The sequence below is a fragment of the Bufo gargarizans genome, chromosome 6 (assembly GCF_014858855.1).
Source record: "Bufo gargarizans isolate SCDJY-AF-19 chromosome 6, ASM1485885v1, whole genome shotgun sequence".
In the NCBI taxonomy this organism is placed as follows: Eukaryota; Metazoa; Chordata; class Amphibia; order Anura; family Bufonidae; genus Bufo; species Bufo gargarizans.
In genome coordinates this window covers 317,529,207-317,647,490 of record NC_058085.1, presented here as the reverse complement: position 1 = coordinate 317,647,490, position 118,284 = coordinate 317,529,207, and the positions used below count along the sequence as shown (strand labels likewise).

General features: G+C 44.2%; 1 protein-coding gene across 2 annotated transcripts; it reads right to left on the bottom strand.

The window, feature by feature from the left end:
• Positions 1-28,506: 28,506 nt before the first annotated feature.
• CASS4 (Cas scaffold protein family member 4) lies at positions 28,507-108,447 on the bottom strand. Of its 2 annotated transcripts, XM_044298826.1 has the most exons (9): positions 108,323-108,447; positions 108,031-108,209; positions 40,116-40,541; positions 35,909-36,019; positions 35,624-35,755; positions 33,832-35,178; positions 30,301-30,378; positions 29,881-29,961; positions 28,507-29,715 (listed from the first exon to the last, which is right to left on the bottom strand). In XM_044298826.1, exons 2-9 carry the CDS (start codon positions 108,061-108,063, stop codon positions 29,299-29,301), a joined length of 2,625 nt encoding a protein of 874 aa, XP_044154761.1. In that variant the 5' UTR covers positions 108,064-108,209; positions 108,323-108,447; the 3' UTR covers positions 28,507-29,298. The 2 variants fall into 2 exon arrangements, with proteins under 2 accessions (XP_044154761.1, XP_044154762.1); XM_044298827.1 differs by lacking the exons at positions 108,031-108,209; positions 108,323-108,447 and adding an exon at positions 63,044-63,126.
• Positions 108,448-118,284: the final 9,837 nt, after the last annotated feature.

Genomic DNA, 118,284 nt, shown 5'->3' with positions numbered 1-118,284 from the left:
CCAGCCTGCCAGCGAGCGATCGTCGCTGGCAGGCTGGAGATCCACTCGCTTACCTTCCGTTCCTGTGAGCGCACGCGTCTGTGTGCGTGCGTTCACAGGAAATCCCGGCCCTAGCGAGATGACGCGTATATGCGTCGTTGAGCGCAGGGCTGCCGCCTCCGGACCGCACATCTGCGTTAGGCGGTCCGGAGGCGGTTAAGTGCGGATAAGTTTTGCTACCATCACATACTCGGAGAGGGTGGGTTCGGCAAAGTCATCTTGGCGACAGATGTCGTCCGTAGAGAGCAGGTGGCAATTAAGATACAGTCAAAATCCAAGTCATTAAAGTCCCACATTACCGAGAGATACATCCTAAGGCTTTCCAACGAGTGTCCCTTCCTAGTCCACGGGTATGGCGTCTTCCACACAGCAGACATTTTTTTGATCTATCAACTGGGCAGACCTGGAGGCTGGAAGAAGCGAGTCCCCAGTAACATTGCCGGCTGATGATCTAAGTGACTTTCTCAACCAAGCAATTCCTGTGCCTTATAGTGAAGTCTACAAAAACGACATTGAAGAAATAAACCAGAATCTCTTTAAGAACATCTGTTTTGTGGGTCATGAATGGGCTGAAGATTACACAAATAACACGGTCCATTCAGATGTGTTACCACCGGATACAGCACAGGATCACAGATCTGATTCAATTACCTAATCATACCCGAGGAACACCATCGTTCAGAAGAGCACCATCCTGCTAGATATCCATGATGCAGAGGACCACCATCCTACCAGATTTCCATGATGCAGAGGACCACCATCCTACAAGATTTCCATGATGCAGAGGACCACCATCCTGCCTGATATCCATGATGCAGAGGACCACCATCCTGCCTGATATCCATGATGCAGAGGACCACCATCCTGCCAGATATCCATGATGCAGAGGACCACCATCCTGCCAGATATCCATGATGCAGAGGACCACCATCCTGCCAGATATCTATGATGCAGAGGACCACCATCCTGCCAGATATCTATGATGCAGAGGACCACCATCCTGCTAGATATCTATGATGCAGAGGACCACCATCCTGCTAGATATCTATGATGCAGAGGACCACCATCCTGCCAGATATCTATGATGCAGAGGACCACCATCCTGCCAGATATCTATGATGCAGAGGACCACCATCCTGCTAGATATCTATGATGCAGAGGACCACCATCCTGCTAGATATCTATGATGCAGAGGACCACCATCCTGCTAGATATCTATGATGCAGAGGACCACCATCCTGCTAGATATCTATGATGCAGAGGACCACCATCCTGCTAGATATCTATGATGCAGAGGACCACCATCCTGCTAGATATCATGATGCAGAGGACCACCATCCTGCTAGATATCCTATGATGCAGAGGACCACCATCCTGCTAGATATCTATGATGCAGAGGACCACCATCCTGCTAGATATCTATGATGCAGAGGACCACCATCCTGCTAGATATCTATGATGCAGAGGACCACCATCCTGCTAGATATCTATGATGCAGAGGACCACCATCCTGCTAGATATCTATGATGCAGAGGACCACCATCCTGCTAGATATCTATGATGCAGAGGACCACCATCCTGCTAGATATCTATGATGCAGAGGACCACCATCCTGCTAGATATCTATGATGCAGAGGACCACCATCCTGCTAGATATCTATGATGCAGAGGACCACCATCCTGCTAGATATCTATGATGCAGAGGACCACCATCCTGCTAGATATCTATGATGCAGAGGACCACCATCCTGCTAGATATCTATGATGCAGAGGACCACCATCCTGCTAGATATCTATGATGCAGAGGACCACCATCCTGCTAGATATCTATGATGCAGAGGACCACCATCCTGCTAGATATCTATGATGCAGAGGACCACCATCCTGCTAGATATCTATGATGCAGAGGACCACCATCCTGCTAGATATCTATGATGCAGAGGACCACCATCCTGCTAGATATCTATGATGCAGAGGACCACCATCCTGCTAGATATCTATGATGTAGAGGACCACCATCCTGCTAGATATCTATGATGCAGAGGACCACCATCCTGCTAGATATCTATGATGCAGAGGACCACCATCCTGCTAGATATCTATGATGCAGAGGACCACCATCCTGCTAGATATCTATGATGCAGAGGACCACCATCCTGCTAGATATCTATGATGCAGAGGACCACCATCCTGCTAGATATCTATGATGCAGAGGACCACCATCCTGCTAGATATCTATGATGCAGAGGACCACCATCCTGCTAGATATCTATGATGCAGAGGACCACCATCCTGCTAGATATCTATGATGCAGAGGACCACCATCCTGCTAGATATCTATGATGCAGAGGACCACCATCCTGCTAGATATCTATGATGCAGAGGACCACCATCCTGCTAGATATCTATGATGCAGAGGACCACCATCCTGCTAGATATCTATGATGCAGAGGACCACCATCCTGCTAGATATCTATGATGCAGAGGACCACCATCCTGCTAGATATCTATGATGCAGAGGACCACCATCCTGCTAGATATCTATGATGCAGAGGACCACCATCCTGCTAGATGTCTATGATGCAGAGGACCACCATCCTGCTAGATATCTATGATGCAGAGGACCACCATCCTGCTAGATATCTATGATGCAGAGGACCACCATCCTGCTAGATATCTATGATGCAGAGGACCACCATCCTGCTAGATATCTATGATGCAGAGGACCACCATCCTGCCAGATATTTATGATGCAGAGGACCACCATCCTGCTAGATATCTATGATGCAGAGGACCACCATCCTGCCTGATATCTATGATGCAGAGGATCCCCATCCTGCTAGATATCTATGATGCAGAGGACCACCATCCTGCTAGATATCTATGATGCAGAGGATCCCCATCCTGCTAGATATCTATGATGCAGAGGATGACCATCCTGCTAGATATCTATGATGCAGAGTACCACCATCCTGCTAGATATCTATGATGTAGAGGACCACCATCCTGCTAGATATCTATGATGCAGATGACCACCATCCTGCTAGATATCTATGATGCAGAGGACCACCATCCTGCCAGATATCTATGATGCAGAGGACCACCATCCTGCTAGATATCTATGATGCAGAGGACCACCATCCTGCCAGATATCTATGATGCAGAGGACCACCATCCTGCTAGATATCTATGATGCAGAGGACCACCATCCTGCTAGATATCTATGATGCAGATGACCACCATCCTGCTAGATATCTATGATGCAGAGGACCACCATCCTGCTAGATATCTATGATGCAGAGGACCACCATCCTGCCAGATATCTATGATGCAGAGGACCACCATCCTGCTAGATATCTATGATGCAGAGGACCACCATCCTGCTAGATATCTATGATGCAGATGACCACCATCCTGCTAGATATCTATGATGCAGAGTACCACCATCCTGCTAGATATCTATGATGCAGAGGACCACCATCCTGCCAGATATCTATGATGCAGAGGACCACCATCCTGCTAGATATCTATGATGCAGAGGACCACCATCCTGCTAGATATCTATGATGCAGAGGACCACCATCCTGCTAGATATCTATGATGCAGAGGACCACCATCCTGCTAGATATCTATGATGCAGAGGACCACCATCCTGCTAGATGTCTATGATGCAGAGGACCACCATCCTGCTAGATATCTATGATGCAGAGGACCACCATCCTGCTAGATATCTATGATGCAGAGGACCACCATCCTGCTAGATATCTATGATGCAGAGGACCACCATCCTGCTAGATATCTATGATGCAGAGGACCACCATCCTGCCAGATATTTATGATGCAGAGGACCACCATCCTGCCAGATATCTATGATGCAGAGGATCACCATCCTGCCAGATACAGTATCTATGATGCAGAGGACCGCCATCCTGCCAGATATCCATGATGCAGAGGACCGCCATCCCGCCAGATATCTATGATGCAGAGGACCGCCATCCCGCCAGATATCCATGATGCAGAGGACCGCCATCCCGCCAGATATCCATGATGCAGAGGACCGCCATCCCGCCAGATATCCATGATGCAGAGGACCACCATCCCGCCAGATATCCATGATGCAGAGGACCAGCATCCCGCCAGATATCCATGATGCAGAGGACCGCCATCCCGCCAGATATCCATGATGCAGAGGACCACCATCCCGCCAGATATCCATGATGCAGAGGACCACCATCCCGCCAGATATCCATGATGCAGAGCTCCACTAACATCTCCAGCATTTCTATATTATTAATTAACTTAGTTAATAAAATCTTTTTGGGTTTTCTAAGTTCTTTGGTTCCTTTTTATTCATGCAGTTCAGGTCTATGTACATAGTACAAGGAGACCCCAACCAGAGTAACAGCCACACCCCAAAAACAGCCATAGTGCCTCCATTAAAAGCACTGTTAGCGTGACCCCCATCATTAGTGTCAGCACAGTGTCCCTATAAAAAGTATGACCTTGCCTTCTGACCATTCCAGATCCAGCAGGACTGTCCCTAATTTCGCTCACTGTCTTCCGGTCCCTGAGAGCTGCCGCATATTCCGACTTCATCTGTATGTGGATCCTCAGGACACAGCGGCGAAGAAGGAACCATCAGCTTCCTCCTGCTCCACCATTTAGCTGCTGCCAGAGGTTCAGCGTAGGCGGGCCCGATACAGTGACATCACCGGAGCAGTCCTGCTCTGCACCGCTCCTTGTGGGAACATGGGATGGGTTTATTTCAAAGTTAGGAAGCATCACTGTGCATGGGGAACTTAGGGGGCCTCATAATGTGTGGAGTGCACTTTTGGGGGTGTCACACAATTTATAGGGGGCACTTAAGGGGCCTCACACTGTGTGGAGTGCACTTATGGGGGTGTTATACTGTATAGGGGGCACTTATGGAGGCCTCATACTTTTTGAGGAGTACTAAGGGTACATCATACTATAAAGAGGCATAAATGAGGCATTCTTACAGTGCTGGCACTGGGTGGAGTAATAGGCTTGGCTTCGTGTATAAATATATATTGCCATGGTGGGCTACACGTGACACTGATTATTTTTCTCCCCTTGGGCTTTCCACAAGGGGGGTCTGAATATTGCTCCCTATTTGTAATCATTAAATTCAGCTGAAAACGTCCAGCTGCCTGCAGCCACCACCAGGGGGAGCTCAGTACGTACCTACTTATAGGTAGATAAGACTGTGGAGCACCCCATTCTGCTGACTGAACCCCTGCCGCGGGAGCGAGACCGTATTGATTTCCTGCCACGTCCTCTGCTCCTGCATTGTGTCTGCGCCATTTATTCCCGCAACTCGCCTGTGCCTCTTTACACGCTGCCTGTGGGGAGTAGTAGTCATTCACTAGGCTGACACATGTAGTCTTACCGAGAGATACATCCTAAGGCTTTCCAACGAGTGTCCCTTCCTAGTCCACGGGTATGGCGTCTTCCACACAGCAGACATCTTTTTGATCTATCAACTGGGCGGAGCTGGAGGCTGGAAGAAGCGAGTCCCCAGTAACATTGCCGGCTGATGATTTAAGTGACTTTCTCAACCAAGGAATTCCTGTGCCTTATAGTGAAGTCTACAAAAACGACATTGAAGAAATAAACCAGAATCTCTTTAAGAACATCTGTTTTGTGGGTCCTGAATGGGCTGAAGATTACACAAATACCACCGTCCATTCAGATGTGTTACCACCGGATACAGCACAGGATCACAGATCTGATTCAATTACCTAATCATACCCGAGGAACACCATCGTTCAGAGGACCACCATCCTGCTAGATATCCATGATGCAGAGGACCACCATCCTGCCAGATATCTATGATGCAGAGGACCACCATCCTGCTAGATATCTATGATGCAGAGGACCACCATCCTGCTAGATATCTATGATGCAGAGGACCATCATCCTGCTAGATATCTATGATGCAGAGGACCACCATCCTGCTAGATATCTATGATGCAGAGGACCACCATCCTGCTAGATATCCATGATGCAGAGGACCACCATCCTGCCAGATATCTATGATGCAGAGGACCACCATCCTGCCAGATATCCATGATGCAGAGGACCACCATCCTGCTTGATATCTATGATGCAGAGGATCACCTTCCTGCCTGATATCTATGATGCAGAGGATCACCATACTGCTAGATATCTATGATGCAGAGGACCACCATCCTGCTAGATATCTATGATGCAGAGGACCACCATCCCGTCAGATATACATGATGCAGAGGACCACCATCCCATCAGATATACATGATGCAGAGGACCGCCATCCCGCCAGATATCCATGATGCAGAGGACCGCCATCCCGCCAGATATCCATGATGCAGAGGACCACCATCCTGCCAGATATCCATGATGCAGAGGACCACCATCCTGCCAGATATCCATGATGCAGAGGCTCCCTGCCAGATATCCATGATGCAGAGGCTCCCTGCTCAGACATTTCCATTGCGCCGAATGCCGCCGAATGCAGAGACGGACGGCGCAGGCGCGAGATTTCAGACGCCAGAAGCAGGGGGAGGATCGAATTCACTAGGAGCTGGGCGTGCTGGAGCGAGGAGCTGGGCGGCAGTTTATGAAGGTAGACGGAGCCTCTAGGTGCTGAAAAGACACCCACATAGCACCTAGAGGCTCATTTGCATAAATATAAAAGTGCTTTTTTAAACAAAACGGCCGGACAGAATAAGATAATACTTAGCTTGTATTGTACATCAGACACTAGCGGATCGCTAGTGTCTGAAAACGAAATGGGTGCAAAGCAAGTGGTAGAAACCCTTTAATATAAACACTGTCCAGGAGCTGTACTATTATTGGCCTAAGTGTTTGCATTAAATGTGACTATAACCCCCCTCATTCATAGGAAAACACCTATGTGCAGCAGTGTATTAGTGAATTTCTATGGATGAAGGGGCTTATAGTCACATTTAATATTAACACTGTCCAGGAATTGTACCATAATGACCTGTGTATATTAAATGTGACCATAAGTCCCCTCATCTATAAGATTCTTATGGATGAGGGGGGAGGTTATAACACAGGTAAATTACGGTACACTTAACAGTGTTTATATTATATGACTATAACCCCCTTCATCCATAGGTATGAACCCATGTACTGCACATGTTTTAGCCCACCTTTAGGTTGAAAATATTTTTTTATTCTTCTCCTCCTTTAAACCTGGGGTGTGTCTTACATCCAGGTGCATATTATAAAGCAAAAAATACGGTATGTATTTTAAATTTGGCAACAATTTTTTTTATTTTGCTCCTAAATTTTTCAGTTTAGGAGCCAATGGCTCCTGGGTATTTTTGCAGTCCTATGTAACACTACAGATAGCATAAGGTAAAAGGTTTCTCTGGGATTTATATATTGATGGCCTATCCTCAGGATAGGTCATCAATATAAGACTGGTGGGGGTCCGACTCCTGGCACCCTGGCCAATAAGCTGTTTGAGGAAACCGCGATGTTCCAGTAAGCTCCGCAGCCTCTTTGTTCAGCAATGTCCTTTGATAGCACTGTGCTTGGTATTGCAGCTCAGCCCCAACCACTCAGATGGAACTGAGCTGCACCTAGGCCAAGTAACAATGAATGTGATGTCATATGGCCTAGGAAGAGACTGTGACGCTCACGAAGCACCACAGCCTCTTCACATAGAAAAAACAACTAAACTAAAGTAGAGGGAGGGGCCCAAGTTTGGTAGAAAGCCCCGGCCCATCATGCACTTAACCCGCCCCTGGCCCCACATGCTTCTCACACCTCGCGCACTGCCCCACATGCTTCTCACACCTCGCGCACTGCCCCACATGCTTCTCACACCTCGCGCACTGCCCTACATGCACCATGCACTGACGTGTGTGTGAGATGCATGTAGTGAATGCAGGCTAGTGAAGCCAAATGGTAAAGTACAGGGAGGATCCGCCATATTGGACCGGACTTTTTCACTTCACTATAATGAGCTCATGTTATTTAGACCAGTAACGGTTTCCTGCATGCTCACCTCTTAGGCCCCGTTCACACCACCGCTGTTTATTTCTGTTCTGCTCCGTTAGATGAGCTGAACAACAAAAATAACGGAAGTTCGGGATGGGGCACATAAGGGTGGGTTTTTGTCGGCATACACAAAAAACGTATACATTATCGGACGCCTCAGACAGATGCCATACTGTTGTATCCGTCACCATGGAGTTCCATTGTAAAAAAGTAAAGTATATATTTTTTTTTTTATAGGACTCTGCAGGATGGGAAAGCGCAGTGTACCACTGTTGCAGTTTGCAGTTTTCCATCCTGAAAAAAAAAAAAAAAAAAAAAAAAAGCCTATAGGCTAACATAAATATTTTTTTTACACTAAAAAAAAAAGTGCTGCATATAAGGCTTTTTTGTCTGTGATGGAAAAATGAATCCAGCCAGCAGTGGAGGCAAGATGGACAATCACAATACATTAGTAAGTGGCTTGTATTAACTTAATCTGCTATGTGCTGAAATGAGAGGACCCCTTTAACTGGGTGAGAGGTGGGCTAGGCCAGGATTTGGGAGGTACCATCTTTCTTTATGGAGGGTACAGTTTAGGCACGTTTAAAATGGTCTACTACTGGTTAGGATTCTGTAGGTGCACTGGTATAACATGGTGTGCTGGAGGGACATAGAAGATGATGGCAAGATTTTAAATTTTTTGGGCCATTATGAAAGGTATATGGAAAGCTTGTGGGGTGCTTGTACCAGTGTGGGTGTAGTCTGGAGGTACATGGGGGAAAAGAAGTGTTACAGTATATTGCTACTCCTCTGTAGCTAGAAATCATTGACATAGGCAATGGTTATTGGGGCTGAATTGTGTTTTTTTTTATTTTTTATTATTAATTTGTCAGAAAAGAGATACGTCTTCTTCTTTATAGGAAACCATTTTTATTAATTTAACACTTTCACTACCAGTGCCATACATATACGGTACTGGTGCAGTTTATAAACATGGCACCTGCTTGTGCGTGCTGCCGGCGCCATAGCTGATGGGTCTCTGCTGTTTCGAACAGCAGAGGCCTGCAGCTAATATCTGCAACTGGCAATAATGCTGATCATGGACATGAAAGCCTTTAGATGCTGGGATCAAATGTGATCACGGCATCTAAAGGGTGAAAAACACAGAAGTGTGTGCTTTCAGGTTAAGACCGGCATCCCTGTGCGGCGATCAGAGATGCCGGTTATTAATTCTAATAGGCTGGGTCTTTCTGAAGAGACCCAGCGTATTAGAGCTGCAGTTCCTATGTTGGCCAGCATAGATCAGCAATCCATGATAAAAAAACAAAAACAAAGTAGTGGACATTTTAACCTCCTAGAGGGGCTACAGATTTTATTTTTTTTAAGTTACATTTAAATCCACCACTTTCCTTAGAATAAAAAAAAATACATTATTAATAATAAAAAAAATATATATAAACATCATAGGCATCACCACGTCCAAAAATGCCTGTATTATTAAAATCTAAAAATATTTGGAAAATATGGCGTAACAGAAAAAAGTATCAAAATGGCCGATTCACCTTTAATCATCGCTTACCCCCCAAAAAAGGAATAAAATGTCATAGTAAAAGACACACACTCCAAAATGGTAAGAATAAAAACTACAGATTGTCCCGCAAAAAGTGAGCCCCAACACAGTTCAGCAGACATTACAAAAAAAAAGTTATGTGGGTCAGAATATGGTGATGTCCATTTTTTTTATTTAGTATTTAAACATATAAAACCTACACATATGTGGTATTGTTGTAATCAAAGGCGTAGGTCAGTTTTGCAGCAAAGGGAACGCCGTAGGGACAAAACCTGTAAAACTGAGGAAGAATTGCATTTATTTACAATTCCACCCCATTTTGGAATTTTTTTCCTGCTTGCCACTACTTTGTTGGCCATATTAAATTGTGGCATTGTACAACTTGTCCTGCAAAAAACAAGCCCTCATATAGATATGTGAACGGAAAAGTAAAAAAGTTATGGCTCCAGGAAAACGGAAGAAAAATTATGTAAAAGCCTCCGGTTTTCTAAGGGTTAATGATTCGGTGATGATGTATAAAAAAAAAAAAAAAATCGGGATGGTTGTCAATTCAGTGTTCACACCATCCTGCCTGGCCCTGTCAATCAGCGTCATAAGGGTATGGCGAGAGGAGGGAGAATGGAGCCTCTAGGATTAGTTCTTAGAGACTTATTTGCATAAAATAAGAGTTTATTTTTCACAAAAACGGAGGCACAAAGAAAGAAGGGGCCGACTGTAAGCCGCCAGTTTAAATAACTATGTTCCTGATGACAGAAGCCCTTTAACCTCTTAAGGACCCTTGCTGTACATGTACGTCACATCTGGACGTGACTTAAGGACCAGTGACGTACATTTACAGCACAAGGTCCGCTGAGCGCTGGGAGGGAATTGGGGAACCATGGCTGCTCTTACCGGTGTTCTGCCAGATCTCTATAGATTGCCGAAAGTCTATAGCGGAAGTCACGTGGTGCGCTGCGCAAGCGCACTTCCACGAATCATCGTCTTAAAGTGAGTCATCTCCAGTAAAGTACGGCATCTACATTAATTTGTGCCCTCGCCACGCATCGGGCTCGGCCTCGCTGCGCTCGGCATTTTGTAAAATTAACTCTGTCCCGCCATTGATAGTAAAAAAGGAAATGGATGGTAAAGAAAGAGACTATCTATCTCTTTATTTAGCATCCATTTCATTCTTTACTATCAATGGCGGCACAGAGTTAGTTTTACTAAATGCTGAGCGCAGCGAGGCCGAGCCCGATGTGTGGCGAACGAAGCGAGCCCGCAAGGGTACAAAGTAATGTGAATTAATGAGCGCTGGGGGGTGTTATAGAGACTGTCACTTTAAGAAGTCTCTATACCCTTAAGTGTATAGAGACTGCAGTGGAGGCTGCAGGAATGATTTGCGGAAGTACGCTTGTGCGCATGCGCAGCGTGCCACGTGACTTCCGCTATAGACTGTCGGCAAACAATAGACTTTCGGCAGAACACCGGCATGCAGCCATGCCAGGTAAGGGCAGCACCGCCCCCCTGCAGCTTCAAGCTCTGCGATTGGCCAGTCAATGAAAACTGGCAAATCGCAGCGATGGAAGCTGAAAAAAAGCTGCGGGGCGGGTCAGGGGGAGGTGACCGGTGCTGAATCGGTCAGCACCGGTTTCCCCCGAGGTGAGGTAGGGGACACCAGTGTTTTTGCGTCCCCTGCCAGCGCTGCGATTGGCTGGAACAACGCTCCAGCCAATGGCAGCGCTATAGCTGCATAGGAAAGGGCTGAACTTCCCTGCATGCATCCATTCTAGCTGGTGACTGCATGCAGAGAGGTTCCGTGCTTTTCTGGGCTGCTGTTGGCTTGCTGGGACTTATGGTGCACCTCCACTGCTATTTCAACTTTTGCTGAAGAAAAGAACATCTGGAATTGCTGCACTGATTATTATTTTTTTTTCATTTGCAGTTGTTCCAGATCACTAACCGCCCCCGTTCTTTTTTTATTACAGACGACATTTGGTCAGTGCGCTTTTTCATTCTCTTTTTTTTTTTACAATTTTCCAGCTCTGCGCCACTTTTTCTGCATGCGAGCTGTGACCGCCAAGTGTTGTTCAGTGCGTACCTGCCTGATCAGCCCCACCTCCCACCCCGCCTGATAGCGCTTAACTGTAACTGATACATCGCAGGCCGCTCTGTGCAGCATAACGGCCGGCGATGTATCAGTGTCAGCAATGTAAAAATTGCACCATTCGCTTTATAAGATGCAGTGCTATTTTCCCCCACTTTTGGGGAAAAAATGTGTGTATTAAAAAGCGAAAAATACGGTGTGTGTATAAATATATATACAAACCAGATTCCCAAAAAGTTGGGACACTAAACAAATTGTGAATACAAACTGAATGCAATGATGTGGAGATGGCAAGTGTCAATATTTTATTTGTAATAGAACGTAGATGACAGATCAAACGTTTAATCCGAGTAAATGTATCATTTTAAAGGAAAAATACGTTGATTCAAATTTTCACGGTGTCAACAAATCCCCAAAAAGTTGGGACAAGTAGCAATAAGAGGCTGGAAAAAGTAAATTTGAGCATAACAAAGAGCTGGAAGACCAATTAACACTAATTAGGTCAATTGGCAACATGATTGGTTATAAAAAGAGCTTCTCAGAGTGGCAGTGTCTCTCAGAAGCCAAGATGGGTAGAGGATCACCAATTCCCACAATGTTGCGCAGAAAGATAGTGGAGCAATATCAGAAAGGTGTTACCCAGCGAAAAATTGCAAAGACTTTGCATCTATCATCATCAACTGTGCATAACATCATCCGAAGATTCAGAGAATCTGGAACAATCTCTGTGCGTAAGGGTCAAGGCCGTAAAACCATACTGGATGCCCGTGATCTCGGGGCCCTTAAACGACACTGCACCACAAACAGGAATGCTACTGTAAAGGAAATCACAGAATGGTCTCAGGAATACTTCCAGAAACCATTGTCAGTGAACACAATCCACCGTGCCATCTGCCGTTGTCAGCTGAAACTCTACAGTGCAAAGAAGAAGCCATTTCTAAGCAAGATCCACAAGCTCAGGCGTTTTCACTGGGCCAGGGATCATTTAAAATGGAGTGTGGCAAAATGGAAGACTGTTCTGTGGTCAGACGAGTCACGATTCAAAGTCCTTTTTGGAAATCTGGGACGCCATGTCATCCGGACCAAAGAGGACAAGGACAACCCAAGTTGTTATCAACGCTCAGTTCAGAAGCCTGCATCTCTGATGGTATGGGGTTGCATGAGTGCGTGTGGCATGGGCAGCTTGCATGTCTGGAAAGGCACCATCAATGCAGAAAAATATATTCAGGTTCTAGAACAACATATGCTCCCATCCAGACGTCATCTCTTTCAGGGAAGACCCTGCATTTTTCAACAAGATAATGCCAGACCACATTCTGCATCAATCACAACATCATGGCTGCGTAGGAGAAGGATCCGGGTACTGAAATGGCCAGTCTTCAGTCCAGATCTTTCACCTATAGAGAACATTTGGCGCATCATAAAGAGGAAGGTGCCACAAAGAAGGCCCAAGACGATTGAACAGTTAGAGGCCTGTATTAGACAAGAATGGGAGAGCATTCCTATTTCTAAACTTGAGAAACTGGTCTCCTCGGTCCCCAGACGTCTGTTGAGTGTTGTAAGAAGAAGGGGAGATGCCACACAGTGGTGAAAATGGCCTTGTCCCAACTTTTTGGGGAATTGTTGACACCATGAAATTCTGATTCAACATATTTTTCCCTTAAAATGGTACATTTTCTCAGTTTAAACTTTTGTTCCGTGATTTATGTTCTATTCTGAATAAAATATTAGAAGTTGGCACCTCCACATCATTGCATTCAGTTTTTATTCACAATTTGTATAGTGTCCCAACTTCTTTGGAATCCTGTTTGTGTGTGTGTGTGTATATATATATATATATATATATATATATATACAGGTCCTTCTAAAAAAATTAGCATATTGTGATAAAGTTCATTATTTTCTATAATGTACTGATAAACATTAGACTTTCATATATTTTAGATTCATTACACACCAACTGAAGTAGTTCAAGCCTTTTATTGTTTTAATATTGATGATTTTGGCATACAGCTCATGAAAACACAAAATTCCTATCTCAAAAAATTAGCATATCATGAAAAGGTTCTCTAAACGAGCTATTAACCTAATCATCTGAATCAACTAATTAACTCTAAACACCTGCAAAAGATTCCTGAGGCTTTTAAAAACTCCCAGCCTGGTTCATTACTCAAAACCGCAATCATGGGTAAGACTGCCGACCTGACTGCTGTCCAGAAGGCCATCATTGACACCCTCAAGCAAGAGGGTAAGACACAGAAAGAAATTTCTGAACGAATAGGCTGTTCCCAGAGTGCTGTATCAAGGCACCTCAGTGGGAAGTCTGTGGGAAGGAAAAAGTGTGGCAGAAAACGCTGCACAACGAGAAGAGGTGACCGGACCCTGAGGAAGATTGTGGAGAAGGACCGATTCCAGACCTTGGGGGACCTGCGGAAGCAGTGGACTGAGTCTGGAGTAGAAACATCTAGAGCCACCGTGTACAGGCGTGTGCAGGAAATGGGCTACAGGTGCCGCATTCCCCAGGTCAAGCCACTTTTGAACCAGAAACAGCGGCAGAAGCGCCTGTCCTGGGCTACAGAGAAGCAGCACTGGACTGTTGCATGTCATTCGGAAATCAAGGTGCCAGAGTCTGGAGGAAGACTGGGGAGAGGGAAATGCCAAAATGCCTGAAGTCCAGTGTCAAGTACCCACAGTCAGTGATGGTCTGGGGTGCCATGTCAGCTGCTGGTGTTGGTCCACTGTGTTTTATCAAGGGCAGGGTGAATTCAGCTAGCTATCAGGAGATTTTGGAGCACTTCATGCTTCCATCTGCTGAAAAGCTTTATGGAGATGAAGATTTCATTTTTCAGCACGACCTGGCACCTGCTCACAGTGCCAAAACCACTGGTAAATGGTTTACTGACCATGGTATTACTGTGCTCAATTGGCCTGCCAACTCTCCTGACCTGAACCCCATAGAGAATCTGTGGGATATTGGGAAGAGAAAGTAGAGACGCAAGACCCAACACTCTGGATGAGCTTAAGGCCGCTATCGAAGCATCCTGGGCCTCCATAACACCTCAGCAGTGCCACAGGCTGATTGCCTCCATGCCACGCCACATTGAAGCAGTCATTTCTGCAAAAGGATTCCCGACCAAGTATTGAGTGCATAACTGAACATAATTATTTGAAGGTTGACTTTTTTTGTATTAAAAACACTTTTATTTTATTGGTCGGATGAAATATGCTAATTTTTTGAGATAGGAAATTTGGGTTTTCATGAGCTGTATGCCAAAATCATCAATATTAAAACAATAAAAGGCTTGAACTACTTCAGTTGTGTGTAATGAATCTAAAATATATGAAAGTCTAATGTTTATCAGTACATTACAGAAAATAATGAACTTTATCACAATATGCTAATTTTTTTAGAAGGACCTGTATATACAGACGTGGACAAAATTGTTGGTACCCTTTGGTCAATGAAAGAAAAAGTCACAATGGTCACAGAAATAACTTTAATCTGACAAAAGTAATAATAAATTAAAATTCTATAAATGTTAACCAATGAAAGTCAGACATTGTTTTTCAACCATGCTTCAACAGAATTATGTAAAAAAATAAACTCATGAAACAGGCATGGACAAAAATGATGGTACCCCTAACTTAATATTTTGTTGCGCAACCTTTTGAGGCAATCACTGCAATCAAACGCTTCCTGTAACTGTCAATGAGACATCTGCACCTCTCAGCAGGTATTTTGGCCCACTCCTCATGAGCAAACTGCTCCAGTTGTGTCCGGTTTGAAGGGTGCCTTTTCCAGACTGCATGTTTCAGCTCCTTCCAAAGATGCTCAATAGGATTGAGGTCAGGGCTCATAGAAGGCCACTTTAGAATAGTCCAATTTTTTCCTCTTAGCCATTCTTGGGTGTTTTTAGCGGTGTGTTTTGGGTCATTGTCCTGTTGCAAGACCCATGACCTGCGACTGAGACCAAGCTTTCTGACACTGGCTAGTACATTTCTCTCTAGAATTCCTTGATAGTCTTGAGATTTCATTGTACCCTGCACAGATTCAAGACACCCTGTGCCAGACGCAGCAAAGCAGCCCCAGAACATAACAGAGCCTCCTCCATGTTTCACAGTAGGGACAGTGTTCTTTTCTTGATATGCTTCATTTTTTCGTCTGTGAACATACAGCTGATGTGCCTTGGCAAAAACTTCGATTTTTGTCTCATCTGTCCACAGGACATTCTCCCAGAAGCTTTGTGGCTTGTCAACATGTAGTTTGGCATATTCCAGTCTTGCTTTTTTATGATTCGTTTTCAACAATGGTGTCCTCCTTGGTCGTCTCCCATGTAGTCCACTTTGGCTCAAACAACGACGGATGGTGCGATCTGACACTGATGTTCCTTGAGCATGAAGTTCACCTTGAATCTCTTTAGAAGTCTTTCTAGGCTCTTTTGTTACCATTCGGATTATCCGTCTCTTAGATTTGTCATCAATTTTCCTCCTGCGGCCACGTCCAGGGAGGTTGGCTACAGTCCCATGGATCTTAAACTTATGAATAATATGTGCAACTGTACTCACAGGAACATCTAGTTGCTTGGAGATGGTCTTATAGCCTTTACCTTTAACATGCTTGTCTATAATTTTCTTTCTGATCTCTTGAGACAGCTCTTTCCTTTGCTTCCTCTGGTCCATGTCGAGTGTGGTACACACCATATCACCAAACAACACAGTGATTACCTGGAGCCATATATATAGGCCCAATGGCTGATTACAAGGTTGTAGACACCTGTGATGCTAATTAGTGGACACACCTTGAATTAACATGTCCCTTTGGTCACATTATGTTCTGTGTTTTCTAGGGGTACCATCATTTTTGTCCATGCCTGTTTCATGAGTTTATTTTTTTACATAATTCTGTTGAAGCATGGTTGAAAAACAATGTCTGACTTTCATTGGTTAACATTTATAGAATTTTAATTTATTATTACTTTTGTCAGATTAAAGTTATTTCTGTGACCATTGTGACTTTTTCTTTCATTGACCAAAGGGTACCAACAATTTTGTCCACGTCTGTATATATATATATAGCACAGGTAGAAGGATGTGGGCAGCACAGCTGTCTGGAAGGTACGGTCGGAGTGCCAGCGACTGGGGAGGCGATCCACCTCCAAATATATAAAGACAGAGAATTCCACAGCACATCCAAATAGTAAAAAGTAAAAAAGCGACTTTATTCACCAGACACGCGACGTTTCGATCCGCTCACTGGGATCTTTCTCAAGCAGTGACAAAGTGGGCAGTGCATAGTGCATATTTATGCAGTTTAACATCATTAAATAATTAGCAAATCAAGTACATTCATCAAAGTTAATACATTGGAAATAACAATATAGACAGTATTATCACTTGTATTTGAACAATCAAAACCTGTGACAAGTTTAAGTGTGTTGATGTGGCATATTGAACATAAAAATACAACATAATATGTTGATTGTGATAATAGTGAACACAGGTGTAGGTCTTCTTAATAACCTAAAGTGCACAGGTGTACCTTCAGTAGGAGATGATATGGGTCACAGGAGTGTGTGATGGAGTCAAAACACATGGATCTCGGCGTATCAGACAATGCAGTGCGCATGTCAGAGGACCTTTCCAAACAGTCCGGTCACATGATCACGTGTTAGACCGATCACATAGTGCGCATGTCCAAGGACCTTGGAACATGTGATCACGCATCCGATCATGTGATTAGGTGTATCACGTCACAAAAGGTAATATGAGATTCTGGATGTTCCATAACCTTGCGAAACCTTAAGAATATATATAAATTTCAGTTAGTGTCAGTTTAGAGCTTTGCACAAACGCCACCATCTGTGTGCATTTTGCAGAGCACTGTAGTGAATTTTTATACTACAGTTTTTGCACGCACCGATCAGTAGTGTGCTCATTTACATCTGCAAATTTTAGAGTTGGTCTTTTTTGACATTTTTTTTTGTGCGAAAAAAGACCTGCAGTTAGTGGTAGTTAGATATATAATATATATATATATATATATATATATATATATATATATATATATATATTTCAGTTAGTCAGTTTAGAATTTTGCATGAACGCACCATCTGTGTACGTGCATTTTGCAACCACTGAGCACCGATCAGTAGTGCACTGCATTTTTTTTTGTACAGAAAAGCCTTTTTTTAAAAAAATTTATTTTCTCCTTTTTTTCTTCTAGATTTAATTTCAAATTTTTTACAAGCCCCTTCACATGTGAAAACACAACATACACACCCCTTACAATAAATAAAGGCTTCCACATTTCACACGACACCACCCCAATAAAATAAAAATGGCCTGTCCATCCCAAGGAGTATACTCAGCTGAAGAGGCATGCGCCATGCTTGCCTCCGATACTGAGTCTGCCAATGAGGGAGAAGAGGATGCCACTTTCCTCTACTCTACCACATCATCATCGTCGTCATTCGCTGATGAGGGACCCTCTAGAAGGCGCCCCATGGTAGCAGCGGAGGCCGCCCCTAGAGTGGACCCTCATGGACCCCACCCCCTGACGATTATCAGCCCCAAATTCCAGATTTTGAGGGCAGGTCTGTAATACAGATAGACTGTGCGGGCTTCACTTAACTAGATTTTTTCCAAATCTTCTCTGAAGATTTTGTAAATTAAATGGTGGCCCAAACCAATTTATACACCCAACTATTTATTGATCATAACCCTACATCGCCATATGCTAGACCCCTAGGTTGGACCCCAGTAAATGCACTAGAGATGATGAAGTTTTGGGGACTCGTGCTGCATATGGGAGTTGTAAAAAAAAAATACGTTAGACAATATTGGAGTTTGGACATTTTCTACCAGACTCACATTTTTGCAGATGACACTAAACTGTGTAAAGTACGGTAATTAACACTGAAGAGGACAGTATACTACTACAGAGGGATCTGGATAGATTGGAGGCTTGGGCAGATAAGTGGCAGATGAGGTTTAACACTGACAAATGTAAGGTTATGCACATAGGAAGGAATAATGCAAGTCACCCGTACATACTAAATGGTAAAACACTGGGTAACACTGACATGGAAAAGGATCTAGGAATTTTAAAAAACAGCAAACTAAGCTGCAAAAACCAGTGTCAGGCAGCCGCTGCAAAGGCCAATAAGATAATGGGTTGCATCAAAAGGGGCATAGATGCCCGTGATGAGAACATAGTCCTGCCACTTTACAAATCACTAGTCAGACCACACATGGAGTACTGTGTACAGTTCTGGGCTCCTGTGAACAAGGCAGACATAGCAGAGCTGGAGAAGGTCCAGAGGAGGGCAACTAAAGTAATAACTGGAATGGGGCAACTACAGTACCCTGAAAGATTATCAACATTAGGGTTATTCACTTTAGAAAAAAGACGACTGAGGGGAGATCTAATTACCATGTATAAATATATCAGGGGTCAGTACAGAGATCTATCCCATCATCTATTTATCCCCAGGACTGTGACTGTGACGAGGGGACATCCTCTGCGTCTGGAGGAAAGAAGGTTTGTACACAAACATAGAAGAGGATTCTTTACGGTAAGAGCAGTGAGACTATGGAACTCTCTGTCTGAGGAGGTGGTGATGGTGAGTTCACTAAAAGAGTTCAAGAGGGGCCTGGATGTATTTCTGGAGTGTAATAATATTACAGGCTATAGCTACTAGAGAGAGATCGTTGATCCAGGGAGTTATTCTGATTGGAGTCGGGAAGGAAATTTTATTCCCCCTAAAGTGGGGAGAATTGGCTTCTACCTCACAGGTTTTTTTTTTGCCTTCCTCTGGATCAACTTGCAGGATGACAGGCCGAACTGGATGGACAAATGTCTTTTTTCGGCCTTATCTACTATGTTACTATGTAACTTCTGAAGCCCTACGGTGCCACCCGAAAAACGAAAGTGTGGTACAAAAAGCTGTCCGTACACATTGTACAGATGGCAATGTGCAATGCGTAAGTGCTATTTCAATCTGCAGGGCACACAGGAACTTTCCTTCAGTTCCAAGAGGTGGATATGAAGGCCCTCATTTTTCAAAAGCCAGGCCGGGGAGGGTCCCAATACTTCTGGAAGTCATGGTGCCCGTGTTGTACCAGGGCAACATTTTTCAGGTCAATTTCCCCAGACTGCAAGGAAGGGAAGGACCCAAAAAAGATGCAGAGTGTGTTACAAAAGGGGGATAAGGAAAGACACCATTTACCACTGCGAAACCTGGCCTGTGCATGCAGGAGTGTTTTAAAATATACCACTCATCCATGGAGTATTCATTTTATTTCTTCCATGATGTACCCTGTAGTTTTACCAACTTATATCTCTGATTTAGTCCTCATAGCTCCACTTTTCACCAACCACTACATATTCATTTCTGTGAAACACCTATTAGGTCAAAAGTGCTCTTTCCACCCCTTAAAATGTTCATACGGGGGTGCTATTTCCAAAATGGGGTCACTTCTTGGGGTTTTTAATTTGTGGGGACTTCAGGAATTTTTTTAATGCAACATGGTACCTAAAATCCATGTCTGTTTATTTAGCTGTTTGACTGCTGTGCGCCCATACAGCAGGCTACAAGCACATATGCGTTGTTTCCTGAATTGGGAGAAAATGGGGAACACATACTATGGTGCATTTTCTCCTTTAACCCCTTGTGAAAGGGAAAAATCGGGGTCTGCTAGTAATTTTTCATTTTCACAGATGTGTGCTTTGAAATCCTTTAACAAGTGTTTCTGCCTTCTGTGAGACACCTGTTTGCTGAAAAGTACCCTTTCAACCACTTAAAATGTTTGTACGGGGGTGTTCTTTCAAAAATGGGGTCACTTCTTGGGGTTTTTAATTTCTGGGGACCTCAGGAATCTTTTAAATGCGACATGGCACCTAAAATCAATGTCTGCCAATTCAAGTCAGCAAAATCTATATTTTGCTGTTTGACTTTAGAGCCCTTCTGTGCGCCCATACATCATTTTTTGAGAATGTATGGGGTGTTGCCATATACGGGGGGGGAGGATGGGGAACAAAATGTGGGTGCATTTTGTCCTGTAACCCCTTGTGAAAGTGAAAAATGTGGGTGTAAAGCAACTTTTTCTGGAAAAAATTGTAATTTTTCTTTTTTACAGCCAAGTGTTTCCTAATTCTGTGAAACGCTTAATGGGTAAAAGTGCTCACCACAAACCTTGAAATATTCCTTGAGGGGTGTAGTTTCTGGAATGGGGTCACTTTTTGGGGGGTTTCCACTTTAGGGCCACCTCCGGGTGTCTTCATATGCGACATAGCTCCCAATTACCATTCCAGCTAAATCCGCTCTCCAAAAGCCATATGGTGCTCCTTCCACTCTGCTCTACTGAAGCCTGCTGTGCGCCCATACATCATTTTTTGAGCACATATGGGGTGTTGCTGTATTCGGGGGGAAATGGGGAACAACGTTACGGGCATTGCCACGTGCAAAAATGTCTGTACTATTAAAATATAAAAAAAACTTATCCCATACTGTGAATGGCCTAATGGAAAAAAAAAAATGTCCAATTCTCCATTTTTTCATCACTTTACCTCCCAAAAAAAATATTAAAAGTGATCAAAAAGTCATACACACCCTAAAATTGTATTGTGCATGCAGTATTTCTTTTCCATCAAAAAAACTGATCTCAGATGGAAATGGCTCAAACGGATGCCAAATGTTAATAATGTTTTTTTCTTTATTTTTCTGTTCTTTTGACAGATTAGAAGAACGGAAAAATAACAGTGATGTAAACTCTCCCTTAGGCCTCATGCACATGACTGTATGTATTTTGCGTTCTGCAAAACACAGATCTGCAAAAAATATGGATGACATCCGTGGTGCATTCCGTATTTTGCGGAACAGCTGGCCCCTAATAGAACAGTACTATCCTTGTCCGTAATGAGGACAATAATAGGACAGGTTAAATTTTTTTGCAGAAAGGACATACGGAAACGGAATGCACACAAAGTAATTTCCGCTTGGTTTTTCACGGTTGTTAATTTATGTTTTTTTTTCAGAGAGGAATGAGACCTATTAGAGCAGGGATGTCAAACTCGTGGCCCTCCAGCTGTTGCAAAACTACAACTCCCATCATGCCTGGGCATACTACAGCTATCAGGGAATGATGGGAGTTGTAGTTTTGCAACATCTGGAGGGCCATGAGTTTGAAATCCATGTATTAGAGCATGTTGCTTGCACTCTGTTTTTATCAGCGCTGGGATCCTGGGTTCATATCCGACCAATGTTAACATCTGCATGGAGTTTGTATGTTCTCCCTGTGTTTGCATGGGTTTCTTACAGGTACTCCAATCTCCTTCTAAACCCCAAAGCCGTGGAATATGTCAGCACTATATAAGGGAATAAAAATAAATAACAAAAAAAGTGTCATTTATGCATATAACCAACAGATGGTGCTGTTGCATTGGGTTCTTTGCATCTGCATTGCTACTGTAGTGGGGCTAATGAGTTTTTAAGGCTACTTTCACACTTGCGGCAGAGAGATCAGGCAAAATGTATGCTAACTGATGGCATTAGTAAGACTGATCAGGATCCTGATCAGTCTTAAAAATGCCTGATCAGTCGAAAAAAAGCATTGAAATGCTTGATCCGTCTTTCCGGTGTCATCCGGCAAAACGGATCCGGCATTTATTTTTCTCACCTTTTTTTTCAGTCTGCGCATGCGGCATTTTTTTTCAGTCTGCGCATGCGGCATTCCAGTATTCTGAATGCCGGATCTGGCACTAATGCATTCCTATGGGAATGCCGGATCCGGCGTTCAGGCAAGTCTTCCGGTTTTTTTTTCGCCGGAGATAAAACCATAGCATGCTGCGGTTTTCTCTTTTGCCTGATCAGTCAAAACGACTGAACTGAAGACATCCTGATGCAAACTGAATGGATTACTCTCCATTAAGTATGCATGAGGCTATGCCTGATCAGTTCTTTTCCGGTATAGAGCCCCTGTGACGGAACTCTATGCCGGAAAAGAGAAACGCTAGTGTGAAAGTACCCTTTTTCATATCATGGAATAATTCCCTGTCAAATTGTACCAAAAATATAAAACTGGCCATACTTGGAATAATTTTTCCCCAGTCCAACAGGTTTATAATATTTTTAACAATTGCAAGTTGGGTCATGGTAGGGATATAATACAACAGATACCATAATAAAAAAAGTTTTTTTGGGCGCTGCTAAAAAGTACACCTCACACAGTGTCCATGTGGCTGCATCCATTACTTCCCGCTTGGCCAGTAATGTAAGTAGGATTCTCATTTAAAAGATGGCGCACATTTCAGATTATAAGAAGAGGACCAGTCGGCAGGGATAGTGGTGACTTAGACGTGTGTGGCAGAGGCTGATTCTCGTGCCAACTGACAGACGGCGTGCATAGCCTTTCTTGTGGCCTGGCACTCCCCTTTGGATATAGAAAAGTGTAGCACCCCAAAATAAAAAACCTTAAATTGGTGTTTTTTCTTCTGATAACCCCATCATGTTAAGGGGGTTTTTCATTCTAAATGATCAATATCAGATCAGTAGGGATCAACACCCCAACCGATCAACTGGTTTTGGCAGCCTCTGCCACTGGAACAAATCAGTGGATGGAGCCGGAAGAAAAAGCCATCCACTCTATAGTTAACTTGCGGTGTGCTGCCACTCACCTCCCATTCACCTGCTCCTAAGGACAAATAGTAATACAAAAAATGTCCTCACTTTCTCATGCTGTGTTTTAGCATAGTTTGTTCACTATAGAAATAAATCCTCTAATTCTCTTGTGTGTAGCATGTTGCTATAGCGGCAAAACCCGATTTTAGTCGATCTCCGTTAACTTTATGGTCTATTCACACGTCCGTAGTGTATTGCGGATCCGCCAAACACCCAGCCGGCACCCCCATAGAACTGCCTATTCTTGTCCGCAATTGCGAACAAGAATAGGACATGTTCTATTTTTTTCCGGAGGTGCGGACTGGAAGATCGGGGCCGCACTCCGGAAATGCGGATGCAGAGAGCATATAGTGTGCTCTCTGCATCTATTCCTGCCTTATTGAGAATGAATGGGTCCGCATCCATTCCAGATATTGCGGAACGGATGCTGACCCATTCCACGGACATTTGAATGGACCCTTAGAGGCAGCCTCTGTATATAATCATTTTTGAATGGGCCCTCCTCCAGAAACTTCTTTTCTACCCCCTCCTCCCGTGCAACCCCCACTCCTGTGGCTAGTCAAGATCATTCTCAGACCAGACTAGGCAGTCTCTCCTTCCGTTTCCTACGGTTATATATTGTATGGCATGTCACTATATATACTGTCACTGTATATAATGTCATTTTATAATGTTGTTGAGGGGGCTCTGACAATAACATCTTTTAATCCTGCTCCTGGGTGGGCCCCTTCTGAATTTGACCCTGCTTCCACTCTAGCTACGCCCCTGATCAAAGTACAGACATTTTTTTAATAAAGGGGAGATGTCATCTCATCTTTTGGGGTGGCTGTGCTGTTTAATTTAATTTTTCATTTACTGCATTTTTTGCTCCATAAGACACACACCCCCAAAAAACCGAATGAACGCTTCTATTATGGAAGTGCTCATTAGTACACAGTAGGACCGAGACGAGGTGAATATAGCGATCCTGGTGCTGGCTTTACTCACCGCTCATTGCTCTTCTGCCGAAGCCATGTTGCACTGTGTCTTGACTACGTACAGCCTCAGGACATAGTGCATGTAAGAGCATACCCGTGGTCAGGTCACAGTGTGGCACTGCAGGAAGAGCGAGCTAGATCTCCCAAATGGTGGCACTGTGCAGAGCAAGAGAGGTAGGATCTTTTATTTATGTCTGATCTTAGGTCTGATGAGGATTGGGGGTCTGATTTGAGAGTCTGATCTCAGGTTTGGTGAGGATTGGGGAACTGATGAAGAATGGGAGTCTGATCTGAGGTCTGATGAGGATTGAGAGTCTGATGAAGATTAGGGGTCTGATCAAATATGTCTGATAAAAATGTGGGGGTCTGTTGATTGAGAGTCTGATCTGAGGTCCGATGAAGATTGTAGGGGTTTGATCTGAGGTCTGATGAAGACTGGGGGTCTGATTTGGGTGTGTGATCCGAGTTGTAATGAAAAAAACTAGGCGCGTCTTATAGAGCAAAAAATACAGTACTTTATTTCATTTTTTTTTAACCTTTTACTGTATTAATGTACAAGATTTTTACTTTGGGGGCACAGGTTAGGGTACTTTCACACTTGCGTTTTTCTTTTCCTTCACTGAGTTCTGTCAAAGGGGCTCTATACCGGAAAAAAACTGATCAGTTTTATCCCCATGCATTCTGAATGGAGAGCAATCCGTTCAGGATGCATCAGGATGTCTTTCATTCAGTCATGTTTACTGATCAGGCAAAAGTTAAAACCGCAGCACGCTACAGTTTTATCTCCGGCCAGAAAAACTGAAGACTTGCCCGAATGCCGGATCCCGCATTTTTTTCCATAGGAATGTATTAATGCCGGATCCCGCATTTTTTTCAATAGGAATGTATTAATGCCGGATCCGGCATTAAAAATACCTGAATGCCGGATCGTTCCTTCCAGTCTGCGCATGTGCCAACCGAAAAAAAGGTGAAAATAAATAAATGCCGGATTTGTTTTGCCGGATGACATTGGAAAGACGGATCTGGCATTTCAATGCATTTTTCTGACTGATCAGGCGTTTTTAAGACTGATCAGGATCCTGATCAGACAAATGCCATCAGTTGGCATACGTGATCTGGCATACGGAACTGCTTGCCGGTTCACTCTGCCGCAAGTGTGAATGTAGCCTTAGCAGGGATCATATTATCCATTTCCCAGTGATCTGTATACACATACATGCAGAAGAGATGCAGATTTTCTGCCCAGCGCTTCCACATTTGGGAATACAGCTATAGTGAACTTTTAATTTTTGTATTCCCACAGTGTCATCAAACTCAGCAAAATGAATGCACTGCAGGCACAGGGACCATGTCATTAGCCTGTTTATTTACATGGTTTGGCCTGGAAGGGGTTGATTGGACCACCTGGTCAAAGTGCCCAGTTTTGGCACCCGGACCAGTGGCTGTTAATTTCAGCCAAACCTGCATCTCCCCAATCAGGAACCCTGCAATCTTCAGGGGAAGCGGGACAGAAAATACCCAGCAGTTATGCAAACTGTCCCTCTGCAAACTGCTGTATCTTTGCATGATGCACGGTATAAAGGCACTTCGTAATTAATGATGGCTGCAAAAGTCCTAAACATCTGCAGTCACCATGAGATCACAAACACATCATAACTACATAGTCTATGTCATAAGAGAAGGTTTCCTATAAAGAAAGGACACATTCGTTCATATTTGATGGCCTCAGGACCTTGAGCTTGACTCCTCATACATGCCTACCATACCTTGATGAAATTCGGAGGTTCTAGCAGGGAAGCCCGTCCCTCAGTGAGCAGAAAGGAACATATACCGCGCCAACCAGATCAGCATCACCTGCTTTACCCCCTCTATGTGGCATCTCCGTTCAGTGAAAGTCGGCTGATAAGGCTACTTTCACACTTGCGTTTTTCTTTTCCGGCATAGAGTTCCGTCACAGGGGCTTTTTACCGGAAAAGAACTGATCAGGCATAGCCCCATGAATTCTGAATGGAGAGTTAGGCTACTTTCACACTTGCGTTTTTTTTCTTTTCCGGCATAGAGTTCCGTCACAGGGGCTCTATACCGGGAAAAAACTGATCAGTCTTATCCCCATGCATTCTGAATGGAGAGTAATCCGTTCAGGATGCATCAGGATGTCTTCAGTTCAGTCGTTTTGACTGATCAGGCAAAAGATAAAACCGCAGCATGCTACAGTTTTATCTCCGGTGAAAAAAAACTGAAGACTTGCCTGAGTGCCGGATCCAGGCATTTTTTCCCATAGGGATGTATTAGTGCCGGATCCGGCATTCAAAATGCCAGATCCGTCCTTCCGGCCTGCGCATGCGCAAACCGGTAAAAATGTGAAAAAAGATACAAGACGGATCCGTCTGTCCGCATGACAAGGGGAGAGATGGATCCGTCCTTGCAATGCATTTGTGAGATGGATCCGGATCCGTCTTACAAATGCTTTCAGTCAGCGGCGGATCCGGCGCCAGTTCCGACAACGGAACTGCCCGTCGGATCACACTGCCGCAAGTGTGAAAGTAGCCTAAGCAGCACAATCTTAACACGTGAACGTGCACTAACAGCGATACATCGCATTGATGTGAATAGACCGCAATAAGAGATATGGATGTTACCTTGTCTGTCTACATTAGGTGACTGAACTATGTGAAAATAAATCACTAAACCTTGAACCACACGCTCAAACACAAGCGAATAACCGCACTTTTTGATTTATTTTTATGCGTGAGCTCCACATTATAAAGGGAACAGTTCTATTAACTTACTAATTGTGAATATATTTTAATTGGGGATTTATGATTTATTGGTATATTGTGTGCTTAAATTTTTATTTATTTATATGTATGAGTAAAAATATTGTGAGCCAGACATTTGGTAATTTTTGGGAACTGGGGGTGGCCAGTGGGGCAGGCTCCAGTAAGACGGTGAGCATCCTCAATTTATATATATTTTTACAGAGACCCAAAAGTCCTTGTAAGGACTATTGTCAATTTATATATATTTTTAGTTTAAATCCTGAGGATAGGTGATCAATAGTAAACATCTGAAAAAGGGATTGTCCTATCTGGGACATTTATAGCATCCTTATAGGAAATGCCATAAATGTCAGATCGGTTTTCGTCCAACCCCTGAGATAATCCTGAGGAAGGAGAGAACACCACACATACGCAACATGATTCGGTGCTATGGGACTTATGAAAATAGCCTACTGAGGACATTTTTCAGAAGTCCCATAGCAGTGAATGTATAGCAGGTTGCACAAGCACAGCCACCCCTCCATTCACTGCCGCGACGTTAGTTCTTTGTTCACTTTGGGGCCCTGTTCTGGAGACAGAAGTGGGCCTCAGAGGTGGGACCCACACATATCTGATTTTTATGGCATATTCTATAGATATGCCATCAATGTTCCAGATGGAAATACCATTTCAAATAAAATCATTATGAAATAAACAAGTTAGCAGAGCGTTGCTAGAACTCCAAGCAGTGCAAAGAGTCCTCTCCCACTGTTGCGCAGAGTGAGAACACTTGCTAATGACACTGACAGTCAATAAGTGTTCAAGAGGACAATGTGAGGGGAATGTATTAATCTTCTTCAACAATTTTATGGCATCCAAAAGTCGTAAATATAGTCTGTTTTGTGCCTAAATTTGTGACCTTTTGCAGTTTTTCATCACCTTTGCTAGTTTTACAAATACTGGGCAGGAGGGGACGAACCCTTCATGATCCAACACATTTACCAAACTTGCACACATAACACTAGAAAACTTTGCCAACTCCTATTTAGCTCATGTACAGGGCCATGGGAAGACTTTGGTAGGTGAAAAGGACTTGAAAGACCCTCTTTAAAATGTCCCCTTAGGCAAAGAGTTTTTGGAGGAGGTTTTGAGTCTGATTTTCCTGCAGGTTTTTCAGCCAAGGCCAGAAGTGGATCCAGCAGGAAGGATTTTATGTCCTTCCTTTATTTCTTCAATTCCTTTGGATTACGCCTCTGGCTTTGAAACCCTGCAGGAAAATCAACCTCCTTCAAAAGAAGTCCATCTGAAGCTACCCTTACTCCCCCCACCTTCCTCCTCAGTTGGTTTGTGAATAAAAGTACATAAGAAATCACAGAGGAAGCGAAACCATCTTTTAAATATAGTTTTTTATATTAAATACAAATTCTATCAAAATACACATAAAAGAGTCTGTACAAATTTCCATTTCAAAATACATTTACAGTACAAGGGTGTACTCTGACCTGTGTCCAGATTGTAGCTCTGGAGCGGGCATAGGACACATCTGTGGATCCTAATAGATAGAAAGATTGTTGTGTATATGGGAACCAGTCATCTGTCCATGGACTACAACCTTCATTAGGATAAGGCTGCATGTAATAGTATACCGTTTTTTATACTTGATAGCCTCTTGGATATGGCCCCATCTCCCTATTTACATATTCCCTGATAGGCTTTATTAAAAAGGAATAGGCAGAGGAAAGGTCTGCTTGTTCTATGATCAAGGACAAGCGTGCCATAGGCACATCTCATGCAACAGTTATGAGGCATATAATGAGGGGGGCACCTGCTTAAGTTGGTACCAGCACCAGCATTACCACCCTATAAGTGGTATGAAACTGCTCTCTAAAAGCACAGCATCATTAGGAAACAAGAGTGGACCAGCAAAAGTATCTTTGGTTGAGGGGTAAGGTGTGATATCATGAGCCAAAGTCTTAAGGAGTGCACCAATTTTTTTTTTTTACTCCAACTAGACTTCATGGAGTCAACTTTTATCACCAGGGTTAGACGGTGAAGTCACCATATTTAATTATTGCAAAAGGTTCTTCATCATTTTTGCTTCATGAGTATCCTTGTTTTGGGTCAATATTATTTATAGTTTATAAAAATCTATTTTGTATCTCCTTGACTGTTTCAACCATCATTCCACCATTGCCCGGAATAACTGTGTATAGTTTAACAGCTCCTTTGTCCTACAGTGGAGTTCTTGCATGGTGGCTGTGTTTGGGTACTGAATGGCAGCTGTCTTGGTTGCCATGGCCAAGTTCTTGAGTAGACTGCAGAGCTCGCTGCTCTTGAGTAGAATGTCATTGCGGGCTTCATTGGCCTTGACGTCTTGGCAGAGAAGGTCCACCAGTTTCTGTCCGACCATAATGATCAGTTTTCCATGGGTGATGAAGACTTCGGGTGTCTCGTTTTTGCTGATACTGTCTTCAAAAACACGTATTGCCTTCTGGAGAGCACCAAAGTAAAGGTAGCAGTGCTCGGAAAGTGCGATCTTCTTGACTGGAGCTGTTGACCTAGGAGCTTCTGGTTTAGTTGTGAGGAAAATTGGTTTCTGAAGGTACAAATTAAAGGAATTAATGTTCTGTAAGCTAATACTTTCATCCATATTTGCTTATTTTATAATAATCATAGCTTCTCTACTGAAATGCTAGCCATGGAAAATAGAGTAACATTGGGGGGATCACTGGGATGAGCCATACATGTAAACTACACTTACATTTAAGAGGCCTGCATCACTTTTCTTTTCATGGTCATTGCTTAAAGATATCCTGTAATCAGGTCTCAGCCATCCTTTCCTCTAAAATGACATGGAACATGGTCAAGATCATATATTCAGAGAAAAATTGCTTATATCAAAATAGTAATGCATGAATGATATCCTATTTTCATGTCATGTTAGCCTCTAGAGGGAGCTGTTTCATTGATGTCAACTATTTCTATACAGTTGCCATCACCCATGTTACATAACTCATACTGACATTTCATTTAAGAAAACACCAAAAATTTGCCAAATCTTTTGAAAGATAACACTTGACCCTTGGTTCACTTATGAACCAGCCCTGTACCTCAAATGAATTCAGAGATCTTCTAATTCATTGCATCGTGATAACATCTATCAGAAGAAGCAGGTCTTTACCTTTTCTATAGGGCTTGTCTTGTTTTCTAGCTGCTGAATTGGGGATAAGCTTTGCGTTTTCTCAATATCCTCTTTTTTCTGTGAAATAAGAAAAAAACATTACAGTGTTTTCTAATGTGCCTTCTTTAGTCAATCCCTAAAAGTCGATCTCTGTGACCATGGGTGGAATTAGAGAATGCTATTTGTCTATCTGTAAGATCATTTAAAGCAGGCATGTCCAAAGGCCCCACAGATAAGTTGCTCAAATATAGATCTTACGACCCCCCCCTGTGAGTCCCCGAGCGCCGCTCAGGACTCCTGGGATCTCTCGCCACGGGACTTGATGTCATCAGCCGGCGCAGGCAGAAGGAAAGCCTAAATCTTGCGACGTCCAAGATCTTGCTAGATTTGAGCTTTCCTTCTCCCTGCGCTGGCTGATGACAAGGACGGCCATTAAGGGCTATTGAAGAAGAAAAAAACCTTCTGCCTACCAAACACTTTGACAAGGAGCAGTAACTGCACAGGCAACACAATGACAGGCAGGCAGGGCTGTGCAGGCAAGTTTTTTATCAATTGAAATGAATACATTGTAAAATTCAGTTCATGTTAGTTGGTCTAAATCAGTTATAAATATATTTGAACAGTGATGGCCAGTTCGCCGTGTTCGCCCGCGAACACATGCGGGCTGCCATCTTAACTCACAAGTCTGGCGATGCACAGGTAAGCCCTTACCTGTGCCTGTGCCGCGAGCCGGTCTGAAACAAATGCGGTCACCGGGAGCAGGCAGTTCCGAGAACAGCCCGATGAAGGCCCTCGGTGGCTGTTCTCGGAACTGCCTGCTCCAGGTGACCGCATTTGATTTCAGACCGGCTCGCGGCACAGGCACAGGTAAGGGCTTACCTGTGCATCGCCGGACTTGTGAGTTAGGATGGCAGCCCGCATGTGTTCGCAGGCGAACTGGCCATCCGCTGTATTTGAACACATGTATACTTGGTGTTATGTTCATGTTCACATTTTTTTAACTTAAAAGTTGACAGACAGCCTTTATTATTTTGTGTAATGTACTTTACAATGTTCCTAAAATATTTTAACTTCCTGTTTTTTGTTTTTTTTTTATATTAAAGGCAGAGTGATTTAACACCTGTTTAGATTTGTCCTCCAAGTCACAAAATGAAAAGTATGCCGTTTTCAATAAATTTTGCATAAAATAGTTCATTTGCATTAAATTTTAATGGTTCAAAGAATGTCAGGCAAAATGGTCGGCCCTCACACATGTTCACTTCATCAAATCTGGCACTCTGAAAAAAGTTTGGACACCCCTGATTTAAAGGGTAACTGCCATATTATTATTTTTTGTATGTAATTGATCTGACTAAGTTTACCTTAGTTCCCTAGTTAATACTTTTGTATAGGTATTGAATTACCTAGTAATTGCAGCATGTTCTTTCCTCCCCCAGGTATTTCAGTGGTGCGGCTAAAACAGCGTGTCCTCCGTCTTCTATCTTCTATATACAAAAGACGGAGGACGTAGTAGTGGGTAGTCCTGAACTCTGCGTGCGCGCTCCCGTCGGACCGGGTTAGTGCCGATATTTGCAATAAAAATTTGCGATTACTCAGGAAGAAGAGGGCGTGGTTAAGTCTGGAGAAAGCCGATTGGTTGGGTGAGGCTCAGCATTCCCGAGATGAGCCGAATGAATTCTGGGTAGTTAGGGAGGGAAGTCTTAGCCTCAGGGTAAGGGCATCGGCGGCCATCTTGAGAAAATAGTCTTGTATGGACGGAATCTTATTAAACAAGTGGTATGTGAACACAATAATTAGTGATTATGGATTATCACCACAGCAGCAACAACATATATGAAAATTGAATTTTGAGTGAAAATATGACAGTTATCCTTTAAAGCGGTTATGCCATGATTAAAAAAAAATAAAGGAAATCAGACATATAGTACATGACAATTTCCTTCTAACAAAGCTAGAACCAGCCCTGTACCTCACATGAAACTAGAGATCTTCTAATTAATTGCTCCAGTTGCTCTGCTAGATTTATTTTAAGCTGGCAGCACATGGGTGTGTCCTTTCTGCTGCAGCTCTTTCCCTGTAACGGTCACAGCTTCTAACAGAAGATAGGGCTGGTGACAGTTGAAGAGTTAAACTGAGCACCTGTGACCGCCTCAGAAATAAGGAAAAGAACAGCAGGTGGCGCTATACACATGCATTTTATTAAATAGCTTAGTGGCTATACTACATTTTTTTATCACATGCAATTATAAAAGTATTCAACTCCAGGCGCTGGTTTGAAAAAAGTAAAATATTTTTCATAGCAAACCTTTGCGTGGGGGTGCTTGCCAACCCCCCACCCTCTCTGGCAGACCTGCGAAGAGAAGCATACTTACCTGCTTCCCAGCGCTGGCTCCCAGCTCCTTTTGTTCCCGGCCTCGGCTTCTCCGCTTTGCTCCCAGGATGTAAACTTTAGTTTTGACACTGCTGCAGCCAATTGCTGGCCGCAGCTGTGACCTGCAGCACCATCAAAACGGACGTTTACATCCTGGAAGCTAAGGACAGGAAGAGAAAGAGCTGGGAACCAGCATGGAGAAGCAGTTAAGTATGCTTCCCTTTGCAGGTCTACCAAAGACGGGAGGGTTGTTCACCTCCCCCCAAAAGTTGCACAACCCCTTTAAGTATCAACTAACTTTTTTAAACAGTTGTCTCAAAAAGACAACCTCTGTCCATATGCATATGGACGTCATACAGAGGGGTCTCCAATTCGGGACCTCACACTATATGCCAGAGTCTCATGGCCGTCATGTTATACTACATTTACAACATGTGGCTGGTTGGAATTTTAACCAATGACGATAGTTGATCACTGTAGATTAGAAAGGTCAGAGCCATGGAAATCAATTGATCACTATGCTAGCTTCTTTTTGAAAATGAGTGGTACTAGGTTAAAAAACATGGCTACATTCTAACAGAAAGAGACAGCACCACATCTGTCCACAGGTTGTATCAAATATTGCAGCTCGGCTTCATTGAAATGAATAAGGCTCCGCTACAATACTGCACACCATCTGTGAACAGCTGTGGAGCTGTTTCTAGAAGAAAGCAGTCATCTTTTTCTAATCTTGGACAACTCTTTTAACTCTAAACTGAACCCCTTTTTCCTAAAGCTTCAAAATGCAGCCAATTTTTTTTTTACTAGGAATCGGTGACATTACAGAGTTACAATGGTATTCAAATTAATACTCTTTAAAAAAGAAAATAGAAAGCTGTGCCTCTAGCACCACCTGTTGGAAGGCAGCTATCCTGTAAGTCAATTTCTGACCTTTTTAACGGGCCTTGAAGCACAATTTAGGATTATAGCCAAACCAATTCATCTGCAGACAGCTGTTTCAGGGTGATTGCCCTTCATTAGTCAGTGGAGAGCAGATTACTGGTTTTGCATATCCCTTTTCCAGAGGAACATTCCATGACTTTTAAGACTCCTTATTTCCATAAGGAAATAGTATCTCTAAAACTTACAATGGAAATTAATAAAATGTAAAGGGCTTTTACCTGAAGGTAAACATATCCATTATCTTCCATAGCTTTCTGCCTAGAGAGCTGATGTCTTTCATGTTTTTCATCCTTGTGTTTCTCAATGGTCTTATTGACACATGATTCCCGAAGGACTTGGTTTTCTTTGCGGAGGGGGACTTGTGGCTTTCGGCTCACCGGTTGTTCCTTCACGGGTTTCTGCTTCTTCTCATTTTCAGGCTTTTTAAATAAAAGTTTTCCATTTGCTATGATAATGGACACAAACCTCTTGATATCATCTGGAATTGTCCTGGCCACCATGACAAACTGGTCAAGGTCATCGGGTGTCGTATGAGATTTGTTAATGACCAAAGCCTGCAAAGACCAGTTACAAAGATTTATAACTTCCTGATTTTGAGAGAGGGTCCTTAAGGAGTCTGTAAGGGTTTGTAGTTGGTTATTAATCCTCATTTGAATGTTTGTGTCCGTTAAGTGCGAAGCATTGACCTTAATGCTCTGGGCAAAGCCTATGAACTGTTCTAATGATGAGACAATGCTGTCTACTGCTCTGTGAATGTCCTCCAGATTGGATTCCATGTTTTCCTGGAGCCTCCATTTGCTGCTAACAAAAATCATAAGGCTCGCTATGGAGCTAGACACCCATTCTTGAAGTTCAGTAATCTTCTTGATAGCCACATCTGGTTCTAGAGTCACTTGAGTGGTGTTCTCATCTGGAACTGACAACATAAAGGACTCACTAGAGGCATTGGATGAAGTTGACAAAGTGCTGGTGCGACTTTCTGAGCTGGACACGGACAACCTATCTTGGTCAGGTTTCTGTAGGGAAGGTTTGGGATTACTTGACAGTGGTGGAGGAACATCATATATCCTCTCATTGCATGATAGGCTACTTAGCTCAGACTTTGGTGGAGACCCAGCAGATGAACCTCTTGGGATGTCATAAACATTTTCCTTGGAATCTACATAATGCAACCTTTGTACCCCGAAGGTAGAAGAGCCTTTCCTTAAACTTCCATTTTGATGTGGAACAGGAATATCTCGGGATGGTGGGACATCGTAGAGACTTTGATTAGCTGTTGGTGATAGTTTATTTTGCTGTGGTGGGATATCATATATTTGGCTTGAAGCACAGTTGGAATGGACTGGTCCATACCTCATCGGAGGAACATCATACACCATGCCTCTGTCTATAGATATCTTTCTACAGCCACTTTTTAAAATATTCCTCTCTGGGGATAATGGGATGTCGTAGATCCAATCTGACTTCCGGGGGTTTGGCAAAGTGTTGTATTGAGGACTCGCAGGTGGAGTTTCACTTCTATTCTTCTGGTGAGCCAAGGTACCAGTTGGGGGGATGTCATACACCTGTAATAGGTACGAAGTGGTCATTATATGAGATAGAACAGAGAGAGAAAGTAAAGTGAAACTTAGGTTAGCTTTCATGTAAAAAATATATCCACCATGGCAAGTAACTTTCCTAAACCTACAACAGGCAACATAAGTTATGCAGCCTTCCTTCTGATTCTGACAATTTTATGAACAAAATAGCAGCCAGTTTAATTTTTTTGTGGCCAGGCAAAAAGAACTTACATAAAGATTAATATAAAATAACCCAAAAAGGTTAGATGCCAGTAGAAGTAGTCACCTGGCTTGCAGGAATTGTGCCGCACTGGTGTAATTATACATTTAAAAAAATATGCTGGGTGCATTTCAACAAAGATGGACAAGTCACAGAGACAATACTATGTATACATGTGATGAACCCTCAGTAGGTGGGAAGTTTTGCATAGATTGTAGATACCACACGTACATTAGTAGCTTTAGGAGTCTTAACTTTGCTTTTTCCTGGAGTGTCTGGACTGGATGGGATGTCATAGATTTGCTGCTCGGACGCGGTGAGAAATAGAGAACGTCCATTCACTGGAGACGGTGTGGTACCACGCTAAAAATGAATAAAAATTAAAAGAATCTTAAGGTGTTCATGCTTTTACAAGTAGATTCTTCAAAGATATATTGGCGTGGAGTGTTATGTAGGTATTGTCTGATGAACATTTTACTCTGGAGAGGAAAATGTAAGGCCAGGAAAGCTACATACCTGGGAAACAGCTTGAACATTCAGCTTCGAAGGTGGGATTTCATAGACATCTGGTTGGGGTATGCTGGTGGCATTTGAAGCCCGTGATGCCCTTGGGAGGGTTAAGAGATGCTGTTTAAGAGATGACATAGATATTACATGTTATATATCAAAATACATTTCTAAGTATGGTGTAAAACCATGTGACCAAATCTCCTTGCAAAAACGACAGACTTAATTATTGGCCAAAAGGTTATATCAAGACATAAGATTGTGCCATTAATGGCCATCTTTGGATTGGACATTGAAGTGAAGTTGGAATTTTACAGAGACCTTTCGCTGTGTCCACAGTAATGTTACTGCTATATAACATACATCTTCACTATTCTGTGCTGTTCCATAAAGGGTTAAACCAGTAGTCTTTGCATAGAGAGAAAAAAAAACACAGGAGACATCTATAAATAACACATTTTGCTGACTGACAGAAAAGCGACAATCCTGAGAATGCGTAGTGGACATGCAGCCTATGACGCAGAGTGCTCTGCATACTGTCCTCTCTTTGGCTCTGCCGGGGACATCACCCAGCTGCTGGCAACAGCTGAATATGTTGAGAGCTTAAACATTTGTGTTGCACAATATCCCAGAGGGTAAATTAGAAAAAGAGAACTCCGAGATCTGTGTTTACGGCCCAGCTCTGCATCTTTTTCTCATTTTCTGAATCTGAAGAACACTTAATTGTCTTTAAAAATAGAGGCTGCAGTACGATTCCTTTACCCCGGAACCTTCTGGTCCAGAGTGCCTGTTTATCTAACTTCCTTTGAAAAATCCTAAATTTTAACTCTGAATCAAATGATTTTTTTAGGATTCATACACGGGAACACAAGGTCAGCATAAGATGACCCCAAAAATCTCAGTAATTTGGCATCAAGCAAACTTAGTGGGACTTTCATGGTGCTAAAAATTTTTAGTTATTTTGTAGATACTTGACTTCCTGTTTTTAGAACCACCCCCACTTCCCCGGCTGAACACCTTTTAGATTCTCATATGTTCTTTAAATAAAGACAAACATACCCAAAGCATGTTTGTAATTTTTCATGATGTAATGATCAAAAGGGGGCACTATTTTTGAAAAGTGGATACACCTCTGATGGTGAAACTACCTCTTCAAAATGGTCAGCCATGGCATAAGGATGAGCGAGCTCTACCCATGTAACCACCGTTAATGTTCTGCTGATTGGCTGAGGGTAATTTTAGGTTGTAGGGTAAAGGAATTTAGAAAACTTTTTTTTTTTATGTTTTGCAAAAGGATGGGTCAAAATTTCATTATGAAGGTGTCAAAATGTAGTATTTTGTAAAATCACTCTTGTGTTTGATCAAAATACCTAAAAAAGTATGATTTTTTTTCCCCCCCAATTCCCGTTCCAACAATTCCAACACAGTTTTATGGGTTTTGTTTTTAGGAAGTTCACTATGCAGTAAAAGTGACTTGTGCTCTTCATTTTCCAGATCAGTACGATTACAACAATACCACATATTTATAGTTTTTCTTGTGTTTTAATACTGAAAAAAATAAAAACCTTTTTCTATTTATCTCTATATTCTGACCCCATAACTTTTTTATAGTTATGTCTAGAGAGCTGTGTAAATGCTTTTTTTTATGGGGCGATCTGTATTTTTGGGGTGTGTATGATTTTTGATCACTTTTTATAAAATTTTTGGAGAGTTGAAGTGATGAAGAAATGGCAAATTGGCCATATTAAAAAAAAAAATTCAGTTACGCCATTCGCCGTAAGGGATATTTTTATATTACGGTCATTTTCGGACACAGAGATGCTTTATGATGTTTTTTTTTTTTTGTTTATTTAGTTTTACTTTCATTTTGGGAAAAGGGGAGTAATTGAAACTTTTTTTATTTTACAAACTTTTATTAACTTTTTTTTTTTTTTTTACTTTTTTGTGTCACCCTAGGTGACTATAACATGCAATTATTGCAATGCAATTTGTATAAAGTAATGCAGATTTTATCCATTACAATATACGAAGATCGGTATATCCCAATGCAGTGCTGCCAATTTCAGGCCTACATTGGAATGTACCTGTTAAAGGTATCAGAAGGCTCTGGCCTTTCACAGACCATGAATGGCTCACCTGATCGTCATGTTAGGGAGCCATTCCAGACCCAGAAGCACAATACTTCCGGGTTTTGAGCTCTCAGATGACATAGCCACATTTGACCATAGCATCTGAGGGGTTAAATGTTTGCGATCTGCATTTATGCCGGTCGCAGACATTAGCCCTGGTTATCTGCTGTGTGAATCAGCAGGCAATTACGGCACCCGCTCTGGAGCGTGCGTCATATTTAAAGACCCTGCATGTGACTTACAATTATGTCACATGTCGGAAAAAGGGTTAATGACCTATCCTTAGAACAGGTCATCAATATGGGATCGGCAGGAGTCTAACTCCCGGCACCCAGCCGATCTGCTGTTTGAGGAATCTGCAGTTCTCACCAGAGCTTCTGTGGCCCCATCGCAACTTACCAAACACAGCGCTATACATTTAATAGTTGCTGTGCTTGGTATAGCAATGGTGCTGAGCAGCGCCTACGCCATGTGACCGAAACCATTCTGAAAAATGTCTTTAAGGGTACTTTCACAATAGCGTTTTTCTTTACCGGCACTGAGTTCCGTCAAAAGGGCTCAATGCTCAATCAGTTTTATCCCCATGCATTCTGAATGGAGAGCAATCTGTTCAGGATGCATCAGGATGTCTTCAGTTCAGTCGTTTTGACCGATCAGGCAAAAGATAAAACCGTAGCATGCTACTGTTTTCTCTCCGGCAAAAAAACCGGAAGATTTGCCTGAATGCCGGATTTTTTTCCATAGGAATGTATTAGTGCCGGATCTGGCATTTAAAATACCGGAACGCCGGATCCATCCTTCTGGTCTGGTGACACCGGAAAGACGGATCCGGCATTTCAATGCATTTTTCTGACTTATCATGCCATCAGTTGGCAGACGGAACTGCTTGCATACGGAATGCCATCAGTTGGCATCCGGCAACAGAACTGCTTGCCGGATCACTCTGCCGCAAGTGTGAAAGCAGCCTAAGGCTACTTTCACACTTGCGTTAGAAAAATCCGGCAGGCAGTTCCGTTGCCGGAACTACCTGCCATATCCGGAAATCCGTGTGCAAACGGATACCATTTGTTTCCGGATACGGACACGGATCCGTCTGACAAATGCATTCAAATACCAGATCCATCTCTCCGGTGTCATCCGGAAAAACGGATCCGGTATTTATTTTTTTCACATTTTTAAAAGTCTGTGCATGTGCAGACCGGGTAAGACCGGATCCATTTTTCCGGAACACTTGGTACCGGATACGTCATTAATACATTTTTAATGGGAATTAATGCTGGATACGGCAATCAGGCAAGTATTATGGAATTTTGGCCGGAGAAAATACCGCAGCATGCTATGGTATTTTCTCCGGCCAAATACCGTAACTGAACTGAAGACATCCTGATGCATACTGAACGGATTGCTTTCCATTCAGAATGCAGTGGAATAAAACTGATGCATTTTTTTCCGGTATTGAGCCCCTATGACGGAACTCAATTCCGGAAAACTTTAACGCCAGTATTAAAGTACCCTAACAGGGTCGATGGAAAGAGATTGAAATGATCTTGTATGCTCTGAATGATTGCACCATTTTTCCCTAAAATATTTAATTTTATTTCTAAAAAAAACAAGTGGCCATGCCCTTTTGGGTTAGGGTTTTTACAAATTTGTGATCTTGGAGACAAATTTATAGGGTGGGCTTATTGGTTGCCCAAATTTCCAGAAATTATACAAAGGATGAAGAAAAAGTGGAGGACTCATGAACTTCCAAGAAACCGACGACTCCTTGGTGCAGATGTCTACAAAAGTGGCACAGTTTGACACTTAGTGTATTTAAACTTTTTCCGATGTGCCCGACAAGGATGGGGCTTAGCAGAAAGGGGCGAAGCTTAAGATGCACTGTTTTGTGCCAAAATTGTGCCACAATTCTAGTGTAAAAATTTGTCTCCAAGTTAATCAATAGTTCGCATAGAGTCAATGAAAAGTGCCTATCCTTGCACCACATTTATCATCCATGCGTTCCTGTGATAAATTTGGTGCCAGTCTAGACAGCCGGTCTAAGTGTCCAGGGGAAATTCCATTCCTTCTTTTTTATGATTATTTACCTGGCTGGAAGAGCTGTTGGTCCTTTCGTAGTAGACTTGAGCAGGAGAACAAATGGGAGTCTGGTAGATGTCCCCAGATATCTGCTTCTGTGTTGCCGGAGTAACATATAGGTTTTCCATCCTCTCGTACATGGATCCAGCTTCGATTTTGGGTGCAGAAGGTACTTGGTAGATGTTCTGTGAAGACTGTTGCCTGCCCAGGGAGTTATAGTTGGACTGCACCAACGAGGAATCATTCTGGGTTATGGTGAACAGCTGCAGCCGGTTGGCAGGAGCAAGACCCTGGCGTCCATGTAGATAGCACTTCCACCATCCCTCACTGCCAAAGATATTTTGATCCAGCACGGTCAGGATGTCACCCTTTCGGAAGGCCAGCTCGTCAGAGCATTCTGCCTTGTTGTCATACAGTGCTTTGGCCAACATGTTCTAAAACACAAAGATGACATGGAGATTAGGACATACTATATCATAATACTGTACGTGTGGTCAGTCCTCTTCAGGCTACTATTGGTTCTCATGTATGGTTCACTTTAAACCTCAGTGGACATGAAAACTACTAATGCATTAATGTCCATAATTCATATTCATATTCTAAAAAGGCAGTGTTATAGTATTTATATTTTTGTGCATAGGGGGTAGTATTATAGTAGTTACTGTATATTATTATACAGGTATATAGTTGGGGGCAGTATTCGGCTAGAAGAACAAGATGCTCCAGCCACCAGACAGTATTATAGTTGTTCTATTCTGGTACATAGGGGGGCAGTATTATAATAGGTATATTCTTGTACATGTGCACAGTACTATAGTAGTTATATTCTTGGACATAGACACAGTATTATAGTAGATCTATTCTGGTATTATAGTTATACATGGAAGGCAATATTATAGTAGTTATATTCTTGTACCGTATTTTCCTATAAGATGCAACTGCCCATAAGACACACCTAGGTTTTAGATCATAAATATTCTTCATAAGAGCTCAAGTCAGACCCCCAATGTTAATCAGACCTCAGCTCAGGGTCCCAATGTTAATAAGGCCACATATTTAGACTTTAGATGACTATTCGCCACTTTTGGAGAAAATGCGTCTTTATGGGGCAAAAAATACAGCATATTCTTTTACATGGGGGCAGTATTATAGTAGTTACATTCTTGTACATGGGGCAGTATTATAGTAGTTATATTCTTGCACACATGCATCAATATCATAGTAATTATATTCTTGTACATAGGGGCAGTATTATAGTAGTTATACGATTCTACATAGAGGACAGTATTATATTGGTTATATTCTTGTACTTCTGGTCAGTATTATAGTAGTTATACGCTTCTACATGGAAGGTAATATTATAGAAGTTATATTCTTGTACATAGGGCAGTATTATAGTAGTTATACGATTCTACATGGAGGACAGTATTATATTGGTTATATTCTTGTACATAGGGGCAGTATTATAGTAGTTATACGATTCTACATAGCGGACAGTATTATATTGGTTATATTCTTGTACTTAGGGTCAGTATTATAGTATTAAAGTTGTTTGTGCATAGACTGTGTTGTGCACAGTAAACTGTTCCCGGTCATCATGGGTGTTACAGTCTGTACGGACAGCACAGAGAATAATGGAAACTCACATCCCTCTTACAGACCCCACTACCATCTGCACCCTAACCCTTCTCCCTTCTTTGTAAAGTAGGTTCTATAACACAAGCACTGCAGAAACATATTACAGCTCACTGCAGGAAAACAAGTATAAACCACAAAGATAAGGACTTGTGTTCTTAATATAGGAAGACCCCAACCAAGCATTCCATGACCAAAGAGTATGATAAACGAAAGCAGACCTACAATCTGTGAATCCGTTAACATCCTACTGAAGAAATAAATAATTATTAACAGAATCCCTGTTCTATGGAGCAAAAATCTATCTCAAAGGTCATTGCAGAAATCATTTTCAAATTGCAACCTTCTGCATTGACAACCTCTGGCCCACAGAGGGTGCTGTGCTGGGATAAATAATGAAAATAACATTTATTGGAAACTTTTTACCCCTTCTTTTCCTCTGCAGAATACCACGACATCTTCTGCCAAATAAAGTCATAGTACTAACTGTAAATAAGTGATTACATTCTGCAATTTTTCTATTGTCGGCTAGGGGCCAGGACAATAGATAGGATAGGAGGCAATGTCATTTTACAACCTGCTGTGAAGTTCAATGTTTTTATACCATTATCTGTAGAAAAAGATTGTTGTTAGAAACTCTTTACCAGCGTAGTACAGCAACTTTTCCAGCACACATCTAGGCCTATTGCATACGACCGTATGGCTTTTTCTGTATTTTGCGGTCTGCGAAAAACGGATCCGCAAAAAATACGGATGACGCCTGTGTGCCATTTGCGGAAACGGAACAGCTGGCCCCTGATAGAAAAGTACTATCCTTGTCTGTTATGCGGACAAGAATAGGACATGTTCTATCTTTGAAAATGGAACGGAAATACGGAAACTGAAGGCATATGGAGTACATTCAGGTTTTTTTGCGGACCCATTGAGATGAATGATTCCGTATACGGAACGCAAAAAACTGAACGTTAACGGAAAATAAAAAACGTTTGTGTGCATGAGGCCTTAAAAGGAGGCCACAAGGATTATAAGGGTGCGACCACATGTCGTGATCATGCTGCAGTTAGGGAATGCATGTGGCCTGCTACATGCAATTACTATATGCATAATCATGCTTTTAGTTTGCGTTTTTTTGTGATAGTTTAAAGGGGTTATCCCATCTTAGACATTGGGGGCATATCGCTAGGATATGCCCCTTTTGTCTGATAGGTGCGGGTCCTACCTCTGGGATCCGCACCTACAAGCAGAACGGAGTGAAGAAACTTGAGGAGGGCGCACTACGCATGCGCAGCCGCCCTCCATTCATTTCTATGGAGCCGCCGAAAATAGCCGAGCACTGGCTCAGCTATTTCCGTCGGCCCCATAGAAATGAATGGGAGCGGTGGCCGCGCATGCGTAGTGCGCCCTCCTCAAGTTTCTCCGCTCCGTTCTGCTTGCAGGTGAGGGTCCCAGAGGTAGGACCCGCACCTATCAGACAATAGGGGCATATCCTAGCGATATGCCCCAATTGTTGAAGATGGGATAACCCCTTTAAGTACTGCACTTTGAATTTTTGGGAATTTCACGGGTTATTTATTCAGATTAAAGGGGTTTTCCGAAATATTTAAACTGATGACCTATCCAGTGGATAGGTCCATAAGTATCTGATCGGTTGAGGTCCAACACTCAGGACTCGATCGCTGTTTGAAAAGGCAGAGGTGCTCACCAAGCACAGCTCTGTCCATTTGATAGCGGCTGTGCTTGGTATCACAGCTCAGTCCCATTCACTCCAGGGGATAGATCATCAGTTACATTATCTCGGAAAACCCCTTTAAATTCAAATAGTGATGCATGTGGTAAAATACGTTAAACATACTGCAAGAGGCTTCTCAACTGTATAGCCAATGTGGTCAGCATCAACAAGCAGGCAGTTAACTTCATGTACTGTACAATAGGTGCAGGCGTCACAATTTGGAAAGGGCCAGGTCTGTCTCAGAAACCTTTGTCTTGTATTAGAAAATGAGGTACCGCGCTTCCTAAATTACCTAAATAGCAATCCCATAATGCTATTTCTTGAAATGCTGTTTGAACCGCCGCTCAGCTCCTTTTCCTCAGAAAGTTTGGCGCATTCTATTTTTTGGGTGTCTTGTACACTTACTGCAGGAGCTAATTTGGGGAATAGAATCTGTTCAAGCCGAGTTTGGGGAGGGTTTTCCACTGCCTTTTATAAGTCTGCTGATAATTTCCTATTTGGGCAGTTGACATCTTCCTGTCACCAAAATAAAAAATAAAATGAAAGTTGTTTTCAGCCACGCGGAAGGTAATCGGAGACCTGAGTATTTATATCCTGAGCATTTGCTGGAAGAAGCAGCTGGTTTAAAGGGACACGAAGATGTGAGATCAGCTGATAACATGCGGTGTGCATCCCCGGGAGAACAATGAGCCTTTCATAGAGGCCACAGCACAGGTCCTGCGGTCGCAGCTGTCACATACACACAGCAACAGTGCCACCAATGTGATGATTGGCTTTATTATCAGTGCCCTGACACTCAGCCAAAACCCACACTACAAGATGTGGGCCTGTGTATCTAAGCCTACCAAGGGTGATACTGTTCTGAGCCACTGTGACTAAGCCAGTTGTGTGACACTGTGTGCTGAGCTGCTATATCTAAGCCTATCCTGTGCGATGTTTACAAAGATGGTGTATCTAAGCCCATCATGTATGACACTGTGTGCTGAGCTGCTATATCTAAGCCTATCCTGTGTGATGTTTACAAAGATGGTGTATCTAAGCCCATCATGTATGACACTGTGTGCTGAGCTGCTACATCTAAGCCTATCCTGTGTGATGTTTACTAAGATGGTGTATCTAAGACCATCATGTATGATACTGTCTGCTGAGCTGCTATATCTAAGCCTATCCTGTGAGATGTTTACTAAGATGGTGTATCTAAGCCCATCATGTATGATACTATCTGCTGAGCTGCTATATCTAAGCCTATCCTGTGTGATGTTTACTAACCCAGTGTATCTAAGACCATCATGGATGACACTGTCTGCTGAGCTGCTATATCTAAACCTATCCTATGTGATGTTTACTAACCCAGTGTACCTAAGCCCATCATGTATGACACTGTCTGCTGAGCTGCTATATCTAAACCTATTCTGTGTGATGTTTACTAACCCAGTGTATCTAAGCCCATCATGTATGACACTGTCTGCTGAGCGGCTATATCTAAGCCTATCCTGTGTGGTTTACTAACCCAGTGTATCTAAGACCATCATGCATGACACTGTCTGCTGAGCTGCTATATCTAAGCCTATCATGTGTGATGTTTACTAAGATGGTGTATCTAAGCCCATCATGTATGATACTATCTGTTGAGCTGCTATATCCAAGCCTATCATGTGTGATGTTTACTAACCCAGTGTATCTAAGACCATCATGGATGACACTGTCTGCTGAGCTGCTATATCTAAACCTATCCTGTGTGATGTTTACTAACCCAGTGTATCTAAGCCCATCATGTATGACACTGTCTGCTGAGCGGCTATATCTAAGCCTATCCTGTGTGGTTTTGCTAACCCAGTGTATCTAAGACCATCATGTATGACACTGTCTGCTGAGCTGCTATATCTAAGCCTATCCTGTGTGATGTTTACTAACCCAGTGTACCTAAGCCCATCATGTATGACACTGTCTGCTGAGCTGCTATATCTAAGGCTATCATGTGTGATGTTTACTAAGATGGTGTATCTAAGCCCATCATGTATGATACTATCTGTTGAGCTGCTATATCTAAGCCTATCCTGTGTGATGGTTACTAACCTAATGTATCTAAGCCCATCATGTATGATACTGTCTGCTGAGCTGTGTAGTTAAAGCGGCTGGTTCCTCTCATACATTGGGAGTATATCACTAGGACAGGCATGCTCAACCTGCGGCCCTCCAGCTGTTGTAAAACTACAACTCCCACAATGCCCTGCTGTAGGCAGTTCGGGCATGCTGGGAGTTGTAGTTTTGCAACAGCTGGAGGGCCGCAGGTTGAGCATGCCTGCACTAGGATATGCCGCAATGTCTGATAGGTGCGGGTCCCACTTCTGTTCTAGAAATAGGTTTAGATCCCAGAGGTGGAACTCACACATATTGGACATTGGGGACATATCCTAGTGATATACTCCCAATGTATAAGATGAGCCGATCCCTTTAAGCCTACCATGTGTGAAGTTGCCTGCTGAACTCCTGTCATGTGTGATACTATCTACTGAACAGGTATCCAAGCTGGTCATCTGTGTTATTAATTCAATCATCGTGAATCCGTTACATGACAGACCAAAGGTCTTCAACAAACTTTTATAGGAGTCTGTCAGGTTGTGTCACGGTGTCCTTCAAATGTGACCCAGATGTGAACAGCGCCTTAGCCTATCATGTGTGATACTGTCTGCTGAGCAGATGTTTCTAATCCTTTCATGTTGAACACTGTCTGCTGAGCCTCTGTATCTAAGCCTGTCATGTGTGACACTATCTGCCAAGCTGCTGTATCTAAGCCTATCGTGTGTGATACTGTCTGGGAAGTTAGTATAGTACCCTGTTTGATGCCCTCCTTTGCATCTGCAAGGCTTGTCATCCAGCTCGTCCTGAATGACTAATCTGTTCAGCTAGGTTGTGGTATAGAAGCAGAAGGTTCCTCATCCCTTCAGGAGTCTAGGAAAGTTGAGGGACAACTTGTTTCGGAGCCATCTGTGATGATGCCCAGCTAATAACCATTTAACCAGAAGTTTTCCCAGAATTCCTCCAGTCCTCCTTAAAACTTGACAGATCTAAGAAATATAACGAGAGAGTGGAAACGTTCCGCACGTTCTCCTGTAAACTGAGGGGGAATACAATGTCCTGCAGAGCTATTTCTGAAGCCGTAGAAGTCTGTGCTGGATAAAACATAAAAGAACACAACTCCAAAATGAGAGAGAGCTGGGCAAAGTAATGGAGGGCATAAGACCTCTGCCTGTACCCACAAAGAGATGGTGAAAGGGAAGGGGGGGTCTGTCACATCCCAGAATCCTCTGTAACCTAAACATTCCCTGTTTGTTCTGTGGCCTGGGGGTCACATTCTTCTGGACGTGTCAGAGAAATGTTTTAGTCTTATACGTAAACTGTAAGTGTAGTCTGACAGCACAACCGCTATTTTCACATTTGCTATTTAGATGGCTTTTCATCTACTGTAAATAAAAAAAGCAAAACAAATACATTTCCTGAAATTTGGGAATCCACACTAAATAAGTCAAGAAGTTGTTCTTTTCGGTCAAGTGTCTCCTGAGTCACATCTTTTACTGATAGGTGACAACCAATGTGGACGCCATTACAGCTTCCAGGAAGTAGTCACCCAGGTGTGAATCTCCGTGTGATTTCAAGGAGGGATCTGAATCCAAGTATTTCAGCGGTGGCAGGGGACGTGACTATTGCAAGCATCAGTATTAGGCCTCATGCACACGACTGTTGTGTGCATCCGTGGCCGTTGTGCCGTTTTCCGTTTTTTTTCACGGACCCATTGACTTTCAATGGGTCAGTGGAAAAATCGGAAAATGCACCGTTTGGCAGCCGCATCCGTTATCCGTGTTTCCTGGCCGTGAAAAAAATAGGACCTGTCCTATTTTTTTCACGGCCAACGGTTCACGGACCCATTCAAGTCAATGAGTCCGTGAAAAATCACGGATGCACACAAGATTGTCATTCGTGTCCGTGATCCGTGTCCGTTTTTTCCTATCATTTCAATGGCAAACTTGACTTAGATTTTTTTTCTTTTTTCATGTCCGTGGATCCTCCAAAAAACAAGGAAGACCCACGGACGAAAAAACGGTCACGGATCATGGACCTACGGACCCCGTTTTTGCGGACCTTAAAAAAAACCGATCGTGTGCATGAGGCCAGAATAATTTAACGGGGGAACGCACCTTTTAATAATTATCTTACGTGTTAGAAGACAACATTGATGCAGGACTATGAGCTTGGACACTAATTCCCAGGACAGAGAGAACATAAAACGAGGTCAAATACACCACTTTGATAGGTCAGTCATTTTTTTATTATTTTTTTGAGCTCCCTATGAGGATTTTGGGAAAAGACGATGGAAATTTCTAACATAGAACAGTTTGTATTATTCTGGGTGTTATTCTCCTTTAAGAATCCACACCAGAAAATAGATGCAGTTGATGTTTATGTTGGGGGTTCATCCGGTGAAGAGCGGTCCTCCGAGCGGAGCACCACATAGCTGATGTCTCCAGAAAACATATGTTTTTGTGTAAATATCCCGGCTCTCACAGGACTTCGGAGCTGGGAAGAATCCCTGCAACTTCCTGTGTCCTATTACCACAAATGTTCAGCTCCTGGGGTCCTGTGTGAAACTCGGCTCACCCTGACAATCCCACAGTCAGAGGTCCCCGCAGACACTGACACCGCGCCCCTGCGGCTGCGAAATGCACTCAAAACGTGTCAGTCACTGAAGGAAGACTCTCATCCCCTCCACTGTCAGGCCAGGCCGATCTCCGCAGAGAACCTGCATAGCTTGAAGGGCTTTGAATGAGACCATTCTTGGCATCCAAAACCTGTACAGACCTAATATTTCTCACAACTGAGGCTTTGTTACAGTGTATCCAATGCACACAAATCTGAACCCTGTTCAGGTGGCAGAGGATTGTCTAGACAGGCTAGAGCTGTCCCAAATCTTCAGCTGCGACCAGACCTAGGTCAGGGCAGGCCCCATTCACTGACAGCATGCAGAGGTCTTGGAAATGGTATGCAGAGCATTATTCAAAGCTTAATTTCCACAGGAATGGACCAGACCTAGACAGTACATGCTCTGTAACAGGCTACGTACCGAGTGACAACCACTACTGTCCAGAGTACCCATGGGAGGGACCACCCAGCTTTCCACAGACCCTGAGTGACATGTAGACCTCTACTACTGCTCTGCGTACGTTAAAGTCAGTAAACCCGGTAGTTCTGGCATTCTGATGAATTCGTGATTAGCTGTAATTTTGTTTTCTATTCATGGAGGACACAGGCCCAGTACTGAGACCTACCTGACGTGTGGCCCCATCACTCGTGCACCAGGCATGATGAACACCTTGGACTCAGCAGGTCACACATCCCTCCAGGCCTGATTCAATGCAACAATCAATGACTTTGTGCCAGTGACTACCCAGGGTTCCCCGTCCCTGCATGCTACCTCGTTAATAAGCCTTTGTCCCTCATTAATTAGCACCCACGTGGGCCTTTAATCCCATTGTCCTGCAGAATCCCTACGCTCCCCACCACGGACAACCGTAAAAAAGACTTAATATGCCTGCAATTTTCTAAATTAAAACCTAACGAGACATAAAAGCTGTTATCTGACAGGACAAGAGGGGAACTGTATTGTAGGGGGAAGAAAATTTAGGGTACGGCCACACAGAATTTTTTGGAGAAGGTTTTGAGGCAGATCTGCCTGAAGGATTTTCTACCAAAACCAGAAGTGGATTCAAAAGGAAGGATTTAGGCCTCTTTCACATGGGCGTCCCGGATCTGCTCTGGATGTGTCGCGTGTGCATTGCGCACGCAATTTCAGTCAGTTTTGACTGCGATTGTGTTGCGTTGTTCAGTTTTCATCTCGCGGGTGCAATGCGTTTTGCACACGCGTAAAAAAAAAACTGAATGTGGTCCTTAGACCCGAACCTGGTCTTCTTCACTGAAGTTTGGGTTTGGGTTAGGTGTTCTATTCATTTTATTATTTTCCCTTATAATATGGTTATAAGGGAAGATAATAGCATTCATAATACAGAATGCTTACTAAAATGTGGATTGAGGGGTTAAAAAATAAAAAAAATTAACTCACCTCACTTGCTGGAAGTCTATGGGAATTATGAAAAGCAACACAAATGTGTATTTTTCAGTGCTGATTGTCAATTGAGTTGTGTTTTTTGGGGTAGCGCCATGTTTTTTTTATAGATCACAGCATGTTCCTGGTGTAATGATTTTTTCATCCCATTTTTTTGTGTTTTTTTCCATAGACATCCACTAAAGTCCACTAAAAATGAAAAAAAAAAAAAAAAACAGTATAGGGAATGTGTAGTGTGGCATAGCACCACAAGAATCCAGTAGTCCAGAATGTCTGATAATCCATGACCTGGCACAACGCAGTCTGGTGTCTGGCACCATTTCACTATTGGCTGCCGATCCTCCTTGGAATTCTCTACACTAAGGGCTCATGCACATGGCCGTTAGTCTGTTCCCAATGCACGGTCAACATCCGTCCGGATTCCGCAGCCGGATCCAGACACGTTCAACTTGAATGGGTCAGTGATCCGTCGGCACCTCAAAAAAATAGAACATTTTTTTACGGTGCGGAGGCACAGAGAGAAACCCCACGGAAGCACTCTGTTCTGCACCGGACCTTCCGGATTGCGGACCCATGCAAGTGAATGGGTCCGCATCCTTGATGTGGGGTCCCACTGCCGGTGCCCGCATATTGTGGTCCCACTGTTTGCGGGCCACAATACGGGCACTGCTTGGCAATGGCCCTTAGGCTACCCTTATAAGACCGTATCCGCTTTTCGGTCCGCAAACAGCTGGTCTGGAAAATGCAGATACTGGCTGTTTGCATCCCGCCCGAGTGCTTCTGTGGTGTTTCGTCCTGTAGTTCCGTTACGCAAAAAGATAGAACATGTCCTATCTTTTTGTGGAACGGCCGGATCGCGGACCCATTAAAATGAATGGGTCCGCAATCCGCTGCGGCTGCCCCACGGTGGGTGTTGGTGCATTGTGGCCCGCAGCACGGCCACGGGGCCCAAACGTTCGTGTATAAGAGGCTATAGGATGCCTTCACACGCGGCAGATTTTGTGGCAACTGAAAATCGGTTACTCCCTAAGGGTACAGAATTACTGCACATTTCCGAACTATTGGAGGGGTCCCAGATTAAGTAAAAACTGCCTCTACTGCATAAGTAATAGCAAAAAGTTCTGGTTTTTAAAATTCTATTCAGATAGTGTTAACTTTGACCAGTTTCTTGCAAAGCTCAGTGATAACCAGTATGGTTGCCATTATAGCTCGGCCATTGACTGTGACACAACTTTCCTGAAGTGCTGATACTTGCATTCATCCCCTGCCCTAAATGAGTGATGGGGCCATATTGGTTGTCACTCAGCTTTTCCTCTTCGAGCTATTCTGTTGTTTTTCAAATGTCCATTTATTATACCATGTCTGCTCTTTTTTATATATACAGTATATATTGCTGCATAGGCATTAAAAGATATCATACCCGCAAGACTCTTAGGGCTCTTTCACACGAGCGGATGCCATGCGGCTAATCCGCTGCGTGAAAGAGTGCCAAACCCGGCTCCGGACAGCAGAGACACGGAGCATTAACATGATTGATAGTGCCCCGTGTGTCCTTTTTACTACAAAATCACAGTCAGATAAAGTTGTCACTGTGATTTTGTAGTAAAAAGGTCACAAAGGCACAGAGCATTATCAATCATGTTAATGCTCCGTGTCTCTGCTGTCCTGAGCGGGGCTTGGCTCTCTTTCACGCAGCGGATTACCCACACGACATCTGCCTCATTCACATGACCTTATGTATTTAGCTGTCCGCGGATCCGCAAAATTCGGATACAAGTCGTTTGCATGCTGCATTTTCCACTGGCCCCATTGTAAAAATGTCTTTTGTCTGCAAAACTGGACAGAAATGCGGACATATGGATGCATTTTGGGCAACCCCATTGAAATAAATAGACTGCAACCAATCCGCAAAAAATGGGATCGGATGCGTAAAAAAATATGGTTGTGTGCCTTATTTTGCATCTCTTAACAGAAATACCGTAAATCAACAGGAGTTTTATACTTTTTTTATAGAGTCACAGGAGAGGAAGTTGAATGTGAGAACATCTGTGTTTGAGATGGTAATCAGTACCATCACCTACAGTCAGCCCCCATATGGAGCAGAACAATGTGAGGTTCCCTATCTACAAGAGTGTTCATATGCATATGAATGGGGCATCTCTCCATGACCCTCACAGGAGAATAGTGCTACAGAGGAGGACTCTTCCTTGTCTGAGTACCTTCACATGCGGCAGAATTTTTTTGTAACTTAAAGGTGTTCTCTGGGAATTAAGAGAATTACTATACGTAAATATTACTTTATTATAAATATGTGCCCAAATACCTTTCATTAGTTATAATAGCTTGTTTTGTCTGGGGAGCAATCATTAGGAGAAATAAAATGGCCGCTGTCCTATTAGTACCCACAAAACCTGGCCTAATCACACAGGAGGACGAGTTACTTCACAACACTGAGCTATAGAGCTGCCTCATCCTCTTCTCTGCTCTGCTTGTCAGGGATTATGATCCTGAATACACTTTAATATGATATTTAGCTGAATCTTTGTGGGAATGGAGTTCATGAGGAGACATGAAGTACAGAAAGGATGGACAGGACAGACTGTGGTAATGGAGACTACAGACAAGTGCTACTGCTTTTTAGCCACATCTGCTCACAAACTCAATTCCAACAGAGATTCAGCTAAAGATCTATCTGTATTCAGGATCATAATCCCCGACAGCTAGAGCAGAGGAGGATGAGGCACCTCTTTAGTTCAGCGTTGTGAAGTAACTTGTCCTCCTGTATGATTAGGACAGGTTCTGTGGGTACTAATAGGACAGCGGCCATTTTATTTCTCCTAATGATTGCTACCCAGACAAAACGAAATATACTTATAATGAAGGAATATTTAAGTATTTTCATTTTCTTAATTCCCAGAGAACCCCTTTAAGGTTCCGTTACACTGCTAGATAGAGCAGCCCATTGTCAGGAGGGAAGTGTTTCTTCCCGGCAATCATAGGTTCGTCAATGAAAGAGCAATCTCCTCCACTGTATTGCGAGGAGTGATCGCTAATGCCATTGCTTCTCCATAATGGAATCATCATTTGTTTACACACCGCGATCCACTCCCGGCAAAAGGTGATTTAGGTGTCCACACAAACGATCATATTACCCGATGAATGAGCATTTCGCTCGTTCATCAGGTAATTGGCCGCACATTTACGTCGGCAGATTATCGCTGACGAGCGTTCCTAATAACACTTGTTAGCGATTATCTGGCCGATGCTTGGCCAGGGTAAAGGGGCCTTTAGACTACAAAAACCTCACCATCCTATTAATCAATATCAAAAAGCCTATGGAACATCACCTCACACACATCCAAGAAAAGACCAATGGGACTCAAACATGTATAAAGTTATCTTAGATTTTTAGCATATATAAATAATCAAAAGAAAAGAGAGTAGCATGATGGAAATGATACAGAGAACATACCATGGGGCAATGTTCCCAAAAACAATAGCATCATCAAGTATCCTTAAAATATATTGGCGGTGCTACTGGATATATCACCTAGTTCATATATAGGTATAAATAGATATCAAATAATCCCCAGTATATCACAGAGGAACACCATAAATGTCTGATATACCTGACATGAAAAGGTCCTTATAATCAGAAGTACAAGCCTAATAATATATAGGGTATGGATCTAATATATCCCATACATAATAAAGGAAACATATAAGCATCCTAATAGAATATATCCTGTGCTCACTACTGATCCGGAACATGGCCCCAGGCACTAACACCTCGATGCCCGTTTCACCTCAAAGACTTCGTCAGGAGGTTATATGTTTCCTGATGGAATGTTTTGCTTCTTTATCGGGTGATCAACAGCACATTTTCGCGGGCCTATTATCGGGAATCAGCGTTCGTAGTAACATTGGTTCCCAATAATCAGCAGGACAATTGTGCAGTGTAAATCCAGCTTAAAAATCAGTTCCATTCACCTGAATGAGACTCGTAGAAATCCACGTGCTTGCCGCCAAAAGAGTCTCATTCAGATGAAAGGAACTGATTTTCAGTTGCAGAAATTTCTGCAGCAAAATCTACTACCTGTGAAGGTATCATTAATGGTGATATTCACTAATGTCCTACTGTATCACCCTCATGGAAGGCAAATGTCCAGGAGCAGGACGTGTACATACTGAAAAACCCAGAGTATATGACCTGTAACCCACAGCAAACTATCAAAAAACATAATTAGTAATCCCTGCCCCACAGCAACTGGACACCTAAGAACATCTGTATACTATTCACAGAATAATCAGCATTAGTGAATGCTAACCCGTAGTTACTGACATATAGGATTTGTAACCCAACTTCTGGTGTGATGAGGAGCCTTCGGATACAACAGTCGGTCACCACTAGTAGTGATAGGAGGGACACTAAGGCTCCTTGCAGACGAGCGAGTATTCCGCGAGGATGCAATGCGTGATGCGGGCTGCAGTAAAGGATTATTTCAGTAATCAAGTGTTCTATCGATTATTTTTTACAATTACTCGAGTAATCTAATAAGAAAAAATTAATTCATAGACTGTTTTCCTTTATAAAAACTCATCAGACCCCCTGCCATTAGTCCCCAACACCCTTCGTTCCCCCCTGTGTGATCAGCCCAAGTGTATCAGTTCCCCCAGTGCTATCAGCTCCACTATCCCCAGGGCCATCAGCTCCCCCCCACCTCAGTGCCATCAGCTCAGTTCCCCCAGTGCCTTCAGCTCTCCCCCACGCCAGTGCCCTCAGCTCCACTCCGCCAGTGCCATCAGCCCCTCCATGTCCCCCAGTGCCATCAGATCAGCCCCTCCATGTCCCCCAGTGCCATCAGATCAGCCCCTCCATGTCCCCTAGTGCCATCAGATCAGCCCCTCCTTGTCCCCCAGTGCCATCAGATCAGCCCCTCCATGTCCCCCAGTGCCATCAGATCAGCCCCTCCATGTCCCCCACTGCCATCAGATCAGCCCCTCCATGTCCCCCAGTGCCATCAGATCAGCCCCTCCATGTCCCGCACTCCCCCAGTGCCATCAGATCAGCCCCTCTGTCCCCCAGTGCCATCAGATCAGCCCCTTCATGTCCCCCAGTGCCATCAGATCAGCCCCTCCATGTCCTCCAGTGCCATCAGATCAGCCCCTCCATGTCCCCCAGTGCCATCAGATCAGCCCCTCCATGTCCCCCAGTGCCATCAGATCAGCCCCTCCATGCCCCCCAGTGCCATCAGATCAGCCCCTCCTTGTCCCCCAGTGCCATCAGATTAGCCCCTCCATGTCCCCCAGTGCCATCAGATCAGCCCCTCCATGTCCCCCAGTGCCATCAGATTAGCCCCTCCATGTCCCCCAGTGCCATCAGATCAGCCCCTCCATGTCCCCCAGTGCCATCAGATCAGCCCTTCCATGTCCCCCACTCCCCCAGTGCCATCATATCAGCTATTTATGTCCCCCAGTGCCATCAGATCAGCCCCTCCATGTCCCCCACTCCCCAGTGCCATCATATCAGCTATTTATGTCCCCCAGTGCCATCAGACCACCCCCTCCATGTCCCCCAGTGCCATCAGATTAGCCCCTCCATGTCCCCCAGTGCCATCAGATCAGCCCCTCCATGTCCCCCACTCCCCCAGTGCCATCAGATCAGCTATTTATGTCCCCCAGTGCCATCAGATCAGCCCCTCCATGTCCCCCAGTGCCATCAGATCAGCCCCTCCATGTCTCCCACTGCCATCAGATCAGCCCCTCCATGTCTCCCACTGCCATCAGATCAGCCCCTCTATGTCCCCGACACCCCCAGTACCATCAGATCAGCCCCTCCATGTCCCCCAGTGCCATCAGATCAGCCCCTCCATGTCCCCCATTGCCATCAGATCAGCCCCTCCATGTCCCCCACTCCCCCAGTGCCATCAGATCAGCCCTTCCATGTCCCCCAGTGCCATCAGATCCGGACACGCTCGTCTGCAGGGGGCCTAACAGCTCAGTGATATGTGCAGGACATCCTGCAGCCACATGGGTTGTCTCTCATGGTAGGGCATATAACTGACATTTTTCAGCAGGATAATGCTCATCCACCCAGCAAGGGTTTCCCAGGAATGTCTCCACCAGAAAACAACATTTCCTTGACTGCTTGTTCTCCAGATTTATCACCAATCAAGCATTTATGAGACCAGCTGGGACATCAGCTTCAGAGTCCTATGAGTGAGCAGGATTTACAGGCCCAGCAAGAAATGTGCCACAGGATACCATACAGAACTTTTCGGCCTCCTTACTTACATATATCACACATAGAAAGTTTCTTCCGATTCCCACAACTTCTTCTTGGTACGTTATTTTGGCAACTAATAGCAGATTAAGCAGCACAGAGGATTTTTGGAGCGTTAATAAATATATGTAACCAGTAGCAAGTAGTTGCCTGTGGCCCTCAGAAGCTTTAAAATTCCCACAGACTGCTAAGTGATGTCATTCCATGATATGATATTCTGAAAATGTGTATGAAAAAAAAAAAAATGCTACGTGCTAGCATCTTTCCGATATAGATCTCACTGCTTTCACACTAGCGTTATTCTTTTCCGGTATCGAGTTCCGTCACAGGGGCTCAATACCGGAAAAAAACCTCTTCAGTTTTATCCTAATGCATTCTGAATGGAGAGCATTCCGTTCAGTGTGCATCAGGATGTCTTCAGTTCAGTCCCTTTACGGTATTTTGGCCGTAGAAAATACCGCAGCATGCCGGATCCGGCTATAATTCCTGTTGAAATGTATTAATGCTGGATCAGGTACCATGTGTGTTCTGGAAAAAACGGACCCGGTTTTCCAGTCTGCAAATGCGCAGACCTTTAAAAATGCAGCAAAAATTAAATACTGGTTTCGTTTTTCCAGATGACACCGGAGAAACGGTTCCGGAATTTCAATGCATTTGTCAGATGGATCCGCACCCAGATCCGTCTACAAATGATATCTGTTTGCATATAGATTTCTGGATCCGCCGATGGAACTGCCTTTCAAATCCTCACAACGCAAGTGTGAAAGTACCCTTAACCCGTTCACTTCTAACTTCTGAGACTGAAATGACCCCATGCTACCAAAACTCTACCACTCCACTAAAATGGCTCCACATGTTCTGGTTCCAGTAAGTGTCTGCTGGACACCTCTGATACCAGTTCCAGGATCAGACCTCTTGGATCCATGTGTCCACCCATTTGTCTCCCAGGTCCCATGGACATTAGATGGTGGCACTTTCATGTCCAGATGTTTATTGCTGCATTGTATTCAGTATTAGGTCATTTAGATCGTAAAGGCATTTTAGTTCAGAAGCCATGTCCCCCCTCCCCCCAGTCTCCTGCAGAAACTGGTGGAGACCAGTCTGAGTCACCTGAGGTCATCACACAACAGATTTGGACATCATTCTGAGAATGCCATTAACAGCTCTGGTGTCACCTTTATCTCAACACAACAGTCACAGGAAGGTCACAGGCGCCACTTCTACCGTAGTGATAAACTTGTACCCATTTCCTCTAAAATTAAGAATAAAACACTTCCCCACTGTTTATCTATCAAGTTCTATTCAGCAGCTTTTGTTAGTATATGTTCTTGGGAAAGCTGGGTGACAAAACCAATATGGCTGACCCTCTACCAACTTTTCTTAGGTCAAGTACACACGTGACGTCATCAACTGAGGGACTTATATGTATTGGACAGAGGCACAGTTATTAAATAGCCCTGCACCCTTTTACTGATAGTCTATGCCTCTGCTGGAACAAAGGCTCTCTGCCCCTTTAAATGCACTGCCTAATTTATGGTGCCCAAGGGTTGACCAGGAAGCCTTCCTCCAGATCACAGTGGAGTGTGGAGGTTCCTCATACTCAAGGGACTTTACAATTAAGTGCAGGAAGCAGATTTAAAACCCTGAGAAAATGCTTGTACTGAGGCTTTCAAATCAGATAATCATCAAAAAAGTAGAGCTGTAAACTGAGGTATGAGGCCGCAAAGAACCTTGTACCTCAGTGAGGTCAACAGTTCTTTCAGAAATAAAATTGTAATATTGACACAGTATCAGCCTCCACTTCGTGTAGTCAGGGGTGCACTGAATGGTATTGGAGGGTTGCATGAGGCCTCCAGGCCACAGTTTGTACATCCATGGTGTAGATGAAAGGTACAAGAAGACACACCTGCTAGATCATACCTGCCAAGTCCCTCTTTTTGACCTGGGAAATAAATATCCATTAATAAACTTACTAAACTGTTCCAGAAACTACTTGCCTGGTTCCTACCTGTGTATTAGACCTCAACTTATATATATATTTTTTTATTATATGACGCAATTTGGACCTTAAAATATCTATAATCAGAAGATTGTGTGCTAATATTTAAAGGGGTATTCCAGCAAAAAGAACTGTTCAAGGGGCTGCAAATGCTGTAAAAAAAAAAAACTGCAGAACTTATACCCACTTAACCGATCCCTTACCGTTTCAGTTTTAACAGTGCCAGGTCCCCATTGCACCCTACCTTCTGCTACTGACTCAACATGGTGGGTAAATGGCTGTGAATGCTTCTCAGCTCATCACTGGCTGCAGCCATGACCTGCTTCAGCCAGCGATTGGAGCTTTCACACAATGAGGTGTACCTCTTTGACCATCCAAAATGTTGGATGGTATGCCATTTGTAAATCCAGTGCACTAAATCCATACTGACTGCTATCTCTAACCACACTGCACAGACCAAAAGGCCAGCTCCATCTAGCCACAAAACCCCATTGCCAGTCCAGTAGAGCCACAATGCACAGCTCCATGTAACCACAGTGCATAAACTCTTGTTGCCAACCCCTTAAGGCCACAGTGCACAGATGCCTATTGCCAGCTTTACTTATCTACAATGCACCTACCCCACTGTCAGCTCCATATAGCTAATTTGAAGTGGCCGCAATGCATAGACCTCATCATCATCTCCAGCTTGCCATCAGGTCACTGCGCACATACAGACACCAGCTCTTGTCACTCTTCCACCACATGGTACTGGCTCTACTCTAGTTGTCTCTACTTGGTTTTGGTACCAGATAGTTTGTTTTCTACTGTGGATATGGTACCTCCTCAATGTAGCTGCTAGGAATGTCGTGGCGGTTCTCTCTGACCATTCACTAGTGACCTTCATTAGCTTAGCTTGCTTGGAACCTCCCTAGATGTGGTACCAAAAATGTGCCATGGACCGACCAGGTGTTATCTCCGACTTTAGTCTAGTGCAAAAACAGAGAAACAGGGTAGAGTCAAGGCAGTCCCATGCAATGGAAGAGGGGGGGTTGTGGTCCACTGCCAGTTGTCAACCCTTTGAAGCCCAGACGCACCAACCCCGCTGCCAAATCAGCCATTACAGTTCTAAGCCTGTCCCCCTTTCCTGGCATGTATGTGGCATCTGTACATGGGTGTACAGTAGCCAGGTACAACTATTTTGTGGTTAAGTATACAACCAGATAGGAATGGGGCTTCAAGTGCAACAGTGAAGGACAACAATTATTTAGGTGGGTTTGAGACACCTCCATTCTGCATAATATGGGCATATGAGGGCATGGGCATTGGCATTCTTGATAGGGCGTCCACTTTATGAAGTATGCATTAGAAATGTATGCCTGACAGCAGAAGTTGAAGAGACAATTTTTTTGTTATTTTTTTTTTTCATTTTATGATTTTTTTTTATAGGAAGGAGAAAAGCTTCTCAAGCGATTGTAGCATGGTAGGGGTAAGTCCACTATGCTAACTGTACTGCATTTATAGACTTCCATCTTGAAACTCCAGGCCGCACTTGGCATGTTCAAGACCAGTCTCAATGCCCGGTAAGACTATGTCCACAGTATTCCAGTAGGATGTTCCTGACTACTGGAATTACTGTATCCAGGGCCTGGTAAATCCCTATTCATTATAATGGGATCTGACAGGTTTCCAGAATGAGTACCGGCTTAAGCCACAAAAATGCAGTATTCATGGCGGAAACGCAATGGGTCCCATTGTAGTGTATGGGGATCTGACGGGTCCTGGCAGTGTCCATCTATATCGGATACAGTAATTCTAGTAGTCTGCCATAACTGACTACCAGAATACCATGATGCAGATGTAAACCTATTCTAACATGGTTACGATGAATGTATCTGCATGTTCATCACAAATAGCCCCCCACCTCACGAGGAGCCTGCATCCTCCCTGGGAAGAAGGGAGATTTTTTGGGCTAATGATCTAGTAAAGATTTCCAGCTGTACCAACTTCCCACGTCCACCTGGTTGAGGAGAGTGAGATCATCTGACCCGGCCATTTAAACACGACAGCTGTGCATGGGTGACACATGTTACATTACAGCACACGCCTCATACAGAGACTCATAATAACACAATACTGGATCTAGTCATGTGACCTGTTAAAGGGGCCATTTGCTCCAAAACAATATGAGTAAGGGTCCATTCACACGTCCGCAAAATGGGTCCGCATCCGTTCTGCAATTTTGCGGAACGGGTGCAGACCCATTTATTTTCAATTGGGCCGGAATGTGTTGTTCGCATCCGCATTTGCGGATCCGCACTTCCACATCCATGCTTCCGTTTCCGCAAAAAAATAGAACATGTCCTATTCTTGTCCGCAATTGTGGACAAGATTAGGCATTTTCTATTATAGTGCCGGCGATGTGCAGTCCACAATTTGCGGATCCGCAGAACACTTATGGGCGTGTGAATGGACCCTAAGGGTCCATTCACACGTCCGCAATTTCGTTCTGCATTTTGCTTAACGAAATTGAGGACCCATTCATTTCTATGGGACACGGAATTGCGGACCCGCTCTTCTGCATCCGCAATTCAGTTTCCGCAAAAAATAGAACATGTCCTATTCTTGTCCGCAATTGCGGACAAGAACAGGCATATTCTATTAGTGCCGGCAATGTGTGGTCTGCAAAATGCAGAACGCACTTTGCCGCTGTCCGTGTTTTACGGATCCGCAGATCCGCAAAACACTTTCCAGACTTGTGAATGGACCCTTAGGCTCCATTCACACATCCGTGGTGTGTTGCGGACCCGCGATTTGCGGATCCACAACACACCCGTTCGACACCCCTATAGAAATGCCTATTCTTGTCCGCAGCTGCAGACAAGAAAAGGACATGTTCTATCTTTTGCGGAGCTGCGGACCGGAAGATCGGGGCCGCGCTCCGCAATTACGGATGCAGACAGCACACTGTGTGCTGTCCGCATCCATTCCGTCCCCATAGAGAATTAATGGGTCTGCACCAGTTCCGCAAAATTGCGGAACAGATGCGGACCCATTTTGCGGACAAGTGAATGGAGCCTAAAAGGGTCAGTTACCTCAAGGTCAGTAAGGCGATATTAATCACACATATGGATGCAAGTTGTCTCAGCACTGGAGATACGTGACATAATGTAGTGATCATTGGGGGCAGGGAGGTTTTCGGCACTTCCTGTCGAAGATCCCACGCTACAGTCAGACTCTCTGCAGCTAGAAATGGCTGATAACAGAAAGCAACAGATGGCTATAATTGCTTTCAGGGAAGCTTCATGCATTTCCTACAGCACCAGAGCATTAATCCATCACTTAGATTGCAAGCTCTTCAGCTCAAAGAAAGAAAATCTGTATAAAAATGCATTAGGATGGGCGATGACATTTAGGGTGCCCGGCGTCACCCTCCAGTGAGTCAGCGGTCAGGTATGTGGCAGTTCCTCCAGGATCTAGCTGCATGTGTCAGATCTGCTCCCACTATCAAGACAGTTCTGCTTCACTTCAGACAACTTTTTCCCTTTTTGAAAGAAAATCCTCATTTTCAATCATTGATTGTGCAATAAAAAGGAAAGAAAGAAACCTTTTGTCCTGAAGGAAGATGTACTTCCCATCACTTTTTCTCCCACCCTTCCTGTCCGCACTATTCAATGCAATGCAAATATGCAGAATACACAAAAAGGTACAAACTGCTGCAAAGCTTTGCAAGATGCCCATAGGCCCATCCATGGGGCATTTATTCATTTCTATGGGGCTCCGAACCCCTATGCAGACTGTACTGGGGTCCCTCCAAATTTCACATACCATGTATAGTACTATTGGGACAGATGGACCATTGGGGTCCCTCAGAGGTCAGGGTCATTACAGCCAATGGAAATCAGTGTCTTGGTTGCAGGTAGTGTTGAACGAACTTCTGTTTTCAAGTTCGGCGTACAAGGTTCGGGTTATCGAAGAACTCCGTTATGTATTCTGCTACCGAGGACCATGGTAGCGGAATCCATAACGGAATTCTTAGATTACCCAAACCTTGTACGTCGAACCTGAAAACAGAAGTTCGCTCATCCCCAGTTGTAGGTCGGCTATCTAGGGGTTTTCTCCCGCGGGACATTGCTCATTTTTCATCAGTGCGCTATGCGTTTTCTAAAAAGGACAGCACATGACAAATGGTACTATTCAACTACTAAACCATCTGCCTGGTCTGTGCAGTGCCCTATTCTGGTCTGTTTTTGCAGATGAGATTGGCCTTTTCTATGGATGAAGGCTCATGCACATCACCGTATTCAGTGTGTTATCTGTATTTTTTGCAGATAGCACGCTGACCTATTCTTTCATATGTGGCCACACACACACATCATCATTTTTTGTGGATCTGTGTGACCGTTCCGCAAATTATAGAACATGTTCCACTCTGGCCGGTATAGGCATTTCTACTGATGGGAGTAAGAAAAATGTGGAAGTTATCCGTTTTTGGCGGATACATGGTTTGCAGACCAAAATACGGATACGGTCGTGTGCAGAAGGCCTGAGAGTGAGAAAACATACGCAATGTATGCGGGAGCTATGTGTATTTCACAGATTCGTTTTTTGTGGATGGAAAGTTGGGTCTTGGATCTTGTGTTATTTTGTGCTATTATCAAAAAGGAAATTTACTACAATCCCCAGAATCCTCTGGTTTTTAGTAGTTATCAATGCGGTTTATATTATAGAGAAAGTTATTCAAATCGTAAGACTTTTTTTTGTTGTAAAATGCTCATAAAAACCTTTAAAAACTGTCAAAGGAAAATAGTAGGTATGTTTAAAAATCTAATAATAAAAAATATCATGGCAAGTAAAAATAGATAATAAATAATCCCCAAAAATTAAGTACAAAAATAAATAAAAAATTACCGTAATAATGAAAAATAAACAAGTAGTAATGATAAATAAAAATACAACAATCTAATAATACTCGAAATACAAAAAGATCAAGCTTCAGAAAAGTATTGCAAAAATGACTTTTAAACTTTTAGCAAAGAAAAAAGTTTGTTATGAATTGAACTAAAAATTGAACTAAAAATCAGCAAAAATGATTAGACCCCAGCGCTGTTATTTTTGTTTTCTTGCATTTCTTATTGGCTCCAGAATAATAATGGGGGTGTGGATAGAAAGCATCTAAAGTTCAGCACTTACTGTAACCTTCATCTTCTGCCCAGGGCTTTAATAGTCCATGCTAGGAGTGGTAATAGTATCCAGTGTTCAGAGCTGCAGCTTTGTCCTGACTGAGACTCACTCAGAGATGAATGGGATAGAATTCCAGCATCCCCCCTCCCACCGCCTGCTATTGGCCCAGACCCCTGGTATTATAATGCAGATGAAAGCTCCTGACTGTGGACACTGGTCGCTGGGCACACACAATGCCATGCTCAGCAGTAATAACTGCAAATCACTGCATCGGACAGTGATCTCCAACCTCTGCCTGTCTAGCTGTTGCAAAACTACAACTCCTAGCATATTCTGGCAGGTAGAGATCCTCAGGCTGGTGAAGGCTGATATTAAATATTCTATATGAGTTTATCCCTTTAGTCCAGCACCCGATAATCCAGAAAATCTGATAATCTGGTACGTCAACACCAAAATCTGAGCTGAGAACTAATATCTGATTAGAGTGCATTCACACAAAGGAAATGAAAAACCATTGCAGTCTACGGGGTATTCACACGGCGTCCTATTTATGGGCGTTTTAAAGGCCAGACGGACCCCATTGAAATCTGCCGGCCCGTTTTTAACGGTCATTTAGGCAGAAGTGCACCTGTCTAACGGATGTGAATTTTTTAAAAAAAAATTGGGGGGGAAGGGGGGGCTGTGATGTGGGGGGGCGCCACTGTAGATACTGAGGGTACTGGGGGCATTTTATCTACAGAGGCCAGTGTATAGGGGAATTATTTAGACTGGGGGACTGTATGGGGGCATTATACCGGTATGTCCTAGGGGAACCATGGAGGTCATTATATGTCCTGGGGGCACTGTGGGGGGCATTAGTATATACGGAGGGCACTGTGGGGGGGTACATAATATATACTAAGGGGTTTAAAAAAAAAAGTTTATGAAGTTGAGGACGTAAAAAATTTATGAAAATAGACGTAAAAAATGCATAGGGCCAGAAAATTGATGTACACACTGATGCAAAATGGCCATGAAAAATTTAAAGTTGTGTTTACGTTCCCTTAGGGTACCTGCACACGTTGCGGCATACCGGTAATCTCGCTTTGCGGATGTTTTCTGTGCAAAAGCTTACCTGCAGTGAGAATTTAGAAATTTGCATTATGTCAATAATGTTTGCCATTTTAGCTGTGGATTTTCGGATCTGTAGCAAAACCGCATCAAATCCGCACCCAAAAAAAAAAACACAGTTAGAAATTAAGATTTTTGATGCGGTGCGGGTACAACAACTTAGAATCTGCACGGAAATTCCTGCACCCTTAGGGCTCATGCACACGACTGTATGTATTTTGCAGTCCGCAAAAAATATGGATGACATCCGTGTGCATTCCGTATTTTGCGGAACGGAACAGCTGGCCCCTAATAGAACAGTCCTATCCTTGTCCGTAATGCGGACAATAAAAGGACATGTTCTATTTTTTGTCAGAATGGAAAAACGGACATACGGAAACGGGATGCACACGGAGTGCCTTCCGTTTTTTTTGTAGGCCCATTGAAATGAATAGTTCCGTATACGGTCCCGCAAGGAACGGACACGGAAAGAAAGCCCTTAATCTACAAATTTTTATCAGAGCCTATGGCCAGTTTTCAGTCTGGGTTCCTGAAGGTTCTCCACCTTTTACAAGTGACCGTTATATTGGTTTGTAAGTGGTCTGATTGTACAGATTGCATCTATCAGGTATAGTGAATTTAATAAGGGTATATGATGCACTCATTACATGAGTTTGGAAGCTCCACTGCTCAGGGCTATTACAAAAATCACTGGCTTTCTGGAATTTTTTTTTAACCCCCCCAATAAATTTTCTAGGTGACAAACAAGAATTACGTTTTTTTTCATTACGATAACTCGTTGCCAGATCAGTTCCTGAGCCTTTAAATATGGCCACGTCCCGCACAGCCAGCGCCTTTTCCCAGTTTCATTTTTATGTCATTCCACATCTGGTTGTGGTTAGACGCTTTGGATCGATGCACTTTATACTTTATTATCGCTCTGCTCCTGCAAATCAGTAATAACGGTTCGAGAAACCCTATTCACATACTTGGATCTGACCGCACACCTGGTGCAAAAATAATCACCGCCCCAGAAAACTGTGACATTTTGGGGGACATTTACTAAGGCCGGTCTTAGTCCATGTCCGCTGGCACTTGATGCGTCTAAGTTATGTAGAGGCGTCGGCCGCTACATAACTTAGCCCCTGGCCGAACGACTTACTTAACTCGACGCCAGCTCACTTGCTGGTGTAGATTTAAATCATTTTCTATGCCAAAAACAGTCCTGGAAAATAATAAATGAGACGGGCCGCCCTTTTCCCTGCCCATGCCTTGTCCGCTTTTCCTGCCACCTTGGAAAAGTAGCGTGAGCGGGAAAAAGTCGCAGGTTCAGCTGCAAATCTCCTTTGCGACTGAATCTCCAACAAAAGTATGCCAAAAAGTGGCGTACTTCGCATCATAAATAACCCGCTTTATCTGTATCTGGGAGATCTGGGTGATAAGAAGCCTTACTGTCGTTTTTTACAGCCTTGCATGGGTCATCTGCCTGGTTATTACCTCTGGTAGTGCAGAGACAGACCCTCATTACTGATGTGTGTCATTCAGGACCCTGGAAAAGTTGGCTGACAACTATCGTAGGAACTGTGATGGCATCCATATTCACAGTCAGCCAACTTCTCCAGACACCCAATACAGTATATAGAAAAGTGTTACCCAAAGTGGACAGTGCCTTTAAAGAGGACCTGTCACCTCTCCTAAGAGGTCTGTTTTAGCGATTACTTGCATTCCCCATGTCACAACAATTCTGGAGCATCTATTATTATGACTTTATGTTGGGCCATTCCTTTTATTATTCCTCCTGGACGTTATGAGTGCATTGCCTGCAGTTTGCAATGAAGGTCCAGATGGGTGTTACCAGTTTGGGGTGTTTCTGCACAGTCCGACATTATCCAATCAGTGCCGTCATGGTGTCAGACTGTGAAGAGACGCAGGCACTTGAATGGGAGCAGAGCTGCAGTAACCAGGCACCTAGCTCTTCTGGGAACAGAGAAATTAAGAAACAAAGATTTACTTAATTATATAAATTATTGGAATTTATACGCAGGTATAATCCAATAATGTGGAAAAGTGGGGGACAACGGCTGTGGGGGCTCAGAGTGATGAGAAGATGATGAGAGGCGACCTGCATGTTTACGGTTTGTTCAAATAATCCAATTAAGTCTGACAACAAGATGTGACACCTTCCCCCCCCCCCCCCCCCCCGTCCCCAAAAAGTGGAGCTGGATTGCGCAAGTTTAAAAAAAAAAAAAAAAAAACATGTCCCAATACACAAGCAAGCACACCATCGTCTGCTGTAAGTCCACACACAGGACCCTTCAGACCTGTATAATTATCCCCAATAAACAAACGTGAAGGTGAATGGTGACTACTATACAGGTGGATTAATTCAGTTGTCACGCCTCGCCCCAGCTGTGTGTTATTAGAAGAGGGTTGTCATCTGCCATTCACATGGAAAAGAAGGTATGACTTGCGGTGTTGTGATGTGGCCATCATGGAGGGTTATGGAGCAGATCTCTCGTGAAATATATATATATATTTAATGATTCTTTCAAATAAATAATATTTGGCTATTAGATACAATGTCCACTGACCTTAAAGGGAACCGGTCATCAACTTTATGCTGACCTCACTAAGGGCAGCATAAAATAGGGATAGAAATGCTGATCTCAGCGCTGTGTCACTCATGAGCTAAAAGTAAGTGGTTGCCGAGAACCAGCATCATAATCATTGCAGCTCAGGCCTGGAAAAGAGTCATGGCTACCTGAGAAGAGTCCTGGTTATTCATAATCTCCTGCATACTCACCCACCTGCTGATGGTTGGCAGTTGTCTCCTAGAGAGAAAGGGAGAAACTAGGTAGAAGACGGTCAGTCATCTGCAGGTGGGCAGGGAGAGCAGGAATGTATGAATAACCAGGACTCTTCTCAGGTGGCCGTGACTCTTTTCCAGGCCCAGTCTGCAATAATTGTGATGTTGGTTCTCGGCAACCACTTAGTTTTAACTTATAAATGACAGACCGCTGAAATCAACTCAATTGTCCCTACTTTATGCTGCCTTTAGTATGGACAGCATAAAGTTGATGACAGGTTCCCTTTAAAACAACCAGTGAAACAATTAGTGACTCATATCCGAGCGCTGTCCGCGTTCTGCTAATTGGATAGCACATGATCCATTGATTTCTACACAGTCAAGTCACATTATTATGGCCACCAGCTAATATTCATAGTCCACAATGATGGAGGTGGTCCCCCAGATGCTCAATTGGGTTCAAGTCTGGGTAGTACTTGGAAGTCTTGTTCATGTTCTTCCAACCAATGTCAAAGATATTTCTAGCCGTGTGACAAGTCACATTGTCTTGCTGGAAGATCCCATCAGCACCAAAGAAGACAATCAGCATGTATGGGTGTATGTGATTTGCAAGGATGGATTGATACCCAAATCAGTTGAGAATGCCTTCCACATGGATGAGTGGGCCCAGAGAATGCCACGAAAACGTTTCCCAGACCGTAACGCTGCCACCACCAGCTTGTGTTCTTCCAGCAATGGTTGCACGGTGTTCTTGCTCTGATGTTTCTCGCCTGACACACCAACGTCCGTCCGTTTGAGCCCCATGCGCAGTAAGGTTCATTGAACTGTTGTAGGGCTGCAATGATTACTCGATGTAATCGATGCAAAAAAATCCTCTATGCAGTTTCCCTGCATCGAGGATTCGTTTAAATCACTTGACCACAAAGCGTGAGTGAAGTGAAGCCTCTCACTCACCGCTCCGTGGCCTCCCGTCAACACCGCACTGAACTGACCAGGGCCTTGCGTGCACACATCTTCAGCACGCTGGCTGACGCTGTGTGTGACGTCAGGACCCTCCCAGTGCATGCTGGGAAGAAGACGCGGTCCGTCTCCTGCGGACTCCATGTCAGCGCACTGCCAGGAAAGGTTGGGGGGCAGGAGGTTTGAAGGGGGCACCTGTGATGAAGGGGGCACCTGTGATGAAGGGGGCACCTGTGATTTGAAGGGGCTGATGGTGCTGGGGGACATGGATGACAATGGCATGGAGGGGCTGATGGCGCTGGCTAAGTGGGGGACATGAATGGCATAAAAGGGCTGATGGTGCTGGGGGACATGGCATGGAGGGGCTGGTCTGATGGCAGTGGGGGACATTGTTCATTGGTATGGAGGCACTGGGGAAGAAGGACATGGCAATGGATGGCATGGAGGCACTGGGGGATGGGGACATGGCAATGGATGACATGGAGGCACTGGGGGAGGGGGACGTGGCAATGGATGGCATGGAGGCACTGGGGAGGGAGACATGGCAATGGATGGCATGAAGGCACTGGGGGAGGGGGACATGGCAATGTATGGCATGGAGGCACTGGGGGAAGGGTATATGGCAATGGATGGCATGGAGACACTTGGGGAGGGGGACATGGCAATGGAGGGGCAGATGGCACTGGGGGAGTGGGGGACATGGCATGGAGGGGCTGATCTGATGACACTGGGGGAGTGGGGGACATGGCATGGAAGGGCAGATCTGATGGCACTGGGGGACATCACATGGCAATGGATGGCATGGAGGGGCTGATGGCACTGGGGGAGTGGAGCTAAAGGCACTGGGGTGGTGGAGAGCTGAAGGCACTGGGGAGGGGAGAGCTGAAGGCACAGGGCGGGAAGCTGATGGCACTGGGGGATAGTGGAGCTGATGGCACTGGGGGGAACAGAGCTGATGGCACTGGCAGGAACTGATGCACTTGGGCTGATCACACAGGGGGGAACGAAGGGTGTTGGGGACTGATGGCAGGGGGTCTGATGAGTTTTTATAAAGGAAAACAGTCTATTAATTCATTTTTTCTTATTAGAGTACTTGATTATTCGTAAAAATAATCGGTAGAATACTCGATTCCTAAAATAATTGTTTGCTGCAGCCATAAACTGTTGTTTTAGACACACATCTGGTAGCCCCATTTTGGCAGCGAGCTGCTCCACTGAAGTGTGTTGGTCCGCCCTCACACACTTTTGTAGCCAACAGTCACCTCTCACATCAATGGCACGTGGTGCTCCAAAGTTTCCACTCGCTTATTCTCAGTGGGGCCATTTCTCCATTTCACAAACTGCGCAGTTTCAGAATTACTGCCACCCTTTGCCTGAAAGCCAATAATCACCCCTTTTTGCAACACTAATAAATTTCCCCTTTTACCCCTGACAGTAACGCGGGATATGTGTGCAGACAGGATATTGTGTACCTTATATGCCCACCAAGCCAGGTCACGACACGTGACTTCCTTCAGGAGCTACGCACAGCCAACGTCAAAAGTAGGAAGTGGTCATAATAATGTGACTCCGCTGTGTATATGGGTATTCAGATGCCTGCATGATGCGCAGAAAAAAACCACACGCGCATGCACTACATTGGTCCGTTTTGCAGACAGAATACACCCATTCTATTCAATCAGTTAGTGAAAACCACAGACAGCATAGACATTGCATAGAAAATTTATACAAAGTTTATAAAAAAAAAAAAAAAAGAACTTGGGACTTTTATGGATGCAAAACTTATATGGATGTTAAAGAGGGGGTTCACTGCTAGAGACACCCACTAATAAAGAGAGGAACTTGCTCTGGCAGACTCTGCCAATACATATAACATGGTCAGCCACTGATTAGGACCCTTGCCTGCTCTTTAGTTGCTCTTACATGCAGCAATGCTTAGTGATGGATGGGAACGAATGATCGTTCTACGATCATTATTCCCCATACAGTTCCCCTCAAACAGCTGATTGGCCGCCAATCTGATATTTTTCATGACCTATCCTGAGAATAGGCAATTCCCTTTAATCAGGGAATAATTGCAAATATTTTGTAATAATTATTATATTTTTACTTTTTAAAAATGTATTTACTTTTTTTTAATTCATTTTAAGCAGATTTAATTACATTGAGCATTTTATTTTATAAGCTGCTGTGATCATTTCAGCCCCATAGAAATGACATCATATGACACATCACCGATAATGATAAAAAGTTACGGGCTGATCATGTGACCTCTGATTATTTGCTTGTTGCCAAGCACCAGGGTTTATGTTCACAATAGAACACAGAAAAGGGGGGCATTCTATGCCCTCCTCACGCGTCACTGCTAATTCCCAGCAAAGCACAAACACATGGCTGCAGATTGACAGGTTACAGGCATTCCTCGATGTGAGGGGAAGCTTAGCCGGGATAATTGAGGGTCTCATTTCCAGGAATGCCCTAGACACAAGACTCAGAGCAAGAGCCTTCTCACTGACCCTGAAACATAAGACAGAGTGCAGGACGCACCTTTATAATATATATGTATCAGGAGAATGAGCCACTCACAAGGGTTAAAAGACGTAAGAAAAGTACAGTGACTAAATAGACTCAATGTGATACAGCACACAGTTCATTGGTTTGTATTTATTTTTTGGTATTCTGAATATTGCTCCCATCATGCTTCTATTTACCCTGGTACAAGCTTCCCCCTGTTTCACCCCCTGATGAGTTACGTGAGGGCGTAGGATCTTCCGAAAGGAGCAGGGGAAGTGACAACAGCTCAAAAGATATTTCTACCTCACAGAAGTGGTTGTCATAACAAATATAATCAAATTGTCAATCAAATTTTCCTCACACCAACTGCTAAAGTACTGCCAGTGTGTATTAAACTATAACTACTATAATACTGCCCATATCTACAAGAATATTACTATTAAAATATTATAAAAAAAATTACTATAACACTGCTCCCTGTGTTAAAAATAAAACTATTATAATAAGCCCCCCTATGTACAAGACTATAACTACTATAATACCTCATCCTATGTACAAGAATATAACTACTATAATACTGCCCCTATGTACAAGAATATAACTACTATAATACTGCCCCCTATGTACAAGACTATAACTACTATAATACCTCATCCTATGTACAAGAATATAACTACTATAATACTGCCCCTATGTACAAGAATACAGTTACTATGATATTAATGCATGTGTGCAAGAATATAACTACTATAATACTGCCCCTATGTACAAGAATATAATTACTATGATATTAATGCATGCGTGCAAGAATATAAATACTATAATACTGCCCCATGTACAAGAATGTAACTACTATAATACTGCCCCTATGTACAAGAATATAACTACTATAATACTGCCCCCATGTAAAAGAATATGCTGTATTTTTTGCCCCATAAAGACGCATTTTCTCCAAAAGTGGCGAATAGTCATCTAAAGTCTAAATATGTGGCCTTATTAACATTGGGGCTCTGAGCTGAGGACTGATTAACATTGGGGGTCTGACTTGAGCTCTTATGAAGAATATTTATTCTCTAAAACCTAGGTGTGCCTTATGGGCAGTTGCATCTTATAGGAAAATACGGTAACTACCATAATACTGTCACCTATATACAAGAATATAACTACTATAATACTGCCTCCTATGTACAAGAATTTAACTAGTATTAAGGCTGGTTACAGCCTGCATTTGTGGGAGGGGCTGCTGAATATATCTTCCCCACGCGTCCTCACCTTGAGGACGGTTGCTTCATGCAGGCTTTCTCCGTCCCGCCCCGTCACTTCCGGTTCGCGGTCGCGTCACTTCCGGGTGAGTCTCGGCTCCCTGGGCTGCCTCGGCTGGGGGCAGCGTTCGTCCACTGCTCTGCTGCCCGTGTTCTATTTTCTCATGCCTTTGTTTTATCCAGCAGGTTCCTCAAATGTCATGTGGTTCCCCATATGCCATAGACATGTTCCCAATGCCATCCCCATCTGACTCCCAGTGCCATGACCATGACACCTGTTGTGCCGCCGCGTGCACCTCCGCATCCCTTGCATATAGCTCTTAGTCAGGGACGGCAGGACGGGTGGGGTCCGGCCTGCGGGTCACCCCCGGGTCCCTCATCACAGAAGCATCCTGTCCGGGCCCCCATGTTCCGGGCTTCTTGTGGTCGGATCGGCTTGCGTTCCAGCGTGGAACGCGCGCCGATACCTGCTCCTACATCTGGGTCTCCTGCTCTCCCTGCGACTTGGGACGGGGGGCCCTGTTCCCCAGTCCACCCATCCACATGGTCACCCCCCACCACAACCACAATCGTGGGTACAACAGGTTGGCCTCTGTAATTGATGGATATAAATGGCCGGAGGTAACTGACACGGAAGAGTGTGAACGCCCTTCTCTGTCCATTAGTCACAAGAAGGCTAAATCGGCCTATAAAGCAAGCCATCTTGGGATAAAACATTTTCTGTACTGATAATAACGTTGCATTTTTTCATCCCGTCAGTACAGTAAAGTATTGATTTTTGAATAATACATTCATATTCTGGAAAAGGGTTTCTGATTCGGTGCCAAGGGTTTATTTCCTTTAAAGATTTCCTTCTAAATGTTTTCTTTTAAATATAAACTGCTCTTGCGAATTCTACCTTTGTTCCATGCTTGTGCATCACTCTATATGTTTTCCGCCCCGGTGCATTGGTTTATGACGCGGCAGCGTGGTGCCGCCCTCCTGTGCACACAGGTCTGGCGGCTGTGTCTGCCGCCCTCCTGGGCGCATGCGTCTGGCACCATTGCAGTGCCGTCCTCGCATGCTCAGGTTTGGCACAAGCTGTCCCGCCGCCCTCCTGTGCACATGCGTGTGGCACCGCCGTGTTACACCTGGGTGCTGATTATTGCTTGTTGTCTATACTTGGGTCTGTTTTCCATGCTTCTTATCTCGCTCGCCCAGGCTCATTCTGCCTCCGTCATCCTGGATCACCCAGGCCCGTTCTGCCTCTGTCATCCTGGATCGCCCGGGCCCGTTCTGCCTCTGTCATCCTGGATCGCCCGGGCCCGTTCTGCCTCTGTCATCCTGGATCACCCAGGCCCGTTCTGCCTCTGTCATCCTGGATCGCCCGGGCTCGTTCTGCCTCTGTCATCCTGGATCACCCAGGCTCGTTCTGCCTCTGTCATCCTGGTTCGCCCAGGCCCTTTCTGCCTCTGTCATCCTGGATCACCCAGGCCCACGCTGCCTCTGTCATCCTTCCTTGCTCCCCGCCCGGTCCTCCGGTCCCGCATCTTCTTTCTCTTCCCTGCTCTCCTAAAGCGATGTTTAAGAATAATGATAATATTAAAGCCAATTGGTACAAGTTCTTCTTTAGTACACCGGACCTGGGGGTATCTACAACTGTAATCAGGTATAATTGCATGTATTGTTTCTATTTTTCATTTGTTTTGCAGGACATTCCAGCCGAGAAGCCGTGGTTAGCAGGCACGGGGCTGGCCGGCCTGTTTCTCCATTTCGATAAAAAAAAAAAAAAAAAGAGAGAAAAGAAGCTTCAGGAACGCAGCGGAGAGACCAGACGCCGGTGTGATCATCAAGGTGCTGCCTTGCGGACTCTGCTGCAGGGGTCTGGAACTGCGATTCTGGTTCCCATCGTCTAGGCTACCGCTGGCCCAGGTTAAGTAGGTTCGAACCTCCAGTGGACCCCTATTCCCACAAGTGCCTTTTAATCGCTGCACAATCGCTCTCTGCCTCCTCGACTGGAACCAGAAACTGCACCTTCCACTGCTGCTACCAGATGTAACACAGGTTATCCCCTCCGGGGTAGCTAACTCCATGGATGTCGTTTTAGTCGTGGGGTTTTTGTTGCTGTGCCATTTTCCGGTTTCCTAATGTACCATTTTGGGCAATCTTTTCTATAACAAACAGGGCTGCGGTGCTGTCGTTTATTCAGCCCCCCCGATCAGAAGTAGCGGCTCATCAGCTTCCCGAATTCTTCAGGTATCAGGTATACGCCTTTTGTCTGTCTTCCCTGTCGTCCTGGATCACCCAGGCTCTCTCTGCTCCTGTCATCCTGGATCGCCCAGGCTCGCTCTGCTCCTGTCGTCCTAGATCGCCCAGGCTCGCTCTGCTCCTATCGTCCTGGATCGCCCAGGCTCGCTCTGCTCCTGTCGTCCTGGATCGCCCAGGCTCGCTCTGCTCCTGTCATCCTGGATCGCCCAGGCTCGCTCTGCTCCTGTCGTCCTGGATCGCCCAGGCTCGCTCTGCTCCTGTCATCCTGGATCGCCCAGGCTCGCTCTGCTCCTGTCATCCTGGATCGCCCAGGCTCGCTCTGCTCCTGTCATCCTGGATCGCCCAGGCTCGCTCTGCTCCTGTCATCCTGGATCGCCCAGGCTCGCTCTGCTCCCGTCTCCCTGGACCACCCAGGCTCGCTCTGCTCCCGTCTCCCTGGACCACCCAGGCTCGCTCTGCTCCCGTCTCCCTGGATCACCCAGGCTCGCTCTGCTCCTGTCTCCCTGGATCTCCCAGGCTCGCTCTCCTCCTGTCTCCCTGGATCTCCCAGGCTCGCTCTGCTCCTGTCTCCCTGGATCGCCCAGGCTCGCTCTGCTCCTGTCTCCCTGGATCGCCCAGGCTCGCTCTGCTCCTGTCTCCCTGGATCGCCCAGGCTCGCTCTGCTCCAGTCTCCCTGGATCGCCCAGGCTCGCTCTGCTCCAGTCTCCCTGGATCGCCCAGGCTCGCTCTGCTCCAGTCTCCCTGGATCGCCCAGGCTCGCTCTGCTCCAGTCTCCCTGGATCGCCCAGGCTCGCTCTGCTCCTGTCTCCCTGGATCGCCCAGACTCGCTCTGCTCCTGTCTCCCTGGATCGCCCAGGCTCGCTCTGCTCCTGTCTCCCTGGATCGCCCAGGCTCGCTCTGCTCCTGTCTCCCTGGATCGCCCAGGCTCGCTCTGCTCCTGTCTCCCTGGATCGCCCAGGCTCGCTCTGCTCCCCCTAGGCTCGCCCTACCTCGGTCATGCTGGATCGCCCAGGCTCGCTCTGTCTCTGTCATTCTGGATCACCCAGGCCCGCTCTACCTCAGTCTTCCTGGGTCACCCAGGCCCACGTTGCCTCTCTCATCCTGGGTCGCCCAGGCCCACGTTGCCTCTCACATCCTGGATCGCCCAGCTTGCTCTTCCGCCGTCACCTGGACCGTCACGTCACTAACTACCCAGTGCCTTCCCGGTTCGCTCAGGTCATTTAACAGCCCAGCTCCGGCCTGACTCACTCGTGCCCTTGTTACCTCCCGTGTCGGTCGGTTCAATTAACTATTTCCCTCCTACAGCGTGGGTAGTCTTCTTGCCCACTTATCCAGGCCTACCCCGCACTGGCTCCAGGCACAGTTCAGCCAGATAGATCTTGGAGGGTGATAGGCATCCCTCCCGACTCCACGCCAATGTACACCTCAGCCCCTACCACAAGTATTAAGGCTGGTTACAGCCTGCATTTGTGGGAGGGGCTGCTGACTATATCTTCCCCACGCGTCCTCACCTTGAGGACGGTTGCTTCATGCCCCACCCTCCAGACCCTTCTTTCTTTCATTCCACTCTCTTGGGTGGCCCACTTATCCAGGCCTACCCCGCACTGGCTCCAGGCACAGTTCAGCCAGATAGATCTTGGAGGGTGATAGGCATCCCTCCCGACTCCACGCCAATGTACACCTCAGCCCCTACCACAACTATAATACTGCTTCCTATGTACAAGAATATATCTACAATAATACTGCCACCTATGTACAAGAATATATCTACAATAATACTGCCTCCTATGTACAAGAGTTTAACTACTATAATACTGCTTCCTATGTACAAGAATATAACTACTATAATACTGCCTCCTATGTACAAGAATATAACTACTATAATACTGCCCCCTATGTACAAGAATATAACTACAATAATACTGACCCCATGTACAAGACTATAACTACAATAATACTGACCCTATGTACAAGAATATAACTACTACAATACTGACCCTATGTACAAGAATATAACTACTATAATACTGCGCCTATGTACAAGAATATAACTACTATAATACTGCCTCCTATGTACAAGAATATAACTACAATAATACTGATCCTATGTACAAGAATATAACTACAATAATACTGACCCCATGTACAAGAATATAACTACTATAATACTGCTTCCTATGTACAAGAATATAACTACTCTAATACTGCTTCCTATGTACAAGAATATAACTACTCTAATACTGCATAAAGTGAGAATCCAGTGTCCCAAATTGACATAAAACAATGTATTGACTCAGATAAAATCCATAGAACACAAAGTGACAACTGCTCATGCACTTCAATCCGATGCGGGTGTTGCTCACAGAATACAGTTGTCAGAATAAATTAAACAAGGTTGTAGTCTGATTTAAAAGCATTTAAAATGGACGATGAGGGTAGATAACCTTAAATTAAAAATAGTGCCGCACAAAACTATTTTTTGCATACCGCTAATGCTATATTTAAAGACACATTACTAGTGTAGGATTAGAACCTGCTCTCTCTGCTGAACTATTTGGAGCCTTAGCGTTCAGCATAAATATCCAATACGCTTCATGATAGAGTTTCACATAATTGCCAGCCCAGTGTGGAGGGTTAACCCTCTCAATGCCAGTCACTCTCACTGGGATAGTAGTAGTGGTAGGTATCTCCTTTTTTCTTAAAGGGGTTTTGTCACTTCAGCAAGTGGCATTTATCATGTAGAGAAAGTTAATACAAGGCCCTTACTAATGTATTCTGATTGTCCATATTGCCTTTGCTGGCAACCTCTTTAAGACTGCCGGTTTTGCAGCCTACCGGTATTCAGAACTAGAGAAGAGCGAATTTTAGGTTATGAAATTCGTTCACACTTCGTTTACTGGTAAAAGGTGAATTGCGTTATGGATACCGTTACCACAGACCATAACGCAATTCTATGACGGAATGCCTTTAGAGGCATTCCCTTATTCATTCCGTCATAATAAAAGTCTATGGGCTGCATAACGGACTCCCCTGCATAACGGAAACAGGACGGATCCGTTATGCTGGCCATAAACTTCTATTATAACGGAATGAATAAGGGAATGACTCCAAAGGCATTCCGTCATAAAATTGCGTTATGGTCTGTTCAGAACCAATATATAACATTTGACGGATTTCTACCTATTGGTAAATTTTATATTGGGAGTCGGATAAAGATCTAAACTCCTTACAGACAGACATCATAGTCATAGACATCATAGTTGACACTTTACGCAGGACACATCTGTATCCCTACCTCAGAACTTTACTGAAAGCGGGTTCTTGGAATGAATTTATGGATAATCTTAGAAATCTGAATGAATTTAGAACTATAGTGGTGATTTGTTCTTTCTATAATTGTGATTAGCAAGAGAAGGCAATTGGCTTCAGTCTTCTTTGGGCCAAGCATGCATGGCATGGCCCATTCAAGAAGAAAAAAAACACACAATGCAACAACACTCTGCAAACACAAACAAAGTACAATAATGCCATAGTTATAGAAAACATTCTGGTGCTAATGCTACGCCTATTTTGCAAATTTGAGATTCTTGGCAAATACATTTTGTACAAAATCATTTAGGCCCGTCTGCCAAACGTCAAGGCTGTAAGATCTCTGTAAGACGGGAACCTAATACTAAATCCTACCTGTTATGTGCCATAACGGCCACCATAAAATTCAGGGAGTGCAGGTTCCACATGCATGCTGGGTCCACTTTGCTTTTTACCATTTTTGGGTCCCGTAGGGTCCCGTCTTATAGAGATCGCCTTGACGTTTGGCAGACGGGCCCAAATAATTTTTTACAAAATGTATTTGCCAATAATATTAAATTTACAAAATAAGCGTAGCTTCAGCACCAGAATGTTTTCTATAACTATGGCATTATTGTACGTTATTTGGTTTGCAGAGTGCTGTTGCATTGTGTTTTTTTCTTCGTGTTTCTAGCCATGGCAGCATGCACCTGCTCATTGGGATGTGCTGACCCCCTTTTTTTTGCAGTTGTAATGGTCCGTTCATGTGCACGGAGTGGGTAGCCATTGGCAGTGTAAATCGGCAGCTTTTGTTACAAAATTATTGGCAGTAGAACAGTGTCTCCTAATATGTAGAAGTATTATTAATGATGTGATGGTGCAATGGAGAAGGGTATTGCTGGAAACAGGTTTACGGTATGTGTGTAGCTATTGGCATTGTCAGGAGCCTGCCCATATAAGGGCTGACTGTCCTCATCGTGTTGAGCCCATAGACAATAATTGTGGTTACCGTCAGTCGCTATATGCCAGGAAACTGTGTGCAACAGGTAGCCTGGAATCTCTAGACCACTTGTGCCAGGTGGAAGTGGGAGACACTCAAGCGGAGGCGCTGCTGGACTCAGGGAGCCTGGTGACCCTAGTAAGGGCTACCATAGTGCGGTTCACTGAGTATACTGGTCGGAAAGTCAGGGTCATGTGCATCCATGGAGACTTAAAGGGGTTGTCCGGGTTTAGAGCGGAACCTGGACATACCTCCATTTTCACCCAAGTAGCCCCCCTGACTTGAGCTCAAGAGTTCCAGTGACGTACTGGGCTATCCATGGGGCTGCCAGGAACCCGGTGACGTCACCGGCACTGATGGGCCAGTAAAGCGGCTAGGGCAGCGCTAAAGCACGCCCATCAGAGCCGGTGACGTCACCGAACACACTGCAGTATGTTATTGTAAACAAAAGAGCCTGTACCCTGTGCGATCTAGCGCAGGGCAAGGGAGCGCCTCAAGGCATCTCCTCAGGGGTTCTGTCTGGGTTAAAATAAGGGTATGTCCAGGTTCAGCTCTGAACCCGGACAACCCCTTTAAAAGACTACCCCACCTCGCTGGTGTTTTTACCACTGTAGCCGGCAGGTGGTCCCACGAGGTGGCAGTCGCCACAAATCTACACTACGAACTCATAATAGGGAGAGACTTTCCAGGTTTCCCGGCCCTATGGCTGGTTGTGAGAGTTACTGATAACCATGAGTCAGGGGTAAACCCAGGAGAATGGCCTTGTTCAGGAGGTAGGTCAGAACCCTGGGAACCTGAGGCCGAAGGGCCAGCAGTAGGGGTGACCTCTACTTCGGTGGAAGAGGGGTAGACAACGCCGCTGAGTGTAATGGTGGGAGACGTGGAGGACTTGCCACCGGGTCCTGAGTTGGCAGACCTCAACGTCTCCAGGGAAAATTTCGGTACAGCACAACACCGGGACCCAACCCTATCCCCATCCTGGGAGAATGTGGTAATAATTGATGGTGAACCACAACAGCCTGGGGCCGAGTCGATGTTTCCCGGTTTTGTGGTTCATCAGAATATACTGTATCGGGTAAACCAGCTGCGGGGTGAACATATTGAACAGTTGGTGGTGCCCCAGGCTTATCGTAAACTCGTGTTAGAGTTAGCCCACCAACATGTTCTCGGGGGTCATCTGGGAATTCAGAAAACACAGGACTGGATATTACAATGGTTTTACTGGCCCAGTGCGTTTAGAGAGGTGGACGAGTTTTGCAAGTCTTGCCCAACCTGCCTCCACTGAGAATGCATTAGGGCCAGACGGCTGCGTTCAGGGCCGCTCATGAGCCCCTTCAAACGGAGCTCACGAGCGGACACCTGAATGCAGGTGTGAAAGGAGCCTTACCTGGACAATATTGTCATACACAGTACAGACTGGGAAAGTCACCTACCCAAAGTGCAGGCCTTAGTGGACTCCTGTCACGGCTGAGGATGGGGAAAACCCTCAGCCGTGCGATGACAGAAGATGGTGGTCGCTGCTCGACCAGGACGACAGAATTAGGGAGCAGGTCACCTCCTATCGCGTCCCTAACCTGACCCTGACTCCTAACCATATGAGCCAACCCTGATGGTGGAAGGGCTCATACACCGGAACCTAATAGTCCCTGCTAGCCCTCAGGGTGGCCATGAACTAGGAGCAGGGTAAGATGACCTGTTCTTCCTAGGCACGGAGGAACAGGAGTCTCACAGGCCAAGCTGCAAGGAAAAGGGGTACAAAAACCGACCTAAGTCCACCTACCTGCCACAGCCTTGCTGACTGGATCCCTGTGCTGACACGCTGATGTCCACACCATACTTAAATGGACACAGCCAACACACACACACACACACACACACACAGGAACCCAGATCCATTGCTGCATTAAATAACAAAAGGAATACATCAACTGAACATATAAACATCTATGACCACAAGGGTGGCCCTCACTGGCAGATGGTATAAAGTAGGAGGACGACTCCAGCAGTCCATGGCAAAGTACCCCTCAGACTTCTGAATCACAGCAGAAGCTATATAGGCCCAAGTAGCCACACCCACACTCAGAAACACCCAGTGCACACACACTAGGAAGGAAGTTAACCCTTCCAATACCAGGGAAGGGAAGACAGCAACTTAAAGGGGAATACACACACAATAAACCCTGTGCACACCAGACAAGGAAAGTGCACACATAAACACACGTTGCCAAGTGCAACCACATGCACAACATAGCAAGCTGCCTCGCAACAGCTCAGGCTGCTATGCTGCCACATAAATAATGTTGCCAGCGGCAACCACAGGTGAGGCAACATACTACAGCCCTCACCTGTGATTGACAACCAGACCTAGACCGCAGGCAACTGCATGCGGTTACAGGAGTCACGACCATGACCATGGTCGTGACAACTCCCTTCGGAAGGCTGGACTAACCACTAACTCAAAAAAATGTGCGATAGGGTTAGAGGAGACTAAATACCTGGGGTATGTCATTGGGCGTGGAGTCATCAAACCCCAAGTGAACAAAATAGAGGCGATACAGAATTGGCCCCGACCTGTCACTACTAGGCAAGTAAAGTCATTCTTGGGAATGGTGGGCTATAACATGAGGTTTGTCCCCCACCTTGCTACGGTGGCCGTGCCATTGACAGGGCTCTTGAAGGGACGCAGGCCGGTGATGGTTCACTGGGATGATCAGGCGGAAAGGGCTTGCTCCGCTTTGAAGTCGGCCCTGTGCAGGTCCCCGGTTTTGGGGACGCCAGACCTCAAAAAGGAATTTATAGTACAGACCGATGCCTCCGAAGTAGGCCTCGGTGCTGTATTGTCTCAGGAAATCAACGGGGAGGGAGCATCCCATTGTCTTCCTCAGCCATAAGCTCACCCCAGCCGAGACCAGGTACAGTATAGTGGAGAGAGAGTGCCTGGCTATCAAGTGGGCGCTCAAGTCTCTCCGTTATTATTTATTGGGGAGAAAATTCTGCCTTGTAACCGACCACTCCCCTCTCAAGTGGATGAGCCAGGCCAAAGACAGAAATGCCCGGGTCACCTGATGGTTTCTTTCCCTACAGTCCTTTAAATTTACAGTGAAGCACAGGGCAGGCTGGTTGCAGGGAAACGCGGATGCCCTGTTCCGAGTATATTGTCTGGCGAGTGTTTACCCCCTCAGGGTTGAACAAAGGGGGGTTATGTGACACAGTGAGGGGAATGGTATGGGAAAACAGGTATTTTCCTCCCAGTGTGTGCTGCTGGGATGATTTGCAGCCAGGTGGGGTCAAATACCAGATTGGATTTTAATTGCCAATTCTCAGAACTGCCTGCTCCCGGAGACCGCATTTCATTTCAGACCGGCTCGCGCACAGGCACAGGTAAGGACTTACCTATGCCTCGCCGGACTTGTCAGTTAAGATGGCAGATCGCATGTGTTCGCTGGCGAACACTGCGAACTGGCCATCACTGCCTAGGAGATATCTGCTCGGTTGCACTCCACTGTTGGATCCAGACAGGAAATAACACAGGCTAATAATAAAGCTGAGGCTGGTGTGTAGCAGGGGTGATAACTCAACCTCGGAAGCAAATATTTTATCTAATCATTTATTCATGTTCTACTGTGAGAAACTTGGCACCATGTGAAGAATTGCCTGAAGTGTCACATTGTGTGTGCGGACATTTTAAGGTCATAGCAGAGAAAAAAGTGAGAGCTATTTAAAGGGCACCTGTCTGAAAATTTGTACCTATGACACTGGCTGACCTGTTACATGTGCGCTTGGCAGCTGAAAGGCATCTGTGTTGGCCCCATGTTCATATGTCTTTGCATTAATGAGAAAAATTTAAATATATGCAGAGGAGCCTCTAAGAGCAATGGGGGCGTTGCCTTTACACCTAGAGGCTCTGCTGTCTCTGCAACAGCTGCACCCTCTGCACATTGATTGACAGGACCAGGCAGTAAACATGATCACACCTGTCCCCGTCAATCAAAATGCTATGGGTGTGGCAGTTGCAGAGAGAACGGCAACGCCCTTATTGCTCCTAGACGCTCATCTTCATATAATATATCCCCACTTAGATCATTTCTATGAACAGGGAACATGGACCATTACCATGCATTTCTGCCAAAAGGATGGTCCCTGGTAGCGGTCATAGAGCTGCCCAAACAATAGTAGTACCCAGATACTAGTATTTGTATATTAGTGCCAGTCCTGGCGGTGTCCGTATAACACTACGAGCCATTTTAGTGCCCGTCCATTTGTTTCAACCACATATGAATAGCTTTGGAAAAGTGCTATTTCTACCAGATCTCATGTATTAGTACCAGCCACATCAGTGTCTATATAACAGTGCCAGTCATAGCAGAGTCCACTGAAAAACACCAGCTCTAGCCAGATTAGTGTGCGGACGTATGGTCCAACTGCGTATCAGAATCTGTATTACAGTACCAGTCCTACCAGAGCCCCAGCTATAGCACATGCCTTACAAGTTTCCATATAACAGTGCCAAACATAGTAGCAACTATTCCAACGTCCCAGATATATTAGTGTTCATGTGATGGAGCCACTCATAGTACCATTCATTCCAATGTACATTATAGTGCCATTCCTATTAGTGTCTATATAATAGTGCCAGCCACATGTGGCTCTTCATCGGAACATCCCTCTCAGTGACCGTCCTCTTACTGGTCACATTTAGGTGGTGTGCCCCCCTATTGATAAGGGTGTCAGTTGAGCACCTAGTTTGATATCTGTTGTCAGATCCAGTGAAGGTCATAAATGTAATGACAGCTGTTAAAGGGGTTATCCAACCCCTAAAATGCCTCCCCATACGCTCGGGCTCCACACGCCGCAATGCTACAGAGGCTCGTTCTCGTCGCAGCCTGTTATTAGCTGCCCCCCCTTCCCCCGAATGTTTTCATCCGCTTGACGGGGAGATGCAGTGGCTGCCGTGCGGACGTCAGAAGTCACACAGGTGCCGGGGAGCCAGGTAAGTACAATCTGTGTGAGGGGCCCGGGCATATGGGGAGGCATTTTAGGGGTTGGATAACCCCTTTAACGACCTGTCTGTAAATGACATTATCTGTGGTATGCCGGATCATGCGTTTCCGTATCAGAAAGCTGCACATTTCAGGAGCAAATCTTTCTGAATACGGTCACGTTAAAATGTTCATTTAAACTAACACTGAGCAACATACTATATCGCCAGTCTCATTTACGGGCAGGATATCTGTCGCTTAATTAGGCCCTTAGGCCGCATTCACACATACGTGGATAAAAACCCGTCCTGCCGAGAGCACGGCGTCATTGGTTGCTATGACTGAGTGTATTACTGTACAGCGACAGCGGCACGAAGCGCACAGTGTCAGCAGGACGGCAGGCCGGTATCAATGCAGCCTGACCCTCTGCTAGATTTCACCCCTGACAAGATGTTTGTCTTTGAACTAAGTGAACACCATCACCTCATGGAGCCAACAACCTGCACTTAACCCTTCACAGCTCCTGCTGCACCGCTACCAGATGTCCCCAAATTCCAGGAATAGTCCAAGGTGTTAACGGTTTGGTCAGGATACATTGTGATACATGACAGGCAGCCTCTCAGCAGCCAGGGTCATTTGTGAGAGGCTCAGCAGACAATATCACACATAGTAGGCTTAGATACAGCAGTATCACACATGAGAGGCAAACAGTATCACACAGGATAGGCTTAGATACAATAGATCTGCAGACAGTAACACACATGAGGATTAGATACCCAGGCCCAACAGAAGGTTTCAGGCTTTGTTCACATGGATAAAATCTGTGGTCGATCAGTAGACTTCTCTGCCTCTTTGAACAGTAAATTTTTGGCGCCAAAAACGCACAAAATAACGCTAGCTCTTTTAGACCTTACCTGTTGGCTTCAATGAGGAACGCAGCTAAAATCCACTTGACAGAAGTAACATGCGGATTAGAAAACATGTTTACATTGAAGTCAATGGGTGGCTGTTCATGACATTTTAAATGTAAATTAACACAGCAGAAAACACAGATTTTCTGTTGCGGAATCGGCAGCAGATTTTACCCATGTGAACATATGAGAGGCTAAGGGTACATTCACGTTTGGGTTCAGAAATCTGGCAGGCTGTTGCTGCAGTGGAACAGCCAGCCGCAGTTTACAGTATCCATCCAGCATAGCCGCGAGCCGCCAGATCCCCATGGCTATAACGGGATCCGACGGGTATCAGTCAGCTTTCCATACAAAACGCCGGCCATCCATACAAAAAATTCTACGTGCAGAACTTTGTCCAGCCAAAAGCTGGCATTGATGACAGACGGATCCCCGTAGGATGCCATTATAGCCAAAATAATAATAAATGAATTATTATAGCCCAAAAATAATAAACTGGGGAGTTTCTTAAATATTCTACTCATGTTTTTATATGAATTTAGGTTGGTTGAGATGCTGTACACTGCCTATATGTAATGTATGTCTACTGTGTTATGTGCCACTTGTGCAAGGGGTGGGAGACTAGGGGCCCACCTCGCTCAGGGGCCCACCGGGGGATTCACCTGTACCCCTGTGGGCCAGTCCGAGCCTGGGCATAATAATACCGGTGTGAAAAAAAATTGTTGCACGGGCGTTAAAAAAATTGGAAAGCATGTTCTTGCGACTTTTTCATGCCAAAAGCTGGCGTAAGCTTTCTTAATAAATGACCCCCAACCTCCAATAATCCATTTTGCATCTCCTTCTCATATGAAGATGACACCGGTTTCTATTTTTTAACCCCTGTTCTCTGCTGTATATAAGTGGCGGCCATTACTGCACAGATGAGGGGATGCTGCGGCCTCATTTGAGTATTAATAATATACAGGCACATTTAAGTGTGTGTATATGAAGGCAACAGAGGGGGCAAAATGGAGAGAGCACAGGGAAGGGACACAGCAGATAACGGGGGGGGGGCGCAAGCATCATAACATTATATTACATTGAGGGGGGAATAATCCTGGAGAACCAACTTACCGCTAGCTGTATTTGTAATGTAAGGCCTGTTTCACACTGGTGTTAGGAGTTCTCTGCCAGAACAGCCTGCTGGAGCTCTCTGGTTTTGGCATTACCAGATATTACTGAAATGCCCGCGGTCCCATTGACTATAATGAGGTCCTTTGGAACTGATGGAACTCCTTACGGCAGTGTGAAACAGGCCTACATCTTGCGTTGTCTCCACATTTTAGGTTTAAATTCTTTAGATACTGAGTGAAGGGTATTTTTTAGAGATGGGACGACGAATCCGTCAAATCCACGAATCCCTCGAATCTTGCTGGATTTGTGGGATTCGTGGACTCGAGTCCCGACGTAATTTACGGGATTTGAATCCGACAAATCCACGTCGCATCTTCATAGTCATCTGTATTGCCGTCCTCAGGACAGTGATACAGATGTCTGTGCTGCAGCGGTAGGGGCAGGGGAGGAAGAGGCGTGTCTCTGATAGGCCGGCAGCCTATCATAGGCCGGTGCAGGCGGCGCGATGACATCTTCACGCCACCTGAGGCGCACAGCGCAGGACACAGGCTGTAAGAGGTCTGCATCGCATCACTGATATGGAGGTAAGTATAAGTGTTTTTTTTTTTTTGTGTACAATACTTTTACTGGCACATGATGGGGTGGCTCTTATTACTGGCTCATGATGGAGGGGGCTCTTATTACTGGCACATGATGGGGGCTCATATTACTGGCTCATGATGGAGGGAGCTCTTATTACTGACACATGATGGGGTGGCTCTTATTACTGGCTCATGATGGAGGGGGCTCTTATTACTGGCACATGATGGGGGGGCTTATTACTGGCACATGATGGGGGGGTGCTCTTGTTACTGGCACATGATTGGGGGCATCTATGGGGGCACATTTTACTGGCACATGATTAGGGGCACTTATTACTGGCACATTATTGGTGGGCACTATAGGGGCATCTACTGACACCACAAAAAAGGGGTATTTTATATGGGGGGCTCTGTACAGTAGCATTTTATACTGGAACACATAATGGTGGGTACTATGGGGAAGGGGGAGAGGAGTACTATGGGGTCATTTACGGGGGGGCACTAAGAAGGGGTATTTTATACTTGCAAATTATGGGGGACACTGAGGGCATCTACTGGGGACGTACAGTACAGACCAAAAGTTTGGACACACCTTCTCATTCAAAGAGTTTTCTTTATTTTCATGACTATGAAAATTGTAGATTCACACTGAAGGCATCAAAACTATGAATTAAAACATGTGGAATTATAAACATAACATAAAAGTGTGAAACAACTGAAAATATGTCATATTCTAGGTTCTTCAAAGTAGCCACCTTTTGCTTTGATTACTGCTTTGCACACTCTTGGCATTGTCTTGATGAGCTTCAAGAGGTAGTCACCGGAAATGGTCTTCTAACAGTCTTGAAGGAGTTGCCAGAGATGCTTAGCACTTGTTGGCCCTTTTGCCTTCACTCTGCGGTCCAGCTCAACCCAAACCATCTCGATTGGGTTCAGGTCTGGTGACTGTGGAGGCCAGGTCATCTGGCGCAGCACCCCATCACTCTCCTTTATGGTCAAATAGCCCTTACACAGCCTGGAGGTGTGTTTGGGGTCATTGTCCTGTTGAAAAATAAATGATGGTCCAACTAAACGCAAATCGGATGGAATAGCATGTCGCTGCAAGATGCTGTGGTAGCCATGCTGGTTCAGTATGCCTTCAATTTTGAATAAATCCCCAACAGTGTTACCAGCAAAGCACCCCCACTATATCACACCTCCTCCTCCATGCTTCACGGTGGGAACCAGGCATGTAGAGTCCATCCGTTCACCTTTTCTGTGTCGCACAAAGACACGGTGGTTGGAACCAAAGATCTCAAATTTGGACTCATCAGACCAAAGCACAGATTTCCACTGGTCTAATGTCCATTCCTTGTGTTCTTTAGCCCAAACAAGTCTCTTCTGCTTGTTGCCTGTCCTTAGTAGTGGTTTCCTAGCAGATATTCTACCATGAAGGCATGATTCACACAGTCTCCTCTTAACAGTTGTTCTAGAGATGTGTCTGCTGCTAGAACTCTGTGTGGCATTGACCTGGTCTCTAATCTGAGCTGCTGTTAACCTGCGATTTCTGAGGTTGGTGACTCGGATGAACTTATCCTCCGCAGCAGAGGTGACTCTTGGTCTTCCTTTCCTGGGGCAGTCCGCATGTGAGCCAGTTTCTTTGTAGCGCTTGATGGTTTTTGTGACTGCACTTGGGGACACTTTCAAAGTTTTCCCAATTTTTCGGACTGACTGACCTTCATTTCTTAAAGTAATGATGGCCACTTGTTTTTCTTTACTTAGCTGCTTTTTTCTTGCCATAATACAAATTCTAACAGTCTATTCAGTAAATCTATCAGCTGTGTATCCACCTGACTTCTCCACAACACAACTGATGGTCCCAACCCCATTTATAAGGCAAGAAATCCCACTTATTAAACCTGACAGGGCACACCTGTGAAGTGAAAACCATTTCAGGTGACTACCTCTTGAAGCTCATCAAGAGAATGCCAAGAGTGTGCAAAGCAGTAATCAAAGCAAAAGGTGGCTACTTTGAAGAACCTAGAATATGACATATTTTCAGTTATTTCACACTTTTTTGTTATGTATATAATTCCACATGTGTGAATTCATAGTTTTGATGCCTTCAGTGTGAATCTACAATTTTCATAGTCATGAAAATAAAGAAAACTCTTTGAATGAGAAGGTGTGTCTTTTGGTCTGTACTGTATGTATGAGGCATTTTATACTGGTACATTATGGGGGGCACTAGGAGGAAGGGGGGAGAGGAGCACTATGGCGGCATTTACTGGGGGCACTATATAGGGGTATTTTATACTGGCACATTATGGGGGCACTATGGGGACATTAGCTCAACTGGGGGCATTACATTAGCTCATATGGGGACATTACTGGGGTATTACTACTGGGGGGGCATTATGGTGGGCTTTATTACTCCCCCATGGTATGACCCCCTAGTAGCAGCACCAGCCTCTCCTTGCTCTGCTATTCCTCTGCCCCTTCTCCAAATCCTTATTATGAAATCTTTCTCATTAGGATAAAACACAACATCAGCTCCGCCGAGCCCCCGGCCAAAATGTTTAAGTGGTGTCCGAGATCCCCAAGGGCCAAGCCAAGTAATTGTAAGTTTTCATGTAAAATATATGTTTGTTATGTACAAGATTCGAGATTCTAAAGATTTGATAGATTCGAGAACCTTTTCGGATTCGTATTAAGAAAAAATTGGATTCGTCCCACCTCTAGTATTTTTGTCCCTATACGGATTTCTTGATTCTGGGCAGCAGACCCCTTTTTACAGAGTACGATATTCTGTCCAAAAACAGTGATTTTAGGTGCTACATAAGTGACCCTTTCACCAAGCATTTGCTCATCCAAGGGTTGATCTGCGGTACCTTAAACATGGGGCAATTATCAAGAACAAGTATGTGTATTATACATGTATGTATATCTTGGAGGGAAAATGTAGTATTAAAGGGAACCTGACACCTCTACTATGCTACCCTCACTGAGCATTTCTAAATGTTCATTGTGTTACCCTAAACATATCAATTATACTTTTAATTTCATTTGCAGACAAATTCAATAAGTATTATGCTTTTCTGTACTTTCCGCCTTTTATGCAAATTATGCTTTACAAGAAAGACAACAGTGTTGAGATACAGTGTAAGGATGTTTTACCACAGAGTTATATTGGTGGCCATTTTAGATGTTACTCAGCTTCTAAAAAGGTCCAAATATACAATTGAAATCCACTGCTCCCCTATCACTGTTTAACTGGGCATTGAAAAATCTCAGTGGGAGCCATATTGGTTCTCACTCATTCATATATATATTTTTTCTTTTAGATGTTGTTCCAGCTATATACTGTATCTTCTCTCCACTGATTTATCTATAATGATTGGCCGTAATATTTCATGTGTCCATCATATATCATCCTGTAACAGGAAGTGCCAAAGCGTAGGGACTCTTGTGGGTTTTCTACATTATTAAAAAGAAGAAATGTAGAAATGGGAAATTTTGCTTACAAAACTTAAAACAGTAACCACTCCCTAAGAAGAAGAGTTAGCAGGAACAATATCCGAAGAATCACTTAAAGGGGCACTCCACCAGTATATAATGTTTATTAAAGAGTGCACAGTAGTCCTTTCAATAAGCTTTATTTATACACCCCATGAGCATCCATTACTAGAAAGATCCCTTTAATTGAGTGGTATGGCTGATGTATAGGAAGGTTTACCCCCCACTGAGCACATTTTTGGGACATGAATGACGGTTTCAGATACCAAAAAACTGCCCAATAAATTGGCCTAAATGTTTATCGCGAGGGTGGATTGTGTTCCATGTTCAATAGGCGGTAGCCACATGCGTTTGTGTCATTGATCATTAGTCATACAACTTGCGAGAGCCCAGTTAACCAGTATCCAAACGCATTTCATGCATTTGTGATTCCTGGCATTTGTGTTCATCTCGGCAGATTACTCATTCTCGCTGAAAAACTTCAGTAAATCCCCATACTTAGGCAAAACTATGTAGAAGATAAACATATCCTGGTCATCCATGTAAACTGCACATAAACTACTCAATAAGGCCACATACTTACACTGGGTAGTAAACATTTTGGAGTGCTCAGGACATCCATGCAAACTGCATTCTGAATACATTTCAGTCAATCCTTATAAACAGGTAGAAGTACAGCTCAGAAGCCAAATGTGCTTCGGGAATTCATGATCATTCATGAGGCTACCTTGCTTAGGACTGTGCCTTCTAACTTCAATATACATGCACTGAACTTTGAATGCAAAAGGCCTAAGCTAGGTAGTCCCATGTATTTAGGGAGTTTGTGATCATCCACGAAAACTGTGTGTACATGTTGAAATACAGGGTTGGACTGGCCCATCGGAGTCCAAGAAGGTCCTCCAGTGGACCCAGACTCTGATACCATAATGAGCCCCAAAGATCCAGGAGAAAAAAAAATCCCATTTGACTTACCGTACTTTGGAGCCAATCAATTTACTCTAGGGCAGGCATGCTCAACCTGCGGCCCTCCAGCTGTTGCAAAACTACAACTCCCAGCATGCCCAAAACAGCCTACAGCTATCAGCCTACAACAGGGCATTGTGGGAGTTGTAGATTTACAACAGCTGGAGGGCCGCAGGTTGAGCATTCCTGCTTCTAGGGTCTATTTCTTTGATTCAAAACTTATTAAACTTTATTGATTATATAGGGGTTGGGCCTCGAGTATAATTTTCTCCAGTGGGCCCCAGGATCCCCAAGCCAACACTGTACAAATAGCTCTGTAAATCGCCAAAGAGGAAGAACCACATATAATCTAAACGTATTTCAGGCATTCATGGCCTACAAACCAAACACTGAATAAACCAATGCGTACACATTCCAGGCCATTCACGATCATGTATGCCAGCTCTGTATATGCACGGAAGGTATATAATAAATACAGGCCTGCGCGTTTCACAGGGCATTAGTGGGCATGCGTGTTAACTCCGAAGGTACTTAATATATCCCTGTACACACAAGTAAGCTACATAGAAAACATAGACGTTTTAGGCATTTAGGACATAGACATTAAAAACTAAATAATTTGACATACACACACATTTCAGGACATTCATGATCTTTTTAGCGTCCGCATAAGCGATGAAAGTATTTAATAAATCCCTATACACATGCCAACACACATTTCAGGCCATTATTCACCTAGAGACCAGTAATCAGTTTATTAAAATAATTATATTCTAAGTTAGCAGTTTTACCAGAGAACAAGGGGACACCAATGAGATGTTAATAACATTTTAGAACAGGCTTCTGTAAATTGGATTTCCAGACAAACGGCTGATGACGTTACAATCAGGGTGATCATGGCAGTCTATTTACTGTCCATCAGACAAGGGGATGGTGCATTGTGAGCCCGGGATGCAGCAGATAAATGCCAGGGAAGACGCTTTGATGTCTGGTGATCATAGTGAACTCTCTTATTACATTGCTTTGATGATACCTTCAACCTGTCAATCACTGATAAATCCTTTATTAGAGGAGACAGCAAGTCCAGGTCAGGTAGTCACCTATATCTCAGGTTCACACAGTACTCCACAAAATTCACATATATGAATATTTATGGGGGAGATGGGAGTTTATTACTTATAGTAGATCACTATGCTGATCTTCCTAAGGGGTCCGGTGTTAGTGTGTACCATACGTGATTATCACATATTTTAGAAACCCATTGTTTTTGTTAAAAATGTCCTACTTTTTGTGTATGCAACTCCTATGCAAACCTATGTGTCTCCATTGTTACTATGAACAGTCCTTGTTAGCACTCTGATCCCACAGTTTCTAGTTTCCCAGTTGCGGCAAGAAACTCCGGCAGGCTGTTCCGGGGTGCATGTCGTAGTTTTATTCCGGCCGCCCCTCGGCATGTTTGCTGTGCTGCCACCGGAGCCTCGGCCCGCCCCCAATATAGTCAATGGGGCCGGAGTGGTAGTCCGGGGGCACGCGTGCACTAGTGGCAGCACAGATCCGACAGGCTGTTCACCCGCCAGAAGAGCCTGCCGGAGTTCCTTGCCACTAATGTGAAAGTACCCTTACCTCTACTCTGAGGTATTCCTAAAAACTGGCCTGTATAAGGGTGCGACCGATCCACCAATAAACGGGCACATAATCATTTTTAGGATGATTACATATTTCATCACATATACTGCAACTGTAAAAGGACCATAAGGCTAGACAGACACATGTTGGCCGGACATTCATTAATCCAACAGCTGTCTATCCCAACCTCCCTATACACGTGCATGCTTTTCCGAATGTGCAAGTGTTCCCAGTAAGAAGAAAGACACTTCTAGGCACCTCCGATGGTGGTTTATCTTTCCAAGAACCAGTCCTTCAGACATGTTGAAATCTAACAACACAATCCTTCTTTCCCCCTACATCGCCATCGGGTAACAGATGGGAGACCCCAATACATTTTAGATGATTGGCTGATCTCACGCCATTATACGCATAATGTGTATGGCAAGCCTAAAACATGACTGCAGGATCAGACTACGCAGAAGATTTGTAGTCTGTAACCAAGGAGACACTTTGCATTTATAAGAGCTGTGGACTCAAAAAGGTATGAGTGTGTATATCAAGGGTGCTTTTAATAATAATAAAATGTATTTATATAGCGCCGCCATACTCTGCAGCGCTTTACAAATTCATAGGATTCATGTACAAAACAAAAGTAACTGACTAATATGCAACCGAAACACTAGGAGTCAGGGCCCTGCTCGCAAGAGCTTATAATCTATGAGGAATTGGGGGTGACACATAAGGTAGTTGATTGTAATAAGTAGGATTTGAGCCATTATTGAACTGACAGTAGTGGTGCCGGCTGATCTGCTTTGGGTTTGGGAATACTAGAGGATCGAGTTCAGGCCAGAGGAGTTGGTGGGGGAGGTTTAGTCAGGGAATAGTCAGTTTAGGTAGCTTAATAAGCCTGCCTGAAAAGATGTGTTTTTAAGTCACGTTTGAAGGCGGAGAAGTTGTGAATTGACCTAATATTCCGGGGCAGAGTATTCCAGAGAGTAGGTGCAGCTCGAGAAAAGTCTTGAAGACGAGAGTGAGAGGTACGAATTATGGAGGTTATTAACAGAACGGAGAGCACGAGTAGGGTGGTAGATTGAGATGAGGGAGGAGATGTATGGGGGTGCAGCACTGTGGAGAGCTTTGTGGGTGAGGGAGAGAAGTTTGAACTGTATTCTGTGGTGGATGGGCAACCAGTGAAGTGACTTATGATACAAAAAAGGCATGGCACTCTCGTCAAATATTTTGGTGGTGCTTGTTATGCTGACTTCCCAGCCATCATCATATAATAAAGGAGAAACAACAGCACTCTGTAGATAACTACTTTTTAGCATTTTTATTATGCAAGGCAACTTTACCAGAAAAAGAGACGTTTCGGTCGTAAGACCTTTATCAAACACAAGTTGCCGGAGAAGGGATGAGTAAATAGAATATAGAACAGTCAAAGCTGTGCTGAGCTAATAATGGTGTATCCACACTCGCGATCACATGGGTGTGGATACACCATTATTAGCTCAGCACAGCTTTGACTGTTCTATATTCTATTTACTCATCCCTTCTCCGGCAACTTGTGTTTGATAAAGGTCTTACGACCGAAACGTCACTTTTTCTGGTGAAGTTGCCTTGCATAATAAAAATTCTAAAAAGAAGTTATCTACAGAGTGCTGTTGTTTCTCCTTTATTATATGGCACAGACTAGTAGCATCAGTGTAGCGGTTGGATGGATAGATGATCCTGGCTGCAGCATTTAGGACAGACTGAAGGGGGGAGAGTTTAGTGAGAAGAAGACTGACTAGTAATGCGTTGCAGTAGTCAAGATGAGAATGAATCAAGGCAACAACAAGAGTTTTTGCTGCTTCCACCGTAAGAAAAGGGTGTATTTTGGCGATATCCTTGAGGTGCAGATGACAAGAGCGTGTAAGTGATTGAATATGGGGAACACAGGAAAGATCAGAGTCAAATGTGGCCCCAAGACAGCGGGCATGTTGCACAGAAGTTATGATGCAGTGCTCCAGACCGAAATTTTAATATCAAGTTTAGGTGAGTTAGTAGGTGGGGGAAAGACAAGAAGTTCAGTTTTTTTAGAGGTTCAGTTTTAGATACAGAGATGACATGATGTTAGAGACAGCTGGCAGACAATTACTGGTGTTTTGTCACTGGATGAAGTGTATAGTTGGGTGTCATCAGCATAGAGATGGTATCGAAAGCCAAATCTACTAATAGTCTGTCCGATGGGGGCTGTAACGAGGGAGAAGAGTAGAGGACCTAGTACTGAGCCATGAGGAACGCCGACATCAAGAGGAAGAGGAGGAGAAGAAGAAGAGCCAGCGAATGATACACTAAAGGAGTGACCATAGAGATAGGAAGAGAACCAAGAGAGAGCAGTGTCCTTAAGGCCAATTGAGTATGGCATGGTGAGGAGGAGTTTATGGTCTACGGTATCAAAAGCTGCAGAGAGATCCAGCAGAATCAACAGCAAATAGTCACCATTTCTTTTTGCTGGTGCTATTGACTAATACTGCTGTTCTCTATAGCAATATGGAAAAAATATTAGTGTAATTTTTGCTGACGAATGTCATATTGAACAGTGAATAGCGATTTGCTAAGAACTAGCAAGAGGTATAACGTAATTATTGATTGGAGTCCTCATGATGTTATTTGGTCTGTTTGTTAAGCCTCCCTGGGTCAAAAAATCTTTTCCTGTGTGTCTGTTTCCTAGGATCCCATATAAATCATTCCATAGGCTTATGTCATTAAATCTGTCACTGAGACCAAGCTGACCCCCACCACGCAAAAAAAATAAAAAATTACAAAACTAAGTTGGAAAGATCAGCATGCGACCTCCTGACCTGAGAACAGCACAGGCAGAATATACTGTAGATGCCTGCTCCGTATCTCCCAACTGTACAAGATGTGGTGATGTGGAATGCCATGGGATTTGGCAGCTCTTTTCATAGTTTCCAGACCCTCTTTTTTTTCACTTGCTTATGCTCAGTCCATGACCTTTTTGATTTCTCACAATGGACACCCTGTCATTACTACTAACTGATACCACCTAGTGACTACATTATTGTGGAAAACCCATGAATGCCTGTCTAGAACAATGATATTAAAATACCGTAGAAATGTAGAACTTGGCGAGATTTCACTGAACGTGAACAATCGTTTTGCATGAGAATGTGCAGCTGAGTTCATGTATCTAAGCCTTTGAGGTGTGGTAATGTCTGCTGAGCTAGTGTATCCATGCCTATTATGTGTGATGCTGTCTGCTGAGCCATGTATCTAATCCTATCATGTGTGATACTGCCTGCTGAGCTGTGTATCTAATCTTGTCAGGTGTGATATTGCCTGATGAGCTGTGTATCTAATCTTGTCAGTTGTGATATTGCCTGATGAGCTATGTATCTAATCTTGTCATGTGTGATATTGCCTGATGAGCTGTGTATCTAATCTTGTCAGGTGTGATATTGCCTGATGAGCTGTGTATCTAATCTTGTCAGGTGTGATATTGCCTGATGAGCTATGTATCTAATCTTGTCATGTGTGATACCGTCTGCTGAGTTGGTGTATCTAATCCTGTTGTGTGATACTGTCCGATGAGCCACGGTATGTAAAGGTCCTTTTACACGGGATGACAGAGCAGCAGATTGTAAGCAAAGAAGCGTTCCTTCCTGACAATCTGCTGCTCGCTAGCGGAGGACCATTTACATGCAGCGATCTCCTCCAGAGTATGGAGAGGAGTGATCGCTAATGCCATGTGTTTGCGCCAGCAGATTGTGTTTACACAGCACGATCTGCTGTCGGGAAAACGAGGATTTTTGTGTGTGCACAAATGATCGGATTAGCTGATGAACGAGCGATTTGCTCATTCATTGGGTAATTGGCGGTACATCTACACCGCCAGATAATCGCTCATAGAAATGCTCGTTAGCGATTATCTTTAGGATACTTGGCCTGTGTAAAGGGCCCTTAAAGGCGGATTTAGACAGGCCAATTGAACGGCCAATTGTCAGGAAGAAAGCATTCCTTTATGACAGTTGGCTGCTTGTTCAGTGAAGGAGACTGTGCATTTACATGCAGCGATCTCCTTCACTGTTTGAGGATAGCGGATAGCTATAATGATCCCTCACCCTCATACAGAATTATGGCTTCTGAGCAGCAGATCGCTGTTTACACTGCCGCTCAGAAGCCATGATTGGTGGTGCCTACACAAGCGACAGGATCACCCGATGAACTAGCATTTTACTTGTTCAACAGGTGATCGTGGCCTAGTAAGATGGCTAGATGATCGGGAACGACTGTTTGCAGGAACGTTCGTTCACGATAATCTGGACGATTATTGGTGCATTTGTGATACTATGAAGTGTGATATTATCTAAGCCTATAATGTATCTCATGTGTGAATTAATAAAACTTGCTGTAATAATCCTGTACACACAGTTTGCACTTTTATAGAGTGAATTTCCCCTCTGCCATCAGCAGAACTCGATGGATTGTGGTCGGCTGTCATATAACAATGTATTAGATTGATTCCGCTGCTCCCTACGCATTTCATTCCAGTAGTCTCACTCCTAATGATATTCCATGTTATCTCTGCAGATTGCTGCTTTCATGCCAATGTTTGCATGCTGGAGATAAGGAAGGAGTCATTCCTCAATGCTCCTGCTGAAGGAGGCAAGAATTTCTGGTATGAGAGGAAAGAAATACTAAGTAAATAGTTCAGACCACCAGAGGTTCAGGTTGGGTACATGGCTGACTTCTCCAAGCCCTGGAGGAAGGCAATAGAGAGAGGGGCATATCATAGAAAACCTGCAGGCCTGAGGCTTTCTAGTAGCACTGGTCAGAGGGATAACGATCAAGAGTAAAGTGAGCTCCAGAAAATAAAGAGATTGGGCAGCATGCATCAATGTCATACAAATATCTGGTCGAAATCATAAGACCTTAACAGTCCAGGGTCTGAAAGAAACCCACCTGGACAGTGATGCCCATCTATAGCTGTCCTGACAACTGCACATCCAACTAACACTTTCAAGAACACATCAGACTATGGTGCCCTACACCAAAGAGTGATCCAAAAATTGAAGTCCCAAGGAAACAAGTTCAAGAGAGTGGGAAGGCCACGAAGAACATCTAAAGACATGCAGGACTTGAAATATCAGTAACTGTGTAGCAAAATGAAGCTTATGATGTGCTCAGTGAAATGTAATGTGTCAAGTGCTTCTCTCTGGTCTGGAGGACTGCTTGCAGGTAATTGAGATTCACTGCAGCTCTGGAGGACCATTTGTATCCACTGAAATCAAGTATTGCTGTCTAGTCTAGCGGATCATAGGTAGGGACTTTGCCACCTTGGGGACCTCCTCCACCCACAAAAGGCGATCAAGCAGGCAAGTAGCTTTCTAGAATGACGTCTGTGAGTCACTGGCTATTTTTAAAACTGCCACAGAGGTCTGTGATGAGGAGCACGTGTAAACCTCTACCATATGTGGTTGAGTGTGTTCTAGATCCCACTGATCGGATAGATCCCCCCATCAAATTTTTGCCCCGGGGCCTCCATCAACCTTAAAGAGTCCATGCTCTGCTGATGTCTGTTAAGATGAAATGCAGCTCCGGAGAACTGTTGGTGTTCACTGCAATGAATTGATACCCATAGCAGAAAAAATGATAATCTACTTGTGCTTCCCCCAACAATGACAGCTGATCACAGGGGTCCCATTATGTAGGCCTCCTACATTCACCTGTATTATGACCCAGATTTGTGTCATTAGCAAATGTTGTGTCTCCCCTTGTTCAGTTCACCTTCTTGGTGATAAGATGACACCAATGATAAGTGACTACATCTTCCAAACCCTTAAAACGCGATTTCCTGGCAATCCCCCACAATACTCTGCTCCTCACTACTTAGCAGCGTTTCACATCATGTGATTTCTGAATTGCTTAACCACAAACAGATATAATATGGTAAACAGAAGTCAGGACGCGAGTCGATACAATGAGGACGGTAACCCAAGACACAGACGGGTGTTTACACTGCACAGAATCAGATTAAGAGGATTGCCGCGCACAAAAACACAGGCAGCCAGGACTATGAGTGTTTATTAGGGCCTGAGGCATCACTGATCCCTGGGTGTGAAGTCACAGCTCTGCAGCCATGAGCAGGGTGTGGATGCTGCACCTACCACCTAGGGGGTCACACTTCAACACCTCCCGCGCCAGTGTAGCCACCTCAACACACGTCAACTGGCTAGAGACCAGGTCTGCATCCATCACCCTGCCTTTTGTTAATGTCCAGTTTATTCTGCTGCAGAAGAAGGCGATCACAAAAATAAATAAATGGGTACTTCTGGTGGCACTCAGATAATTTATTGATGCAAGAAATAACATGTTTTAGGATTGCACTGATCCCTTCATCAGATATAAGGTAAGATATCTGATAAAGGGATCAGAGCGATCCCGAAACGCGTTGTTTCTTGCACCAATAAATCGTCTTCTTAAACTCTCAGCAAATCTTCTTTTCCTTGGAGTGCCGCCAGAAGTTCCCATTTCTTTCTTCTTTTGACAGCCTTCTTCTGTGAATTTTCCAGGCCGCGCGGACGCTGGAGGGATGGCGTGCAGCAGCCAAGGCCTTAGATCCCACGCATCTGCAGAGCTGTTGTGCACTTAGCACAAGAGAGTTAGGTGAGCAGCCAGTTGGGAAACCTGACCCGTTCCACCTGACGGTCCTGCCCATATTGCTCTCCTCTGCTCTTCTTGAAGCGCTTCAGTTTATTTTGTGATGTTTAATGACAAGGCTATACAGAATTGACAGATCCCTTTACCAAGACAAGTAACAATGAAGGAAGGTTTGAAGCTAAGCTCATTTGGACAGTCAGAAGTCTTGAGTGTAGACCCTTGCCATGCAGAATTGTTTTGAATCCTTTGGTTGGCTCAGTGGTGCCCTCTCAGTCTTCAGGCGCAACTGCCAGAACCTGATCCTCACAAGACCTACTGTCCTCTTAATTCCTCTTACCACAATTGCCCCCAAGATTTCTACTGTGCATCCACCATACTCTGGAACTCACTACCCCAACATATTAAAATAAACCTGAAAACCCACCTCTTCAGACAAGCCTACAACCTAGAGGGACCTTGCTGCCGCTATACCCCTATGACCAGCTTCACCCTCACTTACTGTGTCCTTCCCCCATCCCTTGTAGATTGTAAGCCCTCATGGGCAGGGTCCTCTCTCCTTCTTTACAAGGTTGTAACTCGTCTTGTTAATGTTTATCGCTATTGTTTTATATTATGTATGTAAACCCCTTTTTATATGTGCAGTGCCATGGAATGAACGGCACTTTATAATAAATATTAATAATATTAAAGTTTAGATGCTGCATAACAACGTATCTGATTGTAGCCTTTGAACTTTACACATTTTACTGGCATGAAAGCTCTTGCTTCAGCCAGCTATAGCCCTAAGGCCTGTTTCATGCGATTAAATATTATTTATGATGCTGTGCTTTCCTGTGGGTCTACTGACTTATGCGAGTGCAGTACGGTAGACTTGAGGTCAGGCAGGGACTCACAGCATCATAAGTTATTATGATGCTGTGAGTTTAATCAGAGGAGCAGTGATCATTTGGGAAAATACAGCTGTCATAAGGAACGTGTTTCCAGGACTGAAGATGCTAATGTGAAACAGGCCTAACAGTTATGTTTCCCGATATAAACAGTTTTACAATGTTTTAATTTGATGGATAAGTGGCCCTTTTCCAGTTTGTTACAATCGTCGATTCGCTTGTCGCACTAAAAATAACCAAGTGAAATCCGAAAATGGTTCATGTTGTGAAAAATTGAATATCGGTCAGCGTCAGGATTGTAGAGAAAATTGTAATGCTCGTCGGATCAGGGAAGAATCTTTACTCTGCAATCGTGGTGGGAGTGCTGGAATAAAATGCGTAAAGAGCACAAAGTGTGATACATTGTTTCACAGCAGTCAAACCACAATGTATCATCTTAGATAAGCCATAATGTAAAAGCTGACGTCACTTCCAAACCTCCTACACAGGAAATCAGACTGATAGACTAACAGCTATGAGCGTCTCAGTATACTGTTACAATATGGAGCTGATCAGGCACAACATAGTATACTGTTACAATATGGAGCTGATCAGGCACAACATAGTATACTGTTACAATATGGAGCTGATAAGGCACAACATAGTATACTGTTACAATATAGAGATGATCAGGCACAACATAGTATACTGTTACAATATGGAGCTGATCAGGCACAACATAGTATACTGTTACAATATGGAGCTGATCAGGCACAACATAGTATACTGTTACAATATGGAGCTGATCAGGCACAACATAGTATACTGTTACAATATAGAGATGATCAGGCACAACATAGTATACTGTTACAATATGGAGCTGATCAGGCACAACATGGTATACTGTTACAATATGGAGCTGATCAGGCACAACATGGTATACTGTTACAATATGGAGCTGATCAGGCACAACATAGTATACTTTTACAATATGGAGCTGATCAGGCACAACATAGTATACTTTTACAATATGGAGCTGATCAGGCACAACATAGTATACTGTTACAATATGGAGCTGATCAGGCACAACATAGTATACTGTTACAATATGGAGCTGATCAGGCACAACATAGTATACTGTTACAATATGGAGCTGATCAGGCACAACATAGTATACTTTTACAATATGGAGCTGATCAGGCACAACATAGTATACTGTTACAATATGGAGCTGATCAGGCACAACATAGTATACTGTTACAATATGGAGCTGATCAGGCACACCATAGTATACTGTTACAATATGGAGCTGATCAGGCACAACATAGTATACTTTTACAATATGGAGCTGATCAGGCACAACATAGTATACTGTTACAATATGGAGCTGATCAGGCACAACATAGTATACTGTTACAATATGGAGCTGATCAGGCACAACATAGTATACTTTTACAATATGGAGCTGATCAGGCACAACATAGTATACTGTTACAATATGGAGCTGATCAGGCACAACATAGTATACTTTTACAATATGGAGCTGATCAGGCACAACATAGTATACTTTTACAATATGGAGCTGATCAGGCACAACATAGTATACTGTTACAATATGGAGCTGATCAGGCACAACATAGTATACTGTTACAATATGGAGCTGATCAGGCACAACATAGTATACTGTTACAATATGGAGCTGATCAGGCACAAGATAGTATACTTTTACAATATGGAGCTGATCAGGCACAACATAGTATACTGTTACAATATGGAGCTGATCAGGCACAACATAGTATACTGTTACAATATGGAGCTGATCAGGCACAACATAGTAGACTGTTACAATATGGAGCTGATCAGGCACAACATAGTATACTTTTACAATATGGAGCTGATCAGGCACAACATAGTATACTGTTACAATATGGAGCTGATCAGGCACAACATAGTATACTGTTACAATATGGAGCTGATCAGGCACAACATAGTATACTTTTACAATATGGAGCTGATCAGGCACAACATAGTATACTGTTACAATATGGAGCTGATCAGGCACAACATAGTATACTTTTACAATATGGAGCTGATCAGGCACAACATAGTATACTGTTACAATATGGAGCTGATCAGGCACAACATAGTATACCGTTACAATATGGAGCTGATCAGGCACAAAATAGTATACTTTTACAATATGGAGCTGATCAGGCACAAAATAGTATACTTTTACAATATGGAGCTGATCAGGCACAACATAGTATACTGTTACAATATGGAGCTGATCAGGCACAACATAGTATACTGTTACAATATGGAGCTGATCAGGCACAACATAGTATACTGTTACAATATGGAGCTGATCAGGCACAACATAGTATACTGTTACAATATGGAGCTGATCAGGCACAACATAGTATACTGTTACAATATGGAGCTGATCAGGCACAACATAGTATACTGTTACAATATGGAGATGATCAGGCACAACATAGTATACTTTTACAATATGGAGCTGATCAGGCACAACATAGTATACTTTTATAATATGGAGCTGATCAGGCACAACATAGTATACTGTTACAATATGGAGCTGATCAGGCACAACATAGTATACTGTTACAATATGGAGCTGATCAGGCACAACATAGTATACTGTTACAATATGGAGCTGATCAGGCACAACATAGTATACTTTTACAATATGGAGCTGATCAGGCACAACATAGTATACTGTTACAATATGGAGCTGATCAGGCACAACATAGTATACTGTTACAATATGGAGCTGATCAGGCACAACATAGTATACTGTTACAATATGGAGCTGATCAGGCACAACATAGTATACTTTTACAATATGGAGCTGATCAGGCACAACATAGTATACTGTTACAGTATGGAGCTGATCAGGCACAACATAGTATACTGTTACAATATGGAGCTGATCAGGCACAACATAGTATACTTTTACAATATGGAGCTGATCAGGCACAACATAGTATACTGTTACAATATGGAGCTGATCAGGCACAACCTAGTATACTGTTACAATATGGAGCTGATCAGGCACAACATAGTATACTGTTACAATATGGAGCTGATCAGGCACAACATAGTATACTTTTACAATATGGAGCTGATCAGGCACAACATAGTATACTGTTACAATATGGAGCTGATCAGGCACAACATAGTATACTGTTACAATATGGAGCTGATCAGGCACAACATAGTATACTGTTACAATATGGAGCTGATCAGGCACAACATAGTATACTTTTACAATATGGAGCTGATCAGGCACAACATAGAGCCATAAGAATAGATGCTCCAGAACTGTTATTGCATGGCGGATGAACAGACATGTCAGGAGTGGCTGCTTCACCCAGTGTATTAGTATTTAATACATAATTGAAATCTTTTTCACCCGCGGCCCTAGTGCATGACCTTTTGATTATCCACATTGAACTTCATTTGCTATTTCCCTGCTCAAGCCTCCAGCTTCCCCAAATCATTTTGCAGTATTATCGTCCCCGTGTTGATTACTTTGCAGAGCTTAAGGTGGATTTAGACAAACCAATAATCGTCCAGAATAGCGGGAACGACAGTTCCCAATAACATGGCCATCTAAATGTGGCGCTGATCACGCGATGAACGAGCAAAAAGCTTATTCATTGGTTGATCCTGTCGTTCGTGCAGGTTCATCAATTATTGTTTTTGAGCAGCAGATTGTGCAGCATAAACAGCGATCTCCTGCCCAGAAACAATGATGCTGTATGGGGACGAGGGATAGCAGCAGTCTCCTTCACTGAGAACGCTTCCTTCCCGACAATCGGCCGCTCCATCCGCCTTTGGTGTGATCTACAATTTTTTTTATTTTACTGTGTAAGCCTTCTACAGGTTAATTAATAAATAAACAAAAAGGATTAAAGGGGTTGTCTCATGTCAGCAAATGGCATTTATTATGTAGAGAAACTTAATACAAGACACTTACTAATGTATTGTGATTTTCCATATTGTCTGCTGACTTGAATTATTTTTTCATCACTTTATACACTTCTCGTTTCCATGGTTACGACCACCCTAGTTGTGCTTGCACACTAAACAAAAAAATGCTGGACTATGTGCACTCTCATGGTCCCAGCCACTAGAGAGGCTGACATTTTTTCCTATAGTATGCAAGCATGTCCACCGCTGCTGGATTGCAGGGTGGTCGTAACCATGGAAATGAGAAGTGTATAATGTGATGCAAAAATGAGCAGAGTCAAGTCAGCAGAGCAGGCAATATGGAAAACACAATACATTAGTAAGTGTCTTGTATTACGTTTCTCTACATAATAAACGCCACTTGCTGAAGTGACAACTCCTTTAAAGCCCAATACTGACCCCTCTTTTTCCTATCACTGAGCCATTTGTTAACTCAACCTTTGATTTGCTAAATTGTATATCTACACTCGTCACGGGCTGATAAATCTGCCTGTGTAAAAGGACCATTATACCATTCAGTTCTGAAAAACTGAGCATAATGTCTGTACTCTGCCAGTAATAACTACTAACATACTGCTCCTTATTTACAAGAATGTAAATACTATAATACAAGAATATACCTACTATACTACTGCCTCCTATGTACAAGAATATAACTACTATAATACTGCCCCCTATGTACAATAATATAACTGCTATAATACTGCCCTATGTACAAGAATATAACTACTATAATACTGCCGCCTATGTACAAGAACATAACTACTATAATACTGCCCCCTATGTACAGGAATATACTGTAACTACTATAATACTGTCCCACTAGGTACAAGAATAAAACTACTATATACAAGAACATAATTAATATAATACTATAATATTGTCATCTTTGTACAAGAATATAACTGCTATAATACTGTCCCACTATGTACAAGACTATAACTACTATAATAATAACCCTATGTACAAGAATATAACTACTATAATAATAACCCTATGTACAAGAATATAACTACTATAATACTGCTTCCTATGTACAAGAATATAACTACTATAATACTGCTTCTTATGTACAAGAATATAGCTACTATAATACTGTTCCCTATTTACAAGAATATAACTACGATAATACTGTTCCCTATGTACAAGAATAGAACTACTATAATACTGCCTCATGTGTACAAGAATATATCTACTATAATACTGCTTCCTATGTACAAGAATATAACTACTATAATACTGCTTCCTATGTACAAGAATATAACTACTATAATACTGCCTCATGTGTACAAGAATATAACTACTATAATACTGCCTCATGTGTACAAGAACATAACTACTATAATACTGCCTCATATGTACAAGAATATATCTACAATAATACGGTCCCTTATGGATGAGAATGAGCAGTTTTCCATATTTGAACATTCTTCAAGTACATGTAGATGCCTCATGCCTCTATAGATATAATGGCTGCCTCTCTAGTATCCCTTTACTAGTGAATCTTCTCGACTTCTCTCTTGCTTCTACTGTAGATATTCTTGGAATGTATTTCTTCCTGTGTGTGAATATTTTTGCTTGTTGCTCTCGCACTGATTTGTATTAGATCAAAGCTTGTACCAAAAGAAAAAAGGGATTCTGAGTGATGTGGAAATGGTGCTGTGTGGACGCAGGAGCTACTGCCAAGTATTAATGCTGCTTTCTATCTCCGCCACATGGTGTTATTGAGAGTGGAGTCTGTGCATAATAAACCACAGACGGCGACTGAGAAAACAAGTTCACTCCCAGCACAACACAACGGTCAGAACTGTCGAGAAGAGTATCTGGCTGCGTACTGGCAAGTCGGACTGGCAGCATTAGGAATGACAACCTAAAATAATTAATCAGAGTTAAAGGGGTATTCCGGTTATAATATCCCCTATTTACAGGATAGAGGATAACTATTAGATTGGCGGGGGTAAGGCACCCACAAGAATGGGGCTCCCATACCCATGGAGCCGCCTGAAATGAACAAAGTGACTGGTTTTGCATGTGTGCAGCCGCTCCATTCATTTCTATGGGAGTTCTGGAAGTAGGTAGGAGTTATCTCTGAACTCCCATAGAAATAAAAAGAAGGGCTGCACGCATGGGGTAAGGATGGGGGTAACAGAGATAATGTAACATAAATGGAATACTTCTTTAAGAGGGCACTAACCCTACAGTTTTCTCAATTAGCAATGTTGTTGTATGTGGTCTATTGTTCTCTGTTATCAGCCATTTTTGTCCAGGTAGTGGGTGACTATAGTGCAGGTGAATACAGTCTAATGCTCTCTGTTACTAACCTTTTCAGGCTAGTGAGGCTGACAGTTAGACAGGTCAATGTAACCTATTGCTTCCTGTTATTAGCTCTTTCATTTTGGGCAGAGAACAAGTGTAGGACGGGGGAATACAGAGTCCCAGATTCACTAAGCCTTAAGATGGCGTAAGCTTAGACTGGTGCGGGGAGAGACACTTTTCTCTGACTCTATACCAACTATTGTTTGGATTGCTTTGAGACAGATTTTTGAGCCAGAATGTTGCACATGTCCCCTTTCACATGAAGCCCCTCCCCTTTCTACTAAGTTCCGTCCCCTGCTGAGCAAGTTAGAAAAAAGTGTAGAAACAATAGATGCGCCTAATGGTACCACTTTTTTACACAGCTTTTTGGCACAGACACATGAGTAAATCCGGACCAGCGTTTTTCTTCATGTTGTCAGCCATGTTACCCTGGCGAGAGGATGACTGTAGGACAGATGAATAGACTCCATTGCTTTCAGGTATTTCAGGCTGGGCAGAGGCTGACAGACATGATACATGTGAGTGATAGCGGCAACATCTCTTATAAGGCTGCTGAGCTTTTGGCTCTATATAGAAAGGTGTTTATCATATTTGGTTAAAGAGGTATGTCTATGGGATTGCAGCAGTGCCGAGTGTCGTCCCCCCTCCGAACTGATATTGATGACCAATCCTGAGGATAAGTAATCAATACAAAAAGCCCGGATAACACCTTTAAGGCTGGGTTCACATTGCGTTTTTCCCACCTGTTTAACATACACAAAAAACGTATAAGTTAAACGGATGCCTTAGACGGATGCCATACACACCATTGTAAATAAAATTAAAAAAAGTGAACTTTTTTTTACTGAACTGTGCAGGATACAATAATATAACTACTATAATACTGCCCTATATACAAGAATATAACTACTATAGTACTGCCGCGCCTATGTACAAGAACATAACTACTATAATACTGCCCCCTATGCACAGGAATATACTGTAACTACTATAATACTGCCTCCTATGTACTAGAATATAAATACAATTATACTGTTATCTATATACAAGAACATAATTAATATGCAGGATACAAGAACGTGGTGTTCTGCGTTTTTATGTCCTTTATTTTCTAATGTATAGGTCAAATGGAGACATAAAACATGATGTGAATCCACCTGACAACACTCCATCTATTTCACCAGTCAGTGCCGGACTGAAGGAGTTTAGTGTAGGTCTGTTACTTCACCACAACCAATAGGACAGTTTTTTAATAAATCATTTTGAGATTTTTAAGGTTGTAACTACTTCCATAATATGGTACATAGACAGATATGAGATAGATATATAGATGATATAGACAGATGATAGATAGATAGATAAATAGACAGATATGAGATAGATATATAGATGATATAGACAGATGATAGATAGACAGATGATATAGACAGACGATAGATAGATAGATAGATAGATAGATAGATAGACAGATGATATAGACAGACAATAGATGATGTAGACAGATGATAGATAGATAGATAATAGATAGATAGATGATATAGACAGATGCTAGATAGATAGATAGATGATATAGACAGATGATAGATAGATGATATAGACAGATGATAGATAGATAGATAGACAGATGATATAGACAGACAATAGATGATGTAGACAGATGATAGATAGATAGATAATAGATAGATAGATGATATAGACAGATGATAGATAGATAGATAGATAGATAGATAGATAGATAGATGATATAGACAGATGCTAGATAGATAGATAGATGATATAGACAGATGATAGATGATATAGACAGATGATAGATAGATGATATAGACAGACGATAGATAGATAGATAGACAGATGATATAGACAGACAATAGATGATGTAGACAGACGATAGATAGATAGATAGATAGATAGATAGATAGATGATATAGACAGACAATAGATGATGTAGACAGATGATAGATAGATAGATAATAGATAGATAGATGATATAGACAGATGCTAGATAGATGATATAGACAGATGATAGATAGATAGATAGATAGATAGATAATATAGACAGGTGATAGACAGATAGATGGATGATATAGATAGATAGATAATATAGCTTATATTTTGCTATTGTCTAGATGAATAGAGAGAAAGGAGATAGAGACAGACAGTTATGAAATACTTTTGTTATTGTTAGAAAATATTAAAAATGAAAATTCCCTCAGTCAGTAATTCTGACACAACCTCCTGAATGTCAGCACAATCTGCATATAATGCCCCCCCCCCTCCTCCCACCTCATCTATTTATCATCTCCTCTCTCTCTTCTGACCACGGTCCCCTCCCCAGTTCTCACCTTTTTTCCGAGGCCCTGGGCGATAGGCTCCATGACTGGCTGGTGGTGCCCGCGCCGGTCTGGCCGCTGCTGACTGCTCTCTGCGAGCTCTGCACAGTCACCACAAGCTCAGCTGCAGCACATCTGGCTGACAAATACTTCAGGAACTTCCTGGCAAGGTGGAATGGTCTGTCTGAGCGCTGATAAGAGGAGAGAGAGAAAAAAAAAACACAGTTTAAATAGAAAAAGAAAAAGAAAAAAAGGAATATTCATTTAAAAATAAAGAAAAATCTATCAAATTAAAAATGTTCACCTGTGTTGTTCATTCAGGGAGGGAAGTCGGCGGCACCTCCTGTGACATCGAATCTGTGCATTGAACGTCTTCTAAGGAAAGGGCCTTGCACATCTCATGTGGTAAATTCAGGTTCTCAATATTTCTTCACCTCTTTAGCTTACGCTTACACTTACACAGAGTTCTGTTTTCCTGTTCGGAAGTTGCTCTTGCTCTTCACTACAGTCTACAAAGGGGATGAAGAGCGCAACCCCAACTGGGGCCAAGAGAAACTGGGGTGAACCTGGAGCCTGCAAAGGCCAGTGGTGTACATAGAGAAGTAAGGGCCCCATAGCAAGGATCAAACCAGGCCCCCACACAGGACAGAAGGGTTTCTGCCTAAACCTCTTTCATTTACCCTTGGGCCATTTTTCCACTGCTTCATTTGCTAAAAGTAGTTCCTTTCGAGGGTAGAGTCCTGACCAAGTTCTCACCTCCAGTAGAAGAGGAGAGGATCCCATCTAAGACTGGGCCCCCTCTTGCCCTGGGCCCCATAGCAGTTGCATGGTCTGCCGCTATGGTAGTTACGCCCCTGCCCAAAGCATTCATCATCACTTCTATATAAAAGGTGAGAAACTTTGCAAACCCAAGTGTAGTCAAAGTTGACATTGCAACTGAGCCCCTAACACCTAGGGCCTGCAATGCGGGGAACTTCTTAAAAATAAAAGGTGCAAACCATTCATCATCACAGAGATCTAGGGGTGATGACACCAGTCATGGAAATCACACCTTCATCATATCACACTAGGCAGAGTTTTCTGATTGTCCAAATTAGTACCCGTGTGGACAAACTTAGCTCACCCTGTAAACCCCTAACTAAAGCCGCCTTGACACTACAGTGAAGAAAAACGCCCACACTGTTGGTTTTTCATGGCCATTCTGCATCCATTTTGTCTGTTTTTAATGACCGTTTTGCATCCGTTTTTCATGACGTTAAAAAAAGCCATGAGAAGCGATTGAATGTTTTTTTTTTTTTCGAACATTCCAACCCCAGTACAAATAATAGCCACCATATTGCCCCTTTCTTTTATCTATACTGCCCACAGTGCCCCCTGTATATAAAATGCCCCCCAATAGTGCCCTACAGTATAAATGTTTCCCCTCACATGTGACGTCACGATGTTGGGAGTGTCAGGTCCTGCTCCCTCTAGCGCAGAACAAGTCCCCTCACATTCAAGTGGATGAGGTTATTTTTATTTTATTTTAACCCCTGAAAGGCACGTTTACCGATTTTTAACGGCTGTTAGATGGGTGCTCTTCTGTCTAAACAGCTATTAAAAACGGGCCCATTGATTTCAACTAGGCTTGTCTGGACATGAAAACGGCCCAAAATTGGGCATGCCCTATTTTTTGAAGGCAGCTATTCACTGGCCGTTAACAAAATAACCATGTGACTTGCCCCATAGACCTCTATTTCTTCTGAAAACAGCAGTCTGACAGCCGTTTTTCACGTTCGTGTGAATGGAGCCTTAATTTTTTTTTTTGGGGGTGAGGTTGGGGGTGCCTGTGATCAACTGAGACTCGTAGGAGTGGTGCTGCATAACAGAGTACCCAGGGCAAATAAAGGGTGGTTTCTGGATGTGGTGCTTGGTCTTACCTAATGGAATTAGGTACTGAAAGAAAATTCCCCAAAATGTCAAGTTTGCCATAAGCTACTTTCACACTCGCGTTTGGTGCAGATCAGTCATGGATCTGCATAGACGGATCCGTTCAGATAATACAACCGTCTGCATCCGTTCAGGACGGATCCGTGCACACGGCCAGTGCCCATATATTACAGACCCGCCGTTTACGGTCCGCAATACGGCACAGAGCCCTAAGGGGGAGGTTGCCACAAACTCCACAGTTACTGCAGATGAGTTAAGAAATATTCCCCTCTTAGTCAATGTCAGCTACGTGCAGGTCCCTCCTCGTATTTCCAGAACGGGACCTTGAAGTAAGGGTAGAGCACTTGCGCATTTATTTATGGAACTCTCGTAGCAGTGATTGGAGAGAATGGGCGCATTCACAGTGCACTCTCCTTGACTTCAGGGTCCCTGTTCTGCGGAAAGGATCAGGTCCCTAGCAATATGCCATCGATGTCTGAGACGGGTATAACCCTTCAAGCTGCCCATACAGTGAACACTACTTCCGACAGCAATCTCTGCCGACATCCCCATACATATTCGGCTCGACCAAGCATGTACGTAGTTTCAGTGGGGAGAGAGAAGGAGGCCACTGCCAGCCCCCTCTTTAGCGGTGGCTTATCCTTCTTGAGAACGAAAGGATCTGAATTTCCTCCTAAATGTTAGCTTTTTGCAATTCCCACCGAAAACGTCAGGCTCGGCCAACAATAGACTAATGTGTATGGGGGTCTTTGACAGGCGCCCGTCACACACTTAGGGCTCATTCAGACGGCAGATCCGCAAAACATGGATACCGGCTGTGTGCGTTCCGCATTTTGCAGACCGTACATGACTGGCACTATGATAGAAATGACTATTCTTGTCAAGAATAGGACTTGCTCTATCTTTCTTGTGGGGCCGCGGGACGGAATTACGGATGAGGACAGCACACAGTGTGCTGTCCGCATCTTTTGCGGTCCCATTGTAATGAATGGGTTCAATACAGTAGTCTGACTGAGCCCTTATAGTGAAGAAGAAGACGGTTTAGCCTCCATAAATGTATACTTCTGGTCTCTTACTGTGTTTAGAATAATTCAGGGAGGATAACAGCACTGACCTCTAGGCACAGAGGGGGACAAAACAGGTTAAAGTCTAAAAGTAAAGATGGTCAGATGCTGACAAGTGGCTGAACTACAGGGAAGTAACCATACTGTACCTAAAATGTCAAGAGTGAGATAAGACAATCAGGAGACATTCCATTGAAGTGATTGTCCAATGGGATTAAAAAAAAGGGACAGAATAGACAGAATGTTTTTTAAAAAGTAGTATTATCTCACCAATCCCTTGCAGTTTGATGCTTACCAGGTTCCTGCTGCTCAGCAGTGGAGAGTCACCACTGCAGCCAGTCACTGGCTGAGTAGGCATCTCCACTAACCGTGGTGTGTCAAGCTGTGTCTAGGAAATGGATACCAGAGGGGTAGCCCAGCCTTAGTTGGGGCCCTGCATGACTGATACCAAGTGAGGGTCCATTCACATACCAGAATTTTGGCATAGACATGCCAAAATCCTAATGATGGGTGTGTGGTGTCGGCGCTACCGCTTGCATGACAGTGGTTTAAAACCGCAGGTGCACCAAAGGACATGTCCTTTTTTAAGGCAGTGTGGGGATTTGCTCTGGTAGACAGGCTTGCGGACGCAGTACAGAGGCAACCACAAAGTCTTTAACTTAAACAGATTATTGTTTTATTTACACATAGGGAAAAACAAAAAGTAACAGTTTGCAGTCTTGGCGTTTGTTCACACCATAAAAAGTCCACAGTCAAAAGCCTTCATCTGGTCAGCAGTTTTTCCACCCGCAGTCCACAGCAGGCTTTAGGGCCTGTTTCCCAGCAGGTGTCTCTCAGCCCTTTAGCACGGCACAAGTTCTCAGTTCCAAAACACACAGAGACTGAGAGCACTCCACTGTCAGAGAGGAGCAAACCACACCCAGCTGAGACTGCAGGCCGGGTTTGATATAGGCCAGTAAAGACCCGGCCTGGAACGTGGGGAGGAGCCACCCACCCAGCACTTTGGCTATTCCCAGTAAGAGCCGGCCCGGATCGGCTTTATAGCCATACTAACAGCAAACAGTGTCAATCGGAACTTTCTCCCCAACAGATAATATTGGAGAGACTCGAGTGCCCATTTGATGGCCAGGCACTCTCTCTCCACTATACTGTACCTAGTCTCGGCTGGGGTAAGCTTTCGACTCAGGAAAACAACAGGATGTTCTTCCCCATTCATGTCCTGAGAGAGTACAGCTCCGAGGCCTATTTCAGAGGCATCAATCTGTACCACAAACTCCCTCTTGAAGTCCGGCGTCACCAATACCGGGGACCCACACAGGGCAGACTTCAAAGCGGAGAAAGCCTTTTCCGCCTGCTCATTTCACTGAACAGTCATTGCCTTGCGTCCCTTCAAAAGGCCTGTCAATGGTGCGGCGACTGTAGCAAAATTGGGGACAAACCTCATACAGTTGCAAGTGAAAGTATGTGAACCCTTTGGAATTATATGGATTTCTGGACAAATTGGACATACAATGTGATCTGATCTTCATCTAAGGCACAATAATAGACAATCACAGTCTGCTTAAACTAATAACACACAAAGAATTAAATGTTACCATGTTTTTATTGAACACACCATGTAAACATTCACAGTGCAGGTGGAAAAAGTATGTGAACCCTTGGATTTAATAACTGGTTGAACCTCTTTTGGCAGCAATAACTTCAACCAAACGTTTCCTGTAAATGCAGATCATACGTGCACACCGGTCAGTAATTCTTGACCATTCCTCTTTACAGAACTGTTTCAGTTAAGCAATATTCTTGGGATGTCTGGTGTGAATCGCTTTCTTGAGGTCATGCCACAGCATCTCAATCGGGTTGAGGTCTAGACTCTGACTGGGCCACTCCAGAAGGCGTATTTTCTTTGGTTTAAGCCATTCTGTTGTTGATTTACTTCTATGCTTTGGGTCGTTGTCCTGTTGCAACACCCATCTTCTGTTGAGCTTCAGCTGGTGGACAGATGGCCTTAAGTTCTCCTGCAAAATGTCTTGATAAACTTGGGAATTCATTTTTCCTTCGATGATAGCAATCCATCCAGGCCCTGATGCAGCAAAGCAACCCCAAACCATGATGCCCCCACCACCATACTTCACAGTTTGGATGAGGTTTTGATGTTGGTGTGCTGTGCCTCTTTTTCTCCACACATAGTGTTGTGTGTTTCTTCCAAACAACTCAACTTTGGTTTCATCTGTCCACAGAATATTTTGCCAGTACTGCTGTGGAACATCCAGGTGCTCTTGTGCAAACGGTAAACGTGCACCAATGTTTTTTTGGACAGCAGTGGCTTCCTCTGTGGTAGCCTTCTATGAAATCCATTCTTGTTTAGTGTTTTACGTATCGTAGATTCGCTAACAGGGATGTTAGCATATGCCAGAGACTTTGTAAGTCTTTAGCTGACACTCTAGGATTCTTCTTCACCTCACTGAGCAGTCTGCGCTGTGCTCTTGCAGTCATCTTTACAGGACGGCCACTCCTAGGGAGAGTAGCATCAGTGCTGAACTTTCTCAATTTTTTAGACAATTTGTCTTACAGTGGACTGATGAACAGCAAGGCTTTTGGATATACTTTAAAAGAGTTTCCAGCTTTATGCGAGTCAACAATTCTTAATCGTAGGTCTTCTGAGAGCTCTTTTGTGCGAGGCATCTTTCACATCAGGCAATGCTTCTTGTGAAAAGCAAACCCAAAACTGGTGTGTGTTTTTTATAGGTCAGGGCAGCTGTAACCAACACCTCCAATCTTATCTCATCAATTGGACTCCAGTTGGCTGACACCTCACTCCAATTAGCTCTTGGAGATGTCATTAGTCTAGAGGTTTACATACTTTTTCCACCTGCACTGTGAATGTTTACATGGTGTGTTCAATAACAAACATGGTAACATTTAATTCTTTGTGTGTTATTAGTTTAAGCAGACTGTGATTGTCTATTGTGACTTAGATGAAGATCAAATCACATTTTATGACCAATTTGTGCAGAAATCCATATCATTCCAAAGGGTTCACATACTTTTTCTTGCAACTGTATAGTACCCCACCATACCTAGGAACGACTTTACTTGCTGAGTAGTGACAGATCGGGGCAATCCTTATTGCCTCAATTTTGTTCACCTGAGGTTTGATAATTCCGCGCCCAATTACATACCCGAGGTACTTGGTCTCTTCTAACCATATTGCACACTTTTTTGTCCTAAGGGAGTCCACTACAGCCAGTACTTTAGGTAGGTGACTTTCCCAGTCGGTGCTGTGGATAACGATATCGTCCAGGTACGCCGAAGTGTACCGACGATGTGGATGGAGTAGAATGTCCATTAGCCTTTGAAACGCGGCGGAAGCGCATTGTAGACCAAAGGGTAATACCTTGTACTGATACAGCCCCTCTAGCATGATGAAAGTCGTTTTTTCCTTGGCAGCCTCCGTCAAGGGTACCTGCCAGTACCCTTTGGTGAGGTGCAACACAGAAAAATACCGGGCTTGGCCCAACTTCTCAATAAGCTCATCAACTCGGGGCATGGGATATGTGTCAAACTTGGACACCTTATTCAGTTTGCGGAAGTCGTTACAGAACTACAATGTCCCATCCGGCTTAGGTATTAAGACTATCGGACTGGCCCTTTCACTTTTTAAACTCGTCAATGACACCTAGCTGGAGCATTAGCTGCACTTCCTCCGCAATGGCTTGTCGCTGAGCCTCGGGTACCAGATCTGGTTTTAACCGGACTTTTGCCTGAGGCTCAGTGATAATGTCATGTTGGACTATGGAAGTGCGTCCAGGAAAGTCTGAGAACACATCTGTATTCCCGACTAATGAACTCCCTGGCTTCCCGAACCTGTTTAGAGGAGAGGCTGGCAGCAATTTTCCCTGTGGCAGCCGCTTCCCTTGCTTCAGACAGTGGGGCCAAAACTGCTTCCCCTAGAAACCCTGGTCGTGGGCTGTCTTCAGTACCGGTTTCCCTATCTTTCCATGGTTCGAGCAGATTCACTTGGTACACCTGCTCTGGCTTTCGCCTCCCTGGCTGATGTACCTTGTAATCTACCTCTCCAATTTGTTCCAAGTACCTCGTAGGGCCCCTGCCACCTAGCTAGGAACCTACTGTCTACGGTTGGTACCAGAACCAACACCCGATCACCCGGGTTAAAGTTCCGGTCCCGCGCCTGCCAATTATAGACCCTACTCTGGGCTCGCTGAGCTGCCTCCATATGCTCCCTAAACAGAGGTAAAACTGTTTCTACCCATCCTTTCATCTCGGTGACGTACTCAACCACACTTTTGTGCGGTGTGGGTTGTTGTTCCCACTCCTCTTTGGCCACGTCCAACAGAGCGCGAGGGTGTCTGCTGTATAGCAGTTCGAAGGCGAGAACCCATTAGAGGCCTGGGGCACCTCTCGCACTGCGAACATGTGATAGGGCAAAAGAAGATCCCAGTCTCTCCCATCCTTAGACACCACTCTTTTTAACATATTTTTTAATGTTTCATTAAACCTCTCTACCAGGCCATCCGTTTGCGGATGATACACGGACGTCCGTAGCTGTTTTATGTGGAGCAACTTACAAAGTTCCCTCATGACCTTGGACATAAACGGGGTCCCTTGGTCAGTCAGAACCTCTGTAGACAGACCCACTCGAGAAAACATCTCCATTAGCTCCTTATCTATGAGTTTGGCTGATGTATGACGCAGTGGCACTGCCTCGGGGTACCGAGTGGCGTAGTCGAGGACAACCAAGCCCTCTAGCGGACTTCAGTACCGGGCCTGCGAGATCCATAGCGATTCACTCGATCGGGACATCGATAATCGGGAGGGGTGCCAGGGGACTGCGGAAATGTGGCTGGGGGCTCGTTATCTGGCAGGTTGGGCAAGACTTACAATATTCTTCTACCTCTCTGAACACACCGGGCCAGTAAAACCATTGTAGTATCCGGTCCTGTGTTTTCTGCATTCCCAGATGACCCCCGAAAACATGCTGGTGGGCTAACTCTAACACGAGTTTGTGATAAGCCTGGGGCACCACCAACTGTTCAATGGATTCACCTTGCAGCTGGTTTACCCGAAGCAACATATCTTGATGAACCACAAAATGGGGAAAACACTGTTGTTGTGGTTCCCCATCTATTATTAACACATTTTACTAGGCTCATGATAGGGTTGGGTCCCGGTGTTGTGCAGTACCAAAATTATCCCCGGAGACATTGAGGTCTGCCAGCTCAGGACTCGGCGACAAGTCCACCATGTCTCCCATTACACTTAGCGGGATTGCCTCCCCCATTTCCTCCGAAGTGGCGGTCACCCCTACCGCTGGCCCTTCGGACTCAGGTTCCCAATGTTCTGGTCTCCCCCCTGAGCCAGGCCACTCTGCTAGGGTTACATTTGTTTCACGGGTATGGGTAACTTTCGTATCAGGCCACAGTGTCAGGAAACCAGGGAAGTCTCTCCCAATTATTAGTTCATACGGTAATTTTGTGGCGACGGCCACCTCATGAGTCCACCGTCGACAGAGAGACCAGTGCGGTGGGATAGTCTTTTAAGTCCCCATGAACGCACACAACGCCAACCTTTCGGCCAGTATACTCGACGGGCCGCACGAGGACAGCTCTTACAAGGGACACCAGGCTCCCTGAATCCAGCAGTGCCACCGCCAGAGTATCCCCCACTTCCACCTGGCACAGGTGGCCATTGTCTACAGTCTGGGAGGTACCTGTGGCGCACAGCTTCCTGGCATACAATGACTGGCTGTAGCCATAGTTGGTATCCATGGGTTCAGCCCGATGGGGATAGTCGGCCCTTGTGTGTCCAGGCTCGGGACACTGCCAGCAGACCACCGGGGCTGGGTCTGCAGGGGGTACGTCCCGGGCGGGTTTTGCTAGCAATAGCCGCCGCCTGAGGTGGGGATTTCTGGGGTTTGACTGCCCCCCTCCAAAAAGAAACCCCCTGCAGATTTCTGGTGGCCTCGTAGCGCTCTACCAGGTCGACCATCTCTAAAGCATTTCCAGGAGACACCTCGCCAATCCAGTGCTGGAGAGGGTACGGCAAAGCCCTCCAGAATACATCCGCCAACAGACGGTCCAGCATAGCAGTGGGAGTCCGTATGTCAGGCTGTAGCAGGTCATAATATTGTGGTCTGGCGGGTTCAGCAGAGTTAAATTCCCACTGATGCATCCGCTGGGCCCGGACCAATACATTCACCCCCAGTCTCTACAGGATCTCACCTTTTACGGTCAGGTAGTCGGCCGCTTGATCATCGGGGAGATCAAAAAACACTTGCTGGGGTCCAGATACCAGGAACAGAGCGAAGACCTCAGCCCACTGGTCTCGGGGTAACTTCTCCCTCACAGCCACCTTTTTTGAACACCGCCAGATAGGTCTCGACGTCATCCAAGGGGGTCATCTTAGGGATCGCCGCACGGACAGCTCTCCGGCCATCGTGGACGTTCTGGGACGCTCCTGCCGCTTGCAACGCCATCACATGTTGTAATAGCAGCTGGTTAGTTTCCTGCTGCTTGTTAGCCTCCCGCTGCTACAAGTTAGCCTCCACAAGGGCTTTCACGACCGCCTCCATTTTGTCAGGGGACACAGGTCGTAACCTTGCCAGCTTAATATAGGACATGCACTTGTGCCCGGGAAAACAAAAAAAATCTTTTCGGCCTTCAGGCCTGCCTCACTGCGTTTGCACGCATCCTCCACCAATTGTGGGGATTGTTTCTGGTAGACAGGCTAGCGGACGCAGTACAGAGGCAACCACATAGTCTTTAACTTAAACAGTTTAGTGTTTTAGTCTCACATAGGGAAAAACAAAAAGTAACAGTTTGCAGTCTTGGCGTTTGTTCACACCATAAAAAGTCCACAGAATAAAAGCCTTCACCTGGTCAGCTGTTTTTCCACCCGCAGTCAACAGCAGGCTTTAGGGCCTGTTTCCCAGCAGACGTCTCTCAGACCTTTAGCACGGCACAAGTTCTCAGTTCCAAAACACACAGAGACTGACAGTGCTCCACTGTCAGATGGAGGATAATCCACACCCTGCTGAGACTGCTGGCTGGGTTTTATATAGGCCAATAAAGACCCGGCCTGGAGCATGGGGAGCAGTCACCCACCCAGCACTTAAAACTACCGGCTCTTACCTCACCGAGGCCAGGAATCTCGGTGACACATACCTTCCATCAATGACAGCCCCTTGCACCATCCTACAGGAGTGTGCAGACAGCTTCCGCGACTGTCTGCTCAGTGTTTAGCTCCATTAAATAGA

Excerpts from the sequence above, each read along its gene's own strand:
- CASS4 (XM_044298826.1), bottom strand. The coding sequence starts at position 108,063 with ATGGAGCCTATCGCCCAGGGCCTCGGAAAAAAG. Across the intron at positions 36,020-40,115 it reads CCAACAGCTCTTCCAGCCAG|CATCTCTTAACCCTCCCAAG; the intron begins GTAAATAATCAT and ends TCTCTTAAACAG. Across the intron at positions 29,962-30,300 it reads AGACAAGCCCTATAGAAAAG|AGGAAAGGATGGCTGAGACC; the intron begins GTAAAGACCTGC and ends ATGTCATTTTAG.